This window comes from Nicotiana sylvestris, chromosome 3 (assembly GCF_000393655.2).
Source record: "Nicotiana sylvestris chromosome 3, ASM39365v2, whole genome shotgun sequence".
Lineage (NCBI taxonomy): Eukaryota > Viridiplantae > Streptophyta > Magnoliopsida > Solanales > Solanaceae > Nicotiana > Nicotiana sylvestris.
The window spans coordinates 208,340,025-208,484,203 of NC_091059.1; the positions used below are offsets into that span (position 1 = coordinate 208,340,025).

The window sequence follows — 144,179 nt, forward strand, 5'->3', positions numbered from 1 at the left end:
TCCAAATATACAATTTTATGCTTAATTATTACTTAATTGTGCGTTAATTGTTATTGGGAGTTAATTTGCACTTTTATAACTTAATTTAATTCTTAATAATAGTTTAAGTATTTTTATAATTTAGTTTTAGAGAAATAAAAGAAGAAAAAAGAGCGAAAATATAAAGAAAGTCGGAATTGGGCCTCTTCTTCGATTTCAAGCCATAGGCCCAAAAAATGGCCCAATCTTCCCTACGACCCAGTCCATTTCGAACTGGGTCGACCCAGTCCATAACCCAAAAGACCCAAACCCCTTTTGTCTTACATTTTACAAAACAAAACAAAAACTAAAAGAAGAAAACCCTAAAATCTAAACCATCCCCCCCCTCTCCTATCTTCTTCTTCTTCCTCCAAAGCTCCAACCAAGCATCCATGGCTGCCCTTTACCTTCTTCTTCGACACACCCTCATCGTCCAAACAGCTGCTGCCCAAGCACTTCATCTTCTTCGTCCACCATTGTTGCTCTAGTTCGTCGTCGTTTGGTCGAGCTTCATCTTCTCCGGCAAAACAGTCCGTCGTCGCCACCAGTTGCTTCTGCTTGTGCGTCGACCAGCCCGTTGTTTGTTCCTTCTGTTGTTCGAAGCCCCGTCGCTGCTGCTTCTGTCTCAACCAAACAACCAAACGAACACAGCCATGGACGAGCTTCGACGTCGACCATGTCGTCGTCCATGGCTGTCTCCGCTGTGCTGCTGCCTGTCGCCGCCGTTGTTGCTGCCTGTCGCCGCCGCTACTGCTGTCTCGACGTCGTACTGCTGCTGCTCGTCGCAGCAGGTGTTGGACGGACTGCTGCTGCTCGTCGTGGCAGTAGCTACGAGCTGCTTCATCTTCTCTTCGTCTTCGTCGTCATTTGTTCGAGCTTTGGTCGAGGCTCGGACAGATTTGTTTACAATCAAAGTTCTTCATTGATTCATCTCCGGTTAGTTGTTTTTGAGTTTTATTTTGTCCATATTTCGTTTTTATATTTCTAAAAGTTAAAATCGTTAAATATTTGATTCTTGTTTTGTTCGTTGTTTATCGTTGAAATCATTTTTTCTAGTTTGTTCATGTTCATGTGCTTTGTTAAAATTAATTTTCAGATTTCAAAATAGAAGTTTAATTAGTTGTTTTCATGTTTATTTCATGTTTGTATTATTGTTTAAATGAATATTTGTTAGTTTAATATTAGTTAGATACAAATTGAAGTTTAATTAATTGTTTCTTCAATTTGTTTCATGTATTTTATGTATTTTCCGGAAATTGTTAATATTGTTAAGTTCAAGCTTAAGTTCATAATTGTTTCTTCTTAGGTTTTGTTTTGTCATTTGCCTAAAAGAATTTAGTTGTAATAAGGGAAGTATGTTGGTTTTAATCATTTGAATCCATCGTTTTTATTTTTAGATTTAATTCATGTTCATATTATGTTTGTTTGATCTTGAATCCGAAATGTGTATAGTTTGATTTTTTGTTTATCATTTATGATTATCTCTTGAATTTGTCTCATAATCTTGTTTAAGTTTAAGATAGGAATTGTTTGTTGTAATGTTGTTAGAGTAGTTGATTTTAAGTTCAATATTATTGAATTTAGAAATCTAAATATACTTGTTTGTTGTTGTTGTTGAATCCGAAAATAGGATTGTTTGTTGCTAAAATATTGTTCAATCAAATTTTAGTTGTTCTTTGTTGTTCAATTTGTGTTCATGTGATTTGTTGTTGAAATGTTGTTGAAATCATGTTCATGTGCTTTGTTGTTGAAATGTTGAAGAAATCATGTTCATGAAATTTGTTGTTTGAACATTGTTAGAAATTAATCATATTGTCTATATTTTGGTTATGTTTGATTAAATGATGTGTTATAGCTGATGGGTAGTTTGGTAATTTGTAGTACGTTCAGGGGTAGTTTGGTAATTTCAGTAAGGTCGTGAGGGGTAGTTTAGGAATTGTACATTTTGTAATTGTTTATTTGAAGCATGGGGGACAAAATAAAATGGGGTGGGTTGTGATATGGTTATTTAATATAAAGGGGGGACAAGATTTAATTTAAAGGGAAATCTTGTATTATTTTAAGTGAAGCATGGGGGACAAAATGAAATGGGGTGGTGTGATATGTTTATTTAATGTAATGGGGATGAGTGGGAAGATAATGGGTTGGGTAGAGAAAAAGTATTGATTTAATTGATTAAAAGATTTATGGGATGAGATTATATATATGAAGTCTTGAACACAAGACAAGATAGACAATACAGAGAGAAAAAATAGAGAGAGATAGAGAAAAATACACAGATACGAGAGAGAGAAACAAATCTGAAAATAAGAGAGAGAAAAGGGCTGAACATTTAAGAGATAGAAAATTCCGAAAAATATTTAAGCTTTCAAATAAAAAAAAACTAAGAAAAAAACATTCTGCTTTCTTTTGTTGTTTGAAATTAGAATTAATTGTTGTTTCATCAAAGCTGGAAGCTTTTGTTTTTTTTTGGATTACTACTCCACTGGTTTGTTACTGTTGCTGGGCTATTGTTGCTGTGTTGTACTGATTTTACTGCTGCTGCTGATTCTCATATTCATTTTCTTTTGCTTCCAATATCAGGTACACAACTGAAAAGCTGGTTATTGTAATCCGAAATATGAAGCGTGAATACATATGAAGAATGAAAATTTGAAGTTTTAATTTCGTTTTTTTTTCTTTGTTCCTTTTGTTGATTGTATTTAAGCTATTTCATGAATTACTAAATAATGACTGGAATAAGAAAATAATATCATAAGTTAGTCTGTAATAAATCGGTTCGGCAAAATAGGTTAATTCACTAGTTATGAAGGCTTCAAGATTATAGGTTGATCATGAACAAGTAGCTAAATTTAGCTAAGACACGAATTTAAATTAAACATCGTAAATTAGGCATTAAGGCATGACTTGAGCTTAAGCAAGATTAGAAGAACGTTTAAGTCTAATAAACTTTCTAATAAGCTTTAGTAATTATGGTTAAATTTAGTTTCAAATGATTGTGAATAATTAATCTCAATAATATTTTTTTAAAAAAAATAACAATGCTGAGTTTTAATCTAGCTATATTTGTTTATTTTGAATATTAGTTGTTGAATTTTTATTTAATTTATAATTTTCGAAATTAAGAATAAAATTCCTTTTTCATCAATATTTGTATGAATCAAGCAATTAGCGTGTCATGTTTTCTTAAATAATAATAATAAAAAAACGTAATTAATTAGGATTTTCTTTATTCATTTTAGAGACTAATTTTAAATAGCAAAATGTAGTCGCTTTAAGATTTATCCATTTAGGAAAATAAATGAGATGAGCCTCGCTTAATAAAATGTATAGATTGCGGGACCCTCAATAAATGTACATTTAATTGCTTAGAATTAAGGAGGAGTCGTTTAGCAAATTTCATGGCCCTACCCCAAAGTAATAAATCGCTAATTGCTTTAGGCGCGATATAATAATAATACATTCTTAAACACGGGTATGCATTTATGCGATCCAAATCCAAATCCCAAAACATTGAATAAAAATACGTTTCGGATCGTGGATGCATTTTATGTGACCCAATTCAAAGACATATTTTTAAACGATGTTCACATTCTTTAAAAATATAATAATGAAAGCGGTAAAAAGATAAAACTTGCACATGAGTCCATATTTGTATAAAATCAGATAATCAAGCCAAATATAACAGTTGAGCGACCGTGCTAGAACCACGGAACTCGGGAATGCCTAACACCTTCTCCCGGGTTAACAGAATTCCTTATCCGGATTTCTGGTGCGCAGACTGTAATACAGAGTCATTCTTTTCCTCGATTCGGGATTAAAATAGGTGACTTGGGACACCCTAAATCTCCCAAGTGGCGACTCTGAAATAAAGAAATAAATCCCGTTTCGACTGTCCTTTAATTGGAAAAACTTCCTTGCACCCTCGCGGGGGCGGAAAAAGGAGGTGCGACAATCGTTTCAAGGTGGTTTACTAAAATTTCATTGGGCACATGAGCTTCATTCAGTATCTTCATTAGGGCCCGGCGATGTTCATCCAAATGGATCAATAGTGATAACAACGAGATCTGGGCCGGTGTTTTCTTCAATTGTTCGACCATGGAGTAATCCTACACTTTCATATTTTTCAAGAATTCCTCAGCCTCTTCTTCTGACACGGTTTTCTTTGCTACTGCTGGGTTGGACATTCTCAACTCCACTGGAGCAAAACACCGTCCTGATCGAGTCAGTCCCTGCGCCTCACAACTATCCTCCTCCACTTGCTTTCCCTTGTATATTACCACTGCCTTTTCGTACTTCCAAGGCACGGCCTTGCTATCAATCACTGGCAATTGGACTACCGGCTTTATGGTGACCAGTTCCATGCAGACCCCTTTCACAACAACTACGGGTGTGGATGATGTCCCTGATACTACCAATTTGGCTGGCTTTGGCTTCTTTGTTGCGGTGGACGGATTCTTCCCTAATATCACCACTGGCTTGACATCTTCCCCCTTCAACTGCACCTCTGCTTCCCCACCGGTCGATTCTTCTTTCGGAGTGGCCTGGATCATCATCACTGTCTGTGAGGGTTTCCTCGGCTCTCCTCCCTTATACACCAACTCAATCATGTGAGTTTCGTGGTGTACTGGCAGTGGGTTCTGGTTGATGTTGGGTGCCTCCGGCGCCTAGACCTCGATCTTGTTGGCATCAATAAGATCTTGTATTGCATGCCTCAACCTCCAACATTTTTTGGTATCATGCCCTAGCATTCCTGAGCAGTACTCACAGCTTATTGATCGGTCCAAATTTTGGGGTGGGAGGTTTGGCCCTCTAGGCTCGACAGGACTCACCAAACCTAGCTGCCTCAATTTGTGGAACACGGCGGTATAGGTCTCTCCCAACTCAGTAAAAGCTCTATGTCTCTGTAGCCTATCATTCCTAGCAGCTTGACTTCCTCGAAAGCCTGCCCAGGACGGTTCTTGTATGCCCTTGGTGGAGGATATGCGTTTTGGGGTGGAGGGTATGTGCTCTGTGGAGGTGGATATGCGTTTTGGGGAACCGGCGTGCGCCATTGTGGGCGAACCGGAGGCTGAGTGTATGTTTGGGCTTGGTGTACGGAGAAGTGTGGTTCTTGAGGTGGATAGTAGTGTTGTGGCGGGCTGTATGGATAATTTAGCATGTGGGGTCTGGGTTGGTTGTAGTATGGTTTGTCGGACCTGGACCAACCGCCTGTCTCAACCGTGGCGACTTCTTCTTTCTTCTTCCTTCCCAGCACACCTCCCGTACCGCTCTGAATAGCCTGGGTCGTTGCCTTGAGCGCTGAGTAATTTAGGATTTTATCGGACCTCAGTCCCTCCTCTATTATGACCCTTATCTTTACTACTTCATTGAAGGATTTTCCAACAGTCGTCACCAAGTGACCAAAGTAAGTTGGATCCAGCGTTTGCAGGAAATAGTCCACCATTTCTCCCTCTCTAATGGGAGGATCAACCCTGGCTGCCTGTTCTCTCCAGCGGAAACCAAACTCGCGAAAGCTTTCCCCAGGCTTCTTTCCGGTCCTCAGTGATGTGAGACGGTCAGGGACTATCTCGAGATTGTATTGAAAGTGACCTGCGAAAGCCTGCGCTAGATCATCCCAAGTGTACCATCTGCTAGGATCTTGCCTGGTATACCATTCCAATGCTGATCCACTCAAGCTTTGACCAAAATAAGCTATCAGTAGCTCATCTTTTCCGCCTGCTCCTCTCATTTTGCTACAAAATCCCCGCAAATGTACCATAGGATCACCGTGCCCTTCATATAAGTCAAACTTAGGCATCTTGAATCCTGCCGGGAGTTGGACATCCGGGAAAGGGCATAGATCCTTGTAGGCCACGCTGACCTGGTTTCCCAACCCATGCATGCTCCTGAAGGATTGCTCCAGGCTTTTGAACTTCCTCATTACCTCATCTTGCTCTGGGACCTTAACCGTCTTTTCAATCTCCGCCGGGACCTCCAAGTGTGGATTATAGGTATGGGGTTCTGGTGCATTGAATGTGGGTTCAGGGGGATAGTACTGCGCATCGGGAGCCTGAAACAACGGCTCACTAGTAGATCTTTGCAGTGTGGCTGGTGTGGGTCCCGTAAAAGTGGGAACATTTGGTGTTGGGAGATGTTGATGGGGTGGTGGAGCTTGGGAATCACAGGGGCTTCTCCCCTGATAATAATGGTGATTCAGGAGGCTTGTTGAAGGGCCAGAGTGAGGGTAGTCCGACATATACCCTAGTGGTTCAGGGCTCTTTTGTACTTTAGCCAAGGCTAACTGCATCGCATTTATCTCCAATCCCATCCTCTCTATCTTCTCCATTGCCTCTTTCAACAACTGGCTTACTGGCCTTTCTTCCTCGACACTATTTTCTGAAGTAGTCATGATTATCGGTACAGGTCCCTTGGATCTGTTTGATAAGGATGTGTTTCCAGAATGCTTTAACAACTAACTATCTGGTATAGGAAAACAACAAACTTGTTAGCGTTAGAGTTTAACAGATTTGGTAATAGCACGTTGGGGATGCAATGCTCCTAAACAGTTAACCATTTCTAACATGTTTTTGCCTCAACCGCATGCGTCATCCTGGCTTACTTTATTTGTGCCTTTAAAGTGTTTTAGGAACCCCCGTTTTTCTCTCTATTATTCTTTTCTTTTTCCTTCTTTCTTTTTTCCTTTTTCTTTCTTTCTTTTTTTTTTCTTTTTTTTAGTGGTGGTCGAATCTTATGTAGATTGCCTACGTATCACGTCCCCCCGTAAATCAGACCGAGCATAGTTCTGCCACAAAGTAAAGACGCAAAATTCTTTTTGGAATCATTCAATTCATCACCAAAATTTGCTATTACAAACTACTGATTTCAAACGAAGAAATAGCAACAATACCGGTTCCAAATTTCTTAACCTGACTTGAAAAAAAAAACATATGGGAAGACAATGGACCCATAAAGCCAACAAACAAGACTCGAACTAGGGATACATTAAAGATTTCAACTTAGGTGCTCGCGAGGCATCGTTCGGCCTTTCCGCGAGCTTTGGTATGAGACCTCTTTGTAAGCTTCTCAACTCATTCATGATCCGGTGAACATAGCCCATGACGGAGGCGAGTACGGTATCACGAGGCATCTGCTCACATGCCAAGCATCTCATGTAAATGTAGTGCCCAATCTCGGTAATCCTACCCCGGATGTTGTCCCTTTCCCTAAATAATTGCTCTATTTGCCGGTTTTTCAATCCCAATGCTTGAGCATTGTCGGCGAGTCCATCCTGGAACCTCTCCATTTGTTCTTCCATTCTGGCCATCACATCATAACAGTGCCTTCTGTCAGCTTGGGCATCTTGGGCTTATTTAAGGATCCGCTCCTGAAGAGTGGAGTTTGTTTCTCTTAACAGTCCGATGCTTATTTCAGAATCCCTTATGACTTGTTGCAGATGCTTCCTCCGGGCCATTGTACCTTTTGCCCATCTGACCCGCATTCTCTCTATGCAAGCTTCAGATCTCTCCAAGTCCTCTCGGCTTTTGCTGACCTGACTCCTCAGCTCTGCTATCAACCTCTCATTGGACCGATTTTTATGTTGGTCACCCGCATTCTTTCTGTCTTGGCGGATTCGGGCTCTCAGGGCCTTGTTTTCTTGAGTCAACTTGCTTTTCTCCCCTGTATCAGCATCAATTTGCAAGTTGCTTTGGTATTTAAGACCCTCATTGTGCTTGCGATGACTCTACAAAGTCTTGGACGTGATCTCTCTTAGCTGGTCTCTAGTGCTCAAGCTCTCTTCTGTACCATGTGAGGTATTTTAGCGACACTTCGCCTTTGGCCCGGTCTTGTACACAAGTATCCACTTTCAGGGTTTGACATTCGTTCCAGATTCTCCGAACGACTGCTTCAGGGAACTGCCCACCAGGCCCGATTTCGACCACCTGGCTACTGAGATCCTCTTCCTTTGGGACTATTTGACATCGCCCTAACTGCCTCAATACTCTGTATGGCGCATAGGGCTGGATACTTTGGAGACCCATCAACAACAAGTGAGATTCAACGGCTGACATGTGTATGATCTCATCTATGGGTAGCCACCCAAATGCCCACTTTATCTGGTTTGCTGAGACGGAACGCAGCAGAGTGACCCATTCAGCGACCCCTTCTGGCAGGCTGAACCCCTAGACCCTTGTGGAAAACTCTTCTATACAAGTCTTTTGTGACGACCCATATTTCAGAAACATAGGGCGATGACATAAGTGTTCTATCATCCACATTTGCAGTAGTATATTGCAACCCTCAAAGAAATCTCCTCCAGTTTTGCAAACAGTGAGAGCACGGAAGATGTCTGCTATTATCATCGGTGCCAGAGTGCTGTTGTCTTGTTTGAGCAAAGTGCTGACAACCCCAGCGATTTGTATGTTAATTTTCTCATCCCTTCTAGGGAATACCAGAAAACCCAGAAAGTCCACCATAAAAGCAATACACCTATGTCTTTCCCATTTCAGCCGGCTTTCCCCGTTGCAGATCGTACTCTCGGGATCATTGAACCCTCCCAGACGACCGTACCTGTCGTATAGGAATGCCAAACTACAAAACCCTTCTGATGACTCTGGGTTGTGTACAGTTCTGCGGATCTTCACGGTGTCTAGGAATCTGTGTACGGTCACGGTCCTTGGTGCAATAAGATATTGCTCTCTCATAGGAATTTTAGGACATCCGATGTACCCTGCCAGTTCCTCTAGTGTCGGTGTGAGCTCAAAGTCTGAGAAAAGAAATACATTGTGTGCTGAGTCCCAGAATGAAATTAAAGCCCTTATAATGTCCCCTCGCGGATCGATGTCCAGTAATCCAACCAAGTTTCCTAAGTATATCTTGACTTTATCTCGCCCTGATTCTTCTAAGTCGTTCCACCACATGCGTAAGCCCAAAGGGATTCTGTTTATAATGGCCCCAGATGAATTCTTACTCGTGCTCATTCTGCACATTTATTAAGGTGATTTTAGGAAAAAAGCAAAATCTTTATTTTGGCTCAAAAACTAATTTTTCCCATTTTCCTTAATTTTGAGAAAAGAAAGACTGATTTTCCAAATACGGCCTTTCAGCTCTTCAGGGATGAAGATTTTAAGGCTGTGGGGATTTAACCGGCCAAAAGGTAAGAAAAATGGCCAAAGGCAGCTGTTTGTGCAAAGACAGCCTTCCGGCGTCCCTTTTGGGAACATTCGGCTATTTTCGCAAAAAATGGCATCACCTGACTCTTTTATGAAAACAACAATATTTTGTCTTTTTTTTGCAAAAATAGGAAGTTGGACCCGATAAGGGTTGCCTACGTATCTCACATCCGGTGAGAATCAAACCGACGTAGTTCGGGTAAGAAAAATTAATTAAATCACGAATCCAATTTTCTTTCTTCAAAATCAAAATTTTGGCAGAGTTCTCACATTACTTGGACATTAAATGAGCAACTCTCACTTTTTCAAAATTTCCGTTTTCACCCACCGGTCAACATGCAAATTTGAAGCAAATTAAATGCGCCAACAAACAAGATGCAGCAGGATGGTCTTTTGTTCCAGGTTGCTTTTCCTAGACGAGCCCAACCCCTGTGTTGAGCCCCCTAAGTCAAATGCAACATGATGCAAATAAACGTTTCCTGCTAGGGATCCGGCATGAAGTCATGTAATACTAAGTTTCAAAACTGGGTTTTGTTCTAGACCTGGCTTACCCAAGCGGACAACTCGAGTCGAGGAGGGGGCTATGTACAGGGGACCCGCGAGATTGTCCGGTTTTGTAACTTATCTGAGCCTCTTTCTACTTGGGTATGACACTAACAGAATAGAGAGTCTCAAACCAGTGAGCAATATCCCCGAAGGTAAGAAGAGAAGGGTTCGACACAGTTTATATATACAGTCAAATAATATCAAAGCGGTAACACACATCATTTGCATATAAAGCACATATAAGTTGTGAACCCTACTTCAACGACCACTGTCAAGCAGAATCGAGCCGCTACAGTTGAACCAATTGCTCTTCGTCTATCAAAATCACGAATTAAACTTACCCTAGGCGATTGTAATGGAGTGATAATGGAGGAGAACTAAAGAATTTGGGTGGGAGGAGAGGTATGAATCGTGGGTTGAGGGAGAAAGAGTAAAGTGTATGCATAAAGAGAAAGAACGTGGTTAGTCAATTTTACTGTGATTATGTGAGAGAAAAGACTAAAAGGAGAGAGAAAAATATTATTTAGCATATATGGTGCCTTAAATGTAGGATGTAACTATAATTAGATATTTGGCTATAAAGTATAAAAGGTATCTATAGGACGTAATATTTTAAAATGGTATTTATTTAAAATAAATAAGGTACTAAGGTTTTCTATAGTGCGTAAAAATTCCTAAAAATAATTATATCTGCTTGTTAAATATAGGAAATATATATTTAAAATATATATCGACTTTTATTTTTGGAAATGGCTATACTGCGTAGTTACCCTTCAACCAACAACTTTTCGGATCTCTCCTAGTCTATTGATTTGGGTGGAATTGATGTCATTGCACAAAAGTTGTCACATTCGCTACAACAACCTATGTTTAAGAACTAGGTAAGAGAAAGTAAAATACAATCTCAAAATTAATGCTCATAGGTGATAGGACCACTGTTGTTCTCTGCTTACCTCGGATGGGTGAATGGTGTCAGGTTATTTTGATTTTATAAATAAGACATTGCTAAGATTCGATGAAAACGAGGTCAATGTCGGAATATGTAAGAAGTAATAGAACATTGTACAAGCTTTTTTGTATTTTAATTAATCACATGCTATGAGAAATGAGTTTTGTTTGACTCAAAAGATGTTAAAACTTTTTTGAACAAATCAAATAAAGATGAAGGAGTAAATCTTAGTCAAACATAATTAATTCCACGTCAAAAAGTTAACAACAATGATTGCATATGGGATGAAATAGATATGATTGATCTTACTAAGATTCGACATTGTCTTTCTCATCAATCGATGAGGAAGCATATTTACATATTTTCTTCGAGGTCATTTCCTCTTTTTCTAGAATACAAGAAGGGAGTTTTTTGTCTTCCTTTTGAAAAATCGGAGAAGCCCCCTAGTTGAGAGCTTTCCCTTGCAATATATAGTCAGGGTATCCTTGCCCTTTGCTTGACTCGACATTTTCTTGCCACTGATGTGTCTAGGTCATGATTTTAGGCGTCACTCTTACCGATTCGTCGGATGTCATAGAGGAGAAATGGAGTGGGCTCCGTTGACCTTCACTGCCCAGTTACTGAGACGGGGTATCGGTCAACTTGGTCGTGATGGTCAGATTTTGACCAACACAGTTAGTTCCTCCGTTTGTCGGGGTCGTCCTATGTCGAACTCGGCAAACGGATCATGTTCGTTACGATTTCAAGAGAAATCTGACCTACGACTTTCAGTTCCTTAGTCACATTTTGTGGGTTTTTAATGGAGTGGCGGGGTTCTTTCGATCCTCATGGACCGTTGCGGAGGTTTCGGAACCGAAACGTCGTTTGGTATTGAAGCGTTAGTTCGTGGTTATCACCATTATGACACACATTTCTGGGAGACTGAAACGTTTCGTGCCCTATCAGATTCGAATGACGACTCTTGGGTTTCGTGCTCGGGGGATTTGTGTCTCTTATAAATAGAGAAAATTTGTCACTCGATTGACACACTTCATCTTTCACTTGGGAGAATTTTGCTGATATACTTTCTTTCTGATGCCTCGAATTTCTTCGTGCACCCTTGTTTACTGAAAACTTTCATCTCTTCTTTCTGTTATTTCTTTGACGTACTTTCTGACAAGAATGGCTGGTGATTCTTCTCGTGACAATCTCCCTGTTGCTAATCCGGCACCGGAAAATGTTGCCCAGATTACTGGAGGGGCAGACGTGGTGGAGGATGAGGAGGTCCCCTCAGTGATTGAGATCTTTCCCCGCCCTGGGAGAGAGCCGACTGACTTCAATACTCCCACTGGGGTTGAACCAGAACATGTTCACTCTGTTATGAGGGAGAGGGACATTGCAGAGTTGAAGGAAAGGTGGGGGATTCCCGGTTATGTGGATATGCGGCCGACAGTGGGAAAAGACATAGTTCATTTCGACAGCCCCGGGTACTGTGTGTTCTACGCCTACCCCTCATCGTAGGGTACACACTTCCTCTTTCCCTGTTGGTAATGGATTTTTGTCGTTTCTACGAAGTGTGTCCCGCCCAACTTTCGCCATATTTGTACAAGATATTTCTTATGCTACTCAAGTACGCGGAACTCGTCGTTCGTGAGGTTACTTTGGACCATATGCTCAGCATGTTTGCTCCTCAACTTATTTGTGGTTCGATGATTCGCATGCGCCCTCGGGGGTTGAGGGGTCTAGTGGTGAAGATGGACGACAGGACCAACCGTCGTTTCTATAATAATTACTTTTATATGCGGACTGAACATATTGTGGTGGACCCAACGAGATTCTCTGAGAGATGGAACTTCGCACATAAGTTTGTATTTTTAGTTAGTGAAATGCTCGACCGTTTTTTGCGAGTACTAAACTTTATCTCGTCTTTGCAGCTGAGAGATTTCCCCCTCCGCCTGTCGAAGGTATCCGTGAATGGGTGGAGGCCATACTTCCCCATACATTGGGGATTCGCACATGGTCGACCTTTCATGAGAGGTTCGCATGCCCCTTACAGGTAAGATGACGTCTCTATCTACTATTCTTCCTCTTTTTGTTTAGCTTCTTATGCGTCGTTCGTCATTGTTAGGGAGGGTGCGGAGAGCAAGGGCCTCTCCGTTAGCTTTCTGCCAGCTGGTCGCATCCGCTCGTCCTATCGCAGTACCCACTGCCCGACTTTCATCGACGGCTGCTTCAGTTGAGTCTGCGGCCTTGGTTACTCCGGCGAGGGCCACTTCTCATGACAAAGTTCCGACCGATGTCGTTCGCCCAATGGATGAGTCACCATCTGTCGCGTCCCCTTTTTCTAGAGCAAAATTAGGTTTATGACATTTTGGAGGGACAACTCATTCCTTTTGGGAATTGGGTTTGCATTTGAAGAGTCGCCACCTAATGATTTAAGGTGCATTAGGACACCAAAAGAGTTTGATTTTGAATAACCAGAGATTAGGGTAAGGGCTTAAAATTATTCCAAGGAAAATGTGTTAGGCACCCCTCAGAATCCACTAGTGTGGTTCCCAGCCAGACAATTATTGTGAATTTGGGGGTGCAATTATCATGTAGACAAATAAGGCTCAAATAAGAGGGGATTTCATATAATAGTTTGCAAAAAAACAAAGCTTGAAAGAGCCAAGGAAGCTGATTCTCAAAGAAGGAGTTGAAATGATAAAAGAAATAAAGAAGTAAGGGAAAGGGGGTCCTAGGTTTATTAACAATATGGATCACCCCACACAATGCCCGGTAATCACTCCTCAATCAGGGGCTACACGTGACATTATCGTGTTGTCATCATATCCATATCTACCCTTCCCACCCCGTTAAGGTATTTAAAGCGCGGATTGGTCTGGTTTATTTATTGCATGCTATTACCCGCCCCAATCCTATCAGTCCCAGAGGCATTTAGGACTACTAATCCTAAAAGGGAAGGATGTTGGGCTTATTTGGGGTTTCAAAGGTAAAACTCTAGGCAACATACAAAACACGCATTGCAAATCGTGGAAAACATATAACAAGCAGAGGCTCAGATATACCTCCTTAAACAAAGAAGCACGTAATTAGCATGACTTACACATACTGTTTAGGTTTGATTTAGAAGGTATTAAAGACGAGTGAGAAGAAATTGTTGAGACAGTTTCAGCTTATCACATAACTCAGATAGAAGTCCGAATCAGGCCTGCCTGCTAGTTGTAATTATTAACAGAAGTAGATTCAGATTATATTTATTACCCTAAGGCTCGCCTAATTGTTGGACAAAGATCCTATGAGCATGGTATCTACTGGATTCAGAAAGCAATGAAACAGTAAGATTCGAAATGAACTGTTTGAATGCATACGCGCCAAGTGATGGACTCAAATTATTGAAAGAGAGAGACAAAATTTAAACGAATTGATTGCAAGTTCTGCAAACGATAGCAACCATTACTACTGGTTTTATATCTAACACTGAGTGAGGTGAATTAAATTTTTTATTAGAAATTTCTATAGGCATACTTTCTAGGCATTACTGATTTAAGACATTGTAGACGTGGTGTCTAAGTGCGGACCTTGTTTTAAACCTTATGCAGAATTGAACATTCCCATAGACATGATTTTTATATGAAATTAAATATATAGAATCTTATAGACATGATTTCTAGATGTAATTGAATATGCAGAATCCTATAGACATGGTTTCTATATGAGATTGAATATGCAGGAATACAGTAGTCCTATAGTCATGATTTCTACCCTTTGCATACATAGTTACCCACTATTTTTCACTAACAAGCCCCAAATGTTTATTACAAATTATTACAAACCATAATAAATAAAATTACATTAGGAAAAGTAAAAAAGTACAACTAGAGGAAGCCTGATTCTGACTTCCTCTCTGAGTTACAAGATAAACCCAACTCAAGGACCATTGATCCAAAGCCTTTCTCCAATTGAGTGTGTTAGAGTTCCCTAAGAGCCTCAATGGGACTCCGGGCAGTGCTCACACCCAAATTGTATTATCAGAATAGGAGCAAGTGCAGTGTGGAAGTACCAGCCCTCAAGTGTCCAAGTTCAGAGGGAACTCAAGTGGTCCCAAGGCAAGGCTCACAAGAGGGGGGGGAGGGGGCAGAACTTAAAGTTTAAGAGAGAGTGCAAGAGAAGAGCACAGTTCTAAAGGGGTGAAGGAGAGGGAAACAACTACAAACAAGTATACAAAAGGGGTTCAGGGGAATAAGGAAGTTGCAAAGAGCCTATGTGCTTAGGCAAGGGTAAGCTTTGGGAATGCACATCAATAGATAATGCTGGCATGCCTATAAGCCTACCAAAACATACAATATCAGAGAAACATAGAAGTAGGGGATCAAGCTTGAGTCATGGGTAGTAATATTCAGTATTGTCATGCTTCAAGCAAACCATAGCATCAAATACATTGGGGTGGGGGTTTGGTATTCATAATAGATTCAGAACAGGCAGAAGAAAACTATAGCATGCTAAAATAAGTATTGAACTAAACACAAGCAGTAGACAAACAAGAAGGTAAAAGTCTTAAGTAAACACATTGTTGTGATGTTGGAAATTTAATTAGAACATACCAGTTCAAATAAGCAAAATACAGCAGTAGCAGTACTTGAAAGAAAACAGGCCACAATACAAGTAACAAAAGAGAAGTGCCTTTTGAATGTGAGCGTGAGTTCAGAAAACTAAAAGTGTTCGTGTCTTCTTGTGTCAATGAAAGAGCATTGTATTTATAGTTTGAAAACATGCAGAGAATAATCAAGAAAATAACCATGTACCAATTAAAATCAACTAGCAGAAGAACTTCCTTTAATTAAGGAGTTCAAACTTAACGATAATGAGCAGAAACCAATTAAGGAAAGAGATCGAATAAGCATCTTGTGCAAAATAGACAATTAGGGGTAAATACATAGGAGTTTAATTAAGGGAAGGATCTTTGAAATACACGGTTAAACAAATAAGGAAAGAATCAATCAGTACATAGTAAATCAAAGAGTCAAAGATTCGAAATTACTGGTTCATGAATAAACCAAGTCAGAAAGGCTAAGGAAAGTTTTCAAATCAAACCAAGAAATAGGAAAATTAGTAAAACAAGGAAAGAATCAATCTGACTTACACAAGGAGGTCTGAAATTAATCAAAAATTGAAAGTCATTTTAGAGAAGAAGCTCAACATATATAAAGAGCACACAAGTATTAGGCATCCGAGGCTGAATTTGGGACAAAGAAAAGTGTCATGCAATTGCAAAATCAGTAAGTAGCGAACTATAGGAACATGGTGGTCACATAGGTCAGTTTCAGTAACTCAGCAATGGAGAAGGGGAGAGTATCAAATAGCATGCAAAGGGTCAAGTAAAAGATCTTATAGGGTTTAGCAGGAAGTCAGAATCATATAAAGAAACAAAAGTTGAAACAAAGATTTCAAAACTCAGTCGAGCAGTAGATGAAACGACTTCAAGAACTCGAATAGGTCCAAAGAAATCAGAGTTTTGAAACCAAACAAGTTCAGAGATGAGGAACAAACAAATCATATAGCAAATAGTCTCAAAACTCGAATGAACCCCCAAATTTTAGGGTTTTTACCATCAATCGAGTATAGAGATGAAAGACAAAAGAATCGGACAAAATATCAACGAAGAGAATAAATCAGAAACCATAAGAAAGGACTAAGACTTTAACATAAAGAAACACAATAGAAGAACAACATAAGAACGCAGTAGAAGAATCAACATAAGAAACACAATAGAAGAATTAACATAAAAAACATAGTAGAACATGCTAAAAATCAGAGAAGGCTTCGAAATATCTTAACAAAACCCTAAATCAGAAAAGATAAAGGTTTTGAAGGTAAAGTTTTGAAAGAGACTTTGAGAAAACGTTTAAAATCTTAGAGAGAACACAAATCTACAACGGATCTAAAAGAATCAGAAGAACCTCGAAGGTTAGGGTTTCAGAAGAAACTCAGAGGGTGAGAAAGGCTTGGAAATCATCGATCTAAGCAGGAGAGGTTGAGATCAGGCCTGAATGGCAAAAGCTGGTCGGAGCAAGGTCGAAAATGGCCGAAGACAGCCATAACACTGAAAACATCCGAGGTCTGGACCAAATTTCTTCAAGGTCTGGCCTTGAAGCCATGATAATCGAGCATGTAGGAGTCGTAGGGGGTAGATACATGCCATCAATGGCTTTGGAAGCCATAGATTTGGTCAATTTTAGGTGGTGATTGAATGTGGTCGGAGATGTTGCCGGAAGGAGATGTTGCCGGAAGGAGATATTTCAGCTGCGTTGAAGCAATTTGTCCTTCAATCGAGATGTTCCTGTATACGTTCGTCCATGCGGGTCTTATGTGCTTTCCTGGACAAAGAGTGGGAGGTGAGGATGAGATTTTCTTTGCTCCCGCCAGGTGGTCCGGTTGGGGAGAACAGGTTGGTAACACCGCTTGCCTTGTTTAGTATATCTACGGTTGATGGGGCGATGATTTCTAGGCTTGGTAATCCTACTTGGCTCTCCTTCCCTTACTGCGCTGCTCCCATGTCTCGCGTGGGTTGGATTCTCCCTTCGTGCTTCTTTTGGTGGGTGATTGTGTTTCTTGGCTTTGATCTAGAGAAACTAGGAATTTTCACTAAAAAATCCCTACAGACGGCGCCAAATTATTTGACTCAAAAGATATTAAAACTTTTTTGAACAAATCAATCAAAGATGAAGGGGTAAATTTTAGTCAAAAATAATTAATTCTAGATCGAAAAGTTAACAACAATGATTGCATATGGGATGAAATAGATATGATTGATCTTACTAAGATTCGACATTGTCTTTCTCATCAATCGATGAGGAAGTAGATTTACATATTTCCTTCGAGGTCATTTCCTCTTTTTCTAGAATACAAGAAGGGAGTTTTTTGTCTTCCTTTTGAAAAATCGGAGAAGCCCCCTAGTTGAGAGCTTTCCCTTGCAATATATAGTCAGGGTATCCTTGCCCTTTGCTTGACTCGACATTTTCTTGCCACTGGTGTGTCTAGGTCATGATTTTAGGCGTCACTCTTATCGATTCGTCGGATGTCATAGAGGAGAAATGAAGTGGGCTCTGTTGACCTTCACTGCCTAGTTACTGAGACGGGATGTCGGTCAACTTGATCGTGATGGTCAGATTTTGACCAATACAAGTTTGATATGGTTAAAATATGTAAATCACAAAATTGAAGACTAAAAATATGTATTTTATTTGCTTATTAATGGACATAGTGCACTTATCAATGGAAGGGTATGATTAAGGAAAGATAAACTAGTGTATTTTGTTTACTTCTCCTATGTAGCTGGTGAACTATTTATTATTCCATCCGTTCTAATTTATGTGAATCTGTTTAACTAGGCATGGAGTTTAAGAAAAAATAAAGAATTTTGGAATTTGTGGTCCTACACAAATCAAAAAGAGACCCAGAGTATTTGTGTGATTATAAAAGCTTCTCATTAAGGGTAGAATTGTAAGTTTAAGCTAAATTGTTACTAAATTTAGAAAAAGATCATTCTTTTTGGAACGGACCAAAAAGAAAATAGATTCACGTAAACTGGAATAGAGGTATATGTTTTCTGAAGTTTAGTAAATTTGGAAGTGAATAAAAAAATAGAACAGTTTGAAAAGATTGACGTGTAAGGTTATTTAACATACTTATTAATCATTGTATACTTACTTCGTCACTTCTTCTAATTCCTTACCAAACAAAGAAATATATTCCTTTTATAGTTCGTGGAAACGCAAAAAATATTAGGACACCAATAATGACGTTTGAAATCTAATTTAAGAAGCTAGATTAGAATAATAACTTAATATCTATCATTCTGCCAGCCAAAAACAGATTAGGACATACTCCCGCCGCTCACTTTTATTTGTCCATTTTAAATTTTTCATGCCCCTTAAGAAATAATAATTTAGTATATATTTTACCATATAATTTCTTATAACGATAGCATTTTAGAAGTTTTGCAAAACAATTTGGGGAATAAGTAATTAATAAGGATAAAATAAATAAAAATAATTTTTCTCTTAATTTAATATAATGAACAAGTAAAAATGATCGGAATCTCGTTTAATGCAAGTGGATACAAATAATGCAAAGCTTATGCTAATTTAGGTCGTCGTACAAAAATTCAAGTTAATCGATGTAGTAAAGTTTGTCAGTTTCTGTACATGTGGGCATCAAAACAAAGAAACATCAATTCTCATGGTACAAGTACAACACAACAAAACGAAGAGACTGTTATAAAATAAAGACCGTAAAATAAATAATTCAAGACAAATATAAAGAGAATTAATATATTATTTAATTTAAATTGATGTATAAATGAATTATTTTGGCTTCGTATTTATAGGATAAAGGAAATTGCTATGAGGCTTTTTTTCTGAAAGTTGTTGTAAGGTTTTCGTGAAACTGCTTGTAAGCTGCCTACATGAGCTATTTTAAAACTGTCTGCATGAGCTATTTGCAAGCTGCTTGTTTCAAGAAGTTATTTACTCGTAAAATAGTAAAATTGAAACGTGATTTATAGACGCATGGATTAAATTGATCCGATAAAATAAAGTAATAAAGAACAAAGCGATTAAAATAAGTATAATTGAAGAAGAAACAAGCCTGAGCTTAAAAATGTTCTCACCAGAATCAATAATAATTGAAAAATTTCGAGCATACTTATACAAAACTTAAAAGAATGAGAGAAACAATATTAGTCTTTTGCTCTCAGTATTTCTTGATGTTTTACAATAGAATGAAAGCCTCTATTTATAAATTATGTAACATTTCTATAACAGTCATACCTTGAATTGCTTCTTATCCGGCCACAGATTTGCATCCAATGTCACCATGGTTGAGTCACTGCTGAGTAATCATTCTTGACGCGTGTCGCTTCTAGTTTACCCATCTCTTAAGACCCATTTTTATCATATACAAAAATTGTGGCAAGATTTTTGTAAAGCTACTTGCAAGCTGCATGCATGAGTTGCTTGTAAAACTGCCTATATAAACTACTTGCGAGCTATTTATTTGATTGCAAACACAATTTAGGCTATTAACATCAATTTTGATGGTACAAAAAATTCAGATGCGGTGATTACAAAGTTAAAAAAATTCAAAGGATATTTCCTCTTATTGACCACGTAGAAATTGGGACGAATGGAAATTTTAATAGTAGCGTTGGACTTGACTCTTGAGGATTATTATGTCCGATATAAGCGCGTAATGGTCCCACTCCAGCACGCCACGTGTCTTCCAGCAAATTGCTTCGCTAACCCCACCCCCACCGGTCTAAACCCAATCATTAACCCAAAAGCGGCCCCCTCGCAAAAGTCATTCATTCTCACACAGACACACACAACAGCCATGGCCGTTTCTCTGCTCTCAATTCCTCCAAAACCCCCTTTTTCTCATTAATTCAAATCACCGGAACCCTAATTTTGAGATGGTGCTTGTAACCGGAGATAGATACTTAGATTCGCTTGTAAAATTCGTCGAAAACAATGTGGAATCATTGATCGAAGGGACTTTGGTGCTTAAATTGAATCCAATTGGTCTTCACTACGTGCACTCTAGGCTCGAAGCCTTGTCGGAGCTCGAGAGTCTTCTATCAGGAGCTCCTGTAGATTATTTGCGTGCTTACGTTTCCGATTTAGGTGACCACCGTGCGCTCGAGAAGCTTCGCCGGATTCTTCGCCTTCTTACATCGCTTAAGGTTGTCTCCGTGCTGCCGCCTCCTGCTCGGGACCCGACGCCGTTGTCTCTTTTGCCGTTTGGTAGACTTAAAATTTTGGAACTTAGAGGATGTGATCTGTCAACTTCTGCCGCTAGAGGACTCTTGGAATTAAGGCACACTTTAGAGAAATTAATATGTCATAATTCAACTGTGAGTTTATAATTTTTTGCCTGTGAATTGAATTACACGTGCTATATATTTATTTGGGTTAAGCATTTTGATTGTGTGATTGATTGGATTGTTTGCAGGATGCTCTTAGGCATATATTTGCTAGTAGAATTGCTGATATAAAGAATTCTCCACACTGGAATAAACTGTCATTTATTTCATGTGCTCGTAATGGCTTGGTACTGATGGATGAGTCATTGCAACTTCTTCCTGCTGTTGAAACTCTTGATTTGAGCAGAAATAAGTTTGCTAAAGTGGATAATTTGCGCAAATGCACCAAGTTGAAGCATCTGGATCTGGGGTTTAATCACCTGAGAAATGTTGCATCCTTTATTGAGGTAAATATGGCATAATTATTTCGATGCAATACTGTTTTATTGTCTGTTCGAAGAACAATATTTGCTATGAGTATGAAAAGAAATTGGTCCTTACTATTATAGAACTTCTTAAGTTTTGGAATCGTGCCTTTCGAGCTTCTAGAATCCAATGGAATCTTCATAAAGTCAAGCAGTATGCGTGTTACGATGACCAACCAGTTCTCGAGCACAACCCATATTCATGCAAAGAATGGTGATTGAGGATCCAATCAGAGTTAATGAAATTTGGAGCAGTCATAAATACTTGCACTATCAACTCTAAATGACGTGGTAAAATTGCATTTGTGGCAATTATCTGACCAGTTCGAGAAACTCCATGCTCCTCATTGCTGGAATGAAGAAAAAGGATAGGAGAAAAGGCTTAACTAAATCGATAGTGTTCAAAAACTTTCTACTTTAGATGCAATGAAGGATAGTACGTCAATAGAGTATAGTCTCAAATATCTTTTTTTCGGCCAAGTTGGTCTTATATCCATTTCTCGGAGGGTTCGAAGTCGTAAGAGGCGCAAAGTAATATTTAGTCATAAATTAGCCGGTCTTAAAAGCCTCTCATGAAGTACTATTTGCTATTTATCCTGTGCTAATTCTACAATGTTGATTGATGTGACATAATTTTTGTTGTTCCAGCACCCTTTCTGTAATGTTGCGTGAAGTCTATACGAGCATGAAGTACATGGGACAATGCTTACAACATGTTGTTTTATAGAGGTTTTGTAAATGCAGGTCTCATGTCACATTGTTAAGCTTGTGTTGAGGAACAATGCTCTAACAACATTGCGTGGACTTGAAAATTTAAAGTCACTTCAAGGGCTTGATATTTCGTACAATATAATCTCCAATTTCTTAGAGATGGAAATTCTTGCTGGCCTGTCATCTCTTCAAAGCTTGTGGCTAGAGGGGAATCCTCTGTGCTATGCTCGTTGGTATAGAGCTCAAGTGTTCAGTTTCTTTCCAAATCCAGAGAAGGTGAGTTATCCGTTTGAAATCTTTTATGTATCAGTATCACTTGTCGGTTTCTGTTACTAAATTTTCTTTTTGTCCATCCTCTGCTCAGAGTTTTACAGAGGAATCTGTCCCTTCATCTAACTTTTACTCTTCGGACTTGCCCATTTTTTTTCTTCCATGATTGCACACTACAGATGGAGCTAGATGAAAAGAAAATCTGTACAAGTGAGTTATGGCAGCGGCAAATTATCATTGCCAGCAGGCAAAAGCGGCCTGCTAGCTTTGGATTTTATTCACCGGCAAGAGATGGGGCAAAAATAGAAGGAAGTATCAATACAAAAAGGGTCAGTAACTCCTTAGGTTCTCATTTCTAATTTGCTTTACTATATCCATCAGCAATTCTGAGTTCACCTTGATATACCTATCGCAGAAGAAGCTCTCACGTGTTGCTAGTATCGAGACGGAAGAACAGAATACTTCTATTTGTTCTGATATAGAATCTGTGTCTCTTGATATCGACAACCAAAGCAAGGAGGAGAATGCCCTTTCTGATGAGGAAGCTGAAATAGTTGAGTTGATGAACCGTATCGAGAAAATGAAGAAGGAAAGATCTGATGTATGGCTGCAGGAGTTCAAAGATTGGATAAATGACTCTTCTGACAATTTTGTTGGTCTTGCTAGAGGCAAAGAGACTGTTTCCAGTAACCACAGAGATGATGAACTTAAGACCCAGACTAGAGAAAAACAGCTCGGAGAGACCTCAAAATATTTATCCGACTCTATGCTGGCTTCTGGAGATGACAGCAGCACAAATATACTAGAATCTGACAACTCATTTGCAGAGACGTCTGCTAATATCAATATGCTTCAGTACCCCAACCAAATTGGTGAAGCAGCTTCCAAAATCTTCCGCAATAACATAGCAGAGTCCGTTGAGATTACTAGAAGCCGGCATCAGGATAGTTTTAGACCTATAAATAATGAAGTGCCTCTACATCCAACTACGATACTCCCACAATCTGAATCCTTCTCAATTCAAAGAGGTGTTAAAATGAGCGCCAAGATCAATATTCCACCACTTACTGATACTGATAATATTTTGGATTTTCAATCATCCTTGGCTAGCACAGGATCACCTCCTCATTACAAGGAGGATATCCTGCATCGACGCCAAAACTTGGAAGAAGAATTCCTGCAGCTGTCCGCTGAGTCCTTCTCAGTTGCATCTTCTGATAGTGATACGAGCTGCAGTGATGATGAATACCCTGAACTGACCTCAATGTCCCTGGTTGATCAATCTCCTATCAACAACTTCTCAGAGAGGACTGTGGATAGCTGCTCTCCAGTTCATCTGCATATGGATGTATCCCATGAAAAATTGTATCCAATAAGAATAAATTGTAGATTCCCAGCAAGTTTAGGCGTTGAAGGAAACTCTAATTGCATGGTGGTCAGAGCATCAGATGCTTCCTCCTCGCAAGGGCATTTCTCTACCGACAGACAAGGTGTTGAAAGTGAACAAGTTATGACGCAGGACGTCAATTGGTTGGAGAAGAAAAAGCGTCGTAGGAAACCAGCTAGGAGAATAGTCTCATTGTGTGAGGAAAATGAAGATAATAAGACAGCAGAAGCCAAAAAACCAGATGTAGAAATAAATGGTTTTCGAGATGGTGTGGGGGTTGAAGCACAGTTTACTTCAGAGAGAGCTTCCTGCCAAAGTGCAATGAGAATAACCCTTGATAGTTGTGGCAGGCAAATTCATGCCAAGAGCAACCCATCATTACGGGGGGCGGAAAATCTAATTAAGAATTATTTTAGCAAAAAGGCTGCAGAATCTGGAGTTGATGAATCTTGTCAGAGATATATTATATGCAACTGTTTGCTAGAGGAAAGATCTCAGTGCATTGAAAGGTAGATGTAACATTCGTGAAATCTTTAATCTAACTTGAATAGAGCTTTGTGGACAGCAGACACTTAAATTGTCTACTACGTGCACTTCTGATGAATGGTGATGAGCTTGTCAGTTAACTGCTGGCAATTTTGGGAGGCAATTCTAATTTCCACTATATATATAAACTTTCTTTTGCTCCTTTCCCCTGTGTCTTAAAATTATTTAGTTTTCCTCTCTGAATTCTGGTGTTCAAATAATCAGCTTGCACATCTTGTTCCTTCAAAATTATGTATCAACATATTAACCTAAGCTTGAACCCCTTGTAGCTGCCACTGCTCTAAAACCGTTCTTTGTCAGTTTTCACACCCTCACCTAAGAATGCTCAGCTATCTCATTGCAATGTGAAGTGGTTCGTGGATTGGAACAGTGGTTTCAAGGGTGTGAAGGATGTTCCTCAGTTTGCAGGATGTGACAGAGGGTTATAAAAGCTGGTGAACCTATTTATGGGAGTTCAATTCTGTTGCCTTGCCCGCAAAAGGGCTAAATGGAATTCTTTAACTCCTCTTGAAGGTTAAATATACTAATTTCTGTAAAGGAAGGAAAATCTTAACTAAGTTTATGAATCAAGCACAAGTGTAGTTGGCTCTTTTAACTGGACTAAGTTGAAAGAAGCTCAGTGATAAAATTATTGCAACTTGCATTTATATAAAACAGAAAAAAGAGAAAATATTGGAACTTTTGAGACACGTTGATTCATATCTTAAATGAAATGATTATTTGATTCATCGGGAAAAAATTGGTCTCAGTGGAAAAAGTTTTCTAAAGTATGTCATGCATGGGAAGGAAGTCTCAAAAGTAAAACTAGATAGATATTGCATGAAGAAGCTACAATTATTTTGGTCCATGCAGGATGATAATATTATCTAAAGTTTGGGCGTGTTTTTGCTAATTGTCATGGGACGCCTAGATATAATCTTCCAGTGTTTTCTGCCATGTGGGAATCGACTTTAGTTTCACTGAACATATCATATGCCTCAATGAGATCATCTGGAGATTGTTTCTCTGTGGTGTAGTTTTGTTTAGGCACTGCCATGCATATACTTTGGTGAGCCTTAGTTGTTTCAGCTACTGTTTTCTTTCCAAATTATTTACTGTGTCCTACTGAACCTACAGTGAAGTTGCTGTCACCTTGAGCAGCGAGCATAAGTTACATGTGCTACTCCTTGAAAACTCATGTGATGGGTCAGGTTAGCTTTACTGTGGTATGAACTTTTTGCAAGATGTGAAGTTTTTGTTCTTTGTGTTTATACTTGTGAGACTCAAATGATTCTGCATACTTACAAGCACTATTTATCTGTTGGCTTTTAGCAGGTTCAAGCTTTAAATTAGTTGGATGTCATGGTGTTGAACAGAAGAGAGAGATTTTTGTGGGTTTGGGACTCCAGATTATAAGGTTTGTGGGTTCTGTTTCATTTCTTTTTGTTTTGCTTGCCTCGTACTTTTCCAAAGACCTTATTGTGTTCCATTTTTTCTTTCAAGTAGAGTGTGCTTCGAATGCGAAACAACCTACCTCTTCGTGACCAGAAGCATAGACATTTCCAGAGAACTTTTATCTATATTGGCGTCTGCTGATTCACGTGCGGTGGAAAATAATTTTTCTCTGCAAAGGTAATCTATCTTGGCTCTGTACGTCTAAATTGGTTATGTGACAAAACTTTCAAGTTTTGTGCTGTCTACTTTGATTTCCACTTCATCATGTGCTGGTTTTGGAAATTTGAATGACAGTTTGGAGCAGGTTCAGGCTGATCTGTTTGAAAGGCATGTTTGTGGAGGTTTAAAGATGAGCATCCTTCAGTATGCAATGGTGATGTTCTGGTGCAACAGTTCTAAAGGTATTTCTAGTTGCTCTTGCAGTTTTCTATATGGTTCATCCATATACTGATGCAGTCGAACATGGACTGAGAGTTGTCCTTATAGCTTCAGTGCTGATGTCAAGAAAAAGTGAATAGCCATATTGTTTGATGAGTAGGTTACGCTCTTGTTCTGTCAGAAGTTCATCATTGAGATGTTGCTTCTTCTGTTGTACAAGGCTAAGTGTTTTTAGTTAGTAAGGCTTTCTTGGTGTAAAGAAAGGGTGGCCTGTTTGCAAGCATTTCCATTTCGTTTCGTTATAACTTCAATCACTTTTACTTTATCCAAAGAAGTTTTAACTTGATTGGCAGCGGAAATAAGATGGCCGTAAGTAGCACCAACATGAAAGAAAAAGAACTATGTCTTATGAAACATGAAACTTAGTTAGCTAGGCAGCAGAAATCCATTATTTAGCTTAAACAGATGATCTACATGCTACAGAAAATAACATTCTTTTTACCCCTAAGCCGTGCATCTATTTTTGCTAGCAGAAATAGCATCCTTTTTGTTGTTCTCTCTTTGTGTCTCCTTTGATTGTGTAGGTAATTTGGTTTCAGTTCTTTTTTCCACTTTTCCTGTTTCCTCCTTTTTCGGTTGTGGGTTGGGGGGTTGGGGAGATTTGGATGTTGTTGGACAAGGAAACAATTGTCCATCTTGCGTTGGAGTACATATACTGGTCGACATAAATGTGATTTTCTTAGGTTGATAACACGTCTGCAGTGAATTAGGTTTGTTGGTTATAATGAAACTTCTATTTCATTGACAGAGGATCCATGGCTGGGGAGATCACTATTTGTGCTTGAAAGGCATTTACTTCTGTGCATGGAAGACGTAACCCTAATTGGGTCCCTTTCGGAGAGTGTATCTTGCTCTTCCTACTTCTCGTTGGACTCTTGTTGCCCCATTGTCGGCGTGTCTGAAGTGGTAATTATTTTGTTTATGAACATTTGTTTCTATCAATCTAGCAGCAGCATCTCCCCCCCCCCCCCCCCCCAAAAAAAAAAAAAACCAAAACCAAAACCCACCCAAGTATATCAATCTAGTAGCATCCTATACATGGTCCCTTTCAACAGTTTATCCCTTGATTGTTGAGTTATGAGTATATAATATCATTCGTGTTTATATGGAACCTTTTTCTAGGGTCATATCATAAGTCGGTTTTACTAGCATGCTCGTGTACACTGATTTTGTCTCAATGCCATCCATCCTGATGAGAAATGTAGAAAGGAAAATATTTTCGGATACCTTGATAAAAATTATATTTTGGAATACAAGAAATCAAGAGTTCTTTTGTTTGGTGTAAAGAAACAAAGCTGATGATATGGATTTCCTTTAACTTTCAGGTAATTGAAATGACAGATTGCTATTGTGTGACCCTGACTTTGGGAGGTGTCATGTCAGATTTCCCTCTTACATTGAAGGAGGGCAAGGTAGTTGAGGATACGAAGCTCGTAAAGAGAAAACCTGTCTTGGGTCCCCAGAAATGGAAGCTCAAGTGGTTTTCAGAAGAAAGTCTCTTCAACTTTGTGGCTTTATTGCAAGCATTACATGGTGAAGCAACCACAAACCCCCTTGTATATCACCATTCAACGAAGTAAAATCTGTTTTTCTTTTTTCGGGGTTCTGTTTTATATTCATTTCATTCTTTGGGTCTGGTTTACTCTTCCTGTTCCCCGTCGGTGTTATCTTTGCTTTCCTTATTTTTCTTTTTTCCAGTGGATGTGTTTCCCATAGGTCTTCCATTCTTTGATTTATTGTGTAGGCAGTGAAATTTGTGTATAAAGTGTGCGGAAAGAATTAGTGTATGAATGTCAGTTTGCAATGGTTGAGTTTTACGTGGAGTAAATAGATTTTCGGTTTGACCTAGTTTTTAATCAGTACGAACTACCACATGCACAGAAGAGCAATTACTTTCCTTCTGGATCATAATTTTATTGTCCTGAATCAGTTCGGACGGCAAGCTATTGAATGCCCAAATCAGTAATCTCTTTCCGTTGGAATACGTTTTTGGCCAAATTGAACCTCTTCGAGGAGCTATGTTTCTTTGTGAATAAAAAAATGCGAAGGGTTCACATGCATTACGTTAGATGCATTGTCATAAGCAGAAGTTCGTTCTGTAGTTCAGATAAAACTCTCCTCCAGAGACAGAGAAAATGCCTTTGGGATTTGAAAGAACAAATATCAAACAATTTTTAGCTGACATGCAAATGCTACCTAACGAAACCTCGAGAATACTACAAAAAGGGCATTTATTGGGTTGTACCATTTAAATATGGATTGTTTTCGCCTGTAGAACTTAGGAGCCAAGCGAATGAAGGTGTATGACGTGTTGAAAATATAGCAGCTTTGCGTTCCTTAGAAATGGTCGATGTGATGAAGCTAATCTGCTATAGCAGCATTGCCTCACAGACTAGTTGCTCTAACGTTGCCAAATACCCTCAAAGGAAACAACTCAAACGATTCGCTATCTCCGGCTTTTCTTTGACTTTAGCCTCTTAAAAGCCATAAAAGTTACTGCAGCTGATAGAGAATACCTTGCAAAAATTTAAAAAGAAAACATCAGGTAAACGTAAAGAGAACAAATAAAAAGAGGAAATCCAAATCGTCACTATTCTTTTTGTTTAGAGGGCTGTCCCCTAATTTATTCCAGTCTGCAACACGGATCAAGCAAACATCCCCCTTTCCCTCTATTGCCAGTAGTGTCAATAACAGCAGCACTGAAGTTCTCTAGGTATCATCCAATTGAAATCTATACTGATTATGAGCTAGAAACTTCTAAACAATGAGTTGTAGTAGTTTTGTATCACAAATATTAATGAATCTATTTCATGCATGTGGAAGTCTAGTATAAACAAGAAATGATGCCAGCTCAATATACTTTATCTTAACAAAAAATTAATTTTCTCACTCTTAAGGAATCCAATATTAGCTCATCAAAACGTGATAAGAAAAGATTTGCCAGATAGAAGTTGGTAAAAGGAATCAAAATATACTAGTGAGATGAAATTCTTTTACGTTCGAGTTTTGATAAAAGTATTAGCATTAGACATAGACAAGAGGCAGCCTCAATAAGATGAGAGGAAAGATCGATATATCAATGGCAAAAAACTCAGAAGCATGTATTAGAACATATATTGAACAGGGAATACCATGTCAATGTATAGTTAAGATGCTGTTGCGGCATTACAGAACTTTGAACCAATGTGTTTGTATCCTTTGGAAGTGGATAGGGATTGCTTGGGTCGACATTATCATTGATGTCTTCAATGTAGAGTGTGTTCTCAGGGAGTCCACAAGCACGAGCAATGGCTGAAACATCAACGTAGAACCACTGGAACGAATTGGGATCATTTGCTGGAACAAATATACTGGGCTTCTCACTTCCTCTAACAACTCCAATCACCTCTGTGGGCTTAACAGTTGGAAGTTGATCCTGTTGATTGAATGCACTGCCATCAGGTGTCATGTTCAGATATACATGATTTTAATCAGGAACTATGCAAGGAAAGAGAACAACCTCTTCTACTTTCTTCTTTTTTGATCCAAACATCCACCAGGAGCTCTTTGCACTCTCTTGAGATGGGGACGCAGTACTTGAAGGCTGGTCATCAGCCCCAGCCACTTCCAAAGACTTGTCTCTCCAATTTCGTGGGACCCATCCCCTATTGACAAGAATTGGTGACTGCACGCTGAAAAGAATTTGACACGATTAGACAGATTTAGCCACTGACTTCTTTGCCAGACATGAAAATTTGTGCTTCCATAGCTGTGTCCTTCTCTTTCCAAAATTTTCTTCAAGAATTTTCCCCCATTTGGTGGGGTGGGGGGCTAACTGTGTGATGCATAATTTATTTTATCTATGTAAAAGTTAAATCAGGGAAAACATACACCATATGCCTACTCAAAGAAATTACAACTTAATTAAAGAAAGGAGGAGCTTCTTCATTTAAAAGGAACGGAGGAACTTTGTTAGATTCTACATGTCCTAACAGGGCTATTGTTCGATTTTTGCGCAGTTACAAACTTTGAGAAACTTTTTATACAAAGATGCGTCTGCTATGACTTCCCTACAAAAGTTCATCGTAATTCTTTTCTATTATCTGCTCAAATAAAATTCCGGGGTAGCTTCAGCCTTATATGGGAACACAAAGAAAGGCCAAAAGTGGAAGGAGTATGAGGATGGAGCGGCCTTTGCTCAAAGAAATAGGGCAAGGAGAGTCAATAATTAACATTTCCAGACAACCAGAAGGTCAAAAGTTCGATAATGGAGAATTTCAGGGTGGGATCACATCTCATCGAGTTTCGCTATATCTGCACTACAGGACCAACATTAAGATAGGATATGTAAAATTCGTGAACTATATAACAACAAGAGAAGATATAAGAAGGCAAAAAATTACAGCACAATAAATTTGAAGTGATTTTCCTAAAAGGATCAATAATTCAAATGAAAAGGTGCCAAAAAAGTAAAGCAAACAGAAATATTGATCTAGGGGATATCTCAATGATCGTATGATGGATGGTCCAATGCATACAAAGGTAAGGAGAGTAAAGAAGGTAGTAGATGGTGTAAGAATTAGTTCCACAACAGTCTAGAAACCGAGACATTAATCAATCAATAAATCCACTCACCTCAATCCTAATCAAATCCCAAGAGTACTGAAGTAAATTAAAAAAAGAGTAACCAAATTTCACTGAACCATAAGATGCAATAAGAAAGCTGAACGGCCGTAATATTGTATTGCAGTTGAGCTGATACATACATAGGTGAGTAAGTGGAGTTATGGGGGGTAAACACTTGACGAAGTCCTAAAAAGATGCACCAGACTAAGAAGAAGTAAAGGAACTAAATGCTTGTTTTTCATGCACCAGACTTAGAAGAAGTAAAGGAACTAATGAAATTAATAAAATAAAAGTAAGGGAACTAAATTCTTGTAAATGAGAAGAGAAAGCTATTTTCAAGACTATATAAACGACAATATTGATTCTTTTATGTGCAGCCAAGTACATCAACCAAATCCTTTTATGCTCTCTGTAATAACCCAAGATCGTAACTCAGTGACATCTCAACTGCTAATTCAGTATTAAGTAACTTCCTTTTAGCGTATATAGCAGGTGACTAGATGTAGAATAAATCCTGTTTAATGATTAACCAAGTTTGAGCCAGAAATAGATACCCAAAACAACTAATGCACAAAACATGCCAAAATTAAACTACTTTAGGTACACGTACCTCTTAGGATCATTTGCCAAAGGCATGAGAGGAGTAATAACATAATAGCCATTTTCAGTCACTCCTGAAATGCTTCTGGAGCGGGGCCCTATAAAAATGGACTTTTTCTCATCAAACACTCCACTACAAAGTACCCTGCGGAACTCCAAGGAATCCACATTTTCACTAGAAGGGGAAACCTCATTGCAGTTTAGAGGATCCATTCGCAATCTATTTTGTCTATACTCAAGCATTTCAATCTGCAAATAGTGATTGGTGTTACAATTTCTTTCTCAAGCAATCTTGCATTCAATAAACAGGCAAATTAACTGAAACTATATGAACAAACCACACTCCAGAACTTAGACACAGTGATTGATCAAACCAAGCAACAAAATGTATCCATCTGAAAAGAATTGCATCAACAGCACTTTTTAACACGCTTCCTTTATTATTATTTTTAAATCTTTTTGGATGACCGTACGGGCAAGCTTGTGCGCACCTCGGATACCCGCTACCTCACACAAGCACACATGTATTTGGTAATTGTGCTGACCATCGGTTAGACAGATGGAGGAACTTCTAGTGTTTTTTGCCTCTCCGATTGAAACACACAATATATTGCATCATAGGGAAATGAGAAGTCTTCTAAAATACCAAAATAAATGATATTTTTTGGAAATTAAAATTTAACCTTTTCTTGCCTTCTGATGATTTGCCACGTTCCAAGGCCAAAGGTGATAACCCCAGGTACGAAAAGCAGTAACTTTGACAATCTAGAAGGTCCATTTTTCTCTGAGGAATACAAACAAAATGTAGTAATTCAGATCACCTGAATTCAGCAACGAGAAAGGGGGGGGGGGGGGAAAGCAAAAAATACAAAAGAAGATTTTCACATAAAACCCAAATCAGGAAAAATATTTACTTTGACAAGAAGAGAGAAGAAGGTGAGACCTGAAGGTTGAGTTTCAGGGGCAGAGATGGCTGCAGCTGACGTGGCGGCGGAGCAGAACCGAAGCTGCACTTCTCGTGTAATGTCACCACTTCGCCGGAGAAGATTTCTGGTTAGGGCTTTAGAGATGGAAGCTGCCATGATCCTACTGAAGCTTCCATCCAAAATGTCGTCGTTTTGATTAAAATTCGATTAACTTTATGGGCGAAAACGAAACTTACAGGAACTTCGAGGGGTTTTTGGTAATTTAGGTGAATATTGAGCGATATTTGATATAAGACGGCCCACATTCTCCTGACGGGCTACTAGCCCAATACCAAGTAAAACTAGGGCTCCTTTTGCTTCACTTCACTTCGCCGTTTATAAAATCTCGGATCCTTCTCGTCTTCTAAATAATCTGCAGCCGCGCCGCCTATCGTCTCCATTCATATAGTCGGAAAATGACCGGAGATCTTAAGTATGAAAATTATATCTATTTTATATGTTAATTTTGTTATTTTATAGTTTATAGAAAAGGCAATCAGAATTCGTCACTGGTGCGCTTTGAACAAAGAGTAGCGCAATCAGCCCTTTTAGTTGCCGATAATACGCCGTTGCGGCGCGAGTTTATATGCTTGCATGTGTCGTTCTTAATTACGGCTTGTGCACTAATAAGCTCGTACATTTCATTGTTTATTACATTTTCACATTCAGATTGTTTATATGCTTTATTCACTTTCCAACTGATTCGTTTCACTTCTGAGCTAGACGCAAAAAATTTCCAGTTTTCTTCTGGTTGATTGATGATTTATGTAGCTATTTTGTTACAACTGGCGCGGTCGAAATAGGGATCTCCTCATCCTGCTCGATCTGAGGCTCGGCAATAGGTGCTGCTGCACGGGCTCTAGGCTGATCTCTGGCTCTGGCTTTGCCTCAGCCCCGGCCTCTACCCTTGGTAGTGGCGCAACCTGGGGCTGTGTTCTAAGAGTAGTTTGATGGTAAATGATAACAAGTCCAGAATGCAGGATTCTTCTTCCTCATTGACGCCTGCGGTGAGTTTGCGAAAGATGATAGATTTTGTATGACGAACACATTAATGGATCCATAATTGAAGGTAGAAATGGGCAGGTGATTTCTGCCCTCTTATATTGGTGGACAAGAGTTATTGGTACTGTGCTGTTGAGAAGAGGTTTTGGCATACCGGTGCTTATAATCCAACTGAACTCAATCAAAACTAATATTTTTTTACCTTTGACCATGCTGATGTGGCATAAATATAACTCAGTTGGACAAATTCTTGATATACATGCGCATAGTGAGCGTGAAATGGTCTCTAAATTAGAGAATGACAAAAAATTAAAAAGAGAAAGGGAAAAAAATAGCATCTTCAACCCGCCAGCTTTTTCGATTTTTTTTTTGGCGCTAGCATCGCTGCCTCCTGTTCCACCACCACTCCAGGGCCGGCTCTATAAGTGTATGGGGTAAGGCAAGGAGTCCGAAACTTTTATAATGTTTTTTTTTTGGCAAAAAATACATTTCTACTACTAAAAAAAAAGTTATATAAATAACTAAAATGCTGTGTTTTATTTTCTTAAACGGAAAGTTAGCCGTTAAAACAAAACGCATACTATATTGCGTATTATTAAAAAATTAAATTTTTTTTTAAGAAAAACACAGTATAATATTGCGTTTTCCTTAAATGTAATATTGTACTGCATTTCCCTATTAATATTGGGCCTACTTTTGCAGAATCTGCTGGGAATATTTTTTTTAATGCAAAACACAGTACAATATTGTGTTTAAGGAAAATGCAGTATTATACTACGTTTTGCTTTAAAATTTGGGCCCACCAATAAGTGTTTTGCGGATAACTGACATACCAATAATTCAAATACAGGATTTTATACAAAAAAAATCTGCACCCCAAGCTTATTTAAAAGCGTTTGAATTATATGAAAATTCATTTAATACTTTTTCTTCAAACCCTCCACAGTGTGATGTTAAATTGCCGCTTACAATGGAGTACGATAAATTGATATTGTTGTTACGTAAAAAAATGAGTCAGAGGAAGCGTTCGGTTAACCTTAAAGTAACCGGTAGATTTCCGTATTCAGTGACTTCGCAGAGATTTGCTTATTACTCTGAGTTTAACATCGAAGATGATGAAACTCTTAGAGATTTTTTGCGAATTCCGGAAGAATACAGGGTAATTATGTATGGGTTCCAGGCTTGATATTTGAGGTCCGGTAGCATCAAGTTATCCTTAATTATTATGTGTGTCAATTTCAGCATTTTTAGAATTTTGTTAGTTTAATAAATTAAATAATTATTTTTAAAATTGGACTGAGTAATTATGTATGGGTTTCAGGCTCGATATTTGAGGCCTGGTAGCACCAAGTTATCCTTAATTATTATGCGTGTCAATTTTAGCATTTTTACAATTATGTTAATTTAATAAATTAAATAATTAATTATTAAATTGGACTGAGTAATTATTTATGAGTTCCATGCTCGATATTTGAGTTAATTTGACAACATATATTAATTTTTTACTTATGTAAGATTATTTTTATAAATTAAATAATTAATTTTGTAAAGTGTAATTGGATAGAGTTTGCAATTACTACATACTTAAACTACAGAGACTCTACGATAAAAGGCTCTACATTTTACTACGCTAAAAGGCTATATATTTTACTACGCTAAAAGGCTCTTTATTTTACTATGCTAAAAGGTCCCTATTACATATAAAAACGGCAAATATAACATACAAATATGAACAACAAACTAAATAAACAATATTTATTTATTATTTAAGCAAATAAAAACATAACATTAACAATAAAAATTATTTATCAAATTTTATTGTCCCAAAGTTAATAAATCAATCCGGGTATAAATAAGATACAAATTTAAACACAAACATAACAAAAATTAACATGGAAACATATTCAACAATACAAATATGCATGTACTATACGAGTTTCAATATAAACAAAATCGAAATACCTCGATTTAAGTTTTTTGAAATTGATTCAAATCGAATTTTTGCACCCGAATGAAGGAATCCAAAGCTTGTCTTGTGTGCGAGACCTACACTCTTTGCTTTTTGGGTGACAGGTGGAGCCCAAATTTTTTTTAATTTGACCGCGGGGGGGGGGGGGGGGAGGGAGGAGGGGGACCAGCAGTGGACAGGGGTGTTTTTTAATGGAGACTGTCGTTGTCTTGGGGAAGAAGAAGGGCTTTATTTTAATAAAGGAAAACGCAGTATTGTACTGCGTTTCCCTTTAATTAAATATAGGTGGACCCAATATTAATAGGAAAACACAGTACAATACAACGTTTAAGGAAAACGTAGTATTATACTGCGTTTTCCTTTAAAAAAAATAATTTTTTAATAATACGCAATATAGTACTGTGTTTTACTTTAACGATTAACTTTCCGTTAAAGTAAAATGCAGTATTATACTGTGTTTTAGTTATTTATGTAACTTTTTTTTTGGGATTTTTACCTATCTAAAGTGGGAGGACGCTCCGTTCCTTGGTTAACAAGAAAGAGGCATTTGGTGGCTTATTTTGTTGTCATTCCTGTTGTTCGGATTATTAGGATTGTAATTCGGATTTTGTCCTGTGTCAAACCTTCTTATCTTTCCATTTTTCGTCATAGCGGTTTGTTCAAGTTTTGTCCAGGTTGTTTAGGATTTTATTCCGGTTTGTTTTGTTTTTTCAAACCATTTCACCGGTAATCTAATACAAAAGCCGATCTTTTATTATTTCCAGTCATCTTTTTGTTTAGTCCTTCTATCATTTTTGTTCAGCGCCGATTCTAGTGACATGACATGCGCACACAGTTTGGGCCTAATCTTAAAAGTTAATCATAAAACCTCGGAAAGGCGATCAAAGCATTTAAAGGAAATAAGTACGGTTTGAGATTATTCGGAGCTCGAGTCATGTGGAACTAGGGCAAGTTAAACACAAAGAAAACCGTTAAAAGCAAAGATTCGCCAAATTGGCATGAGGGTCGTTCATAATAATGAGAATGAGAGTGTCGCTCAAAGGTGCTTTAGAAGTGACAAATGAACAAACAGATGTTGAATATAATTGTTAAGTCCAGCACCATCAGAAGAGGCTACGAATTTAAATTGTGTTGTTTGCACTTGGCATGTTTTGAAGACTGGAATGACGAAGGCATTTTGTTCTGCTACCTAAACACTTTATCCTTCGTTATCCCTTTTGAGCCTTATTTATTTTCTTTCATACCCCTCGTTCGGAATCAATAGCAACGACTAGGAAATACGAGCCTGGAAGAAAACAACAAAACGAAAAAAAAGAGAAAAAAAAAGAAAAGAAAATGATAACAAAGAAAAAAAGAAAGATGAAAAAGAGGAATTGGGAACTACGTTTGACCTGATTCATCAAAGAGGATACGTAGGCGCTTCACGGCTCGGTCATAGTTTTGAAAAAAAAATCAATCAATTAAGATATCCCCAAGCAAGAAACTGGGGCAGAGGTTGCGTTCGTTGTAAATAAATCTAGTTCCGAAGGTTGTAATTAATGACCCAAAATCGATGAATTTTTTTTTGAGCCTTTAATACCCTTTTTTGTTTTCTAGCCCTATCCAAAACCCACATTACGGTCCAAAGAAAGACCTTCTGATCAGTCTTCAAAAGATGCCAAGTCAGACAAATGAAGAGTCTTACCGGCGAACATAACATTCTGTTCCACAGCAGAAAGGACTCTAATCTCCAACAGAAAGAGTCATACCAGAAACACTCCAAAATCCCCAGCTGGAGAGAGATATAAAACGAGAGAGTCTTATTGGTGAAAACCTTCACAGGCACCATAAGGCGATGAAAGCTGAGAGAAAACCAAAATGAGAGAGACTTGATAGTGAAAACCCTTCGGGCACTACAAGTCGAATAAGATTGAGAATCAGATGGGGAATTGCCAATTGAGGATCTTGAAGAATGATTGGCGGTAGAGGATAGGCCACATGTGCATGTCATGACCATTAGAGTCGGTATCTGCATTTGATAGGTTTTTATTTATAGTTTCTTTTGTTAAAGAGTCATCTTTTTCCTTTGTCTTTTTATTCTGTCCCCTTTTATCTTTTTCCTTTCATAGAAAAATCCCCAATAGAGTCTGTTTGGTCAGAACAAGTGTGAATTGACTTCAAAATATGCCATCAGCTTTCCAAATATGCAAGATGAGATCTGACTAGTACATCCAAGTGGTATAGTCAGCAAGGAACAAGCGCGAGGCCAGTGTCAAAAAAGATATCCCCAGCAAAAGGGAATTGACAAAAAGATTGACAAGTGTCAAGAGGGATACCCTTACCAAAATCAAAGGTTATAAACCTCAAGGCCGAAGCCCGTGGGCAAATCAAGGAGAGCAATGAGCATGATTTGGGAAATTCATACTAGACTAAAAGGTCGGGGAAATGCCAGTTTCCGAGCTATGTCACAAAAGAAGAGGGATATCCCCAGCAGAAAGGGATTATCCCCAGCAAATAATATCATTTCCAACAAGTTGTGGAGCACAGAGCAAGGAAGGAGAAAGGGAACTCCATCACAACCAACCACCGTGTTTTAAACTAACAAATTTTGTTTGATCTGAAGCAGGTAGAAGAGATGGCATTGATGCCAGAAATGCATGCACAGGGATATTATCAAACTGGGGCAGAAAATTTTCCTTCCATTTAGAAAATTTTCTGGAAGCCAGGTACCCATTCGGGGAAGAATAAAAGATAACGCCAGTCTCGAGGGAAGTGGTCTTAGAACCAGTGTTGCCCCCAACATAATAAGTTTCAATGGAGGAAGTTGTTCCCCAGCAAAGGGATGAAACTTGAGCTCAGAAAAAGCAAGAGGCCAACATCATTCCCAACGGCCTTCCGAAGAGTGAAGCACTAGTTCTGAAGGAATCAAAATCCCCCGGCAGTGTTATCCTCAACAGCGTTATCCCCAGCTGATAACATGTTACCCCCAACGGGTAAGTAAATAATCCCCCAACAGTGTTATCCCTAGCAGTTTCGAGGAGTCCAACACAAGGTTGGAAAGTCGGTATCCTCAGCGGTTCCTTTCGGGGAAAGGCAAAATGACTCTCAAGGGAGGTAGTCTTCGAAGGAAGAAGCTATGCAAAAACAAAATAAAGAATAAAATAATAATAATAATAAGGGCAACCCAGAGTGGGTAAGGAAGAAAAGGAAGAGTCATCCCCATCAAAATAATCCCCAGCAGTTTTGAGGGAAGACAACACAGGTAAGTAAATAATTCAGGAAGAAGGAAATGGTTCACGCATAGGAGATGCATTTCCTAAGCGAAGATTTCATTAATAGGAGATTCCTAGTTTGAAATCATTAGAGTTTTACCCATAGGAGATGCATTTCCTCCTAAGTTTAGTTTTTACCCATAGGAGATGCATTTCCTCCTAAGTTTGTTTTAGTTTCACCCATAGGAGACGCATTTCCTCCTAAGTTTGTTTTTACCCATAGGAGATGCATTTCCTCCTAAGTTGGTTTTAGTTTCTCCCATAGGAGATGCATTTCCTCCTAAGTTTGTTTTAGTTTCACCCATAGGAGACGCATTTCCTCCTAAGTTTATTTTACCCATAGGAGATGCATTTCCTCTTAAGTTGTATGCAAAAAAAAAAAAAAAAAGTATCTCCTAAGATACCAAAAAAAAGACCTAGTCTGATGAACCTTCTCCTAGGATCAAAATCTTAGTCTGACGAATTTTTCTCCTAAGATAGAGACCTAGTCTGATGAACCTTCTCCTAGGATCAAAATCTTAGTCTGATGATTTTTTCTCCTAAGATAGAGACCTAGTCTGACGAACCTTCTCCTAGGATCAAAATCTTAGTCTGATGATTCTTTCTCCTAAGATAATAAAAAACAAGACCTAGTCCGATAAATTTTCTCCTAGGATCAAAAAAAGAGAGCCATTTTTAGCTTTTTAGATTATTAATGTTTAATTTTCCTAAAGCTAGGCGCCCACCTGTATAACGAGAGGAATACATTTTAGTCTTTTCATTTCAAGTGTTGAAGCCAGGCGTCCACCTGTATAACAAAGGAATACATTCCATGTCGTACCAATAGGAGACGCACTTCCCAGCTTGGCTTTTCAGGTTATATTTTATTTTAGGAGACTCACTTCCTAAATTGAGATTTTACTCGTAGGAGATGCACATCCTAGTCTAGTCTTTAGTTCACTCTCAGCACTGCATCAGTAGTATCAGTGAGTTACGATTTTGCTAACAACTCACAAACCTTCCCAGTGCAAACTGGGTTAGGAAATTTCAGTTGTGTTGTTTGTTTTGGTTGTCAGGAGCCTGCCTGTAGAGCGGAGGTTGTTATACGTCGAAGATTGAAGAAGTTAGGGGTCCGCCTGTAGAACAGAGGAACATCGTTCAAGGTCAAGCCGTAACCCATTGGAAGGCAGAAGGCTACAACAAAAATCCCCAGCATTCAATCCAAGTTAGAAACAACAAGAAGCTCGCCTCAAGAATGCGAGTCAACAGTCTGAGATAGTCAGCAAAAGCTAGTCACAAAAACAAAAAAAAAACAAAAAAAGAAAGAAGAAGAAAAAAAAAAGAAAAAATGAATCCAAAGTACGGAAGTGGAGAATAGATGTGGTCTGCTCAAGAACTAGCACCTACAACTAGCAAGTGTCAAGGTTCAAATCCAAAGTCTGTATGAAACACCATTCAAGACCCAAGACCAAGTTTTAGAAGACTTAAAGATAGGAATCCTTGTAACTAGTAGCTGATAGGCTTAGTTAGTCTTTTTCAGTTTTCATCTTTGATGTAATGACAGGACCGCGGACCGGAACCTCAACGGAACGGCACCTCGATCTGCTCTTCACCTCGGTACACTTTACCATCTCTCTCATTTCCGAACTACACGTGGCCTGATTCCTGTATAACCAAGGATATGTAGGCAGCTCAGATACAAGGGCTCGGTCACATTCCCTTCATTTCCTTAGTGTAGTCCGTCCAAGTAATGGTCGGGTCAAAAACATGTCTAGTCGTTCTTTGTCGGAAAACTCTTTGTGTTTCCAGTCAAAGAGGGGCAGCTGTAGACACGTGATTTTTGACCCTCCCCGAGAATTTTCATATTTTTAGCGTGAATATTTGAAATTGGGTCTAATATAGCTATTTGGACTACTTTACTTTATTTCATTGCAAAAAAGAAAAATTACAAAAAATATATATATAAATTTTTAGTTTATGTATTTCTCATAAACTTGAAAAATACAAAAAATAGTACCTTATCTTGTACTTTACATAATTTCGAAAATTACCAAAAAATATAGTTCTATTAATGTTTTGTAGTCATTTTAATTTTGAAAAAATACAAAAAATATTACTTTATATTTTATCTTTATATAAAAATGAAAATTACAAAAAAAAATAGTTTTATTAATATTTTGTAGCTATTTTAATCTTGAAAAAATATTAAAAAAAAAGATAAAGTTTTGTTTTAAATATTAGTCTTATTTTTGGTAGTTATTTTGCTTACATAGGATTAGTTAAACAACGTCGTGTTCTTATTCTCGGATCCGGGCAAAAGAATAATATTCGGGTTCAAACTACCCGGTTTTTAGGCCTAATTTTCGGACCTAGCCCATAATAATCCGAGTCCACCACACATGGGGGACACGCGTGGGGAACACGGACGGAACACCGTACACGGGGAACCCCACCGCGCATGGGGGACACAAATCTTGGACCCCTACACACTTGGAGTCCATTTTTTGGCAAAGGGTACAAAAATACACGGGAAGGCAAAGGAAAAAACGGATAGACTTTGAATTTTTTTTGGAGGAGGAGCACTATTCATCATCTCCTCCAAAAGCAAAACCTAAGAAAAACCCTAACAAACCCTACTCCAAAAACCACCAGCCCCCACTCCCCCGACGCCATAAACACCACCTCCATCGACACCGCCCAAACGACCCCTCGCTCCCCAGCAATGAATCAAACCCAGCGACCAAAACCCCACTCCCCCACGTCGTCGCTGCCCTTCGAGCGTGGCTGCTCAAGCAGTCCAGCAAACGACCACCTCCAAACGACCCTACACCAAACAGACCCTTCCACCACCAAAACCACCATAAACAACACCACCAAACGACCACCCCGTCTCCTCCCAAACTCCATCGCAACCAGTCTGTCACCTTCCCCATCACCCTCCCATTGTGAAACCACCATCACCATCGTCGACCACTGTCCAAACCACTACCAAACAGGCCCGTTAGCAGCCCTCCCCCTCGTTGTCACTGCCCAGTTCGTCAGCCCTACGCACAGCCCGAACAAAAACCAGCAGTTTTACCATTTTCAGCCCAACGAGCAGCTATTGTTGCGTGCCAAACAGTCGTTGCTGCGTTTCCGAGCAGCTGTTGATGCGTGTCTTCGCCTTCGTCGCCAACGACCCCTCGTATTCCCAGTAACCAGTAGCAGCGTCGTCACTGCCTGTCGACCCTACGTCCAAACTCCATAACCATTGTCATCACTTTCTTCGTCATTCAGCCCGTCGACTCTACTGTTGCGTTGCCAGTCGGGCAGCAGCTGTTGCTGCTTTGCCGAGCAGCTGTGGCCACATTTCTTCTCCTTCGTCGACCACTGGCCAAACGACCCTCCATAGCTGCCCCTTCCTCAAGCCAAACGACCACCTAAGCCAGCCTCTCCTCGTCTTAATACCCCCAGAAATGACCAACTAGGCAGCCATGAAACCATTCTTGAGGTTGCCGTTCGTGTTATAAGTTCCGTCGAGGTTGTTGCTGTCCATTTTTTGCGAGTTCGAGATGCTGAAACTCAACGTTGCTGTTAAACGTGAGTATTCATGTTACGGCTCGGTATGTCCTTTGCTTTCACGTCTTGTCTCGGTAAATTTGAGTAGTAGTAATATACTTGTCATATTTTAAAGTTTATATCGTCATGTTAGTTTATCACTGATTGTTAATGTTATGTTCTATTGTTAATTTTATATTTTGTTTATCACTGATTGTCATATGTTTGCCATTTATTGTTAGATTACTAGCTTATATTTCATTAAGCTAGATTAAGAAGAAAGAGAATGATAGTTTAAAAAAATAGCGTCCAATTAGTGATTTGTGGCAACGTTGGTGTTTATATGTAATTAGATTAAAGGAACCGGGAGTGCATTTTGTAAGCACGTGATTTTTGCTTCACGAGCAATCACTCCAAAAGGAAAACAAAAATAGTGACAAATGGCTTCACTGTACAATTTTTCGATCTTCCCGTGACATGTGTTGTTAGTCATTTGTGGGTCTGTCCATTTCGCATTTAGTCATTGTCAAACAAAATACAAAAAATATGTGTCGTTAAAAGAAAATTCAAAAAATATAAATATATGTGCGTCGTTCGTTCTAAGTTGTGATTTAACTTACTTAAATATTTTTGGGATAATTATGTGGAAATGTTACATTGTTGTTGATTTTAATTTCATTATTTTATTATTATCTCATTTTTGTTTAAAAGAAAAAAAAAGAGAAGCAAAAGAGTGAAGGAAAATCGGTTTGGGCCCAAAAGAAATGAAACAAAGCAGGCCCAAACAGGCACTCGACCCAGTCCAAATCCGGCCTGCCCAAACGTTGGTTCAAACGACGCCGTATCAGCGTCCTTATTAGAGCCGTAGATCTGACTCAAACAAACGGTCCTGATCAAGCCAATCATTCAACCCCAAACGACGTCGCTTAGGGTAATGGATCTGAGCCGTCCAACCACTTGATCCAACGGACCCAGGTTTTCCCCCTAAGCCCGTCCAGTTTTGACCCGATCCAGCCTTACCCGGACTCACCCACTACCAAAATCCAAACGACACCGTCTTCCCTAAGTGGATAGATCCTAGCCATAGATCTCATTTGATCCGACGGCCAGGATCTAAACCCCTAAACCATATATAAACTCAACCCTTCACCCCACACCCCCTATCCGAACCCCACCCTTCACTCGTCTCCTTCCCCAAGCTGAAACCCCCAAACCCTAGCAAGCCGCCCTAGTTTCCCTTCCACCAGAACCCGGCGGCATGAACGCCGGTGACCACCTCCTGAACACCATAAGACCCCCTCACTCTCCTGAACCTGGATCTGTCACCCCCTAGCCCCGAATCACCTTCCTTCGTCTCGAATCTTCATTTGAAGATTTGAGTCGAACCCGGACCTATGCCAAACCACCCCATCTTCATACCAGACACTCCCCTGACCTTCCTCGTGACCAAACCAAGCTTGGTTTGGTCCGAATCTACCCACAACTCCTAAAAATCCAGATCTGAAAATCCAGACCTTAGAACACATGCACCTGGGGAATCCGGCCGGTCTTGAAAGGGGTTTGAGGTTCAATGGATCTTAACCAAGGTGTTCTCATGTGAGAACACCCTGGTTAAAATTTGTTCGGCCTTAAATGGGCAGAGTTGAGTCAGATTTGGGTCTGTTTGATTTAAACATTTTTCGGTAAGTTTTTCTTTCCCTTTTCGTTTATTTAACTGCTAATTAAGTCATTAGCATGCTTTGTGGTGATTGTTTGTTATTTTTTGATAGCTTCTTAATTTCTTTCATCTCTGTAAAGACCTTTTATTTGGTCGATTGTTTTCTGTGTATGATTTAAATGTATCCTATGATAAGCATGTCCGATTAGTATAGTCGTCGCATGAATAACTTATATAGGTTCCTAGTGACTGACCAAGTTGTCCGAAGCCCTTTAGGTCCCTGTATGTGTTGTTTATTTGAACGACTGATTATTACCTGTTATAATTAGTATAGTCGACTCGATAAATGTCGTCGATCAGTTTTCTATAACTAATGAATCGAATGAGCTAATAATGTCGCATGACTAATTGAACCTTGTCACTGACTGAATGCCCAGCATTGTCTGAAATGAGTTTGTTTGCATTGCAAAAATGACTGAAAAGGTTCAGTCCAGGGCAGTCCTGAATTTGAACTTTCATGAGTTCAGAATGCCCTGATGCTGCAAGGGGCAGGGCAGTAATAAGCAGGGTTTAACAGGGGTAGTCTGGGGTTTGAAAAGAATAAAAATAATTAGTTTAAATGAGCTGACAAGTAGGGTACTAATTTAGGATTAAACTAATACCAATGGGGAACAAGACACAAGGGTATGGGGCTTAAAATGAATAATAAAATGAGCTCATAACTCTTGATTAAACAAAAACCAGGCGTGGGGAACAAAGGGCTGGCACCAAAGATGCTTAGGCATGGGCTTAAAGGGTATGGGCATTCTGCCAATTGGCAGGGGAGGCAGCTTAGCTGCACTAGGTCGATTAGCTTATAAATAAGCTGTTTCAGAACATAAAAAGAGGCTGGACTTTTAGTCTTCAGAAAGGAAAAAAAAACAAAAGGCTGGAAAACTTTTAGTCTGAAGAGAGGTCTAGTGAGTTTAAAGAAAACTGAAAAAAACATAAGGTAGTTTCCAATAAACATTGTAACCAAACACTGCCTGAAAGTTGTATAAGAGTGCATATTGGTCAAGTTGTCTTGGCCAAGTTCTGTTGCTTGCATTGACTGAGTTGTTTGTGGTTGTTGAACTGGTGGTTTTGCTGCATTGAACCCTCAGTTATTGCTGTTGTTTCATTATTCTTCCCTGGGATTGCTCGTTTGGTGCTCGATTGTTTGCTGGTTCTCTTTGTTCTGGGAAATATTGTTGTTTGTCTGTGGATTGTGGACAACACTTGGATTGTTCATTTGTTGTTCGACTCTTTGCTGAGCTTCATCATTATTGGCTGGTTGTTTGTTGCTGTTTTGTTGCTGTGAATCTGCTGTTGCTGTTGTTTGCTGTGTACTACTCAGCTGATCCTTTTTCTTCTTCTTCTGTTCCTCTACATCAGGTACACAACCAAGGCACTATCAAATGTAATTGGAACATTGAGCATGAATGCAAAAAAAAGACTTGAAGTTGATTTTCATACATATATTGTTATATTAGATATCATGTACTGTATGATAATTTTCATTCTTGTGTTGACAATAGAAGCAGCCTGTATGCCTAGTGTATATCAATATAAGTTAGCTAAATGGTAGCTTACATATGTATGCTGATAGGTGATAATATGCTCAATGAGATAGGTTGCATCTCAGATTTTAGTTTACTTTGCAGTATATGTTGTAATGTATGCCAAGTATGAAAACTGTACATCATGGATTAAGTTCTTCCTTTTCGGATTGATGGTCTCATATAACTAGTAAACCACCTGTTAAGACAAAGAACACCAAACTTGCAATCTCAACCTCATGAAGGTCGAGTTCAGGCCAAAACAGGCCAAGCAGGCCTGCTTCGAGCAAGCAGTGGCCCAGATTTGGCCCATCACGCATGGGTTGGATTTGGGCCCGTAATTATTTATTCGACTGACTGTGCACGCAGCCTCGTTCCTGATTTTTAAGCATTTCCGAATTCTGTTATAAATAACTTGCAAGCATTTAATTAATTAGGACTATCTACTGCTTTCAATTAGTAGAGACAAACACCACAAGAAACGTAGTTGCTATAGGATATCCTTTTAAAATAAGGACGAGACGAGCCTCGATGAAAATAAACAAAACGCGCAGGTGCGGGGCCCTCGTTAAATGTATATTATTGAAGCATTTAGTTTCCAGGACGGGTTGCTTAGCAAATCTCACAACCCTCCTAAAATAACAACACGTTAGTCTTTTTAGGATACGCTTTAATAAACCTTACCTTCTTAAACTCGGGTGCACATTTATGTGACCCAAATCCAAATCTCGACGGATTCGAAATGTATTTCTAATCACGGGTACATTGATTGTGACGTGGTTCGAGAGGCATATCCATGACGTCGCAAATTCCTTTTAAAAGTAGAACGAGACGAGCCTCGTCAAACAGAAAATGTACACAGCTGCGGGGCCCTCTGACTGTATATATATTAAAACACTTAGAATTCGGGACAGGCCGTTTAGCGAATTTTTCGGCCTTCCCCAAAACAACAATACGCTAGTTGCTTTAGGCGCGTCTTAATAATTTATTCTCCTTAATTCGGGTGCACATTTATGTGACCCAAATCCAAATCTCAACCGAGTCGAAATATGTCAACAACCACGGGTGCATTGATGTAACGTGGTTCGAGATATGTTTTCACGACGTTGCAAGTCTTATAAAATAACAGTAAATGATAAAAGCGTTTTAAAAGTTAAATTTTGCACATAGGTTCACACTTGTTTAAAAATCAGATAAATAAGCCGAATATAACAGTTGAGCGACCGTGCTAGAACCACGGAACTCGGGAATTCCTAACACCTTCTCCCGGGTTAACAGAATTCCTTATCCGGATTTCTGGTACGCAGACTGTAATATAGAGTCATTATTTTCCTCGATGCGGGATTAAAAATTGGTGACTTGGGACACCCTAAATCTCCCAAGTGGCGACTCTGAAATAAATAAACAAATCCCGTTTCGATTGTCCTTTAATTGGAAAAAACTCCCCTGCCCCCTCTCGGGTGCGAAAAAAGGAGGTGTGACAGCTCTGGCGACTCTGCTGGGGAACGAACCCAGAACCATTGGTTCAGGGTTTAAAGAATTCGAGCTTAAAATATCTGTTTTTATTGGCTTTACTTACTATATAATTTTCAACTGTTTATATGCTAATATGCTAAATGTTTTTTTTACCGCTTTAATATTATTTGAATTGTGAATATATACAACTGCTACGAAACCCCCTTCTTTCTGAGTCTTCTGAATTTATGGTGTACACGTGCGCGTGACCCACCTTTCTGTTAAAGTCATACCAAATAAGACGGAGTTGGGACAAGTAACTAGGCCGGGCAGACTTTCGTGCTCCCGGTACGTTGCCCCCGCTTCGGCTCAAACTGTCCGTTTGGGTAAGCCAGGTCTAGAACAAATACCCAAGGTTTTACACTTAGAATAACTCAGCCATGTACCGGATCCCTAGTAGGAACGAATATTTGCATCATATGCATTTGGCCTTGGAGACTCAACACAGGGGTTGGGTCTGTCTAGGACAGGTGAACCCAAAATAAAAAGACCATCATGATGCATCCTATTTATTCCTTGTGCATTCATTTGCCTCGAACATGCTTGTTGACCAGTTTAAATAAAATCATGGTAAGGGGAAAGAAATAAAATGAGTTGTTTTTTTTAAAAAAAAAATATATATATATAAAAAAAAAAAATCGAAAATGATTTTTCTTTTAGTATAAATTTTCAAAAAAAAATGAATTTTTGACTTTATTAAATTAAATTTCAGATACAAAATGAGTACCACACAAAACCCCTCATCCGCAAATACAGAAGAGTTTCTATTCCAGCTTCAAAGGTGGTGGTGTGAATTAGGCGAAGATGGTCAAAAGTGGGTCATCAAACATTTGGGAAATCTCCCGGATATTATGCAAGTTAAACCCCGGGATGATCTGATTGCGGCATTAATAACTTTTTGGGACCCTGTTCACAATGTCTTTCGTTTCTCTGACTTCGAGCTCACTCCTACATTAGAGGAGGTAGCTGTATATGTTGGTTTCGACGGAAGTTTAAGGAATCAAAGCTTGATATTCACGAAGGCTCCCTCGGTACATCGATTTTTCGGTCTTCTTAACATCAGCAGTCAAATCAGGAAAAGCAATGTCATCAACGAATGTTGTTCTTTCAACTTTTTGTATTCAAGGTTCGGAAAGTCAGATGAGTTCAAAATTCATGAGAAAGGCCTTACTAACAAACAAGACAAAGACGCATGGCAGGTTCACTGTTGCTTCGCCTTCATGGTGGCTTTTCTAGGAATCATGGTCTTCCCGAACAAAGAACGAACAATCGATATTCGCACCGCAAAAGTTGTGCAAATCCTCACCTCCAAGGAAAATCACACCCTTGTCCCCATCATTCTCTCAAACATTTATCGGGCTTTGACTTTATGTAAAGCAGGAGCGAAAGTCTTCGAAGGATGCAAAATTTTGTTGCAAATGTGGCTGATTGAACATCTCCAACAACAGCCCAAGATCATACAGTATGGGCCAAACAACGATAATTACATCGAGGGTTATGAGGAAAGAGTGAAAAATTATCAGGTTCCAGAAGGGACAGAAGCATGGGTATCTCAGCTAAGGGCTCTAATGGCAAATCAAATTGAGTGGACTCTGGGATGGCTATCAATGAGGGAAGTGATACATATGTCAAATTCAAATAGTTATCTGTTACTATTGGGATTGAGAAGCATCCAGCCATACGTGTCGTTGAGAGTCCTAAGACAACTAGGAAGATATCACGTAGTTCCTGATGATGAAGATTTGAGTGCGCAAGAAATCGAACTACACCCAGAGGCCACTATTCCTGAGGCATTACTTCAGCAGATGTGGAATGGATGTCGATACTTAAAAAGCGATACTCAAGTCCCAGACACTACAAAGGGTGAGATAAATTCTGGATATGCAAGGTGGTTCGAGAAACGGTCTCGCGTGGATGAGGTACCAGAACCTGAGCTGAGAAGGCCAACTAAAAGACCCCATATTCAAAACTTTAATGATAAAATCCAAGAGCGGTTGATCTGGGGAGAAAAAGAGAAGGGGTACAAAGCAACTATCCATGCCCTAAAGGAAAATCTAAGGAACCTCAGTCTGGAGAAGGATTTGCAAGCACAAGAAGCTGAAGGCGAGAAGAAGAGTCTAGCCTGTGAGAATGAAAGTCTTCATGCTCGATTTCTGAAAATGAAAAAGGCTTCTGAAACGCCAATGAGGAATTGGAAGGATCAAAAAACCATCGCCAATCTTTTTGAAAGAATGCAGGATTATGATTCCATTCTTGCTGCAAAAGAAAGGGCGTTGAGCAAAGCAAAAGAAAGGATCCAACAATTAAACGAAGAAGCCAGATCTGATAAGGAACGCCAAAATAGGCAATCCGAGAAAGACAGGGCACAATTCAAGAAGGAAAAAGACCATTGGATACGATCAGAAGACCAACTTCGTGCACAACTAGAAGAGGCAAGAAGGTATAGAGAGCATCAACAAACGGACACTGATAAAGAAAGAGCGCAGATGAGATTAGAGCAGGCCAGACTCCGAGCTCTATTAGAGTCAGCCCTAGATCGTGAAGGCCGTATCCGAGATATAGCCACCACTCGCCAGCAGCAATTGCAGAATCAAGGCCAACATCTCCAAGATTTCAGGGCACAGATCCACGACCTGGCGGTCTACACCTCTCAAAGTTATGTAAACTGCCAAGGAATGGATTATGAAAGGTTTACCGAGCATGCACCCACCTTTGCCCGTCATCTAGCAGTGGAGTTGGAAAGGATGTATCGAACATTGGGAGGACATCCGGGTCAAGCCCCGCCTTGAGCAAATGATCTAATAATTTACAACACAAGTGGAAAGTGGGGCACGTTATGAGATGTTAAGAATTGTATCTTTTTATTTCAATTTGAATGTGTGTATTTCAAGACATTGTTTTTACAAAGTTTTCAAATGTAATGTTTGTTCATCTTCTTTTTATAAATGTTAAAGACATTGTTTTTACAAAGTTTTCAAATGTAATGTTTGTTCATTTTCTTTTATAAATGTTAGCCTCATGGCAGAACTATGCCTGATCTGATTCACGCGGGGACGTGATACGTAGGCAATCCCCATAAGATTCGACCTTTTTTAATAAAGAAAAAAAAAAGAAAAAAAATACAAAATAAAATAAAACACAGGGTTTCCCAAAGTACTTTAAAAAGGGACGAATGAGCAAACCGGGATGACGCATGTTGTTTGAGGCAAAGCATGTAGAAACGATTAACTGCCTAGGTGCATTGCATCCTCTGTGTTATGATCAAATCTGTTAAAATCTAACGCTAACAAAGTTTGTTGTTGTCTGATTCAGACAAGTTAGTTGTTAAAGAACTCTGGCAACACACTCATACCAAACCAGATCCAAAGGACCGGTAGCAACAAGCATGACTACTTCAGAGAATAGTAATGAGGAAGAAAGGCCAATGGGCCAGTTGCTAAAAGAAGCGATGGAAAAGATTGAAAGGATGGGACTAGAGATGAATGCAATGCAGCTAGCCCTAGCCAAAACACAAAAGAGCCTTGAAACGCTGGGACACATGCCGGAATACCCTCACTCTGGCCCTTCCACAAGCCGTCCAAATCCCCTTTATCATCAAGAAAGAAGCCCTCATGATTCCCAAGCTCCACCACCCCATCAACCTCTCCCAACACCCAATATTCCCATCTTTGTGGGACCCACATCAGCCCCTTTGCAGAGAACGACCAGTGAGCCATTGTTTCAGGCTCACGATACACAATACTATCCCCCTGAGCCTACATTCCAGGCACCCGAGCCTCAAGCTTACAATCCATATGTGGAAGTGCCGGCAGAGTTTGAGAAGCCAGTTAAGGCTCCTGAACAGGATGAAGTGCTGAGAAAGTTCAAAAGCCTGGAGCAGTCCTTCAGGAACTTGCACGGGCTAGGCAATCAAGTCAGCGTAGCATACAAAGATCTGTGCCCTTTCCCAGACGTCCAACTCCCGGCTGGGTTCAAGATGCCTAAGTTTGATTTATATGAAGGGCACGGTGATCCCATGGCACATTTGCGGGGATTCTGTAGCAAAATGAGAGGGGCAGGCGGCAAGGATGAGCTGCTGATAGCTTATTTCGGCCAAAGTCTGAGCGGATCTGCACTAGAATGGTATACCAGGCAGGATTCCAGCAGGTGGTACACGTGGGATGATCTGGCGCAGGCTTTTGCAGGTCATTTCCAGTACAATCTCGAGATAGTCCCTGACCGTCTCACATTATTGAGAACTGGGAAGAAACCCGGGGAAAGTTTTCGCGAGTTCGGGTTCCGCTGGAGAGAACAAGCAGCTAGAGTCGATCCTCCCATGAGAGAGGGAGAGATGGTGGACTATTTCTTGCAGACACTAGATCCAACCTACTTTGGTCACTTGGTGACAACAGTTGGAAAATTGTTCAACGAGGTGGTCAAGATAGGGGTCATGATAGAAGAGGGTTTGAGGTCTGACAAGATCTTGAACTATTCGGCACTCAAGGCCACAACCCAGGCTATTCAAAATGGCACGGGAGGTGCGTTGAGAAGAAAGAAAGAAGAGGTTGCTACGATCGAGGCAGGCAGTTGGTCCAGGCCTGGCAGGCCACACTACAACCAACCCAGACCTCACAGGTCAGAATACCCATACAACCCACCACAAAATTTCTATCCACCTCGAGAACCACATTGTTCCGTACACCAGGCCCAAGCATACACTCAGCCTCCGGTTCGCCCACAATGGCGCGCGCCGGCTCCCCAGAACATATATGCACCACCACAAAACACCTATCCTCCACCGAGGGCGTATAGAAACCCTTCAGGGGCAGGCTTCCGGGGAAATCCAGATGCTAGGAATGACAGGTTGCGGAAGCAGAGAACTTTCACGGAGTTGGGAGAAACCTACACCGCTTTGTTCCACAAGCTGAGGCAATTGGGTTTGGTTAGTCCTGTCCAGACTCGAGAACCAAATCCCCCACCTCAGAACTTGGATCGATCAATCAGTTGTGAATACTGTTCAGGGATGCTCGGGCATGATACCGAGAAGTGCTGGAAATTAAGGCATGCCATACAGGATCTTATTGACACCAATAAGATCGAGGTCCAGACACCGGAGGCTCCTAACATCAACCAAAACCCACTGCCAGCGCACCACGAAACTCACATGATTGAGTTGGTGTGTGAGGGAGGAGAATTGAGAAAACCCTCACAAACAGTGATGATGATCCAAGCCGCCCCGAAAGAAGTCTCAACCAGTGGAGGAACGAGTGTACAGTCGCAGGGAGAAGGCGTCAAGCCGGTAGTGATATTGGGAAAGAGCCCGTCCGCCATAACAAGCAAACCCGAGCCAAGCAAGTTGGTAATACCAGGGATCCCGCCCACACCGGCGGTCGTGTTGAAAGGGGTATGTAGAGAACGGGTGACCATAAAGCCTGTGGTCCAGCTGCCGATGATTGACAGCAGGGCTGTGCCTTGGAAATATGAAAAGGCGGTGGTGATATACAAAGGAAAACAGGTGGAAGAAGTCAGTTGTGAAGCGCAAGGGCTGACTCGATCAGGTCGATGTTTTGCTCCGGTAGGGCTAAGAAGAACCAACCCAGCTGCAACCAAGAAACCTGTGTCCGAAGAAGAGGCTGAAGAGTTCCTAAGGAAGATGAAAGTACAGGACTATTCTGTGGTCGAACAGCTGAGAAAAACACCGGCCCAGATCTCACTGTTGTCATTACTGATCCATTCTGAGGAGCATCGTCGGACCCTGATGAAGATATTGAACGAAGCTCATGTACCCAGTGAGATTTCTGTAAACCACCTGGAAACCATTGCCAGCAAGATTTTCGAGGTGAACAGGGTAACATTCTCAGATGATGACCTGTCAGTGGAGGGTACGGAGCATAATAAGGCTCTATACCTAGCTGTCAAATGTGAAGACTCGGTGGTAACTCGAGCATTGGTGGATAATGGCTCAAGCGCCAATATTTGCCCACTATCTACTTTAAACCAGTTAAAGATCGACCACAGAAGGATCCACAAGAACAGTATATGTGTCCGAGGGTTTGACGGAAACGGAACAGCCACTGTAGGGGATGTTGTACTTGAACTGACCATTGGTCCAGTCCTGTTTACAATGGAATTCCAGGTGTTAGATGCCACAGTTTCTTATAACCTGCTGTTAGGACGACCATGGATTCATGCAGCCAAAGCGGTGCCTTCCACCCTACATCAGATAGTGAAGTTCGAGTGGGAAAGACAAGAGGTCGTGTTACACGGCGAGGACACAACGTGCACCACGGGCGGAGCAATTGTACCTTTCATAGAGACTGCTGATGACAAAGGTCCTTGGGTCTACCAGATTTTCGATACAGGGTCAGCCAACAAAATTTCTGAAGGAGAAATCATCCCGCACCCTAGGATAGCTGCCGCGACAGCCATGATGGTCTCGGAAATGCTGGGTAATGGATTTGTGCCAGGAAAAGGCCTGGGAGTCGAGCTTCAAGGGATTTTCCAACCTATCTCCCTTCCTAAAAATCTGGAAACTTTCAGATTGGGGTTCAGACCAACCGCAGCAGACAAGAAGCAAGCGCGGAAAATGAAGAAGAGGGTCTGGTTTCTGCCTAAACTAGTGCCACGCCTCTCAAGGTCTTTTGTCAAAGCAAGTACCAAGGGGTCGCCAGTCCCAAAGATTCGAGGACCTCTGATCGGTATAGATGAAGACCTGAATCAGAGTTTTGAGAGGCTATTCGCGGATGTCAGTGTAGTGGAGGCCGGAGAAGGGTCCAGCAGAGCAGAGATACAGTTTGTGGGGCCTGAGGCCAAGACCAACAATTGGACGTTTACTCCTCTTCCTGTCCGAGGGGAGTCTTGGTAGTAGGCTTTGATTTATGTTTTATATGTTTTGTTTTGTCCGGATTATTCAAGGGTGTAATCCAAATTTTACTTTCGTTTTTGTAAAAGTGTGAACCCTTTTATCTCGCAAGTTTAATGAAGTTCTTTTGTCCCATCTTAATTTTTGTTTTGTTCTTTTTCTTTCTGAATAGTTCTCTTTTTACTGGTTCTAATGACATGGCATGCACAACGAATCTTCGACCTAGTCTAATAAATCAATCTGAAACCGACTCAATGATGCAAGAGGTCGTTTGTGATGATGAATCTGAATGTGATAAAGGTGAAGCCTTCGAAGAGATAAACCGAGAATTATGCCAATTTGAAGAAAAACCCAAGCCTAACCTAAATGACACCGAGGTTGTGAATCTAGGAGACGCTGATAACGTCCAAGAGACCAAAATTAGTATCCACATTGAGCCGAATGTCAGAGAAGAATTGATCAAAACCCTCATGGAATTCAAAGATGTTTTTGCATGGTCATATGACGATATGCCTGGATTAAGCACCAATTTAGTGGTTCACAAATTGCCCACTGACCCGGCATACCCTCCGGTCAAGCAAAAACTAAGGAAATTTAAAACAGAAATGAGTGTAAAAATCAAAGAAGAAGTGATTAAGCAGTTGCAAGCGAAGGTCATTCGGGTCACTCGATATCCCGAGTGGTTGGCCAATGTGGTACCAGTCCCAAAGAAGGATGGAAAAATCAGGGTGTGCGTCGACTACCGCAACCTCAACAAAGCAAGTCCCAAGGACAATTTTCCATTGCCCAACATCCATATCTTGATCGATAATTGCGCGGGGCGCGAGATCGGATCCTTTGTAGATTTCTATGCGGGTTATCATCAGATCCTAATGGACGAGGAAGATGCGGAGAAAACAGCGTTTATTACGCCATGGGGAACCTACTGCTATCGGGTAATGCCATTCGGGTTAAAGAACGCCGGGGCGACGTACATGCGAGCAATGACTGCTGTGTTTCATGACATGATACACAAGGAAATCGAGGTGTACGTCGATGATGTGATCATCAAATCTTGGCGTCAGGAGGACCATGTAGCAGACCTAAGGAGATTTTTCCAAAGACTCCGGAGGTATGATATCAAGCTTAACCCGGCCAAATGCGCATTCGGGGTTCCATCAGGAAAGTTGCTAGGATTCATCGTCAGTCGACGGGGGATTGAGTTAGACCCATCCAAAATTGAATCCATCCGAGATTTGCCACCGCCAAGGAACAAAACAGAGGTAATGAGTTTGCTGGGTAGACTCAATTACATCAGCAGGTTCATCGCTCAACTCACAGCGACTTGTGAGCCCATATTTCGGCTGCTGAGAAAGGATGCTGCAGTAGGTTGGACGACAGAGTGTAAGGAGGCTTTCGACCAAATCAAAGGGTATCTGTCTAATCCACCCGTATTGGTCCCGCCGAAGCCTGGGAAGCCCTTAATTCTTTACCTAACGGTCTTGGAAAATTCATTTGGTTGTGTATTGGGGCAACATGATGACACAGGAAGGAAGGAGCAGGCCATCTACTATCTTAGCAAGAAATTCACAGTACATGAGGTCAAGTACACTCAACTCGAGAAAACATGTTGCGCCCTAACTTGGGTAGCTCAGAAGTTGAAGCACTACCTGTCTTCATATACTACTTATCTCATATCCCGTTTGGACCCATTGAAGTATATCTTTCAGAAACCTATGCCCACGGGAAGGTTGGCAAAATGGCAAATTCTGCTCACAGAGTTTGATATCGTCTATGTAACGAGGACGGCCATGAAAGCCCAGGCGCTGGCAGACCATTTGGCAGAGAATCCCGTTGATGAAAAATACGAGCCCTTAAGAACGTATTTTCCTGACGAAGAGGTAATGCATACAAATGAGTTGGAATTGCCTGAGGAACCGGGTTGGAAGCTTTTCTTCGATGGAGCTGCAAACGCGAAAGGGGTTGGAATAGGAGCAGTACTCATTTCTGAAACAGGACGGCATTATCCTGTTACGGCTCAACTACGCTTCTATTGCACCAACAATATGGCCGAGTATGAGGCTTGCATTCTGGGTCTGCGCTTGGCTGCTGACATGGATGTCCAAGACGTCTTGGTCTTGGGAGACTCGGACCTCTTGGTACATCAAATTCAGGGTGAATGGGAAACACGAGATCTAAAGCTCATACCATACCGACAATGCTTGCATGATCTGAGCAAGCAATTTCGATCGGTGAAGTTCAAACACATCCCGAGAGTTCACAATGAGGTTGCGGATGCCTTGGCCACCTTAGCATCAATGCTGCACCACCCTGACAAAATGTATGTTGATCCTCTACACATCCAGGTCCGTGATCAGCACGCCTACTGCAATGCCATAGAAGAAGAAGCAGATGGCGAACCCTGGTTTCATGATATCAAGGAATACCTCAGAATGGGGATATATCCAGAACATGCCTCTAGAGACCAAAAAAGAGCCCTTCGGCGTTTGTCGAATGGTTTCTTCCTCAGTGGAGGAGTATTGTACAAAAGAACCCCGGATTTGGGATTGTTGAGATGCATAGATGCCAGTCAAGCAACGACGGTTATGGCAGAAGTACATGCTGGAGTTTGTGGACCACACATGAGCGGGTATGTGTTGGCAAGAAAGATCCTTCGAACAGGGTGTTATTGGCTCACCATGGAACACGACTGTATCACTTTCGTGAGGAAATGCCATCAGTGCCAGATACATGGAGATTTGATTCATTCTCCGCCAACAGAGTTACATACGATGTCAGCACCCTGGCCGTTTGTGGCATGGGGCATGGATGTCATTGGGCCCATCGAGCCGGCAGCATCCAACAGTCATAGGTTCATCCTAGTGACCATTGATTACTTCACCAAATGGGTTGAGGCTAAAACCTTCAAATCAGTAACCAAAAAGGCAGTGGTGGACTTTGTTCACTCCCATATCATCTGTAGATTTGGGATCCCAAAAGTGATCATCACGGATAACGGCGCGAATCTTAATAGCAGCTTGATGAGAGAGGTATGCCAACAATTCAAGATTACACACCGCAATTCCACCCCATATCGTCCCAAGGCGAATGGAGCAGTCGAAGCAACCAATAAGAATATCAAGAAGATACTGCGAAAAATGGTGGAAGGGTCCAGACAATGGCACGAGAGATTACCCTTTGCTTTGTTGGGTTACCGCACTACCGTCCGAACTTCCATAGGCGCAACTCCTTATTTGTTGGTGTATGGAACTGAGGCCGTAATACCAGCGGAGGTCGAAATTTCGTCCCTCCGAATTGTCGCTGAAGCCGGGATTAATGATGATGAATGGGTCAAAGCTCGATTGGAACAGTTGAGCCTGATAGATGAGAAAAGATTGGCAGCAGTGTGTCATGGTCAGCTGTACCAGAAGAGAATGGCAAGAACATATAATAAGAAGGTGCGCCCCAGGAAGTTTGAAGTAGGGCAGCAGGTATTGAAGAAGATCCTCCCACATCAGGTCGAGGCAAAAGGCAAATTCGCCCCAAATTGGCAAGGGCCTTATATCGTGACCAGAGTATTGTCCAACGGTGCTTTGTGTTTGACAGATGTCGAAGGGAGATGTGTCGACATGGCTATCAATTCTGATGCAGTCAAAAGATATTATGCGTAATTTCTTTGATTATGGCAATTTTTGGTTTATTTGTTTGTATTTGGCATTTATTGGATAATGAGATGACGGAGGCAATACTTTCTTCTATCCAAACACTTTTAACCCTTGCTTCCCCCTTTGAGCCTTAAGTAATTCTTTCATGCCCCTCTTTTGGAATCACTAATGGAAAAGACATGAAAAAAAAGAGAAAAGAAAAGAGAAAGAAAATGAAAAGAAGGAAAAGAAAAAAAAAAGGAGAAGATAAAATCATAAAAAGTACAAAACCGTTGGGAACTACGTTTGACCTGATTCCTCAAAGAGGATACGTAGGCGCCTCACGGCTCGGTCATAGTATGCATCATAGTGGATAATAGGATGCATAAGGTACGTAGTGTGCATAATAGGCACATTGTGCGTAACGCACATAGCGCAACATAAGTGTAAAAAAATAAATTCCCCAAGCAAGAAAACTGGGGCAGAGGTTATGTTTTAAGTTCCAACAAAGGTTTGATTCCAAAAGTTGTAGCACATCACCCATCAAATTATTTTCATTTTTATAGCCTTTCTTTAACTCCACACCAAAACCAACATCAACGTCCAAAAGACCTCCCGATCAATGTTCAAGAGATGTCGAGTCAGGCAAATGAGACCGAGAATAATACACCGATCCCCAGCAAAGAAGAGGATCGTAAGACTGGGAATGAATTGATGGTCAAAGGAATCTCCAGAAGAGAGGGTCGTATCTACAACGCCCCGATTCCTCGAAAGAAATAAAATGAGAGAGTCTTATCGGTGAAAACCTTCACAGGCACCGAGAGGCGATGTAAGATGAGGGATATGAAATGAGAGAGTCTTATTGGTGAAAACCTTCACAGGCACCATAAGGCGCCGGGAGATGAGAGAAAAGAGAGAGTCTCATTAGTGAAAACCCCTCGAAGGGCACTATGAGGCGACAAGACAAATCAACAAAAGCTACCACATTCGCAACGAAATGGACAGTCATTTATCATCCCCAGCAAGTCAGGCCATCGGGCAAATCGATTGATACAAATAGACTGGGTCGGGAATCTATGGTGCACGTCATGATCACGGGGACCAGTCATGTCCTCCAGATAAGTTCTTTTGAGTTTCTTCTCCCCACCAAATATGGGTTCAGAAAGATTTTTTCCCTCTAGCTTTTATTTTCTCTTCCTAAAATTTGTCTTGAAAAGAATTTTTCAAAGCTTACTACCAGAAACCGGAGGGGAATTCACCCAATGCAGGGATCGTGCCCGGCAATTTTGGAGGAAGTGAGCTCCTAAAGGGAGTGGTTTCGGGAGTTAAAAGCAGACTCCCACAGAATATGCTTAAAGAGAAAGCGGAAAAGGGGATTAATTGAAAGCCAATCCCCAACAGGCTAGAGGCCCCCAGCAGGCAACTTTGCCCACTAATCAATTGGGACATAGAGCAAGAGAAGAGAAGAAAGGAAAATCATCCGCCAAAAAGGCACCCTCTACCACCACAATGAAAACTAATTAAATCCTTTTGTCTGCTGCAGGAAAGCAAAGGATTGATGATGGCAGCAAGACGCAACGCCAGGGAAATCACCAAAACCGGGGCAGAAATTTTCTGCCGATTGTCAAAAAAAATTTTCTCGGAAGAACGGGGAAACAATTTCAAATACTTTTAAGTTCTAGGTCGCCCATCAGTATAATGCGGGAATACATTTAAGTTCTAGGTCGCCCACCAGTATAATGCGGGAATACATTTAAGTTCTAGGTCGCCCACCAGTATAATGCGGGAATACATTTAAGTTCTAGGTCGCCCACCAGTATAATGCGGGAATACATTTAAGTTCTAGGTCGCCCACCAGTATAATGCGGGAATACATTTAAGTTCTAGGTCGCCAACCAGTATAATGCGGGAATACATTTAAGTTCTAGGTCGCCCACCAGTATAATGCGGGAATACATTTAAGTTCTAGGTCGCCCACCAGTATAATGCGGGAATACATTTAAGTTCTAGGTCGCCCACCAGTATAATGCAGGAATACATTTAAGTTCTAGGTCGCCCACCAGTATAATGCGGGAATACATTTAAGTTCTAGGTCGCCCACCAGTATAATGCGGGAATACATTTAAGTTCTAGGTCGCCCACCAGTATAATGCGGGAATACATTTAAGTTCTAGGTCGCCCACCAGTATAATGCGGGAATACATTTAAGTTCTAGGTCGCCCACCAGTATAATGCGGGAATACATTTAAGTTCTAGGTCGCCCACCAGTATAATGCGGGAATACATTTAAGTTCTAGGTCGCCCACCAGTATAATGCGGGAATACTTTTAAGTTCTAGGTCGCCCACCAGTATAATGCGGGAATACTTTTAAGTTCTAGGTCGCCCACCAGTATAATGCGGGAATACATTTAAGTTCTAGGTCGCCCACCAGTATAATGCGGGAATACTTTTAAGTTCTAGGTCGCCCACCAGTATAATGCGGGAATACATTTAAGTTCTAGGTCGCCCACCAGTATAATGCGGGAATACTTTTAAGTTCTAGGTCGCCCACTAGTATAATGCGGGAATACATTTAAGTTCTAGGTCGCCCACCAATATAATGCGGGAATACTTTTAAGTTCTAGGTCGCCCACCAGTATAATGCGGGAATACATTTAAGTTCTAGGTCGCCCACCAGTATAATGCGGGAGTACTTTTAAGTTCTAGGTCGCCCACCAGTATAATGCGGGAATACATTTAAGTTCTAGGTCGCCCACCAGTATAATGCGGGAGTACTTTTAAGTTCTAGGTCGCCCACCAGTATAATGCGGGAATACATTTAAGTTCTAGGTCGCCCACCAGTATAATGCGGGAATACATTTAAGTTCTAGGTCGCCCACCAGTATAATGCGGGAATACTTTTTAGCTCTAGATTTTGGAATCAGTCACCCCACCTGAAGACGGAAGGGTACAACAGAGATCCCCAAACAGGAAACAATAAAATCCCCAGCACCAAGAAGCAGACAACTGCAGAGGCAAGCGCGCAATTCAAAAGAAAAAAGGAACGCGTCTCAAAAGAAGCAGTTTGGGAACGTTATAGCATGCCCAACATAACAATTTTGATGAAAAGCCATACCACCAAAGAAACAATTGAAAGGCTTGAAGAAGAGGGCATGTTCCCAGCGGATCAAGCGAAGTGATGAAAACTGGCATTCAAACGTTAGCGAAGGACCAGCATCATCTCCCAAAGTCACAAGATAAAGGCATCGGAGGAAAGCGTTAGCCGACAAGAAAGCAAGGCAACAAGAACAAGTTGAAGATGGATGAGATTTCAGGATCCTCAGTTTAGCTTAGCTTCTTGTTTTCCTTTTAGAGCAATGTAATAGGGAGATCGGTTGAGCAGTAGCATCCTACAGCAGCATACAACAGCGCACAACAACAGCAAACACTACAGTCACACGGTAGTCCCAGCTACCAAAATTTCCCGAACTACATTGACCTGATTCCTGTTCAGCCCAGGATATGTAGGAAACCTCTGAAGCAAAGGTTCGGTCAAATCTTTTTCAAAAATGCTTCACACGGAGTATTCGGACGGGCAAAAATCGCTCGCTTTATCTTTGCGCGAAGACCCTTCGTGTTCTTCGTGCAAAGAGGGGCAGCTGTAAGCACGTGATTTTTGCTTCACGAGCAATCACTCCAAAAGGAAAACAAAAATAGTGACAAATGGCTTCACTGTACAATTTTTCGATCTTCCCGTGACATGTGTTGTTAGTCATTTGTGGGTCTGTCCATTTCGCATTTAGTCATTGTCAAACAAAATACAAAAAATATGTGTCGTTAAAAGAAAATTCAAAAAATATAAATATATGTGCGTCGTTCGTTCTAAGTTGTGATTTAACTTACTTAAATATTTTTGGGATAATTGTGTGGAAATGTTACATTGTTGTTGATTTTAATTTCATTATTTTATTATTATCTCATTTTTGTTTAAAAGAAAAAAAAAAGAAGCAAAAGAGTGAAGGAAAATCGGTTTGGGCCCAAAAGAAATGAAACAAAGCAGGCCCAAACAGGCACTCAACCCAGTCCAAATCCGGCCTGCCCAAACGTTGGTTCAAACGACGCCGTATCAGCGTCCTTATTAGAGCTGTAGATCTGACTCAAACAAACGGTCCTGATCAAGCCAATCATTCAACCCCAAACGACGTCGCTTAGGGTAATGGATCTGAGCCGTCCAACCACTTGATCCAACGGACCCAGGTTTTCCCCTAAGCCCGTCCAGTTTTGACCCGATCCAGCCTTACCCGGCCTCACCCACTACCAAAATCCAAACGACACCGTCTTCCCTAAGTGGATAGATCCTAGCCATAGATCTCATTTGATCCGACGGCCAGGATCTAAACCCCTAAACCATATATAAACTCAACCCTTCACCCCACGCCCCCTATCCGAACCCCACCCTTCACTCGTCTCCTTCCCCAAGCTGAAACCCCCAAACCCTAGCAAGCCGCCCTAGTTTCCCTTCCACCAGAACCCGGCGGCATGAACGCCGGTGACCACCTCCTGAACACCATAAGACCCCCTCACTCTCCTGAACCTGGATCTGTCACCCCCTAGCCCCGAATCACCTTCCTTCATCTCGAATCTTCATTTGAAGATTTGAGTCGAACCCGGACCTATGCCAAACCACCCCATCTTCATACCAGACACTCCCCTGACCTTCCTCGTGATCAAACCAAGCTTGGTTTGGTCCGAAACTACCCACAACTCCTAAAAATCCAGATCTGAAAATCCAGACCTTAGAACACATGCACCTGGGGAATCCGGCCGGTCTTGAAAGGGGTTTGAGGTTCAATGGATCTTAACCAAGGTGTTCTCATGTGAGAACACCCTGGTTAAAATTTGTTTGGCCTTAAATGGGCAGAGTTGAGTCAGATTTGGGTCTGTTTGATTTAAACATTTTTCGGTAAGTTTTTCTTTCCCTTTTCGTTTATTTAACTGCTAATTAAGTCATTAGCATGCTTTGTGGTGATTGTTTGTTATTTTCTGATAGCTTCTTAATTTCTTTCATCTCTGTAAAGACCTTTTATTTGGTCGATTGTTTTCTGTGTATGATTTAAATGTATCCTATGATAAGCATGTCCGATTAGTATAGTCGTCGCATGAATAACTTATATAGGTTCCTAGTGACTGACCAAGTTGTCCGAAGCCCTTTAGGTCCCTGTATGTGTTGTTTATTTGAACGACTGATTATTACCTGTTATAATTAGTATAGTCGACTCGATAAATGTCGTCGATCAGTTTTCTATAACTAATGAATCGAATGAGCTAATAATGTCGCATGACTAATTGAACCTTGTCACTGACTGAATGCCCAGCATTGTCTGAAATGAGTTTGTTTGCATTGCAAAAATGACTGAAAAGGTTCAGTCCAGGGCAGTCCTGAATTTGAACTTTCATGAGTTCAGAATGCCCTGATGCTGCAAGGGGCAGGGCAGTAATAAGCAGGGTTTAACAGGGGTAGTCTGGGGTTTGAAAAGAATAAAAATAATTAGTTTAAATGAGCTGACAAGTAGGGTACTAATTTAGGATTAAACTAATACCAATGGGGAACAAGACACAAGGGTATGGGGCTTAAAATGAATAATAAAATGAGCTCATAACTCTTGATTAAACAAAAACCAGGCGTGGGGAACAAAGGGCTGGCACCAAAGATGCTTAGGCATGGGCTTAAAGGGTATGGGCATTCTGCCAATTGGCAGGGGAGGCAGCTTAGCTGCACTAGGTCGATTAGCTTATAAATAAGCTGTTTCAGAACATAAAAAGAGGCTGGACTTTTAGTCTTCAGAAAGGAAAAAAAAACAAAAGGCTGGAAAACGTTTAGTCTGAAGAGAGGTCTAGTGAGTTTAAAGAAAACTGAAAAAAACATAAGGTAGTTTCCAATAAACATTGTAACCAAACACTGCCTGAAAGTTGTATAAGAGTGCATATTGGTCAAGCTGTCTTGGCCAAGTTCTGTTGCTTGCATTGACTGAGTTGTTTGTGGTTGTTGAACTGGTGGTTTTGCTGCATTGAACCCTCAGTTATTGCTGTTGTTTCATTATTCTTCCCTGGGATTGCTCGTTTGGTGCTCGATTGTTTGCTGGTTCTCTTTGTTCTGGGAAATATTGTTGTTTGTCTATGGATTGTGGACAACACTTGGATTGTTCATTTGTTGTTCGACTCTTTGCTGAGCTTCATCATTATTGGCTGGTTGTTTGTTGCTGTTTTGTTGCTGTGAATCTGCTGTTGCTGTTGTTTGCTGTGTACTACTCAGCTGATCCTTTTTCTTCTTCTTTTGTTCCTCTACATCAGGTACACAACCAAGGCACTATCAAATGTAATTGGAACATTGAGCATGAATGCAAAAAGAAAAAGACTTGAAGTTGATTTTCATACATATATTGTTATATTAGATATCATGTACTGTATGATAATTTTCATTCTTGTATTGACAATAGAAGCAGCCTGTATGCCTAGTGTATATCAATATAAGTTAGCTAAATGGTAGCTTACATATGTATGCTGATAGGTGATAATATGCTCAATGAGATAGGTTGCAACTCAGATTTTAGTTTACTTTGCAGTATATGTTGTAATGTATGCCAAGTATGAAAACTGTACATCATGGATTAAGTTCTTCCTTTTCGGATTGATGGTCTCATATAACTAGTAAACCACCTGTTAAGACAAAGAACACCAAACTTGCAATCTCAACCTCATGAAGGTCGAGTTCAGGCCAAAACAGGCCAAGCAGGCCTGCTTCGAGCAAGCAGTGGCCCAGATTTGGCCCATCAAGCATGGGTTGGATTTGGGCCCGTGATTATTTATTCGACTGACTGTGCACACAGCCTCGTTCCTGATTTTTAAGCATTTCCGAATTCTATTATAAATAACTTGCAAGCATTTAATTAATTAGGACTATCTACTGCTTTCAATTGATAGAGACAAACACGACAAGAAACATAGTTGCTATGGGATATCCTTTTAAAATAAGAACGAGATGAGCCTCGACGAAAATAAGCAAAGAGCGCAGGCTGCGGGGCCCTCGTTAAACGTATGGTATCGAAGCATTCAGTTTCCAGGATGGGTCTTTTAGCAAATCTCACGGCCCTCCCAGAATAATAACGCGATAGTCTCTTTAAGCGCGTATTTAATAAACCTTACCTTCTTAAACTCGGGTGCACATTTATGTGACCCAAATCCAAATCTCGACGGATTCGAAATGTATTTCTAATCACGGGTATATTGATTGTAACGTGGTTCGAGAGGCATATCCATGACATCGCAAATTCCTTTTAAAGGTAGAACGAGACGAGCCTCGTCAAACCGAAAATGTACACAGCTGCGGGGCCCTCTGACTGTATATATATTAAAACACTTAGAATTCGGGATAGACCGTTTAGCGAATTTTTCGGCCTTCCCCAAAACAACAATACGCTAGTTGCTTTAGGCGCGTCTTAATAATTTATTCTCCTTAATTCGGGTGCACATTTATGTGACCCAAATCCAAATCTCAACCGAGTCGAAATATGTCAACAACCACGGGTGCATTGATGTAATGTGGTTCGAGATATGTTTTCACGACGTTGCAAGTCTTATAAAATAACAGTAAATGATAAAAGCGTTTTAAAAGTTAAATTTTGCACATAGGTTCACACTTGTTTAAAAATCAGATAAATAAAGCCGAATATAACAGTTGAGCGACCGTGCTAGAACCACGGAACTCGGGAATGCCTAACACCTTCTCCCGGGTTAACAAAATTCCTTATCCGGATTTCTGGTATGCAGACTGTAATATAGAGTCATTATTTTCCTCGATGCGGGATTAAAAATTGGTGACTTGGGACACCCTAAATCTCCCAAGTGGCGACTCTGAAATAAATAAACAAATCCCGTTTCGATTGTCCTTTAATTGGAAAAAACTCCCCTGCCCCCTCTCGGGTACGGAAAAGGAGGTGTGACATATTTCATGTGACCCGGCTCCAATTTGGAACGAGGTTAAATAGAACTTGTCGTGAACCATGAGTGCATTACATATAGCATGGCTTGCAAGAGATTTTCTTTTATTTTAGAGACGAACTTAATAGAAAATATAGTCACTATAGGTTTATCCTTTAAAATAAAAATGAGACGAGCCTCGCCAAATAAATCACAAACCGCCGGGGCCCTCAATAAAATACATAACCATTGACTAGACTTTGGATTTGGCCGTTTAATGAACCTTCACGGCCTCTTCCTAAAATAACAATACGTTAGACTCTTTAGGACGCGCCTTAATAAATCTTACCTTCTTAAACTCGGGTGCACATTTATGTGACCCAAATCCAATTCTCAACGGAGTCGAAATGTGTTTCTAATCACGGGTACATTGATTGTGACGTGGTTCGAGATGCGTGTCCATGACGTTGCAAATTCATTTTAAAAAAAATAAGAATGAGATGAGCCTCGCCAAATAAAATACAAATTGCGGGGCCCTCAGTAAATATTTGCTTTAAAAATTGTTTAGACTTCGGGATGGACCGTTTAGTAAAATTCCACGGTCCTACCCAAAATAAATACGCTAGTCGCTTTAGGCGCGCCTTTAATAATTTAATTTCCTTAAACTCGGGTGCACATTGATGTGACCCAAATCCAAATCTCAACGGAGTCAAAGTGTGTCGACGACCACGGGTACATTGATTGTAACGCGGTTCGAGATACATTTTCACAACGTTGCAATTCCTTGTAAAAAATAATAATAATAATTATGAAAGCGGTCAAAAGTTAAAATTTGCACATAAGTTCATATATGTATAAAATCAGATAATCAAGCCGAATATAACAGTTGAGCGACCGTGCTAGAACCACGGAATTCGGGAATGCCTAACACCTTCTCCCGGGTTAACAGAATTCCTTATCCAGATTTCTGGTACGCAGACTGTAATATGGAGTCATTCTTTTCCTCGATTCGGGATTAAAATTGGTGACTTGGGACACCCTAAATCTCCCAAGTGGCGACTCTGAAATAAATAAACCAATCCCGTTTTCGATTGTCCTTTAATTGGAAAAACTCCCTTATACCCACGCGGGGGCGGAAAAAGGAGGTGTGACATTGTGTATTTGTCAATTTTTGTTTCTTCTCTGCATTCCCTTAGGAGTAATAGAGGAGTAGTAGGGTGCAATCTTAATGTTTCTTTAATTACTAATTTTAGATACTTCAACTCTTCTAGATCAGAATACTCAAATGTTCTCTTTCCTTTTAGGACTTCTCTAACTTTAAGTTATGTTTTAGCTGTAACACTTGGATTTATTATCATTTCAGCCAACTGTCATGACCTGCCACACCATCATGCAACGTAGGTGACACTTGGCATATATTTTTGCCATATGGAATGGTAACATAAGTTAAGGACTAGATCTTGGTGGAATATTCTAGAACTATGGAGAATTTCCTTGGAAATGTTCTAGATATTTATGCACTTGTAGTAAGGTTCTAGAGAAATATAGAGTTTCCTTAGGAAGACCCACCCTATAGAATTGTTAGAAAAGTCCTTAGAAGATTCTAGCTATGTAGAATATACTAGAGAAGGATTTAATTGTAAATACGGAAGGACCTGTAGAACAATTATTATTTACATACTAGCCCCTAGGTGATTAGTATAAATAGGGGGCATTCATTTGTAATTCATTAACCAAGCAAGACAATCAAGTTCTCTCTAATACAAAACTTCCTTTAACAATTCTCTTGTGTTCTAACATTCTCTTGGCGATCTTGAGTGTAGTAAGGCTAACTTGGCATAGCAAGAACGTGAGCAAGCTATGCAAGATCGTGAGCGAGTTTCCAAGTGCCGCACGTGCGCTTAGTTTAAGACTAAGGACATGACAATGTGGTATCAGAGCAAAGGTTATGACTAAGGAATTTAGAAAGAATACAAGAGATTGCTAGAAGGAAGTTTTGTAGGGAACCATGGCCGGAAGGGCTTGGTACTTGCAGAAGGGATCAACACGAAGGTCCCTAAGCGAAAGCAGTATGGTGGTGCACGGGCTGCACGCGAGGTGGCAGACTGGCGGAAGCTAAGGGAGCTCCGAGAGAGGCCACAATTCAGGAGTATGTACGCGAGTTCACTACCTTAATGCTGCAAATCTCATCATTGTCCGAGGAAGATTTCCTCTTCTACTTCATGGATAGGTTGCAAAATTGGGCAAAACATAAGTTAAGAAGACATCAAATAGCTAATGTGAACGGGGCAATCGGAGTAGCCTAGTCACTTATTGACTTCAAGATGGAGCCTGCCAAGTCCAAAGAAGGCAACGCCGAGAGGGATGAGGGAGATCATGATAAGGACAACGAGAAATGCATAGCCGAGGTATACAAGGGTAATGGCAAGGGGCCATCCCACAACGGACATGGGTCCAAGAGAAACGACAAGGGGTTGAAAAATGGTAGGGAGTACGTGCCTAAAGGAGGGTGCTACTTCTGTGAAGGATCACATCGGGCAAGTGAATGCTCCGAGTTGGGGAAGCTTGCAGCAATGATAGGGAACTTTGCTTAAGCACATAAGGATGACACAGGGGGAACCGCCTGTATTTGAGGTATGCGGTTGGAATCTAAGCCGAAAGTAGGGGATTCTAAAGCCTATCTTGGCACCATGCAAATGGAGCATGGTGGCAGCAAGAAAAGTTGGACGAACATAGTTGAAGAGGATGGCGAGTTATAAAGTGATGGCATGCTATCGGACTCAGACAATGCACCAAGCAGAGGGTTCAAGTTTGCCAGTAAGGTTGGACCACGGAGGGCATCCAAATAGGGAGTGGAAACATGGACTCGATTCTTGAGAAGCTGCTAGACTTGGTTGAGTCATGGGAAGATTCAGGTCAAGAGCAATGAGGGGCATCTGATAGGCGGAGGATGGAGGCCATCATGGCTAGCTGTCCAAAGTACAAACGGCGTAAGAAGAAAGGTAGCCAGTACCTTGTGAAATCGGAAGGAGAACCGCTTCATAGGGCATCATGGCTAGTGGACAAAGATCTCTAGCGACGCCAAGGCAAGGTGCGCACATATGTGTCGATGCTTTGTGCCAAGGGCGGCACAAAATTGGGTGGGAGAGAGTGTCATGACCCGCCACACCATCATGAAACATAGGTGCCACTTGGCATATATTTTTGCCATATGGAATGGTTACATAAGTTAGGGACTAGTTCTTGGTGGAATATTCTAGAACTATGGAGAATTTCCTTGGAAATGATCTAGATATTTATGCACTTGTAGGAAGATTCTAGAGAAATATAGAGGTTTCCTAGGAAGACCCTAGAACCCTATAGAATTGTCAAGAAAGTCCTTAGAAGATTCTAGCTATGTAGAATATTCTAGAGAAGGACTTATTTGTAAATACGAAAGGACTTGTAGAACAATTATTATTTATATACTAGCCCCTATGTCACGACTCCAGTTCTCCCTCTGTGAATTGTCGTGACGTCACCTAGTCTCTATGACTAGGTAAGCCTAACAAGTGCAGAAATAAAATTGAAACTTGCAGAAATATAAATAAAGGAAAACCATGAATAACCAAAAAGGGAAGTAATATATAGAAAGCCGCTCGGCGTATACGTCACGACATCTCAAACTTCTACAACACTATCCCAAAACCCGAAAACTTATGGGAACACAAGCTAGAAGAAATACAGTAAAGTGCTCTAATCTCCAGAATGTCTACATCAATAGTAAGATAGAAAGGCTAACACTACATGATAGAATAAAGATAGAGACTCCTTGGTCTAAGGACGCAACAAATGTACCTCGAAGTCTCCGAAAGATATCCCTGCCTCAAGTGTGATAAGCCTAGGTATAGGTACCTGGATCTGCACATGAAAAACATGCGCAGAAAGGGGCATGAGTACACCACAACGGTACTCAGTAAGTGCCAAGCCTAACCTCGATCGGGTAGTGACAAGGAAGGTCAAGGACCTACTGAGGTAAATAATAATAAACATGACAGGATAAGATAAACAGTATAAATGAGAATCTACAGTAAGGATCTATACAGTATGATAAGAGTACAATAACGGAAACAGAAATAAAGGCATAACACAAACCAGTGACAGAATCGGAGGCAACAGCCTCGGTACGGGCAGGAATGGCATAGTATCTAGCTTGGCCTCCCCCTCGAGGGCGACCTCTACCACCCTGACCTCCACCTCTAGCTGGTTGAGCAGGTGGGGTAGCAAATGGAGTTGTAACAATAACTTGAGAACTCTGCGGGGCACGCTGTGGCTGAGAAGTCTGTGGGGGGTGCACTCCTCCCAAGTTTAGGGCAATCCCTCAAAACAAGCTCTGGGAGGACATGGTAATTGTGACTGGCTCGGGCCAGGTCTGCTAGACTGACCTCTGAAAGCACCCCGCGCAATAGGTGTGCTAGAAATCGGAGGTGCATAATAAGGCTCCTGAGGCCTAGGAGGAGCTGGAGCACTACTGGCTGCTGGAAGAGCTGAATGAATGGGGCGACTCATATAACCCCTACCATGACGACCTGAAGCTGGGTCACGGGCACCTGAGAAATGGCCCGACTCTCGAGACTTCTTGGCCTCCCTCTCCTCCTTCTCTAACATGCATACTCTCAATCCTCCTAGCAATGCTCACCACCTGCTGATAAGAAATATCCATATCCAACTCACGAGCCATACTAGACATGATGCTGGGAATAAGCCCCTCAATAAACCGGCAAACCCTCTCGCGAACAATAGCAACCAAGGCTGGTGCATGCCTAGCCAAACTGGTGTAACGGACAACATACTCTGAAACAGTCATAGAACCCTGGCGCAAATGCTCAAACTCTATGATTCGTGTATCCTTGAGGCTCTGAGGAACATACTCTCTCAAGAACAAATCCGAAAACTGAGCCCAAGTCAGTGAAGCAGACTCATCTGGACTATCTAACTCATAGGTGCGCCACCAATCATAGGCGGCTCTTCGAAGCTAGAAAGTAGTGAAAGAAACTCCGCTCGATCCTGAAATACCCATAGTACAGAGAATGCGGTAACACTCATCAAGAAATCCCAAAACATCCTCCGATGCTAGACCATTGAACTCAGGGGGCTTGTACCTCTTGAACCTCTCAAGCCTCAACTACTCCTGCTCATAAGCCGCTGCCATGCCCTCAGGATGAACTGGCACTGCAGGCGGTACATAAATAATCTCAAAGGCCTGCTCAACATGCACTCGCTGCTCAGGAGTACGGGAGACGGGAGTCTGTGCTCATCCCCCTGCCTAGTATGTAGTTGCAGCAAGGGAAAACAACCCTGCCTGAGCCAAAGTGGTGTACATGCTCATGAACTGTGCCAGAGTCTCCTGAAGGGCTGGAGTAGTAGTAGCAGTAGGTGTATCAGGCGCCTAGACTCCAGCTGGATCTGCTGGTGGTACCTCGGCGGCAGTTCGCGTAGGTGCTCTAGCTGCACTACGGGCACGTCCTCGGCCTCTACCCCGACCCCGGCCTCTGACGGCTATAGTAGGGGGCGCGGGTGCCTGATCATCTCGAGTAGCACGCATCCTCACCATCTGTGAGAGAGTAGAAGACAAAAGTTTAGAATTGTGATGTCAAAATATCGCACGACAAAGAATCAAATGAAGTGGAAGTTTTCCTAACAGTTACATAGCCTCTCGTAGATAAGTACAGACGTCTCCATACCGATCAGCGAGACTTTAAGAAACCGGCTTGTGTTCCATGACTCCTATGAACCTAGAGCTCTGATACCAACTTGTCACGACTCCAGTTCGCCCTCTGTGAACTGTCGTGACGACACCTAGTCTCTATGACTAGGTAAGCCTAACAAGTGCAGAAATAAAATTGAAACTTGCGGAAATATAAATAAAGGAAAACCAAGAATAACCAAAAAGGGAAGCAATATATAGAAAGTCGCTCGGCGTATACATCACGACATCTCAAACTTCTACAACACTATCTCAAAACCCGAAAACTCACAGGAACACAAGCTAGAAGAAATACAATAAAGTGCTCTAATCATCAGACTGTCTACATCAACAGTAAAATAGAAAGGCTAACACTACAGGATAGAATAAAGATAGAGACTCCTTGGTCTGCGGACGCGGCAGATGTACCTCAAAGTCTCTGAAAGATCTCCCTGCCTCAAGAGTGATAAGCTTGGGTAGAGGTACCTGGATCTGCACATGAAAACATGCGCAAAAAGGGGCATGCGTACACCACATCGGTACTCAGTAAGTGCCAAGCCTAACCTCGTTCGGGTAGTGACGAGGAAGGTCAGGTCCCTACTGAGGTAAATAATAATAAACATGATAGGATAAGATAAACAGTATAAATGAGAATCTATAGTAAGAATCTATACAGTATAATAAGAGTACAATAACGAAAACAGAAATAAAGGCATAACACAAGGAAAACACCGCTCACAGCAAGGATAATAACCGAGGATCTCTTGGTATCCTCAATATGTACACTAGGGATCTCTTGGTATCCTCAATAAATACACTAAGGATCTTTTGGTATCCTCAACACCCGTGCCAGGGATCTCTTGGTATCCCGCACCTCAGTCCAGATCATAAATACATGCAGGGATCTCCCGGGATGCCGTTCCGTAGTCTCAAATTAAAACACACAGCAACAGCTCAAGAATATCAAAATAAATACTAAGTTTGTAACAAGTAAACAGTTAATTCTAGTCTAACATGCTTTACGTAATGCAATTAAGGCAGTTTAAGCAAATAGGCAATTAAGTCAACTAAGCATGCTTTTTCTAAACTAACACAGGTAAAGTTTACAAGTAGAATAAAAACAGATAAGAAAGGAACTTAGTTTAAATACTTAAAGTAAAACTGGATTTTCAATAATTAGCTCAAGTACACGCTCGTCACCTCACATACAAGGCATTTCAACTATTAAATATCATTGTGAGCACGTGATTTTTGTTTTACGCGACAATCGCTCCAAAAGAATTAAAAATGTATGTGTCATGCGTAATTTAAACCATGACCCGTTTGTTAGATGGAAAATTACAAAAATACGCATTTTTTCTTTTGTCCTGATTTGTTGCCGTGTTTAATTTTGCCTACTTTTAACATTTTATCCGCGTGAAATAAATATGTTAAGTGTTAATTAGTGGTGCTTGGTTTTATTTAATTAGTTTGTGTATTTAGGAAATTAGAAATAAAGAAAAAGAAGACAAAATTTGTTATAAAATGAATTTGGGCCGTGCCCATTTCAAAATCTGGAGCCCAATTGAACAGCCCAAACCCCCAGTCCGAACAGCCCACCCCCAGGACACAAAACGACGTAGTTTAACACCAAAACTACGTCGTTTCAAGGCCGATCCATCTCAACCATTCAAACCAAACTGATCCAACGGCCAAGATCTCACACCCCGTACCCACTAACAAACCCGACCCGTCTCACCCGGACCGAACCCAAACCCTCAAAACGACACCGTTTCCATTTAAGCCTTCAGATCCAGACCGTAGATCTAGATTGATCTAACGGTCGAGGTTCACCCACCCACTAACTATATAAGCCTAGATCCTTACCCTGCCCCCCTAGCCAACACCCCCGCCTTCGTCTTCACCAAACCCATCCCCTTCAAACCCTAGCCGCCCCTGCACACCTTCACCAGAAACCCGGCGGCCTGAACGCCGGTGACCTCCACCTGAACACCATAGAACCCCCATGCCATCCTGAACCTAAATCTACCAACCACACACTTCGAATCACCCCCCAGGTCCTCGAATCTTCATTTGAAGATTCGAGTCAAAACTCGATCTACACCAACCAACCCCAGCTTCATACCAGACACTCCCCGGACCCTCCTCGTGACCAAACCATATTTGGTTTGGTCCGAATCTAACCAGGGAAGCACGAATATTAGATCTGAGTTTTGAAACCACAAGGTCCCTCGTCACTGGTTCAAAATGGTTCAAACCAAAGAGATTAAGGTCTAATGGACCTTAATCGAAGTGTTTCTCATCTGAGAAACACTTCGATTAAAGTCCGTTCAGCCTTAAGAAAGGTCCGTCCAAATCCGGGTTCAAACTTTTAACTTTTCAAGTTTAAGGTGAATCTGCTTTCTTTTCCTTTATTTGTTTTTAGCCCGTGTGATTTGTTTTAAAAGACTGTTCATATTTGTTTTAAACTTTTGTTTGTCCACTTTGTTTGAACCTCTGTGTTTGTCTGAATCCCTCCCCTCCTATTCTGATGAGGCATGTGTATTGGTTGTATTCCAAATTTGTACTGACTAACTAATTCCTCGAAGTACAATTCTGTTTTAATCAGTATGAGTCGAGTCATGTGTCACACACTTCTGAATGTCTGATTTTTGGCTACGATTGTGTATGTTAATGCTAATATAGTCGAGTCGACATGAGTCGTCAATTAGTTTCAACTGTCTGAGCATAGTAAATCAACTAGCTTCTGTTGAACATTTGTTGAACCAATTAAAAACCAAATTTGTTTACTTATAGCTGTTGATTTGGATCAGTAATGTAAAAGGGATGTTTGGTTTAAATGCTGAATTGGAGGGCATGTGCACTCTTGCACAGCATGTGCATTGGTGCACCTCATGTGCATTGGTGCACAGCCTGTGGCCTGCATAAAGGTTTTTGTTTAATTTTAAAATGGTTTGACAGCATATGCTGTCAACATATCCTACTGCCCATACTTGCTTTAGTTAAATAAAATGGAAAAGTTAAATCTGCCAGGGAATGATGGGGTTTTTATACCTAATTAACTAAAGTGGAACTGAAAAAGTTTAAAGGCACATGGGAGGGGTATGGTAATAGTCTGAACAGGCTGTTTAAAAAGGGATAGTGTTGAGGCCTATAAGAGGGAGAGGTGAGGAGACAGAAAGGGGGGACAAAAAAAGAGGACTGACTTTTGAAGGTTTAAAAAGAAAAACACACTGTGAAGAGTTTAGGGAGGAGAGCTGGAAATACATACAAATAGATACACATAGACAGAGAGAGTTGAAGGGATAGAGGGGATACAACCAACAATCAGAAGCTTTTTCCTCCTATTATTACTGGGTTTCAGTTGTTCAACCTGTTTCAAATCAATTCTGATTCCTTTGAAATTCCAGTTGTGTCTATTAGTCGAGTGTTTTCATTGGTTTACTACTGGTCTGGTCTGTCTGGATTTCTGATTCTATTCCACTGGGTGTTGCTGCTATTTGGCTATTACTTTCTATTGGCCATATTTGCATCTCTGCACTCGAGCCTCTTTCTTGCTGTATTGTTTTGCCTGTTGCTATTCTGCCCTGTTGTTGTTGGTGCTGTTACTGCTGCTGCATTTGTTCATTGTTACTCTACTGATTGCCCTTTTTCTTCAATTGCAAATATTCCCAGGTACACAACCTTTGAACCTTGTATTGTTGAAAGTTTGAAGTTGAAGCAGAAATAAAGAAATGAACACCAGTTTATGTTATAGCATTGGTGTAAAAAGATAGTTCGAATGTTGGTTGGGCCTGTATTCTTACTGCGAACTGCAAATATTCTGTATAAACTAGCATACATTCTGTTTAAGATGAACTGTTAGATAGCATGGCTCAATAGTAATGACAGTATGACATAGACAACATGTTTTGATTTAGTATACATTCAGTTCAGTATAACACTTGTTTGATTTAGTATGACTGTATAACATAGAGTCATGGTAAGCATTGTATGTATTTTGCCTAGACCACTGAATTGACAAAACTGTGATACTGGGTCCGGGATAAATGTATCCCCAAACAAACTCCCATACAGTCACACTAAGAGTATGGCTATGAATGCCAGTTCTCTTGTCAGTTTATTCGTTCCAATACAGGTTCGATACTGGGTTTCGGTACAGATTTTTATTTCGAAATGATGTAATGATTGTTGAGAAAAACTAATAATCATTTTTGAGTTCAATTAGTAGTAATTTTTCCTAATAAAACAGCCGATTGCTTTTATCAATTTCAAATAGGTTAGAGTGTTAAGAATAGAACTTGGAGGTCGTTAAAACATAACTCAATATATGTTGTTAGTTTGTTTGCAATCTCACTTAGCGAATTAATAAGCATATTCACTTGTTGAAGACAAAGCATGCCGTAGCTCTCACCTCATGAACAATCAATCAGGTAATCAAACAAGTTTAGGTTCGGCAAACATAATAAGGATTCAGTCCGTATTTGTCTAAACCAGCAAAATTCGGCATCATCCTTCCCTTTAAAGATAAATGTAGTAAAAATGTAGTCCTTGTAGGGTACCCTTCTAAAATAATGAGACGAGCCTCGCCGAATCAAAAGGCAAATTGCGGGGCCCTCAATAATTGGTCATAATAAATACTTAGAATTTGGGACGGGCTGTTTAGTGAATTCCACTGCCCTCCCCGAAGACAATAACGCGTTAGATTCTTTAGGCGCGACTTAATCAAATTACATTCTTAAATTCGGGTGCGCATTTATGTGACCCAAATTCAAATCTCAACGGAGTCGAAATGTGTTAACAACTACGGGTGCATTGATTGTGACGTGGTTCGAGATACATTTTCACGACGTTGCAATTCTATAAAAATAAATGATAATAATAAAAGCGGTTAAAACTTAATAAGAGCACATAAGTCACAACATGTATTTAAATCAGATATTTAGCCATTATAACAATTTAAGCGACCGTGCTAGAACCACGGGATTCGAGGGTGCCTAACACCTTCCCTCGGGTCAACAGAATTCCTTACTTAGAATTTCTGGTTCGTAGACTTCATTTGGAAAAGTCGAAAATCTCCTCGATTTGGGATTCAAGATAAACCGGTGACTTGGGACACCAAAAGCCAAACCTTTCCCAAGTGGCGACTCTGAATTAAATAAATAATCCCATTTCGAATATTGTCACTTAAATTGGAAAAACTCCACCCGCGCATCTAACCCTTCGGGGCCGGGCGCGCAAAAAGGAGGTGTGACAGCTCTGGCGACTCTGCTGGGGATGCGAACCCAGAACCACTGGTTCAGGGTTCAAGAATTCGAGCTTAGAATATTTGTTATATTTGGCTTTATTATCTGATCTTTATTACATGTTTTTGCATAACGTGCTAAATGTTGTCTTTTACCGCTTTGATATTATCTGAACTGTATATAAACTGTGCCGAAACCCTTCTCTTCTTACCTCCGGGGAGAAGCTCGCTGGTCGAGACTCCCTATTCTGTTAGTGTCAATACCTGAAATAAGAAAGAGGTCGGACAAGTTACAAAGCCGGACGATCTCGCGGGTCCCCGGTACGTAGCCCCCTCCTCGACTCGAGTTGTCCGCTCGGGTACACAGTCTAGAACAAATACCCAGGTTACGAACCTAGAATAACTTGACTTCATGCCGGATCCCTAGTAGGAACGCTTATTTGCATCATGTTGCATTTGACTTAGGGGACTCAACACAGGGGTTGGGTCCGTCTAGGACAGGCAGCCTGAAACGAAAAAGACCACCCTGGTGCATCCTATTTGTGTTGTGCATTTATTTGCTTCGGTTCCGCATGTCGACCGGTTCCTAAAAAAGGGGAAAATAGTAGCGTAGGGGAGATAATTACTTATTTTTGGAAAATAAAACCAATGTCCAAGTAGTGTCAAAACCTCGTCGGAATTATTTTTTTTTAAAAAAAAAAAAAAGAATAAAACCAAAAGTTGTCTTTTAGTTTGATTTATTTAAAAAAAAACATATAAAAATTGTTTTTTTTAAGAAAAAAGGAGTATTTATTTTAAAAAAAAATATAAAAAAAAATGGAAAAAATGTGTTGTTTCTTTTGTAGTACCCTTTTTATAAATTCGGACTAATAGTTCAAATATTGCAAAAAAAAAAAAACAAAAAAAAATATTTTTTTTTAGTATTTGTCTTTCTCAAAAAAAAATAATAAAAATACTTATTCTTGATTTCTAGGTTTATTTGATTTTCTCTATTCATGATACGCCCGAACTACGCCGGTTTGATTCTCACCGGATGTGAGATACGTAGGCAACCCTCGTCGGGTTCAACCTCATTTTTCTAAATAGCCAAAAATCAGTAAATAAATAAATAAAAGATGTGTCAAATTTTTAATAGAGTCGTAAATAAGTCAGGTGACATTGTTTTATCATAAATAGCCGAATGTTCCCGAAAGGGACGCCGGAAGGCTGACTTTGCATAAACAGCCACATTTGGGTCTTGTTTAGCGTTTTTTAGACCCGCACAGCCTTAAAATCTTTGTCTCCGAAGTGTTTAAAGGCCGTGGTCAAAGCTTGATCCTCTCTAAAAAATATATTTTTTTTGAGTCAGTCAATTTTGTTAAAATCACCTTAATAAATGTGCAGGATGAGCACGATGCAAAATGAACATTTTTCAATAATGACCAAAATCCCTGTCAAGTTACGGCTATGGTGGAATGATCTAGGTGTTGAAGGACAAAATGAGGTTAAGAAATATTTGAAAGGTCTTGTGGGTCTGTTGGAAATCCAGCCTCGGGGAGATATCATAAGAGCTTTGGTTACCTATTGGGACCCGGCGCACAATGTTTTCCATTTCTCTGATTTTGAGCTCACCCCAACTTTGGAAGAAATGGCCGGATACATCGGGAATACTGAACTTCCGTTGAGGGAAAAATACTTGGTCGCCCCAAGAGTCGTCACGGTACATCGGTTCCTGGATTCATTGAAAATACCTAGAACAGTCCACAACCCGGATCTAGCAGCCGGATTCTGTACTCCATGCTTCATATATGATAGATACGGTCACGAGGGGGGATTCAATAATCCAATCAACAAACTGTGCAGCAAAGGAGTTCGTCAGAAGTGGGACGAGCACAGACGGGTGGCGTTCATGATAATGTTCCTGGGTCTTCTGGTATTTCCGACAAAAGATGGAAACATTGATTTGAAGATATTTGGGGTCGTCAGCACTTTACTCACGCAAAGTGGCAGCACTCTCGCGCCAATGGTGGTATCTGACATCTTTCGAGCTCTCACAGCTTGTAAAGCTGGGGAAATTTCTTCGAAGGTTGTAACTTGCTCCTACAGATATGGATGACCGAGCACCTCTGCCATCATTCCGGGATGTTGAGCCATGGTTCCCCGGAAAAGACCCGCATAGAAGAATCTTACACGAGAACCAGAGAGATCATTTGGCCCAAAGGAGTCCTGGCATGGACCTCGTTCTTGCAAGCTCTTACTGCCAGCCAAATACAATGGACGTTGGGATGGTTGCCTGTTGATGAGATCTTATATATGTCGGCGGCTAAAACTCATTTCTTGCTGATGGGGCTTAAGAGCATTCAACCTTATGCACCCGGCCGAGTTTTGAGACAGTTCGGAAGGTGCCAGACAGTACCTCATGAGGAAGATCTTAGCACTCAAACAGTTGAGATAAGTCCTAACGGACAGTTCCCAGAAGCGAAGATTCGCCAAATCTGGAATGAGGGTCAATATTTGAAATCAGATACTTGCGTGCGGGATCGAGCCAAGGGAGAAACGGCGCCAGGTTACCTTGCATGGTATAGAAGGGAACTCGAGCATGAAAGGCCAGCTAAGAGACCCCACATCCGGGATTTCACCGAGTCATCGCAAAGGCATTGGGATTGGTTAGCAAAGGAAAGAGGTTATTGTGCCGAAATCAGCAGATTAAAGCAACAAGTAGAAGGCATGAAATACGAGCACAGCGTGCAAATTGCTACCGATCTGGGAGAGCGAAACAGGTTAACTCAAGAAAATGAGATGATCAGAGCTCAGATCAAACAAATAAGGTTGGATGCAGATAGACAACCAAGGCGTCGATCGGACAAGCAGCTGATAAAAAGGCTAAAAGGTGAAATCGGGGAATGGCGAGATGGCTTGGAGAAATCTGAAAATATCATAGCAGAGTTCAAGGCACAGTGGGATACAAGAGCAGATAAGCATCACAGATACCTGAATCAACTGGAAGGCGACCATGAGAAGACTGTTGCTAAAATAAAGAGAGAGATGGCAGCGCTTGAGATCAAAGCAGCTAGTCAGGCCATGGATTTCCAAATTGAGAGCAGATACTGGTACGACTCAACAGCCCAGATGAAATTGGAAGTACGGCGATTGAAGCATCAACACGTACAAGATGTTCAAGTCTTCAAGATATGCAGCGATCAGATAAAGCACCTACTCATAGAGAAGAAGCAAACCAGAGATAGGATCCAGGCCATTGCCCATGCCATCACCAGACGATGTCTACGATGTGAGAACATGTCCAGCGCTACCGTCCTCTCGGCAGTAATGGGTTATGTCAAGCAAACTATGCACAAGCTGGAGCAACTTGAGAGGGATCTCACGCCTAAGACCGCGGCGAGGCCGAACGATGCCCCGCGGAAACCAATTTTTAAAACCATAATGCATTCATAGGTCAAATCTGTATCTTAGCATCTTCTGCCTGTTTTTTTTTTTTCATCAGGTTGATTTTTAGTCCATTTTTTGAGTCTAGGTTTATTTTCAAAGTTTGCTTTCTCTTTTGCGAAATGTAGTTTGTAATAGACTGCTTCAATAATAAAGAGTTTACTTCTTTCACGCTCATTTGTGTTTTCGAACTACGTAATGATCTAATTCACGTAAGCATCGTGATACGTAGGCAATCCTCATCGGATCCGATCACATTTTCTTTTACTACAAAAAATAAAAACAAATAATAATAAATAAAATAAAAGGAAAACAAAAGAGAAAAGAAAAGAAAAGAAAAGAAAAAAAGGGAAATAAGAGGAAAAATACCGGAATGACGCATGCTCTCGTAGCAGACATATGGTAATCCACTTAACTGTATAGGTGCATCATGCCCAACGTGAGATTAACTATCTATTATTTGCTGCAAATTAACCGTGCGCTTGTCATTGAGCATTTTTCCCAGGGTTTTTGAAAAGACGGTTGGTTTGGTGAAAGTCTGGCCTCGCACTCATACTTCACGAGGTCAAGAAGAGGTGTTCAACTACCTGTTGTTAGGACCAGAAGCAGTACTCACACTTACTTCACCAGGTCAAAAGGAAGTGTGGAAATGTCTTCGGAAATTCCATTGCAAACAGTCCCCGTCTCTGAGGAGAGCTCAATCTCAGCCGTCCTCACACCTGAATCCGCAACTGCGGAGGAAAATAGAATCCTACGGCTCCGCATGTTGGAAATGCTGGATGACTGGAACAATGGGAAAGAGCCGCCAAGTGTCGTCCCCGGATTCCCTGAATTATTCTCCAGGTCAAGTGGGACTTCTAATGTCCCCATAAATTACCCTGCTACCCCATTTGGGTACCCAGCCACCTCCGCCTTCTCCGCAGGATCACCTTCTGAGCCTCATCCCCGAATGTCGGCCACTGATGCAAGCATGAACATCTTTACTGCATCGCCTTGCCCAGCTACGGCACAGCCTGCCACATACAAGCCAAGCTTTGACTCATCCTCTTTTACATTCCAAGCACCATCGTTCTCAATGGAACCAACCAGGTTCCTTACCAACACTAATCCTCTACCGCCTCAGTGCGAGCTTGCACCCGGGCAGGATCAGAACTCCAAATTTGCAGAACAAAATGAGATTGCCAAAAGGATGAGAAGCCTTGAACAAAGTCTGAAGAATATGCAAGGATTGAGCGGGCAAAAGAGCGTCTCTTACGCCGACCTGTGCATGTTCCCTCACGTGCACCTGCCAACGGGTTTCAAGACCCCCAAATTCGAGAAATACGATGGGCACGGTGACCCCATTGCACATCTTAAGAAATACTGCAACCAATTGCGGGGAGCCGGCGGAAAAGAAGAACTGCTAATGGCATATTTTGGGGAAAGCTTAGTAGGGATAGCTTCGGAATGGTATATGGATCAGGAAATGTCCCGATGGCATATATGGGATGATCTCGCCAGAGATTTTGTAAAGCAATTCCAGTATAACATCGACATTGCGCCAGACCGAAACTCTTTGTCAAATTTGAAGAAGAAGCCTTCGGAAAGCTTTAGAGAGTATGCTATTAAGTGGCGTGAACAGGCGTCGAGAGTGAAGCCTCCCATGGATGAAGTAGAAATGGTCACTACCTTTCTCCAGGCTCAAGAGTCTGACTATTTCCAAAACATGATGTCGGCCATGGGTAAGCCATTCGCGGAAGCGATCAAGATAGGAGAGATGGTAGAGAATGGGCTGAAAACGGGTCGGATTCTGAGTCAAGCAGCCATAAGGGCAACCTCCCAGGCCGTCCAAAGCGGGTCTGGAGGAACGACAAGGGGGAAGAAGAAGGAAGAAACGGCTATGGCAGCCTCTGAAGCAAGGGAGTATCGTCATCCCAGGCCCCATTTTCCGGAAAGGGCCCCACAACACTACTACCCCCACTCAAATGTGGCATATGCTCATCAACCTTATATGGTCATGAATGCCCAACCTTATAACCATCCACCACAACAAGCCAACCGAGGCCCAGCTCCACCTCCCAGAAATCAGCCTCCTTACCGCAACCACTATAACCCACAACCCCCGCAGAATAACTACCGCCCCCAGGAGCCACCTCGACGGCGGACTTTCACGCCCATCGGTGAACAATACTCTACATTGTTCCCTAAGCTAGTCCAGTTGGGTTTCTTGCAACCAATTCCCCAAACGAGGCAAAACCCGACATCTCCTTCTTACAAAGCCGGAGTCAGATGCGCCTATCATTCAGGGGCCGAGGGGCATGATACAAACGACTGCTGGTCATTGAAAAGGGTGGTCGAAAATTTGATAGAGCAGGGGAAAATAGTGCTAAGGGACGAAGAGATCCCGAATGTGACTAACAATCCATTGCCCGCTCACAATAATGGGCCGCTGATCGGCATGATTTGTGAAGACAAAGAGTTCGACCCTGCTTTGAAAGCCATAATTGCCATTGTCGACACAGGGAAGAGGCCTGAGATAGACCAGAAATCAGAAAAGGGGGAGGAGGCCAAGGTTGCAGAGAGCAAGCTTGAAAAGAAGGTGGAGAAGAAAGCGGTACCAACAAAGGGTGGAATTCTTTACATACCACGAGGTCGAGCTGAGAAGACACAGAACTTCAGGATCAAAAAGACAAAACCTATGTACGTACCAAAAGGGGCCTATGTGGTCCGGGGGACGATTCAACCACCTCGGCTGAATGAGTCAGTGGTTATCAGACGCGTGCTACAAAAGCCAATGACCAACCCGTCCACAGTGCCGTGGAATTATCAAAAGACTTTGGTAATGTACAAAGGTAAGGAGGTCATGGAAGAACTTCCAGAAAATAATTTCGTTGGAGGGTACTCAAATACCCAAGAACTGAACAACGCCACGCAAAGGCGCTTCCCTCCAAAGAAGCCCGTGAGTGTTGAAGAAGCGGAAGTGTTCTTCCAACAAATGAAGATGCCGGATTACGAAGTGATAGATCAGCTGCGCAAGCACCCTGAGCAAGTATCCATGCTTGTCATTATTAATGAGGTCAACCGAGCATCAAAAGATCCTGCTGAAAACCCTGAATGAAGCATATGTACCGGTCGAAACCTCGGCGGAGCAACTAGAGCGGATGACAGAAAGATTCTTCGCCGTCAACCAAATCTCTTTCAGCAAGAATGATTTACCCCCGGAAGGAGCAGCACACAACAAGGCCTTGCACTTAACAGTTAAATGCGAGGACTACTACGTCAAGCGGGTAATGCTGGATGGGGGATCAGGTGTTGACATTTGCCCGCTCTCCACGCTACAAAGAATGGAAATTGGGGCAGGAAGAATCCGACCCAACAACGTCTGCGTGAGAGCTTTCGACGGCATCAAGAGAGATACCATGGGAGAAATAGACCTGTTGTTGGTCATAGGACCAGTCGAATTTCGAGTAACCTTCCAGGTGATCGACATGGACACATCCTACAATTTCCTCCTTGGCAGACCTTGGATCCATGCGGCAGGAGCCGTGCCTTCCACTCTTCACCAGATGGTGAAATTCGAGTACGAAGACCAAGAAATCGTGGTCCATGGGGAAGACGAACATGCCATTTACCGGGACCCATCCATCCCGTATCTTGAACCGAGAGAAGGGAGCGAACATACAGTCTATCAAGCTTTCGAGGTGGTACTGGCAGAGCAGCACGAAGAGGGAGTACCTTGCCCCCAGCCTTTCTTGTCTAACGCCTCGGTCATGGTGGCCAAAGAGATGATCCGGCACGGATTTAGGCCAGGGAATGGACTTGGACGAACCCTTCAGGGAATGACGGAACCCATTACTTTACCAATCATCAAGAAACCTTTTGGACTAGGTTTCAAACCTACTCCAACAGACGAAAAATGGGCAAAGAAAAGGAGAAATGAGGGCTGGAAGTTGCCTCAACCACTGCCAGATTTATATGCGACTTTCGTCAGGCCAAGGTACGCTGAAGAAGAAGATGATGAGGTCTTCACAGCTGAGGAAATCGAGGAAATATGTGGGGCGATGAGAGAAATGCTCTACGAGGTCCACATGGTTCAACCAGGTGAAGGCACAAGCACTGCTGAGATGCTGTACATGGGACCGAACGCCCAACTTCAAAACTGGGAGGCCACGCCATTCCGACTAGACGGAAGTCCGGGTAGATCTGCCCTGCCACCTTTCCTGTATCACAAGTCATCTCCGGGACATAACTTGAACGTTTTCTTCTTTTCAATTGTTGTTTTGAATTCCCAGTTGTAAACATTGTTGTCTTCCAACTTTCCAAAGAAAATATACAAAAAAAATCATCATTGATTTCCTATTCTTTCTTTTGCTTTGATTTTTTATTAGTTTTCCTTTTATCTTCCTTTTCAGTCCTAATAATGCGGCTTTGAATATGACATGCTTGCGGACTTCACGCCCAGACCACAATGAGCTATTTAATTGCGAATTAATGAACCCAGAACCAGAATATGATGCGGAAGAGGCTTTTAGAGAGATAAACCGAGAGTTGGAATATTTTGAGAATAAACCTAAGCCAAATCTGAACGACACTGAACCGGTAAACTTAGGAACCCCGGAAGAAGTCCGGGAGACCAAGATAAGCATTCACACGGACAAGAAAACGCGAGAGGCAATAATCCAACTTCTTCTTGAATTCAAAGACGTGTTTGCTTGGTCATATGATGACATGCCGGGACTAGGTGTTGATCTAGTGGTTCACAAATTACCGATTCATCCTGATTGTCCTCCAGTCCAACAAAAACAACGAAAGTTCAAAACTGAGGTCAGTGACAAGATTAAGGAGGAGATCACCAAGCAGCTGAAAACGGGAGTGATCCGGGTAGTCCAATATACAACATGGCTGGCGAATGTGGTTCCAGTACCGAAAAAGGACGGGAAAACTCGGGTATGTGTAGATTACCGAGATCTGAACAGAGCAAGTCCTAAAGATAATTTCCCGCTGCCTAACATCCACATCCTCGTTGATAATTGCGCCAAACACGAGATACAGTCTTTCGTAGATTGTTACGCTGGATATCATCAGGTGCTGATGGATGAAGAGGACGCCGAGAAAACTGCTTTCACCACGCCTTGGGGCACCTACTGTTATCGGGTCATGCCATTTGGTCTAAAGAATGCTGGGGCTACTTACATGAGGGCCATGACCGCCATTTTCCATGACATGATGCATCAGGAAATAGAGGTGTACGTGGACGATGTGATAGTCAAGTCCAGGACGCAGGATAACCACATCCAAGACTTGAGGAAATTCTTCGAGAGGCTAAGGAAGTATGACTTGAAGCTAAATCCAGCCAAATGCGCTTTCGGAGTTCCGTCGGGCAAACTTTTGGGTTTCATCGTAAGCAGGAGAGGTATCGAGCTAGATCCAACTAAGATAAAATCCATCAGAGATTTGCCTCCTCCAAGAACAAAGAAAGACGTGATGAGTCTTTTGGGCAGGTTGAACTACATCAGTCGGTTTATTGCCCAGCTGACAAGCACGTGTGAGCCCATATTTAAGCTGTTAAGGAAAGATGCGGCGATTAAGTGGACAACTGAATGTCAAGAAGCCTTTGATAAAGTTAAAGAGTACCTTTCGAATCCCCCAGTCTTGGTCCCTCCAGAACCAGGGAGGCCACTTTTCTTGTATCTGACAGTCTTGGAGAACTCTTTCGGTTGCGTCCTCGGACAACACGACGTAACCGGAAAGAAGGAGCAAGCAATCTACTACTTAAGCAAGAAATTCACCGGTTACGAGGCCAAATACACTCTGCTGGAAAGGACATGCTGCGCTCTCACATGGGTTGCACAAAAGCTGAGACATTATCTCCAAGCCCACACTACATTCCTCATAAGCAGGTTGGATCCCTTGAAGTATATATTTCAGAAACCAATGCCTACTGGGAGACTGGCTAAATGGCAAATCTTGCTTACGGAATTCGACATAGTTTATGTCACTCGCACGGCAATGAAAGCCCAGGCGTTAGCAGATCATTTGGCCGAAAACCCGGTCGATGAGGAATACCAGCCATTGGATACCTACTTTCCAGATGAAGAGGTAAACACCGTAGAAGTGATCTCGGAGGAAGCTCATGTTTGAAGATGTTCTTTGACGGAGCCGTGAACGCCAAGGGTGTAGGGATTGGGGCAATTTTGATCTCGCCTTCCGGTCAGCATTATCCCGCCACAGCTAGACTGCGTTTCTTTTGCACAAACAATACAGCTGAGTATGAAGCCTGCATTATGGGCATGCATATGGCAATCGATCAGGATGTCGAAGACTTACTGATTATGGGAGATTCTGACCTGATCATCCGACAAGTTCAAGGCGAATGGGAAACTCGGGATGTCAAACTTATCCCATACCGACAACATGTGGAGGACCTCAGCAAGCGCTTTACCTCAATAGAGTTCAGGTATATTCCGAGGTGTCACAATGAACTGGCAGATGCACTTGCTACTCTGGCTTCTATGCTACCCTACCCGGGCAACGCCCACGTCGATCCTTTGGAAATCCAAATCAAGGAAAGACACGGTTACTGCAGTGTAATCGAGGCGGGATCAAATACGCAGCCTTGGTACCATGACATCAAGAAATTCCTGAAGACACAAGAATACCCCGAGCACGCTACTGGAGATCAAAAGAGGACCATTAGGCGACATGCAAGTGGTTTCTTTTTGAGCGGTGATTTGTTATATAAGAGGACTCCGGACCTCAATCTCCTAAGATGTGTCGATATCGAGGAAGCGAGAAAGATCATGCACGAAGTACACGCAGGTGTGTGCGGACCTCACATGAACGGGTATGTCTTAGCAAAGAAGATCCTTAGAGCAGGTTATTACTGGATGACCATGGAAAAGGATTGCTTTAGCTTTGTTCGGAAGTGTCATCAGTGTCAGGTGCACGGTAATTTGATTCATGCACCTCCCACGGAACTGCATCCCATGTCCGCACCTTGGCCATTTGTCGCTTGGGGCATGGACGTCATTGGACCAATTGAACCAAAGGCTTCGAATGGACACAGGTTTATACTGGTTGCCATCGATTACTTCACAAAATGGGTAGAAGCTGTCACTCTCAAGTCGGTCACCAAGAAAGCTGTGGTGGATTTTGTACACTCAAATCTTATCTGTCGCTTCGGTATTCCTGCGACTATCATTACAGATAACGCAGCGAACTTGAACAGTCACTTGATGGGAGATGTATGCGAGCAATTCAAGATAACGCACAGAAATTCCACTCCTTATCGGCCGAAAGCCAATGGTGCTGTGGAAGCTGCAAATAAAAACATCAAGAAGATTTTGAGGAAAACAATACAAAGTTCCCGACAGTGGCATGAGCAGTTACCTTTTGCATTATTGGGGTACCGCACTACGGTACGCACATCGGTGGGAGCGACTCCTTATCTTTTGGTTTATGGGACCGAGGCTGTAATACCGGCAGAGGTAGAAATTCCTTCGCTTCGAATCATTGTCGAGGCAGAAATCGAGGACAGCGAGTGGGTTAAGACTCGTTTAGAGCAATTGACGTTGATTGATGAAAAGCGGATGGCTGCAGTTTGTCATGGACAGTTATACCAACGAAGGATGGCCCGTGCTTACAACAAGAAAGTCCGACCCCGGAATTTCGAAGTAGGTCAGTTGGTACTAAGGCGTATTCTGCCACATCATGAAGAAGCAAAAGGAAAGTTTGCTCCAAATTGGAAAGGCCCATACATCGTAAGGAAGACATTGCCGAGAGGAGCACTGTATTTAGGCGATATCGAAGGAAATGACCCCGACACAGCAGTAAATGCAGATGCAGTTAAGAGGTATTACGTCTAAATCATACTCCAGTGGTCCTGACACGTTGAAAATGGCGAAGGCGTTTGTTCCCCACTACTTCCCAAACACTACCCAATCCTCTCCACCAACTTATGAGCCACTTACAAAACAAAAAAAAATAAAACACCAAAAAAAAAAAAAAAATTCGATTGAGGCCTGAACTACGTTTGACTTGATTCCGAAAGGATACGTAGGCAGCCTCTCCCTGAGGTTTAGTCATACCAACAATAAAATCCCATTCACCCTGAAATTGAAACTGGGGCACGTCGAGCAGTTTAGGAGTTAGTATCATCTACCTCTCTTTACCAAGCACAAGCCTTCAAATCAATTACCAAATATGATGGGGAATCAATAAGCGTCACAAACAAAGACCATCACACTCTGAATTGAGAGAGATAAAATGAGAGAGTCTCGGCGGTGAAAACCTTCAGGCACCACGAGGCGACGGGAGTAGAGAAACCAAAATGAGAGAGCTTGTTTAGTAAAAAACTCGCAAAGAGTGCTATCAAGCGATGACAGGAAGAGAAATGAGAGAGGTCAGCCAGCGAAAACCCGCAAAGGGCGCTGTTGGCCGAAAGGGAAGGACGCCACCCCAAGAAGGTCTCGGCAAAGTTCCACCGGTTTTGGAATCACAGATCTGTTCTGGTTCAGGAAAACGCAAGCTTTTAGAAGGTCAAACGTCCAGTCCAAAGAGCATGTCATGTCATTTAAAGCCAGCGTTATCTTCCTCAGATAAGTCTTTCTCATCCCGAAAAGGGTATTCCTTTTCTGATTTGTTTTTCCCTTTCTTTGTTTTCTTTTCGAATCCCTTTCGCATTTTAACCCCGAGTTCAGGACACACCGGAAAGGACAGGTGGCAGGTTTGTTTGCACGGAATCCCGTCTTATGAAGGAAAGCACCTCATCTCGTTGATATGATTACCCAAGCATGATGAATCATGACGTTTGATGGTGTTCCGGAGTAAAGAAAAAGAATGAAATCTTGGAATCTTCCCCAGCAAGTCCACCTTCGGACAAATCCCCACAGAGTCTCCCCCTGTACAAAACCCCACAGAGTTTCTCTTGTGTACAATCTCCCACAAAGTCTCCCCAGTATAAAAGAAAAATAATAATAAAAAAAAATCCCCGTTGAAATTTCATCAACACATCCCCAGCGAGTCCTTTTGTAAATATTCCCCAACAAGCTTACCCCAACAAACCCTGGGAAACCCGTTTTGAAACAAAAACCCAGCACACCCCATTGTACAGAATCCGCACAAAAGGATCCATTTTGTAAATATTTCCCCCACAGAGCGTCCTTTTGTATAAATTCCCACAGAACACCTCCAATGAAACCCCCGTTGAGAACCCTCAATCAAAACGGGACACAAAAAAGGGGCCTCACGAGGCAAATCATCACAGAATCCGGAAATACAAGCCTGAGCAGTCTAAAGGTTTTGCCATTTGAATCGAATCAATGGCGGGACTTCGCAACAGAAGTAAAGACGCAACAGAGCAATTGGGAACGATCAAGGTCGCCGAACCAACCGTCATTTCCGAACTAACAATTGTTCTTTGTCTGAGAAGTTGAAACAGGTGTTAATCCAAGACAACCGTGCTAGAAGCAGGTGTCGCCCAAAGAAGAAGGTACACGGGTACAAGAAACATTTTGGCAATAAGGAATTCACTCAAAAGGTAAGTTCCCGCAAAACTCCCTTTTTCCTTCTATTAAAACGAGAAAACTCAAAAATAGGTCGTGAAGTATTCTCAAGCTTTATCCCCAGCCAATCAGCATTAGGGTTTTAAAACCCTAAACTGAATGTTCCTTTCAATCAGCATTAGGGTTTTAAACCCTAAACTGAATGTTCCTTTTAATCAGCATTAGGGTTTTAAACCCTAAACTGAATTTTCCTTTTAATCAGCATTAGGGTTTTAAACCCTAAACTGAATTTTCCTTTTAATCAGCATTAGGGTTTTAAACCCTAAACTGAATTTTCCTTTCAGCCAGCATTAGAGTTTTAAACTCTAAACTGAGCTTTTCCATGCAATCAGCATTAGGGTTTTAAACCCTAAACTGAATTTTCCTTTCAGCCAGCATTAGAGTTTTAAACTCTAAACTGAGCTTTTCCATGCAATCAGCATTAGGGTTTTAAACCCTAAACTGAATTTTCCTTTCAGCCAGCATTAGAGTTTTAAACTCTAAACTGAGTTTTTCCATGCAATCAGCATTAGGGTTTTAAACCCTAAACTGAATTTTCCTTTCAGCCAGCATTAGAGTTTTAAACTCTAAACTGAGCTTTTCCATGCAATCAGCATTAGGGTTTTAAACCCTAAACTGAATTTTTCTTTCAGCCAGCATTAGAGTTTTAAACTCTAAACTGAGCTTTTCCATGCAATCAGCATTAGGGTTTTAAACCCTAAACTGAATTTTCCTTTCAGCCAGCATTAGAGTTTTAAACTCTAAACTGAGTTTTTCCATGCAATCAGCATTAGGGTTTTAAACCCTAAACTGAATTTTCCTTTCAGCCAGCATTAGAGTTTTAAACTCTAAACTGAGCTTTTCCATGCAATCAACATTAGGGTTTTAAACCCTAAACTGAATTTTCCTTTCAGCCAGCATTAGAGTTTTAAACTCTAAACTGAGCTTTTCCATGCAATCAGCATTAGGGTTTTAAACCCTAAACTGAATTTTTCTTTCAGCCAGCATTAGAGTTTTAAACTCTAAACTGAGCTTTTCCATGCAATCAGCATTAGGGTTTTAAACCCTAAACTGAATTTTCCTTTCAGCCAGCATTAGAGTTTTAAACTCTAAACTGAGTTTTTCCATGCAATCAGCATTAGGGTTTTAAACCCTAAACTGAATTTTCCTTTCAGCCAGCATTAGAGTTTTAAACTCTAAACTGAGTTTTTCCATGCAATCAGCATTAGGGTTTTAAACCCTAAACTGAATTTTCCTTTCAGCCAGCATTAGAGTTTTAAACTCTAAACTGAGCTTTTCCATGCAATCAGCATTAGGGTTTTAAACCCTAAACTGAATTTTCCTTTCAGCCAGCATTAGAGTTTTAAACTCTAAACTGAGTTTTTCCATGCAATCAGCATTAGGGTTTTAAACCCTAAACTGAATTTTCCTTTCAGCCAGCATTAGAGTTTTAAACTCTAAACTGAGCTTTTCCATGCAATCAGCATTAGGGTTTTAAACCCTAAACTGAATTTTTCTTTCAGCCAGCATTAGAGTTTTAAACTCTAAACTGAGTTTTTCCATGCAATCAGCATTAGGGTTTTAAACCCTAAACTGAATTTTCCTTTCAGCCACCATTAGAGTTTTAAACTCTAAACTGAGTTTTTCCATGCAATCAGCATTAGGGTTTTAAACCCTAAACTGAATTTTCCTTTCAGCCAGCATTAGAGTTTTAAACTCTAAACTGAGCCTTTCCATGCAATCAGCATTAGGGTTTTAAACTCTAAACTGAACTTTTTCCTTTCAGCCAGCATTAGAGTTTTAAACTCTAAACTGAGCTTTTTCATGCAATCAGCATTAGGGTTTTAAACCCTAAACTGAATTTTCCTTTTAGTCAGCATTAGGGTTTTAAACCCTAAACTGAACTTTTTCCTTTCAGCCAGCATTAGAGTTTTAAACTCTAAACTGAGCTTTTCCATGCAATCAGCATTAGGGTTTTAAACCCTAAACTGAATTTTCCTTTTAGTCAGCATTAGGGTTTTAAACCCTAAACTGAACTTTTTCCTTTCAGCCAGCATTAGAGTTTTAAACTCTAAACTGAGCTTTTTCATGCAATCAGCATTAGGGTTTTAAACCCTAAACTGAATTTTCCTTTTAGTCAGCATTAGGGTTTTAAACCCTAAACTGAACTTTTTCCTTTCAGCCAGCATTAGAGTTTTAAACTCTAAACTGAGCTTTTCCATGCAATCAGCATTAGGGTTTTAAACCCTAAACTGAATTTTCCTTTTAGTCAGCATTAGGGTTTTAAACCCTAAACTGAACTTTTTCCTTTCAGCCAGCATTAGAGTTTTAAACTCTAAACTGAGCTTTTTCATGCAATCAGCATTAGGGTTTTAAACCCTAAACTGAATTTTCCTTTTAGTCAGCATTAGGGTTTTAAACCCTAAACTGAACTTTTTCCTTTCAGCCAGCATTAGAGTTTTAAACTCTAAACTGAGCTTTTCCATGCAATCAGCATTAGGGTTTTGTTTGTTTTTCCCGCAGGTCTAACCTCGAGCCACACGGATCGAAATGACCTACGAGATGAGTCTCAACTCAGAATCAAAGAAGAAAAAGACAAAAGAAGACATTCCGAGATATCAGAGTGAATGGAGAGCGGATCGACTCCAACGTTTAATTAAGGGCCTGAACCTTGCCAATCGCGTCTCACTCAGTATCCCAGAGGTTACACAAGTCGCCGCAACTCGCAAGCATCAAGATTCAGATCAGAGTCTACAAGCAGAATCAGCTAAAACCCAAGATCAAGTCGTAAAAGAATCATAGATAGGAATCTTGTAACTAGCAGTCGACATGCATATAAGTAGTTAGTTCAGTTTCCAATTTTCGTTTGGTTGTAATAAGGCGGTCAGTGACGTAGCAGTGACAACAGCAACAGCAGTAGCAGCAAGCATTGCAATCCCATGGTAGTCCCAGCTACCAAAACTTCCCGAACTACATTGACCTGATTCCTGTTTAGCCCAGGATATGTAGGAAATCTTTGAAGCAAGATTCGGTCAGATCTTTCAAAAACATGCTTCATACGGAGTAGTCCATAGGCAAAAATCGCTCATACACGCTCACTTTATCTTTGCACGAAAACTCTTCGTGTTTCCGAACAAAGAGGGGCAGCTGTGAGCACGTGATTTTTGTTTTACGCGACAATCGCTCCAAAAGAATTAAAAATGTATGTGTCATGCGTAATTTAAACCATGACCCGTTTGTTAGATGGAAAATTACAAAAATACGCATTTTTTCTTTTGTCCTGATTTGTTGCCGTGTTTAATTTTGCCTACTTTTAACATTTTATCCGCGTGAAATAAATATGTTAAGTGTTAATTAGTGGTGCTTGGTTTTATTTAATTAGTTTGTGTATTTAGGAAATTAGAAATAAAGAGAAGACAAAATTTGTTGTAAAATGAATTTGGGCCGTGCCCATTTCAAAATCTGGAGCCCAATTGAACAGCCCAAACCCCCAGTCCGAACAGCCCACCCCCAGGACACAAAACGACGTAGTTTAACACCAAAACTACGTCGTTTCAAGGCCGATCCATCTCAACCATTCAAACCAAACTGATCCAACGGCCAAGATCTCACACCCCGTACCCACTAACAAACCCGACCCGTCTCACCTGGACCGAACCCAAACCCTCAAAACGACACCGTTTCCATTTAAGCCTTCAGATCCAGACCGTAGATCTAGATTGATCTAACGGCCGAGGTTCACCCACCCACTAACTATATAAGCCTAGATCCTTACCCTGCCCCCCTAGCCGACACCCCCGCCTTCGTCTTCACCAAACTCATCCCCTTCAAACCCTAGCCGCCCCTGCACACCTTCACCAGAAACCCGGCGGCCTGAACGCCGGTGACCTCCACCTGAACACCATAGAACCCCCATGCCATCCTGAACCTAAATCTACCAACCACACACTTCGAATCACCCCCAGGTCCTCGAATCTTCATTTGAAGATTCGAGTCAAAACTCGATCTACACCAACCAACCCCAGCTTCATACCAGACACTCCCCGGACCCTCCTCGTGACCAAACCATATTTGGTTTGGTCCGAATCTAACCAGGGAAGCACGAATATTAGATCTGAGTTTTGAAACCACAAGGTCCCTCGTCACTGGTTCAAAATGGTTCAAACCAAAGAGATTAAGGTCTAATGGACCTTAATCGAAGTGTTTCTCATCTGAGAAACACTTCGATTAAAGTCCGTTCAGCCTTAAGAAAGGTCCGTCCAAATCCGGGTTCAAACTTTTAACTTTTCAAGTTTAAGGTGAATCTGCTTTCTTTTCCTTTATTTGTTTTTAGCCCGTGTGATTTGTTTTAAAAGACTGTTCATATTTGTTTTAAACTTTTGTTTGTCCACTTTGTTTGAACCTCTGTGTTTGTCTGAATCCCTCCCCTCCTATTCTGATGAGGCATGTGTATTGGTTGTATTCCAAATTTGTACTGACTAACTAATTCCTCGAAGTACAATTCTGTTTTAATCAGTATGAGTCGAGTCATGTGTCACACACTTCTGAATGTCTGATTTTTGGCTACGATTGTGTATGTTAATGCTAATATAGTCGAGTCGACATGAGTCATCAATTAGTTTCAACTGTCTGAGCATAGTAAATCAACTAGCTTCTGTTGAACATTTGTTGAACCAATTAAAAACCAAATTTGTTTACTTATAGCTGTTGATTTGGATCAGTAATGTAAAAGGGATGTTTGGTTTAAATGCTGAATTGGAGGGCATGTGCACTCTTGCACAGCATGTGCATTGGTGCACCTCATGTGCATTGGTGCACAGCCTGTGGCCTGCATAAAGGTTTTTGTTTAATTTTAAAATGGTTTGACAGCATATGCTGTCAACATATCCTACTGCCCATACTTGCTTTAGTTAAATAAAATGGAAAAGTTAAATCTGCCAGGGAATGATGGGGTTTTTATACCTAATTAACTAAAGTGGAACTGAAAAAGTTTAAAGGCACATGGGAGGGGTATGGTAATAGTCTGAACAGGCTGTTTAAAAAGGGATAGTGTTGAGGCCTATAAGAGGGAGAGGTGAGGAGACAGAAAGGGGGGACAAAAAAAGAGGACCGACTTTTGAAGGTTTAAAAAGAAAAACACACTGTGAAGAGTTTAGGGAGGAGAGCTGGAAATACATACAAATAGATACACATAGACAGAGAGAGTTGAAGGGATAGAGGGGATACAACCAACAATCAGAAGCTTTTTCCTCCTATTATTACTGGGTTTCAGTTGTTCAACCTGTTTCAAATCAATTCTGATTCCTTTGAAATTCCAGTTGTGTCTATTAGTCGAGTGTTTTCATTGGTTTACTACTGGTCTGGTCTGTCTGGATTTCTGATTCTATTCCACTGGGTGTTGCTGCTATTTGGCTATTACTTTCTATTGGCCATATTTGCATCTCTGCACTCGAGCCTCTTTCTTGCTGTATTGTTTTGCCTGCTGCTATTCTGCCCTGTTGCTGTTGGTGCTGCTGCATTTGTTCATTGTTACTCTACTGATTGCCCTTTTTCTTCAATTGCAAATATTCCTAGGTACACAACCTTTGAACCTTGTATTGTTGAAAGTTTGAAGTTGAAGCAGAAATAAAGAAATGAACACCAGTTTATGTTATAGCATTGGTGTAAAAAGATAGTTCGAATGTTGGTTGGGCCTGTATTCTTACTGCGAACTGCAAATATTCTGTATAAACTAGCATACATTCTGTTTAAGATGAACTGTTAGATAGCATGACTCAATAGTAATGACAGTATGACATAGACAGCATGTTTTGATTTAGTATACATTCAGTTCAGTATAACACTTGTTTGATTTAGTATGACTGTATAACATAGAGTCATGGTAAGCATTGTATGTATTTTGCCTAGACCACTGAATTGACAAAACTGTGATACTGGGTCCGGGATAAATGTATCCCCAAACAAACTCCCATACAGTCACACTAAGAGTATGGCTATGAATGCCAGTTCTCTTGTCAGTTTATTCGTTCCAATACAGGTTCGATACTGGGTTTCGGTACAGATTTTTATTTCGAAATGATGTAATGATTGTTGAGAAAAACTAATAATCATTTTTGAGTTCAATTAGTAGTAATTTTTCCTAATAAAACAGCCGATTTCTTTTATCAATTTCAAATAGGTTAGAGTGTTAAGAATAGAACTTGGAGGTCGTTAAACATAACTCAATATATGTTGTTAGTTTGTTTGCAATCTCACTTAGCGAATTAATAAGCATATTCACTTGTTGAAGACAAAGCATGCCGTAGCTCTCACCTCATGAACAATCAATCAGGTAATCAAACAAGTTTAGGTTCGGCAAACATAATAAGGATTCAGTCCGTATTTGTCTAAACCAGCAAAATTCGGCATCATCCTTCCCTTTAAAGATAAATGTAGTAAAAATGTAGTCCTTGTAGGGTACCCTTCTAAAATAATGAGACGAGCCTCGCCGAATCAAAAGGCAAATTGCGGGGCCCTCAATAATTGGTCATAATAAATACTTAGAATTTGGGACGGGCTGTTTAGTGAATTCCACTGCCCTCCCCGAAGACAATAACGCGTTAGATTCTTTAGGCGCGACTTAATCAAATTACATTCTTAAATTCGGGTGCGCATTTATGTGACCCAAATTCAAATCTCAACGGAGTCGAAATGTGTTAACAACTACGGGTGCATTGATTGTGACGTGGTTCGAGATACATTTTCACGACGTTGCAATTCTATAAAAATAAATGATAATAATAAAAGCGGTTAAAACTTAATAAGAGCACATAAGTCACAACATGTATTTAAATCAGATATTTAGCCATTATAACAATTTAAGCGACCGTGCTAGAACCACGGGATTCGAGGGTGCCTAACACCTTCCCTCGGGTCAACAGAATTCCTTACTTAGAATTTCTGGTTCGTAGACTTCATTTGGAAAAGTCGAAAATCTCCTCGATTTGGGATTCAAGATAAACCGGTGACTTGGGACACCAAAAGCCAAACCTTTCCCAAGTGGCGACTCTGAATTAAATAAATAATCCCATTTCGAATATTGTCACTTAAATTGGAAAAACTCCACCCGCGCATCTAACCCTTCGGGGCCGGGCGCGCAAAAAGGAGGTGTGACAATCATATCCTAAGGGGAAGGTCCTCCACACAAGGTTAGACAAGCCACTTACCTCGAACCGGCTCAAAATAAACTCGAAACCACACTTTTGCCACGAGTATCCGGCTCTAAATGGCCCAAATCTATTCAACTCAATTGCATATTGTAAATAACACCTCAAGTAACTGATTCTACAATTAAAGTCTAAGCTAATACACGAAATTATGTAAAATAACCAAAACGCCCCTCAGGCCCATGTCTCGGAATCGGGTGAAATTTGCATTTCCAGAAACAACGTACTCTCACGAGTCTATACATAACAAGAACACTGAAATCAGAGTCCAAATGACCCTTCAAATCCTCTTTTAAAGGCCTCTTAAACTCAAGCCCTAATTACCCATTTTTCTCAAATTTTTCACCACTAATTAGGTCTTTAATCACATAAAAACGAGTTATGAAGTCAAGGATGTTACCTCCAAGCGATTCCCCTTTGTTTTACTCAAAAATCACTATCAAAAGCTTCAAAAATGATTAGAAATGGTGGAAATAAACTCCCAAGTCGCGGAACCCCTTTTTAAAATAATGCCAGCAGTTTCCACATCTGCGGTCCCGCTTCTGTGGAATAAATGTCGCATATGCGACTTCCCACTTAAGGCCAGATTCCGCATCTGCGGCCCTTTACCCGCAGGTGCGGTACCGCTTCTACGAAAAATATACAGCATCTGTGATTCCTGGAGAGATGGCCAATTTTCGCTTCTGCGGCCCCGCATCTGCGGTCCCCAAACCGCAGATGCAAAAATTCCAGAAGGCCAGCTGCTGCACAACTTCAACTCCAAAATTTTCTCCGTTAACCATCCGAATTCATCCCGAGGCCCTCGGGACCTCAACCAAGGGCATCAACATATCCTAAAACCTTATTCAAACTTGTTCAGATCTTCAAAACACTTCAAACAACATCAAAACAGCCAAAACACATCGGATTCAAGTCTAAGTTTCAAAAAATCTTCCGAATTACGTTTTCGATAAAAAACCCAACCAAAACACGTCCGAATGACCTGAAAGTTTGTACATACATCCCAAATGACATAACGAAACTACTGCAACTCTCGGAATTCCATTCCGACCCTCGGATCAAAATTTCACTATCGAACCGGAAACTTCAAAAATTCGACCTTCGGCATTTCAAACCTAAATTAGCTACTGACCTCCAAAACACAATTCGAACATGCTCCTAACCCCGAAATCACCCAACGAAGCTAACGAAACCATCAGATTTTCATTCCGATGTCGTCTTCACACTGTTCTGACTACGGTCAGCTTTCCAACACTTAAACTCTCATTTAGGGACTAAGTGTCCCGAAACTCACCGAAATTCAAAACCGAACATCCCGACAATTCACATTAGCAGAAATAAACTTGGAAAAACAGTTAATAGGGGATCAAGGCATTAATTCTTAAGACGACCGGCTGGGTCGTCACACCCTAGGTGGTTAGTATAAATAGGGGGCATTCATTTGTAATTCATCAACCAAGCAAGACAATCAAGTTCTCTCTAATACAAAGCTTTCTTTAACAATTCTCTTGTGTTCTAACATTCTCTTAGCGATCTTGAGTGTAGTAAGGCTGACTTGACATAGCAATAACATGAGTAAGTTGTGCAAGATCGTGAGCGAGTTGCCAAATGCCGCACGTGCGCTTAGTTTAAGACTAAGGACGTGACACATGCCCAAATAATTGTTGTAGATGAGGATTCACCTCCTGCTAAGAACATGTCCTGCATGTAAAGAAAACTATTAAGATATATACAATTTCTAACGTTTCAATATTATACTCTAGCATAAAATTTAACTTCAGTGTTTAAATACTACTATAAATAATAAAATGAAAAGAAAGAAAGAAAGAAATATCTCATATGACATTAGACTTACAAAAATAACACCTTTGATATTCTAATTTGTGATTGGAGTTCCCAATTCCCCGCTCTCTATGACTCATAGTAGAACATCGATCAAATCTTCACCTCCAGACACACCATTGCCCTTCTTCCCAATTATTTGAGTTTTTCAATGCTCATTAATGAAATTCTCCAAAATTATATCTATCTTTGTATGAACCTTCAACATTTTGGACTTAAATCCACTGATCTCATGAAGCCATTTTCGGAAAGGGAACATATCAGCCAAGTGAAATCCACAAACTAATAATGCTACATCTTTCTCCAACATTATCAACTTATCTTGATCATGAATCACTTTCCCGACCTACAAGTTACCGAACTTGTAAACCAAAATATTTTGTCTGATAAGTTGATCAATGAGTCATCAGGAGTCGAATTAATCGAGTAAATGAGACTTGACATCTCTTCTTGTCGAATTGAATTAAATGACTTGACCGTATTTGCACTAAGAAGTTCCAGGACGCACACTTTGCGCATATTTCTCCAGTATTCACCATATGGACAGGTTCCAATGTCTGTGTATTTGTAGAAATAATATCTCCAGACATAAATTCAGGCCTAGTAGCAAAGTTAAGGTCTTGACTCTTGAGTTTTCATAATTTCTTTTGCCATCTCAAGTGAAGATACAACAATGATCGATATTTCTCCAAGACGTAAGTGAAAGATCGGTCCATATCTTCCCGATAGACTTCTAAGAGTATGATGTATTGGAAGGCGACCATTCATTAATTGGTGCAAGTTCTCGATTAAAGGTAGACTCCATGGCCTAGGAGGCAGGGCCGACTTTGATGCACAAGCCACTAAGGCAAGTCCTTTGGGCCCCCAATTTTTGAGGACCCCATATTTCAGTAATAGTTATTACTTGCAGGAATTTGATGTATAGGATTTGTTACACAAATAGTCGACAAGATTCAATGTTTATTTTTCCTAGCCGATATACGAGGCATTTGCATCTATACCCGCTTTCTGGATCACGTTTTAACTTATACACGCTTTACAAAAAAAATTACAAACGTACTCACTTTTCGCGTAACTTCAGGCATACGAGCCTGAAGTAGCAAAGGCAATCACGCAAACTTCAACATTCTAGTAGACGAGCCTGAAGTAGCAAAAATTGATGAACCAAGTGTTGACTGAAGTTTTTATTTGTAATTGCTGAACTTAATCATTCTAGTAGCTGAAGTTTTGTTCTCATATTTGCTGAACTTCAGCATGTTTTAGCTGAAGTTTTTGTTTGTAATTACTGAACTTAATCATTCTAGTAGCTGAAGTTTTGTTCTCTATTTGTTGAGCTTCAGCATGTTTTAGCTGAAGTTTTGTTCTGTATTTGCTGAACTTCAGCATATTTTAGTTGAAGCTTTGTTATGTTTGTGATTAACTTCAGGGCTGAAGTTTGTTTTGTATTTGCTGAACTTCAGCATTCTAGGAGTTGAAGTTTTTGCTTATATTTGCTGAACTTCAGCACTCTTAGAGCTGAAATTCTAAAATAGCAATGATAGGTTGTCATTAAGATCCAGATGCTATAATGGAATTATCAGGAAATTCAGCATTAAGAAGAACCATCTTTAATTCTATTTAGGGGGAATGAAATTTCATATGTACTTAACATAAAATTCCTACCTTAGTGCTAAATCACTGTGTATTTCATATTCAATCAATAATACTTACACAGAGTCTCATGTGTTTGAAAGAGAAAAGAAGAAGAGGAAAAGAAAGGAGGAAGAAAGGAAACACAAGTAGCAGGAAGAAAGAGGCGCCTGAAGTTGTAAAAATTGGGGTATAGATTAAATAATTTTAAAAATATAGGTATAGGTTAAATGGGGGCGACCAAATAGACCGCCCCGTGCAATTTTTACCCGATATACATAGATTAGTACTGAATACTAGTATTTTATTCAAATATGTTACTTGTGTAATAAAATTTGCTATTATTGGGAAAATAATTCAAATATGGTAACAGTTGTTATAAAATAAAGACTGTAAAGTAAAGACAAGTATAGAGAGAAACTGATATATTATTCGAATTCAAACTGATGTACATAATGAATTGAAATCTCTTCTATTTATAGAAGAAAGGAAGCTGTTGTGTAAGCTGCTACGCAAGCTGTTGTGTAAGCTGCTACGCAAGCTGCTGTGTAAGCTGCTACTACAAGTTGTTGTGTAAGCTGCTACTCCAAGCTGCTGTGTAAGCTGCTACGCAAGCTGTTGTGTAAGCTGCTACTGCAAGCTGCTGTGTAAGCTGCTACTATACCAGATATGGATAATATTCTACTGAGAGCAATGTTTATCCATAACGGAGTACTGAATGGATAAGCTTATTATACCCGGTATGGATAATCTTCTACTTAGGGTAATATTTATCCATAACCGGGTACCAAAGTGATAAGCTTCTTCATGAAGCTTATTTCCAATAGAGTACTAATAGATAAACATATTTACGGTGGATTCCCATATGGATAAGCTTCTCCAGGAAGATAATTTACAACGGAATACTAAATGAACATCCATAATATAATATATTTATAACACTCCCCTTGGATGTTCATTAAAAGATAATGTGTCTCATTAAAACCTTACTAGGAAAAACCACGTGGGAAAAAATCCTAGTGAAGGAAAAACAGTACACATTAGTAATACGCATTGCTAGGTGTCTCATTAAAAACCTTATAAGGAAAACCCCATGGTAAAAAACCTTAGTAAGGGAAAAAGAGTGCATCGCGTATTTTACTCCCCCTGATGAAAACCTTGTTTCAAATATTTGAGTCTTTGCATTCCAATCTTGTATACCATCTTCTCAAAAGTTGAAGTTGGCAAAGATTTAGTAAATAAATCTGCTGGATTATCACTTGAACGGATTTGTTGCACATCAATGTCACCACTTTTCTGAAGATCGTGTGTGTAGAATAATTCTGGTGAAATGTTCTTCGTTCTATCTCCTTTTATAAATCCTCCCTTTAATAGTGCTATGCATGAAACATTGTCTCCGTATAATATTGTGGGTCTTCTATCACATTCCAACCCACATGTTTCTCGAATGAATCATTGATCTCAATCATATGCACTCCCTGCGTGCCGGTTTGAAATCGAGCTTTATGGGTATCAGATAAATAACCTGCATCTGCATTACCAATACGATCTGCACCACTTTTGTTAGCATTAGCAAGATAAATAAGTGCACCATCTACACCGAGATAGAGTATTTCAGGACCAAGGAGCTCCTCATCCTCTTCTAGAGGTTGGAACGGATCCTTATTCACTTCAAGTGATTGAATATTCATTGGTGTACTTAATGGGTACACTTTGTCCATGTAAAAGTATTTTTAAGACCCTCTTGGAGCTCTTCCGGAGTTCCAATAAGATTTATGTCACCAACATAAACAGCAAGTGTAACAAATTTTGATGACATTTTCTTTATAAAAATATATGGACAAATAACATAATTTATGTAACTTTCTTTCAGCAAATATTTACTGAGGCGATTATACCACACGCGCACAAATTGCTTTAAACCGTACAAAGATCTTTATAATTTGATCGAGTACATTTCTCAAGACTTTGAATTATATGCTTCGGGCATTTTCAATCCTTCAAGGATCTTCATATAGATTTAGTCAAATAAGTCATATAGGTTAAGACTTGTATCTAAATAGTATGACATCTTCAAGTGTCTGGACTGCTAGTCTGATCCTCACAATCTTTTACAATATTGTGCACTATATTGTATTAAATATATCGTCGACGATCATTTTGTGGTAGTTCCGAAGCGACATAACTTGTGGAGATCTCATCACTTTCTTTATTTCAGGTACCTGAACTTTTTCGGGAGTTTCATGAAATGTTATGTCGTGGGCTCTTCTAGAGCTTATTTCCTCCTCATTTTAATCATTAGCTCCTACTATTTTTCAAGGATTGTTACCTTTGGAACCGATTGGTCTACCACGCTTCATGCGTACAATAGACTTTATCCTTCAGGGACTTTAATTTTAATAGGAGCATTTGCAGCTGAAATATGATATTTAATTTTGGATCAGCAAATGCTTCTGGCATTCGACTTGAATTATCTTCTAAGTGAGGATCATGATAATTCGATTCATATAGCATATTTTTCAACTGTTTATTCCATCCCCCAAATGTTAGAAAAACTAACATATATCCCCAATCATCTTTGGGAAACATATCTTTGTGTATTATGGTAGAGAAATTAATCATATACCACACAACAAAAGATAGTAAAAATATTTGGTTTCTGATCCTAAACCAATTGTGAAGGGAGGACTTATCATATATTGTTGATCTGATGCATACAAGTGCTGCTATATGCAATTTAGAAAATCTTAGACCAACACATGAAGCTTTGTTCTCATAAGCAATGGTTTAGCCATTAATAGGAGGTATTCAATGCTAAACCAGCTTGGATATAAACCAGCATTATCAAGATGAACTGTCTTGATTTCATAATCTGAAAATTATGCTCTTAATCGAGAAAAGCAATTCCAAATGCCAAACTGCAGGTTGACAATAATTACACATGTAACCATCTCATATATGCACCTATAAGTGGTTCACATGATAGGTGAACGGGCCCATATTCACCTTTTATATATTTCAGAATCAGGGGTCTTAGTCCCAACTTTAGCTGGTATAATCAATTCATTATGAGAACAAGCAACACATGAGAATTCCTGAAGAATCTTCTAGTTCTTTAGTATATGCTTATCTGAATTCTCAAATAGCTCATTTAAAAATGGCAAATGAAAACTTCAAGTTTATCATGTCATGTGTTATCTCTTAGTAAACTTCTGGTTTACTATGGCATAAACTTTTGCTTTAGTAAACTTCTGGTTTACTATGACTGCTTTTGCATTAGTAAACTTCTGGTTTACTCTGATACATGATATAGTACAAAATTGAAGAATAAGGCGGGTAACTTCGCACATACATATTATTTTACCCCCTATGATTGTGGAAACATGAAGATTTTTAATCTTCCAATCATTTGTAGTCTCAATATGATAGTCATTTGTATTAGTAAACTTCAGGTTTACTACAACATATGTTTTGACCATAATCATATAATATGAATGACATATTTGTATATAAACTCTTCGAGAGCCTTCATTTATTATCCACAATTTAATATTTATCAGACACTACTGGTGTCATATGTCTTCTAGACAAACAGTTAGCTCTTCAGGAGTTGTTGATATATTTTGTACTATCAAATATTGCTCAGACACTTCTGGTATCATGAGAGAAATTCTTAATAAAATGAACATTATAAAAACATTATAAATTTATAAATGTAAGAAATTAAAAATTTCAGTATTTTTACCACCAACTTTGTGACAAATATCTCCTTCAGGGAGAAATGCCATTAACATCTGAATATTTTATATCAAAGCGGCAACCACATAATCATTACATCCTTCAGGGAAAGATACATGAGTTGTTATTTCCTTCGGGGAACTCGATAACTAACCATAAAATATTAATGTGGTTGTAGTACAAAGCATTCTACAAGAATGCGTTTTGCCTTAGAATGATATTTAATAAAATTATTCAAGATATTTTACGTACAACGGGTACGTGCGGTAATGATTTTTATGCCACAAAAACAAAATTTATATCCTTTGTTATTCTACCTCTTCAGGAGGTGAGTTGTGGTATTTCTTCATTCACTCCAGGGAATGAAAATGTGCTTCAAAAATAACATTGAATAACTTATTATTTTGTTTAAGCACAGAAAAATACAGTTTCATAATATTTTCCTGCTTCAGGAGAAAATTTCAATTGTGTTACTTCTTCAGGAGCAAATTTAAAATACAAAATATTGAGTATATATTCCTTCAATCATATTACCTCTTCTGGAGGTGAATTGTAATATATTCACATCAAAAACGTGTTCCTATTTACGCCCTTTATTAATATTGTCACATTTACTTCAGGAATGGGTTAATATTCATCAAAAGTTCTCATCCTTCAGGGAATGGAACATAATTATTTGAACGTGCATTAATCACACCAAATCGTGTGATGTCTTAGAAGCTCTTTTACGATAATGCTACTTCAGGAGCAAATCGAGGCATGCATGTACTATAGAGAATATTTCTCTAGTTTATCTTCAATTGTAACCACAGAAAGCCTAAATTATCACTTCTAGTGGCCATAGGCATATACCACTTCTGCTGGTTAACAAAAATTTAGTTACAACGAGATATGCGAAACATAACCACTTCTGGTGGTTGTATATTTCTTGCAAACTCTGCTGGAGTATAAGTGGATCTAACAATGTCATCCACTTTATAGTTTCCTATGCAATATTACTCTTTTGGAGTAAAATTAAAATCTTAATTCGAAAACGAGTAAGTGAAAAACGAAACATAAAGATATACAAATTATAGTGTTTTAAAATTCATAAAATGCTCCAGAATCTCGTCCAATGATTATGACTCACTTACTAGGTTCCTAAGTACCTTTTTTATTTTGTTTTAATGGCAGTAGCACACATAGCAAGTAAAACGCATAACTTATCTTTGATGGTGTCTGCTAGACCCATCATATCAAGATGAATTTCAGCATCAAACACCCAAGACACGTAGCTTTTTCCCGATATATCCAGGGCTACAAATTCAAGTTTAGAAAGATTTGACATTATTTAGGAAAAGAAAGTTCTTACCTCAGATACTTTCAAAATATTTGCTCGAGATGGCAGAGTCTCGTGCTGATAACGTGTTATAAAATAAAGACTATAAAGTAAAGACAAGTATAGAGAGAAACTGATATATTATTCGAATTCAAACTGATGTACATAATGAACTGAAATCTCTTCTATTTATAGAAGAAAGGAAGCTGTTGTGTAAGCTGCTACGCAAGCTGCTGTGTAAGCTGCTATGCAAGCTGCTGTGTAAGCTGCTACTACAAGTTGCTGTGTAAGCTGCTACTCCAAGCTGCTGTGTAAGCTGCTACGCAAGCTGCTGTGTAAGCTGTTACGCAAGCTGCTGTGTAAGCTGCTATTGCAAGCTGCTGTGTAAGCTGCTACTATACCAGATATGGATAATCTTCTACTGAGAGCAATGTTTATCCATAACGGAGTACTGAATGAATAAGCTTATTATACCCGGTATGGATAATCTTCTACTTAGGGTAATATTTATCCATAACCGGGTACCAAAGTGATAAGCTTCTTCAGGAAGTTTATTTCCAATAGAGTACTAAATAGATAAACATATTTACGGTGGAGTCCCATATGAATAAGCTACAGGAAGATAATTTACAACGGAGTACTAAATGAACATCCATAATATAATATATTTATAACAACAGTAATATAAATACTATTTTATAAGAGCCCTATCGTGTAAAAATCTCTAATTTGTTTATCAGAATTGGGGTCAAATAAAAACAAAACAAACGCATCATCATATACACGACATTAAAAATTGGAATTCTTTTAGGTGATATAAACTAGAACAGTGAAATGATTGAGGCACATCCTTAGGCATTGTCTTTCCCTAATCCCTACAATCTATTTGTGGAGATTTAATTGCGGGGTTAACCTTCCATAATTGTTGGCTGAATACATTCAAGATACCTAAAAGTTATCGCGATTTTTTATTTAGACATTTCAAGTATATATCTTATTTCAACTGAACATCTATAGTAAATCTAAAGTGTATTAATCACACATTTTATTGATATGGCTGATAGCTTAAATTGTAGTACCATGTTTGAACGCGTGAAAATACAAATTAAGAGGTTGATGTGGCTTAATCGAACAGCTTCTCATTTTCTCGTTTCTTTGTTTAATTGGATTTTTTTTGAAATATGGATAATGAAATGAGATGGCATGATTTAATTAGCTAATTCCACGTAAGGGCCGCTCACAAGCACGCGTTCGAGTTATTTTTAAGCCAGTGAAATAATATACTTTGGGCTTGATGTGTCTAAATGAAAAAATAGTACTTGTTATGAATAGTTTGTACATTGGATACTACTTTAGATACTACATTGGATGCCATGTTGTGAATAACTTAAAGATTAAATTTCCTATTTTATGTCCGTCATCTTTATTTTTTATGCCTATAAAAGGTCATGTAATTGTAATGGAAAAATACACCAAAGTGAAAGAAGAAAACACTTCTCCCTTCTTTCTATCTCTTCTTATTTACATTTTACTTCATTACTTTTATTTTATTACACGTTATCAGCACGAAGCTCTAATTTTATTCTTAACTCTCGCTAAATTGAGCCATATTTTATTAAGGTATGTATCATTATAATCATCTTATTTATGGCAGTACATATCATATGCTCACTGTTTGCAGATTACTTGTGCGCTTGGGCATCTTAAATAGTTTAAGTACATTGCAGTGATTAAATAACTATTTCCTTCCGTGCTCAACTCTTAGAGGACCTCAAAGTCATCAAACTAGCTATGCACTAATGTCATGGACTCCCTGGATCAAAACATATCTTTAAGGCATTTTGAAGAACTGTGAGAAATGAATTGACAAGCAATAATTTTTTAATTACTTTATATTTATTGGAACATATAAATAATGTTAGTCACGTTCAATTCTATTAACACATATATATCAATAATATAAAGTGAAATGAAACAAGTATGTAATTTCTACTTTATGGCAAGAATAAAATGAAATAGTAGATTGTTAACATGATATAGCTCTATTTTCATTTCTTTTACCTTAATCGTTTTGTTTTCATTAATTGTTTATTATTATAATTATTTCTCTAACTTATTCATCTTTTATGATAGTTTTCACTATGTCAAATTTATCAAAACTTGAATTTGTGGCACTTGACATCACCGGAAGGAACTATTTATCATGGGTTCTTGATGCTGAAATTCACCTTGACGCTAAAGGTCTTGGAAATACTATTATACAAGGAAATGAAGCATCAAATCAGGATAAAGCGAAGGCCATGATTTTCCTTCGTCATCATCTACATGAAGGGTTAAAAACTGAATATTTAACCGTAAAAGATCCACTTGAATTATGGATTAATTTGAAGGATCGATATGACCACCTAAAACTTACGGTATTACCGAAAGCTCGGTATGAGTGGATACATTTAAGGTTGCAAGACTTTAAAACCGTAAGTGAGTATAATTCTGCTATCTTTAAAGTAAGTTCTCTATTAAAATTATGTGGAGACACTATCACAGATGAGGACTTATTGGAAAAAATATTTTCTACTTTTCACGCTTCAAATGTGGTGCTACAACAACAATACCATGAAAAAGGTTTTAAGAAATATTCTGAGTTAATCACATGCCTACTTGTGGCTGAGCAGAATAATACTCTATTAATGAAAAATCATGAAGCTCATCCCACCGGGTCAGCTCCATTTCCGGAAGTAAATGCTGTAGCAACATATGATAAGTTTGAAAGAAAACAAAATAATTACCGTGGTCGTGGACATGGTCGTAAACGTGGACGTGGCAGGGGTGAAACAATTATCGTCATTATGGTGGAAATAAATTGGAGAACAATAAGGGTTCTCAAATTAATCATTCAAAAGGTAAAGCTAGTATGTGTCACCGATGTGGTATGAGAGGTCATTGGGCACGCATTTGTCGTACGCCAGAACATTTTGTCAAACTTTATCAAGCCTCCCTCAAGAAAAAAGAAAATAATGTGGAGGCACACTTGACCTTTCAAAATAATGATGATGAAGCAGGTCCCTCAAATAAATATGATTCTAAGGCACATCTTGCATATAAAGATGATGATTTTGAAGGCCTAACAAATATTACTCATTTAGAAGTTGGAGACTTCTTTGAGGATATTGACTGAAGAACTAATCATCTTACTGGGGAATGAAGCTATAAAAGTTGTTATTTTTATGTTTGCAACTAGTTTATTTTTCTTGAGTGTATTTTCCCATTGCATCATGTGTTGCTAGTTTCTACATTCCTAATGTATTTCTTAATGTTTTTTTTCGCTTGTCTTTCATATTTCTTATGATGTATTATTTGTTTTTTTTATGAAGAATATGAAAATTCCCCAATCTTCAGTTGGACTCAAGATTAATAAAGATGATATATGTCTTCTGGATAGTGCTACAACACACACTATTTTAAAAGATAAGAGATATTTCTCTTATTTGGTAATGAAAGAAGCGAATGTTAATACAATATCCGGTAGTACAAGATTAATTGAAGGTTCTGGAAGAGCCAATTTATTACTACCAGGAGGAACAAATTTGGCTATTGATGAAGCACTATATTGTAGTAAATCTCAAAGAAACTTATTAAGTTTCAAAGATATTCGCCAAAATGGCTATCATATTGAGACTACAAATGATGAAAAGATTGAATATCTTTATATTACTACAATAATGTCCGGTAAGAAATATGTGCTTGAAATGTTACCTGCTCTTTCCTCCGGCTTATACTACACAAGTATTAGCAGGATTGAAACACATGCCATAGTAAACGAGAAGTTTACTAATCAAGATAATTTTATTATTTGGCATGACCGGTTGGGCCATCCTGGTTCTAATATGATGCGTAAAATAATTGAGAATTCACATGGACATGCAATGAAGAATCAGAAGATTCTTCAATTTAAGGAATTCTCTTGTGTTGCATGTTCTCAAGGAAAATTAATTATTAGACCATCAACAATTAAAGTTATGATGGAATTCCCTGCATTTCCGGAACATATACAGGGTGATATATGTGGGCTCATTCACCCTCCATGTGGACCATTCAAATATTATATGGTTTTGGTAGATGCATCTACAAGATGGTCACATGTGTGCTTACTATCAACTCGCAATATGGAATTTGCGAGATTGTTGGCTCAAATAATAAAGCTAAGAGCACAATTTTCAGATTATGCAATTAAGACAATTCGTCTTGATAATGCTGGTGAGTTTATATCTCAAGCCTTTAATGATATTTGTATTTCAACTGGGATAACAATTGAGCATCCGGTTGCTCATGTTCATACACAAAATGGCCTAGCAGAATCATTGATCAAACGCCTCCAATTAATTGCTAGACCAATGCTTATGAGAACAAAACTTCCCATTTTCAGTATGAGGTCATGCTATTTTGTACGCAGCAATACTTGTGCGGATAAGGCCCACAAGTTATCATAAAGTCTCCCCATTGCAATTGGCTTTTGGTCAGGAGCCAAATATTTCCCATCTTAGAATTTTTGGTTGTGCGATATATGTTCCAATTGCTCCACCACAATGCACAAAGATGGGTCCTCAAAGAAGGTTGGGGATATATGTTGGATATGAATCTCCTTCTATTATAAAATATCTAGAGCCGATGACTGGAGATTTATTTACGACAGGATTTTCTGATTGCCATTTTGATGAATCAGTATATCCAACATTAGGGGGAGAAAATAAGCAATTGAAAAAGAAGATAGATTGGAATGCATTATCACTGTTTCATTTAGATCCTCGAACAAATCAATGTGACCAAGAGGTTCAAAAGATTATTCATTTACAAAATATTGCAAATCAATTGTCAGATGCATTCACTGACCTACCAAGGGTGACTAAGTCACATATTCTAGCTGCTAATGCTCCAATTCGAGTTGATATCTCGGCAGGACAATTAATTAAAGCAAATGAGTCTAAGCCATGCTTGAAACATGGTAGACCAATCGGTTCTAAAGATAAAAATCCTCAAAAAAAAAAGGAGCAAGTGATCAAAATGAACATAACACAGAGGTAGTGGCTCAAGAAGAGCCCCAAGACGTAACAAATGATAAGACCTTAGGAGAGGTCCAGGTACCTGAAAATAATAAAATAAAGAGATATCAATAAGTTATGTCTCAATCGGGAAAATATGAAACCGAAATAATATTGTTATCGATAACATTTTTGCTTATAATGTTGCTGTTGAAATAATGCAACAAGATGAGGATCTTGAACCAAAATCTGTCAATGAATGTAGACAGAGAAATGATTGGCCAAAATGGAAAGACGCTATCCAGGCAGAGTTAACTTCACTTGGAAAACGTGAAGTCTTCGGACCCATAGTTCGAACACCTGAAGGCATAAAGCCAGTAGGGTATAAATGGGTTTTTGTGCGAAAACGAAATGATAAAAATGAAGTCGTTAGATATAAAGCACGACTTGTGGCACAAGGGTTTTCCCAAAGGCCTGGAATTGATTATATGGAGACATATTCTCCTGTAGTGGATGCTATCACCTTCAGGTATCTCATAAATATGGCAGTGCAAGAAAAACTTGATATGCATCTAATGGATGTTGTTACAGCCTATTTGTATGGATCATTAGACAACGAAATTTTTATGAAAGTACCTGAGGGATTTAAAGTGCCAGAAGCATATAAAAGTTTTCGAGAAACTTGTTCAATAAAGCTTCAGAAATCTTTATACGGATTGAAACAATCAGGTCGTATGTGGTACAATCGCCTGAGTGAATACCTGTTGAAAGAAGGGTACAAGAATGATCCAATTTGTCCTTGTGTCTTTATAAAAAGGTCTGGATCTGAATTTGTTATAATCGTCGTGTATGTTGATGATTTAAATATCATTGGAACTCCTGGGGAGCTTCCAAAAATAGTAGACTGTTTGAAGAAAGAATTTGAAATGAAAGATCTTGGAAAGACAAAATTTTATCTTGGTCTACAAATTGAGTATATGAAAGATGGAATATTTGTCCATCAATCAACATACACCGAAAAGATTTTAAAGCGATTCTATATGGATAAAGCACATCCATTGAGTACCCCGATGGTTGTGAGATCACTTGATATAAAGAAAGATCCATTCCGACCTCATGAAAATGATGAAGAGCTTCTTGGTGCCGAAGTACCATATCTTAGTGCAATTGGGGCATTAATGTATCTTGCCAATAATTCCCGACCAGATATAGCTTTCTCAGTAAGCTTATTGGCAAGATTTAGTACTTCGCCAATACAAAGACACTGGAATGGTATTAAACATATCTTCAGATACTTCCAATGGACCATTGATATGGGTTTATTTTATTCAAATGAATCCAAGCCATCATTGATTGGTTATGCAAATGCAGGATATTTGTCTGATCCACACAAAGGTCGATCTCAAACAGGCTATTTATTTACAAGTGGAGGTACAGCCATATCACGGCGTTCGACAAAACAAACTATGGTTGCTACTTCTTCAAATCATGCAGAGATAATAGCCATTCACGAAGCAAGTCGAGAATGCATTTGGTTAAGATCTATAACTCAACACATTCAGCAAACATGTGGTCTTTCTTCGAAAGAGAATATTCCAACAATATTGTATGAAGACAATGCTGCATGCATAACTCAATTGAAAGGAGGATATATCAAAGGAGATAGAACAAAACACATTTCACCGAAATTCTTTTTCACTCATGATCTTTAGAAGAATGGTGAAATAGATGTACAACAAGTTCGTTCAAGTGATAATTTGGCTGATTTGTTCACTAAGGCGTTACCAACCTCAATATTTGAAAAGCTGATATATAAGATTGAAATGCGTCGTCTTCGAGACATTAAGTGATTTTTCATCGGGGGAGTAACTACACGCTGCACTCTTTTCCTTAACCAAGGTTTTGTCCCACTAAGTTTTCCTGGTAAGGTTTTTAATGAGGCAGCAAGCAATGCATATTATAAATAACTATGTACATCCCAATATTTTTTTGTAAGTTTTTAATGAGGCACACTATCTTACATGGACATCCAAGGGGGAGTGTTATGAATAGTTTGTACATTAGATACTACTTTGGATACTACATTGGATGTTCATGTTGTGAATAACTTAAAGATTAAATTTCTTACTTTATGTCCATCATCTTTACTTTTTATGCCTATAAAAAGGTCATATAATTACAATAAAAAAATACACCAAAGTAAAAAAAGAAAACACTTCTCCATTCTTTCTATCTCTTTCTTATTTACATTTTACTTCTTTACTTTTATTTTATGACACAATGCTAATCACGTAATCGCCTTTCCCTCTCTATTTTTCTCTCTTGTTACAAAACTCTTCTTTCTCGCGCTCTTTCCTCCATTTTGGCGATTTAGGGTTGAGAAGAAAACTTTCTCTCTCCTGATGAAATGGCAAGATCTCTTACTCCTTCTAATCTACCATTGTCTTTTGTATTACTACGAACATATATGAGTACTTCACTAGAATTTTCGTTGTTTTAAAGTAATTTATCGGTGCGATTTTGCGAGATTCACCTTGGTAAAGTACTTTGTAGCTCTTCGTCCTCTCCTTGCTAATCTGTTGAAAGATCAAATTGGGTTTTTGATTATGTTTTCCTAATCTCTGAATTTCAGTAGTTTTTGCATGTGCTTTTGATTTAGGTTTTCTCTGCTCAACTTTGGTTATAGAAGAAGAAGGTTTTTTGCCCACTTCAAAACAGTAATTATAATAGTACTGGGTGGTTATATTCTTGTTTCTGGTAGGATGAACTTTTCTTGATTATTTTTAATATAGAATTCATAGTTTAATTAAGATGAATGGGAACTCAAAAAGTGAATAGTTTGGTGGGTCCATGAGTAGATTTAATTCATGTGCAGAGGCGAACCCAAAATTTTGAGTTTACGGGTTCCTATAACAATTTCAAGTTAATATACAATAATAACTGGGTTCATGATCAAATATATATACTGATATTTGGTGAATTTCTTAATATATATACTGGGTCTAGAAAAAGCTACTTGGTTCACGTGAAGCTCTAAGTTCCCCTTATATCCGCCCCTATTCATGTGTACATGTATTGTTCTATTAGCAGTTTCGGTTGCTCAGGAAAATGATACGATTCTTTCGTTTCTTTGGGCCACTGGCCATCCACATTTGATTTTTCAATAGAAAGGTAATAACCCTAGACCCTTGCCCCGAGAAATAAATTAAACCAATTAGAAAGATGATCTAATGTAGTTGAAAGAACCTACAGGAATGGCTGATTTGTGGATAATAATTATAGCAAAACAATTTGAAAAAAGAAGTAGATAAAGAATGAGAAGAATCTGAAATCTACTAAAATGCCTAACATTCTGGGACCACAAATAATAAATATGTCAACGTAGTTTTGTGATTTATAGATCTCATAGATGCAATGAGAAAAGAAAAACCTGAAAGAAGTATTATTGCGAAAAGTTTAAATTTTGACATATTGGCCATTTTTTGCCGCTCACATGTAACATAATATGGATATACCACTAAAAGATGGATAAACAAGTTACTTTAAAATAAAAACCATTATCTTCTTATTCATCACTGGATGATAACAGGTCGTAATAGGTGAAATTTGCAATTTTTTCTAACAGAGTTCTTATGTCTATATCTGTTGTTAAGAGAGACCAAAAGGAGTAGCAATTAAACAAAGATCATCCTTTCTTCCGCCAGCTACCCCAATTGTTTCGGTCATATTTAAATTGTCTGGAGCAATTCCATGAGGAGTCTTCCAGTCGAAGTGATAAAGCAGTTGAGCTAAAGGATGTCCGACATTAACTAAACCAAATAACAGTCCTGGACACATTCTTCTTCCTGCACCAAACGGAATAAATTCAAAGTGGTTTCCTCTGAAATCAATAGAATTATTCTCAAATCTCTCAGGTATAAAACTTTCCGGATTATGCCAATTTGTAGATTCTCTTCCAATTGCCCATACATTCACCAGAACTCTAGTTTTGATGGGTATTATATATTTGTCAATTTTTGTTTCTTCTCTGCATTCCCTTGGGATTAATAGAGGAACAGGAGGGTGCAACCTTAATGTTTCTTTAATCACTAGGTTTAGATACTTCAACTCTTCTAGATCAATATCCTCAAATGTTCTCTTTCCTTTTAGGACTTCTCTAACTTCAAGTTGTGCTTTAGCCATAACACTTGGATTTCTTATCATTTCAGCCATAGCCCAAATAATTGTTGTAGCTGAGGTTTCAGCTCCTGCTAAGAACATGTCCTGCATGTAAAGGCTAACGTTTCAATATTGTACTCTAGCATAAATATTAACTTCAATGTTTAAATACTATAAATAATAAAATGAAAAAAGAAAACAAAATGAAATATCTCATATGGTATTAGACTTACAAAAATAACACTTTTGATATTCTCATTTGTGATTGGAGTTCCCAATTCGCCACTCTCCATGACTCGAAGTAGAACATCGATCAAATCTTCACCTCCAGTCTCACCATTGCTCTTCTTTCCGTTAGCTCGACTTTCCTGATGCTCATTAAGGATATTCTCCAAAATTGCATCTACCTTTTTGTGAACCTTCAACATTTTGGACTTCAATCCAGTAATCTTGTGAAGCCATTTTCGGGAAGGGAACATATCAGCCAAGTCAAATCCTGCAGCTAATGATGATATGTCCTTCACCAACATTATCAACTTATCTTGATCATGAATCACTTTCCCGAAAGCTGACCTACAAGTTACTGAACTTGTAAACCAAAACATTTTGTCTGATAAGTTAATCAATGAGTCATCAGGCATGGAGTTAACGGATGAAATGAGACTTGACATCTCTGCTTGTCGAATTGAATTAAATGACTTGACCATCTTTGCGCTAAGAAGTTCCACGATGCACACTTTGCGCATATTTCTCCAGTGATCACCATATGGACAAGTTATAATGTCTGTGTAGTTGTAGAAAATAATATCTCCGGCCATAAATTCAGGCCTAGTAGCAAAGCGAAGGTCTTGAGTTTTCATAATTTCTTTTGCCATCTCAGGTGAAGATACAACAATGATCGATATTTCTCCAAGACGTAAGTGAAAGATTGGCCCGTATCTTCGCGATAGACTTCTGAGAGTATGATGTACTGGAAGGCGGCCATTCATAAATAGGTGCAAGTTCCCAATCAAAGGTGGACTCCATGGCCCTGGAGGCAATATTTTGTTAAAGGTTTTTGATGCCTTCCATATCTGAACTAAACGAAAGATGAAGGATACGAATATCAAGACTGAAATGAAGATGGAAGATAAATGTTTTGCCTCCATTTCAGATAGGAAAGGATCGTATATTATATTATGGAGATACATGCTTCATGTTTATATAAGGGAATGCTTGATGAGGAAAGCTAGTATACTTTTTCTCATTTTTTTTTTTGGAAGCCTCCAATATTATGTGGAACTGATAAGAAAATAGTCACTCATTAATTTCCAAAATTAGTGACAAAATTGATGTAAGCGAGCCACGTGAAAGGTGGCAAGAGAGGGACTGAGTGTTATGATTTATAGATACTTTCAACTGTCAAGATTGGTTTGCCATGAATTTTCTGCCATCATAGTCATCAACTTTGTTACTAAGTAGTAGTAAGTATTGTTTTTAATTGGTCTTGTTCTATTTTTAGCAGGTTGGAGGGGCTGTAGATTGATATTCAATAGTACTATGTTTTGATTTTAGTTGGTCTTGTTCTATTTTTAGCAAGTTAGAAGGTCTGTAGATTGACTGACGAATATAGTAGGTTCAAGAATGGTGTGCAGTGAATTTAACACCGCAATTTTGACTTTTATTTGGTGTTATTTGAAGGGGAATCTTGGTAACTGGTAAAGTTGTTGCGATGTGACCAGGAGGTTACGGGTTCGAGCCGTGGAAACAGCCACTTGCAAAAATGCAGGGTAATGCTGCATACAATAAACCCTTGTGGTTCGGCCCTTCTACGGACCCCGCCATAGCGGAAGCTTAGTGCAACAGGCTGCCCTTTTTTGGTGTTATTTGAGAATCACATTATCCCACTTTCACAACAAATTTGCAAGTAGATAACGTTAGCTCAAAGGGAATGTTATGCCTAAACTTAAATATAATAGATTTGAATGAATGTATTGTTATCAATCATAAAAAAACCAAATCAAAACACGACTACTAAACATCACACAAATCAGTCATTATAAATTGGAAAATTTTTAGGTTATGTAAATGATTCTGAGGCACTGGCTTTCCCAATAAGCAAATCAGCATTTCAATTCCAGAACAGTGTGTTGTGCTCCATCCTTAAAATGCTGACATTACTAAACTCATAAACGATGCAACGGCAACAAACCCTCCAAATTTGGAAGTCACAGTAGCTGCATTTGCTGTTGGTGGACTTGCAGTCTTGTTACTTGAAGACGAATCTGAAAATATATATATTTTAACATATTAGAGGCCGTGTAATTTAACTTATTGAAAGTAGCTGATAAGAATCAAGTGCATGCTGAAGTAATAAACAGTCGGTGTATTTGGTAAAGGAAAGCGTTGAGAGTACTTACTGTTAGAGGCTGAAGGAATAGATGGGGCTGAACCAGGTGAAGCAGTGGCTATAATGGAGATAAAACTCAGGTTAATTAGTTGCCAGAAAAATTAATAGTGCAAAACAATGTTAGTCATGATCAATGAAGTTAGTGTCTCCTATGCAATGAATAATTGTTTTAAAGATCAAATATCTAAAAGAAAAGAATTACTTAAATCAAAAATGAGATTCAATAATGACTATATAAAATAAATTTAGCAAATTAGCGGAAAAAGTACTTATACTCTCATTATATTACTGGACATTGATTTAACAAGATCAGGCATCAATATCTATTTGATTAACAATAGATCATTCATCCATAGTGTTTTACTACATTATTAAAAACCACTCTCTCCATTATGTTCAAATTATATGTATTCTACAAAAGCATTCATCCGGTGCACAAAGCATCCCGTATTCACGCAGTGTCTAGGAAAGGGTCACATCCAAATAGATGTGATGTAGACAGTCTACCATAATACAAACATTAGTGACTGTTTCTACGGCTTGAAACCGTGGCCTATAGGTCACATGGAGACAATTTTATCGTCCCTCCAAGATTCCGTCAACTATGTTAGCATTCACTAAGGTAAAAAGAAAAGAAAAAAACATGCATCCATACAAAACTCGATTCAGAAATAAAGTTGCGTACCATTTTTGCAAAGGGAAAGATCAGGTTTAGCACCACAAGCTTTTGCAAAACTCAAAGCTTCATCTTTGGTAACATTAAAACTCTTCATTAAATCAGCATTATCAAATACAGTACAAAGACATTGCGCATCACTCGTAATAATTTCCTTCAATGGCACACAACAAGTTGCTGGTGGATTTTTGGAATGTGATGTCAAAGCAACTTGACATGGCATCAATTTTTGAACACATGGCATATCTAAAATACCACCATTATCAGCAAATAATGCTCCTAATAAATTTTTATCAAGTTCAATACCATGGGATAAACCCACAAAAACCCATGAAAAAATTACAATAAAAGAGGAAGGAATAATTGATTTGGAATAAGCCATGGGTTCTTTGATCTCTCAAATTCAGAAGGAAAATGCCTAATAATTATTTTCTTTTATGAATTTGTGATGATGAAGAAGGCATTAAGTGCATATATATAGGGGAATGAATGTAACTGCTATTTTATTTAGGAACCGTATTTTCAGGCAGTTACAAAATCTTAATAATTCAATTCAAAAGTACTTATTTGTTTAACTACTTGCTATTTTTGAATCTATTCTTCGTTTAACCAAGTGTCTAGAATATTCCCTAATTTTCGTTATTAGTAGTGACCAAGTCATTATATTACTAAAGTTATGTACCTAAAATTTAGCTAATTCTCGATTTGGAATTGCTATTTTTTGACTTCAATTTATTGGCTACGAAGGGTTTAGAACTTCCATTGCCGCCGCATAATAAGGCGCGACCAGACTTTTTTTCTTGTTAACTCAAATGAACCAGATTTATTGCAATAATTATATCTCATTTCCAAACTAGTTAGAGTTGGCTATATGAATACTCGTTGCTTCATTAAAGCTCAATTCATGTCAGAACGAACCACATTTATTGATGAAAGAATTATAAGAAAATACACATGACTTCACCCCATAACAAAAAATGACCCATGTTTTTAAGTTTTACCCGACCTAGCCCATATTGGATATATTTTGAAAGCGCTAGCAAATTCAATTTTTTTGTTCTTACAATCATTGCTTCTAAAAGCTGTGGAGTTAAATTTGTGTTCTCACAACCATTACCTTCACTCTCTCTTTTTCTCACATCTTCTACATATGCTTCAAAGGGCCGTATATTTTTTGTTTCTCCTCTTGTATCACCTGGTTGCAATGTAAGAAAATTGAAGAGTAAAAGTCCACCATTGAAGACCATTCAAAGCTTTGCTTTTGAAAATGGGTTTTTTAGTTTGTTAGTTGTTTGGATTGGATGTTGTTCCAATTGATTGAAAATATCAAAAGGAGTTCAAAATTTAAATTTGAAGTGATTCGGAGTAGATTTGAGCAAGATTTGAGTTACATTTCAGAAAAGACGCAAGGAAGAAGACGAAGTCAGTTTTTTGTGTAATTATGTATAATCTTGTATAATAGTGTATATGAGTGTATAAACATCACTTATGCACTATTATACACTTTATACACCTTTATACAAGCGTTTGTAGACGAACTTCTTCCACGATTTTCAGTTGTAATTCTTGTTCAAAACCAGTCCAAATCTCCATTAAATGAATTCAAATTTTACATACAATCTCCTTATACTATTTCTAACAGGTTTAAATAACACTCACTCCAAATTTATCATAAAATCAAATTTGGAATTTAGACACATATATTTAAGCTTGTTAAAAATTTAATTTTCACCACCCAAATGGATTTGGTTTGTTAAACTAATATTTGAGTCACAATTACTGATTCGAAAGTTAATTTAAAAGCTTGAGGAATCTTTTTTAAAAATTAAATAGTAATTTTGAGAACTTATCGGAGATGAATATTGAATATTAGCCTATTATTTTTGGGCTAGTTAATTTGTAAATTGAAATATGGACTATAAAATTGAAAAGTAAGGAGCCAAATTGTTCTTATGTGAAATTTTCCCTTTATTGATTATCAAATGTGGCAAAAGAATACTTTTGGAGGAGGGGAGACCCTGCTTTTTCATGCTATAATCGAGTCTGGCATATCAAAAACCATAAATTTGAACTAGTATGACTTCCTATATTTAATGTGAAATTCAAAGTATAAGAGACAAGTAAATAGAAGTTGTCGTTATGGTTCATAGAAGAAGGTGTTAGGCTTCTCATTGTTGATTCTAAAGGCGGTAGTTGCCATCTATTCATGTTCATTGGTCATTTGACTTTTCTTGACAATGTGTCCCGTGAGGTGTGGCCGCGACTAATTTAGATTTGCGTCGCGTAATGCTCATTAAGGGAAAAATTCTCTTCCAAAAAAAATATCATTCTCAAGCTTAAACACGAAACCTCTGATTAAAAACGAAGGGATCCTATCCATCTCACCACACCCTGGGTGGTATGTTCCCATCACTTGCTACAAAAGATGCAAGGAGCATCGAATCCGTTTCATCGATGATTAGCCTGTGACCATTCCTTTATAGAATTTGTTTCCCCTTTCAGTAGTGTCTCGCCCCCTTTTTAACTAACACAAATGCAATATCATGTATTTATTGATTTTGGTCTGTAAACCAACACAAATGCAATGGACAGAAAGTTACTTTACTTGAAACACTCACTCAAAGGATGACTTTCCCTACTACCTTGCGGCATTTGCAAATTTTTACATGCCTCCTTCCTCTCAATGGCAGTAGAAATACATTTAATAATTAAAGTTACAACAACAACAACAACCACCCAGTAAAATCCCACTAGTGGGGTCTGAGGAGGGTAGTGAGTACGCAGACTTTACCCCTACCCCGAAGAAGTAGAGAGGTTGTTTCCGAAAGACCCTCGGCTCAAGAAAACAGAAAAATAAAAGGGAGAGAATATTAGTATCACCACATAAATCATAGGAAAAATAGGAACAACATTAATATGTCATGCATTGAAAAGTGTAATAGTAAGACACAATATTGCCAATAGTTATCTTAGACAAAAATCCCACCAGACTAGTCTCATAGAGGTACGAAGTAAGGCAAGACTCAACTACCTCCTAACTTACGACCCTAATGCTAAACCTCCACATTTTCCTATCAAGTGTCATGTCCTCGGAAATCTGAAGCCTCGTCATATCCTGTCTGATCACCTCTCCCCAATACTTCTTAGATCGCCCTCTACCTCTTCTCGTGCCCTCCACAACCAGCCGCTCACACCTCCTTACCGGGGCATCTGGGTTTCTCCTCTGAACATGCCCGAACCATCTGAGCCTCGCTTCCCGCATCTTGTCATCAATAGGAGCCACGTACACCTTCTCCCGAATATCATCATTCTTAATCTTATTCATCCTAGTGTGCCCGCACATCCACCTCAACATCCTCATTTCTGCTACTTTCATCTTCGGGATATGTGAGTTCTTAACAGGCCAACACTCAACCCCATATATCATGCCTGGTCTAATCACCGCTTTATAGAACTTACTTTTGAGTATCAGTGGCACTCTCTTGTCACATAGGACTCCAGATGCTAACATCCACTTCATCCATCCTACCCCAATACGGTGTGTGACATCCGCGTCGATCTCCCTTCCCCCATGGATAACCAACCCAAGGTACTTAAAGCTGCCTCTACTTGAGATGGCATGTGATTCAAGCCTCACATCCACGCCCACTTCCCCCGGCTCAGCGCTGAACTTACACTCCAGGTATTCCGTCTTCGTCCTGCTCAGCTTGAAACCCTTAGACTCAAGAGCCTGTCTCCAAACCTCCAGCCTCCCGTTAACACCGGCTCGCGACTCATCAATCATAACTATGTCATCGACGAATAGCATGCACCACGACACATCCCCTTGAATATGGTGCGTTAACGCGTCTATCACCAGGGCGAATAAGAACGGACTGAGCGCAGAACCTTGGTGTAACCCCATTACAACCGAAAAATGGTCAGAGTCACCTCCAACTGTCCTAACCCGAATCTTAGCCCCATCATACATATCCTTAATAGCCATAATGTAGGGAACCGACACCCCTTTTGCCTCCAAGCATCTCCAGAAAATTTCTCTAGGAACCTTGTCATACGCTTTCTCTAGGTCAATAAACACCATGTGCAGATCGTTCTTCCTCTCTCAGTACAGGTCCACCAACCTCCTAATAAGATGTATAGCTTATGTAGTAGAACGACCAGGCATGAACCCAAACTGGTTGTCGGATATAGACACTGTCATCCTCACCCTCGCTTTAACCACTCTCTGCCACGCTTTCATGGTATGACTCAGTAATTTGATACCCCTATAATTGTTACAACTCTGGATATCACCTTTGTTCTTATACAATGGGACCACCGTATTCCACCTCCACTCACCCGGCATCATCTTCGCCTTAAAAATAACATTAAACAACCTAGTCAACCACTCCAAACTTGCTCTCCCCACACACTTCCAAAATTTCACCGGAATCTCGTCTGACCCAGTCGCTCTGCCCCTACTCATCTTACGCATAGCTCCCACGACCTCCTTAACCTTGATATGCCTGAAGTACCCAGAGTCACGATGACTCTCGGAATGCTCCAATTCGCCTAGCACAATATCTCGATCCCTTTCTTCATTCAGAAGTTTATGAAAGTAAGTCTGACATCTCCTCTTAATCTGGGCATCTTCCATCAATACTCTACCGTCGTCATCCTTGATGCATCTCACTTGGTCCAAATCTCGAGCCTTTCTCTCTCTCAATTTGGCCAGCCTGAATAACTTCTTCTCCCCACTTTTTCCCCAGTTCCTCGTATATACGACCATAAGCCAATGTCTTAGCCTCCGCAACCGCCATCTTAGCTTCCTTCCTAGCTGCCTTATACCTCTCCATGCACGCTCGCCTCTCCTCCTCACCTATGCTCCCCACTAACTTCAGGTACGCCTCCTTCTTCGCTTCCACTTTACCTTGGACCGCTTCACTCCACCACCAGTCTCCTTTGTGCCCACCAGAGACCCCCGTCGAGACCCCTAACACCTCTCTCGCAGCCTCCCTTATACAATTTGCTGTCACTGACCACATAGTGCTCGCGTTACCACTGCTCCTCCAAGCCCCCATAGCCTATAACTGTCCTTCCAACTCTTGGGCTTTATCCTTAGTTAAAGCTTCCAATCTGATTTTCGGTCTTCCTCGAGCAGGCCTTCTCATCCTCTCTAACATAATACCAACGTCCATCACCAAGAGCCTATGTTGCCTCGCGAGTATTTTACCCGAAATCACCTTACAATCCTTGCACAACCCTCTGTCACACCTCCTGAGGAGGAGATAGTCAATCTGAGTTTTCGCCAGCATTTTGAAAAGTAATCTGATGCTCCTCTCTCTTCGGAAAGCTAGAGGTCGCAATCACCAACCCAAAAGTCTTGTTCGAAAATAGCACAAAATATATCAAATTAGAATAGAAAGTAAAGCCTCAAAAAAATCACTACAAGCCAACAATAATCTAACTATGCATGCGCAAAATTCAAGAATAAGCTAAACGCGTCAATAGCAAGTTATGGCTTCAAGTTGATAATGATATTGAAACATGTTTCACGCGTCTATAGTGAATGACTTAGCTTGGGCAAAAGGAGGATTAGTATGAGGTTCAAATTACACTCTCATGTTGAAGATTCTTATCCCATTGTTGAAACAGAAAATATGGTTATTGAGGAAAATATCAGATAACCTTTCTTTTAACGCAATGCATGATTTATCAGGATCTGGAAAAGAACTATAATCATGAGAAATGCTTTACTACAAGCATATTAACAGAGGTTACCAAACAGAAAATAAACATGCAGTCATTGTATTATATTGCCAAAAGCAAAGCCATAGAGGTGCAGGTTCTTTCATCTAACATTATTCAATTTTGCACGTAAAAGACTCCCATCACCAAAAGAGTACACTTCAAGAGCGCCCATTTCATCTAATGACATATATCTGTACAAGTCAGTACAACTACTACATGGTTGCTATTCCCCAAAAGATTAGATCAGCCATTGTTTTGCACAAGGACCAGGAAAATAGATTAATCTACTCAGCTTACAGCATATAAATCAGAGCTCAGCCATTGTGATGAAAATCTGCAGCATTAATAACACAAACCACTTTTTCAAGAGAAATTGTTTTTGATAATCTCATATCAGAGAACTGCGTGGAAAAGGCAGTTATAAGCTAGAACGGAGCAAAACCAGATATTATCTGCCAAGGATAACTCGGTTTACAATATCAACAGGCAACGCATAAGCAGGATCTATAGGTTTTATTCCTGGATATTCAAGAAGTGAAAGCCCTGCATTACAGAAAAACCAAAGATTAAGTAAGCACAATTGGGTCAGCAAACGTCAATCTAGTCTCATGGAACATCCCTAACTTTGCTTCTAGTTTTCATTACTTGACATAGTTTTATCACTTCAATAAACAGCATATTAGAAAGGCCAAGAGTTGAGCAAGGCCACTGGTGTAGGAATGTCTCTACAGTATGAAAAAGTTGTTCAAGGATAAAACTGGGAATGCAGCAACTTACACCGGAGGACACTACACAGTTAAGATGATAGATCTTCCAACAGTCCTATGTGCGACTACTATTTTTGTTTTTTACATAAATCTGGACCTTCTAGAATCACCTTGATGCAAAAGGCGCATTGCAATCTCTTTCACAGAAAACACAACTTAAAACTAGATATCAGATACCAAACCTCTACCAGCAGGTTATGATTTATGAACATCCTCATTAGCTTGGATCTCATCTAGGTTTAGCATGCAGATGTAATCAGTAAAAAAGATCTATGACTCTATGTTATTGTGGATCAGCTTCAGGTCTTCTAAACAAAGACTTCTGAGATTACATCCCAAAACATGATGTGAACTTACTATACTTTGAATGATGAACCATGGTATCATCAGAGAAAAATACACATTAGCCATTTCACAATACGGCCCCTTACCAGCAACTCCAAAGTAAGTATGGAAGACATCAACTGCATCATCTGGCCTATCTGAAATTCCACCATTCTCCTTATCCTACATCCGTGAAAGGAATAAAACTCATGCTTAAAAAAAATGTAGGACAACTAAAACAAAAAATATAGTCCCAAGCTTCAAGTGAAAGGGAGTTGTTATATTGAGATGTAACCTGACAGTCCAGAATAAACTTTACAAGCTTCCCCTTGTCAATCCAATGGACCCTGTCAATCATAATTAAGCTGGAAAGAACCCACCAAGAATAGCAGACCTGAGAGGAAATGACATGAATAATAATAAAATTCAAAAGTGACTTGTCAATAGAAATTTCAATGAGCAAGAGTGACAAACATCAGGAAGCTTCTCTGGGCGCCCATTTAGACCCCCAGATTTAACTTGTCTTTCACATAACCACCAACCAAGGAGGTCCTTATCAACATGATGTAGAGACCCTGTAATTGCGAGAGCTGCCACACAACAGAAAACTGCAATGGTAACATAGTCAAAATTGTGTTACGGTAATGCAGCAATAGGCAACTCAAAATGTTAAGAAGACTGCTGGAAATATGGAACTAAGTGGAATATAGAGGTTGAAAACCAATGAAGAGATGCTGCTTTTCACTAACAGATATGCCATTACTGTCATAGCAAAGGAACACATTCATTCTGCAAAACCTGTTCCTTTCATGTGAGACAAAGAAGAAATCAAAGGAAGGATGGATTTTTCTCCAAAGCATTCTCAGATTATGTCCATTAGCTGTTCATCAAACTAGGCCCCACAAACTGATCCATCCCCTCGTGAATATGTCAAAGCTGCTGACAACTTGGAGTACTACTCAACATCAGTATGGCATTATCTTTTAACTTATCATTTATCCTTTTGGTTCTTGCCAAGTAATCCCGGTTTATGAGGGTGCTTCTTGTCTTGGTTGATGATAAAATGATGTCCAGATCATGAACTCAGGTTAAACTGATAGTCGGGCACTGATATTTTTTTCTGACAACAGAGAAATCTTCGAGGACCAGTGGATAATAAGCAGTCCGGCTTTGATATCTTAGGAATTAATTAGAACAATCAGGGAATGGATCCCTTTAGTAGCAGTAAATGCAAATAAAAGGTCTGTGTGGATGTTTTCCAACTCCAAAATCAATAGAGTTAGACTTTACAGTAGAATAGACGATCTCACTTGCTTTTCAGTTCAGAAGCCACTGTAAGTATGATAAATTGCATGATTTCTATATGTGACATACTTTGCCCAGCATGAGATTCTGCTCCTGGTGTGCATCCAAATCCACCATCCACATTCTTGCAACTTAAAATATATTTCACTGCTTTTCCAACATCAACCTTATCTAACTGATGCATCAATGCGAGTGAAAGGATCGCAATGTAAGAGAACCTACGCAAAGTATATTCAGGTCATTATATTTTCATTTCTCAAAAGAAGATATGGCTTAAACCTTGGCCTTATAAGTAACTTTAAAAACTAGAAATCAAATAACGGATCCTAAATTTAAAACAGCAAACAAAGTGAAGCTGCTACCGTGTATCGACTTCACCCCATATGTCACCAGAAAAGGATCCATCTTCGTTTTGCAGGGCTGCAATATCTGGCTGAAAAGTTAAGCTCACCACAGCGACACCCAAATTTCTTAATAGTACTTCACACTGCCAATGTCGAGAATGCCACCTTTTGTGATGAGTACTCTTTATGTTAGTTTGACCACGTTTTTTGTTTTGTGATGTTAAAATGGGAAAATGAGTAAATGCTAGCATTGCAGCAGAGTTCATGAGTTCATAGATGTTATACATAGATCGAAAAGATATGTACATGGAACCTCCAAAACAGTCGTAAATGTCAGAAGACATGAAGTAGGATACAACTCGACACCTTATCAATGTCAAGAACATGTATTTTATCAAATAACGCCAAGACTTGAATAGCACTAAGTGTATACAGCACGTGCGGATCATGTCCAATATTACCACCAAATCCATCTGCATATTATACAAATATAGAAGTGAACCTATACATACAGATCAAGTAGATCAGAACATGAAGTGACTCCCTCTCAAGGGAAAAGAAAAGACAAAAACAACATCCATTAAAAAAAGCAGTGGGCACAGTATAGCTGCAACATTGAAACACTGACAAAAATTCAATGCCAGAAAGAAAGAAAAAAGTGCAAGCTACAAACCAGATTCGTGTTGGCACTGCATGACCCATGAAATAACTTCATCTTGCTCCACAGCAGCAAGCTTGCCCATGATATCCAGAGTTGTCAATCCCCAGTATGCCCCATTTAATCTTAGATGCTCCATCACCACAGATTCAAAATCATCTTTCCTCTGAAGGTATATAGGCACGTATTAGAGAAAGCAAATGATAGAGTGACAAGAAAAGTGCTTTGGTGGGTTGGAAAAGAAAGGAACTCATATCAGGTACTTAAATTCCATAAAGGATATGTACGAAGGAATCATCTGACATGCGTGAGAATAGTGGGAGGAGATATAAGGAGCACTTGCACAAAGTGAGATTCTTCCGTCTGATCAAAGATGAAACCAAAACAGTAGAAGTGCAATTCCAAATAATCTCATTCAAATAATTATAAATCATTGCAACATCCCACATTTTCAGGTATCCAGGATGTCACTAACAGTAAGGGATAAATCTCAAGGATCAATCCCGCAGTCAATCATATCTGAAAGACTGCAAAACCATCCCATCTACCAGAGAAAAAGGGAAATTCCAGAGCCATTCCTTATGTTCAAACAACACCATGTACCACTTCTTTAAGGTTGGCTATAATACCCTTCCAAATATGAAAACCATAATTTTGGAAGTTCAAATAATACTTGTCTGAAGTACTCTAAACTGAATGATATTAGGATGCTCAAGAAGAATATATCGTACTTTAGCAAGTAGAGTAGAATTGGTATCATGAGAAGTACTAATGCCAATGCCCCATTCTGTTTCTCCTTCACAACTCTGTTCCAACCGTCCAGTGTACTTTCCTGGCTTCAAGAGTATCTCTTAACTTGTTGGAAGTATTAAACACATTGTAGGAGCCTAGTTATTTGCTTTGAGCACACAGGTATCTGAGTGACAGATTGGATCAGGGTGGCGCAACAGCCTAAGCTCAGATTTCTAGATATCAAACCAGAGAGTCTATTGGACGAAAAGTAATACTGGGCGAAAGGCAGAGGAAAATCAGTAGATATGAAACAAGATGAGTACCTTCTCAACTGCTAAAATGAACTTCACATGTTTTTCTACCATCAGCTCCCCCATCCTGCAGTTATCATGGCTCAGAACTCAGATAATCAAAATAGGCCAAAGTGGAAGATAAAAAATATGATTCTATTAATCAAAAATATGATTCTATTAATACAAGGTCCTGCTTTTGTTTTATATCCTATTTTCAAACTTGTAACACAGCCCGGCTAAAACCAATCTTTTACAGTATCTTTAAACCGAGTTAATAACATGGAAAATCACCACGGAACTGCAGGAGAGCCATAGCCAGGATCAATTAAAACTAGCCTGGTCAGCGAGAAATAGTGTGAATCAACATGTTTAAGCTGTTTAATGAAACAATATCTCATCTTTAAGCAATAGAACATTCTTTTTTGTGACGACAGTGTCCATCGTTCCATCGGGTACCTACTTTCTCAATTATCACATATTTAAGCTGAAAAGAGTTCCCTGCCATTTCTCCATTTTTGTGTTCTGTCTGTCTTTTTCACCAATAAATTATTGGAGCTTGTGAATTAATGAAAGGAAGTTATTATTTTTTGAGTCACTTACGTACAGGTCAGTTGCACATTTTAGTTTCAGAAATTTCCATATACAGTTCAACGAATTCATGGCTGAGGGGAATCCATGCAAACAAATATATTCCTAGCACATCCCACAACCAGAAAAAAGAAAAATGCACGCTTCTACAAAACAATAACCACAGAAGAACAGGGGAAAACAGAGTCGAAACTAAACACACACACACACAAAAAAATAAAAAATGCATCAATAATGTTGACAAGGGTAGGAGAGAATAAATAATATACAATCCCTTGCTATATAAACTGCTAATAACTCAAAAAAAAAAAATCAACATATTGGCTACCTAAAATCAGATAAGTTGGGAATACGATTCCAATTTTAAGGCTTTTCCCTCTGGCAAAATGCGCACGAATCCTGTGAAGGAATTTGATGATGAAATTCAGTGGGAATTAGATCGTTACTGACCGACGAAAGGGCCCTTCTGTTACGCCGTCGTACTATTGGTCATAATATATATTGCTATCTTATGCGACGTCGTTTTCATAAAATTTCAGTTTTCCCATTCGGTCCATAATCTCTTGAGTTATTTAAATTGGCACCACATTTGTGGAACTTACACTTTTATCTATATCTATTTAAAATGAAAATGAGAACACGTAATCTTATAAATCTCTTCGTCTACTGAAATAATTGTTTGCACGTTTTTTAATTCAGAACTCTAACATTGGTAATCTACGGCTACGCTATTGGCTCACAAATCAATTTTTTTCTTTCCCCTTTTACGAATTGCTGGCTTTTTAGAAATAGAAATATTCTCAGTTGCCAAATTAAATACCTTTATATATTAATATTAATAAGCCACACTTTGAGGAGGTTCAGGTACTTGCTTGCCCACTGAAGGGCAATTTCGAAATTGTACAGCGCCACTACGAGGATTTAGGACACCTTCTCTATTTTTATTAATATCTTCTCTTACAGCGCCACTATGAGGATATATTAATATCTTCTTTATTTTTATTTTCTCACCTTCCCTTACTTTCAAATTCTTTATTTTATCCTACGTTCTAATGGATTATAACTGTATAATTTGAGTAAAATATTCCTATTATTAATAATATTCATATGCTTCACCGTTGCCAGATTTAAATTTTGTGATATGAGTTTAAAAGTTTTTGAGTACAACTTTTCTCTTTATATTTCATGGCTCAAGTGATATCAAGTAAAAACTTCTATGTTCATCTGTCGTCACCTAAGTTAGACCTTAGACATGCTTTTTTTTTTGTGAGCACCAAATTACTCATCAGTTATTGCTCGACGTGAATGTTATTTCAAAAGTTATCTTCTTGCAATACAGAACCAACTTGCTCAGGAGAAAAATAGGTACAATATTCATCTAGCTTTTATAGCTGCACAAGGGAATTCCTTGATTGTGTCTGACTATGGGCAGGTATCGAGCCGCTTACCAGTTATAATAGTTTGCATTTACTGAATTGGTAAGAAAATGTTAACGTTTTTCTTATAATTAGTTGGAAATTACGATTCTTATACTTCTTGCCAACTGTAAGAACATGTTAAATGCTTCCAAAACTGATGAAGATTTCGATTTAAGGACTGTTATAAACATGTATCCTTACATCCATGAAGTTGTTGAAAAAGGTCAGGTACTTCTTGAATGGCATCCTCAACCAGCTAAATAAAAGCCACCAGTTCCTTTGCTAAAGCTAACTGCAAAATACTTATTGTGGATAGTAAAACTTTTCAGATTAATACCTAGAAGATAGGATAGCTGTTTGATTTAATTACCCTTGTATTTTACACCTTTCTCAGCTACTTCCAAGAGGAAAAATTCCGCTTCTTCAAAAGCACAAGAATTTTAGTGCAGGAAGTTAGATTTATTGGGATTTTGATACAGTATAATACAAATTCCTTTTTAGGATGCTTTAGCTCCTGAAAGAAAGAAGGCAAAAATGCTCAATTTTTTAGCTGCGTACGACAGAACTATCAGAACTACTGTTAGACTTGACGCCAAATAGAAGGTACTTTAGCATTTTGGGACAAAATATCTATTTAATTCCCTTAATTTCTATAGAATTTGGTGGGTTTGTATGACCTAAATGAATACTATTTCATACTCACGTTAACCTACAGGAAGCTAACGAAACACTTCTATAGTATCAAATTTAAAATACGCGAGTTCGGACTTGTTCACACACTTCTAGGACGGGCACGCTGGATCCCATCAATAAAATATGCAGCTGGATTCGTGAAAGGTTACATAGTATGAGCCTCTATAAATACTCCAGCGCAGGTCCATCATAATACATTTTTGCTCTATTCTTTCTGTGTGTTGCCATCGTCGCTCCTTCTGAGAAAAAAATTAGGTTGTCACGCATGCCATGCTAACTTCTGAAGTTTCTGACAGAGAAGTGTTGCCGCTGTCACTATGTGCGCCATTTTCGAGATATCAAACAATGCAAAACCAGAGGAGCTTTGATGGAAATTGCTTTTACAAGTATATCTTCTGTTACCCTTTACTAGACTCATCTCATTGTAAGAAAAGGAAAAACTGAGAAAAAAATAATTAAAAAAAAAGAAGAAGAAAAAATAGTATTCTGCTATCGTATTTGCTGTGCGGGTACATCTCTCAATATCTAGACTTCTATCTCTCTTTACCTGAAACTTTGGAGTTCACCTCTTAAGTTTGATCTCATGCTAAATTTAGTACCAATCAATTATCTGTAAACTCGGGTGATAGATTTTGCCATTTATTCTGTTTCTTTCAAGTCATAACTTGATAAAAAGTTTGAAAGTTATATGTTCAAGATGAGTTATCCAAAAGTGAAATATTTGTAACTTGTAATAATTAAAACTCAATGTAGTTCTCATAAAATAACTTTTTACTATAACTTAGATCCTGAGACCGATAAGTACAAACTCCAAGATTTATATGCATTTTTTTGTACTAATGAAGATGCTCCTCTGCCTATGTAATATACAACTATATAATATTTTTTAACAAATGCACCCATCGTAATCACTGACATTCATTCATAAGGTTTTCTTAACGATTGATTTTTCATTTCACTAGCTATACTTCTATTTAGTCTTTCCCTCTTTAGAACAAAGCCTTTTGGCATCAACGTACACGTTAATAACTTATTCTTTAATCAAAGTTAACAAAACAGATAATTTTTTCCAATTTTTCCTGGGATTGGATACTTCCTAATTACTGATTGTATAGACTCTGCTCACTGATAACAAAGAAAAGCTTGATAGTTCTTCAAATGACTAAATATAGCCTTCTTGAGGCTGGTGTCATCTTTTTGGTTGAAATTCATATCATGGCAATGTTGATAATTTATGTATTCCTACATGGAGAGTATTGTCATTTAGGGATGAAGGTGCTTTGTAACAGAAAAAGATCATGTCTGCTTCTACGAGTCAACAATACACTAATATCTTATTCTACTTATTTTATGCTGATACCCTCTAACACCAACAAGCTTAGAGTGCAATCGAACCTTTGACAGGGCTAACCGCCTAACAATATTACCTACATCAAACAACAAAACATAAAGAAAGTATAAGGTCAAATTCTTCTTGAATTACTGCTCTTATTAAATTTTGCTTGTTTCACTGTTAAACTGCCGCCTTAAAATTTTTCTCTTTGCTTATTGTTTCTTCTGTGTACATTTAAGATCTAAAGCTTTTTGTAGTAATAATATCAATCCAACACTGTGGAAGACATCAGGTTCCCTTGTAGTTTCAACATTGCAACAAATAATCAGTGGTATACTTCAAAAGATGGAGTCTCACACTTGACTGTCTATGCACCATTCTTCTGCTTCTCAAATCTTGCTTTGTCATTGCCTTGATTCTAAACTTGATATACCCACCCTTATTTCAGTGTTGCTAAAGCTTATTTGACATAATACTTTATCATCTTTGTTAATAATAATGCTAATTGCTGCCATCTTACACAGGCTTGTGAAGGTGCTACTGGAAAGCTATAAGTTTTTGTGTAACATATGAATTAGAAATAGAGGGATTAGAAAAAACATCATTTATGTAGTAGCTATCTATGGTCTCCTATTACTCTGTAACATTTTAGCAACAGATCTGTATCTTCTCTTTCTCTTCTAAACACAAACTCACCTTCTTGCTAACGACAGTACAACTTTGTTCAGGTTGGGCCCGGGCAAAGCTCGGGCTACCCCACTAGTGCGTTATAAGCCATTTGACAGCTACTAAGTTTACGGTATTCTAAAACTCCTTCTCGATAAACGGAATAAAGAATCTGAAAATACAAACAACAACATACCCAGTATTATCCCACCCTGGGGCAGACCTTACTCCTACCACATTAATGAAAGCACCACATTAATGAAAATATAGACAAGAAGGGACAGTACCAAATATATTAAATATCTTATAGACATGAAAAATATAGAGCTTTAGAAAATTTCAAACACCAAGAAACTACGGAAGTCCTCCTCTGAAAGAAACTTGAGAAACTGTGCTTTTATTTCAACAAACAAAGATATTTATATCACCAAATCAGCCAAATCACAAACTATTATTACAGGATTCTGAAACAGAGAAAGTAATGCACAAATTCAATCAATATGAAGTTAGCCTGCATATTGAACAATCTTTTTCTCCAGCAAATTCTTGTCAGCACCTACTACTCTGTCAACCTCCTTGCCGTTTTTTATGAAAAAGAAAGCTGGAACACTACTGACGTTCCATCTTGAAGCCGCATCTCTTGCCTCATCTATGTCAGCCTTTAGAAATGCAGCTTTTGGATATTTCTCAGCCAAGCTTGTGAAAACTGGAGAAATGAAACGACAAGGCCCACACCATGTTGCAGTAAAGTAAAGGATAGCTAGACGCGACGCTCTTGAAGCAACATTTAACTTTGTCTCCAGTTCGCTCACAGAATGGATACCAATAATTTTTCCTGTATATAACAAACAAGTAAACGATTGCATAAATATGTAAGCTATTCTAAACCTCAAAAATGAAAATGGCACTACTATGCAGCATGAAACACACTTTTATTCATCACCTAACAAGTGATTGTTAATGGAAACCCAAATGAAAAATGAGAGAAACAAATTCTCTAGAAGAGATTAGGCATTACAATGTTCGGGAAATCAAATTTTGAAAGGCAGAGAGATACTAAAAGACACAAACTTCGTCAGCCAACATGCAATTTAAGTTACAAATAGTACATGCTCTTTAGCTTCAACATATAACCAACTGCTCAACAGCTTCTCCAAAACATCATCTAGCTGCTACCAGCAGCCTTCTTTATAATTTTCCTTCTCCCTTGAACAAACTATTCATAACCAAAAATCCAACCCCCTCCCCCGGCTTCCCAGCAGTCAACAGAGCTTCACCACCACCACCACCACCCCCCCCCCCAACTCCCCAAATGATGATGAGAATTGCCAACCTCTTGGCTGGACATGGAATGCTCTTAACACTTGAGCAATCTCCTTGAGATGATCTAATATCAGCGCAATTGCCGAAAGGTACCTAAGAAAGCCTAGAGAACCAGGGACACATCTCACCATGCAATTGTGTGCATATAGAACAAATATCTACATGATATCTGCACATCATCCATAGTTCCATATTCGCGTTTATCAATTTCCAATATACCTAAAGGTGCTCATTTACCAGTTTACATAGTAAAATGTGATAGTTCTTACAACTTACAGCTGATTATATATGGAAGTTGACTAACTCAACCAAGAAGGCTGAAATATGGTGATAGGTATTTTTCATTGGTTGGTATCGTGAATACCAGTCTTGATGTTCTTATCACTACATTCTAAACTGTGTTTTAATACATAGCAAGTAGATAAAGAAAAAACTGGATAATCACAGGAAGAGGTTGATAGGGATACTAATTATGAGTAATCATCCATTAGCAAAGGAATGATGCGATATTTCCAAAGTCATGACACTAGTTTAATATACGGATTGCTAAGAATGAAAGCTCGGTCACAACAGACAAAAAAGAAATACTTTGGATAAACTTAAATGCAACCATCAACTATCAAATGAGTAGTCAACTTGAATGACGAAATCTTACCACCATTTAAAACAGAAGCAGAGTCAGGATCCTGCAAAATTTTATTTTTTGGAAGAAAGAGTAACTCATTAGAAGAAGAAATTGAATCTATAATCAAAGCAAATAGAGGGGCTGCAGAAGGGAAACAGTAAAAAATCAGAAAATACCAGGCCTACTCAATAATCCAGATCTAGGTCCTAGTCATTTTTTGCCACTTGACTTACACCATGGATATAAATGCGGTTAAAATCAACCACATCTCTTGAATAAACAGCAAAAGAAATATAGAATCTCATTTTAACGGTGTGTAACAAGGTAAACTAATGTCGTATTTTTATCAGCAATTTCAGTCCCCCTTTCACCAATGCCCTACCCCCAGGAAAAGAGACATACAGTAAAGGGTCAATTAGGAGTATGGATCCAACTGGATGCTAGCTGAGATTAGCTATGAGGAGCTAACAAAACTGCCCAAGACAATGAGAAAGCTAAACGTTGATAATCATAGAAAGATGGTAGCAGTGCTTTTTAATTGTCACAGCTACCCTTTAGAGTGGGGGCTAAGCAGGACAGATGGAGCTCAAAAATGAGTTACTGTCACCAACCAATCAAAGGATGTATATATAACAAGGATATCAGCTTCAGGTGCAAACTAGATTGAGGAGTATTAACAGATGCGACAGGCTGAGGCCCACGGAAGAGCACAAACAGTGAATATATTCTTACTTCGAAAGTCACCTTATCAAAAGAAAAAATCTACTTCAAAAATCACATTGTGTGACAGGGGAAACACAAAAATAGACCGAAGAAAACTTACAGAAGCTTTATGTTGAGATTGTTGTTCTTTCTTTTCATCCTTTTCATAAGCTGCCTGCAACTCAATACAATGTCAAGATTAAATAAAAAGCAGCTTGCTAATCACTCAATACATTCAACACACTTAAACACCTTTGCTTCTGCTTGACGGCGCTGCCTCTCACGCTCAATTTTCCTCTGTTTCTTCTCTTGTCGCAGACGCTCATATTTTCGGCAGTGCTCTTCAATTTTACGAGCATTAGGTTCAACCTGCCATATTTACAGCCAGAGAAGCTGTTAGATTTAAAGTTTAAGGGTACGTCGGGGAGAAGTAATGTGCACAAAAAGAAGTTTGAAGATATGACCTTTATAAGTATCTCGGCAATCTCCTCATCAAAATCTATCGTCGATGCCACATGAAGGTCGCTAGCTGCCTCTTTCCATAAGCCCAACATTGCCCTAGCCATACCCCTTACTTTGTATGCTTTTGCTGAGTCGGAGTTGATCTTTAAATGAAATGATTTTAAGTGTCAGTAGGAGTCAAGATGCAATCGCGGGCATATAAATGAACCTAAAATTTCATTTCTAGTTAATGAAACCATGTTCGGAAATATCCTCCGAGAAACCTTTAATGCAGCATCAGCATCACGGATCGCGGCGTTGGGTTTTTTCAGCTTATTGAAGACACTACCTGTGTAGACATTAGTGTTTGTCAAAAGACCACTTGAATGACATAATACAGAATCCAAAACTTTAAGATGTTAGGAAATAACCTCTTGTGGCGTATAATATTGCAGAGTTTGGATTCAACAAAATTGCTTCTGTTAAATGATTTATGGCTTCATTAAGCTTGCCTGCCAGGAATATACAGTTCCAGTAAGGTGTAATTTCCCAAATTAAGATTGTAAAAGAAGGATCTATATTACTCATTTAGGTAAAGATTAACGTGCCTTCAGATATTGCATCAAGAGCTTTAGCTTTTGATGCTTGAGCAGCATCTCGATTTTCTTCAGTAACTTCACCTGAATAATCTCCCATCTGCAGTTAGACCACAAAAAAGAACTCATTAAATACTTACGAGTTAAGACCATGCTGAAGTTGAATCCACCTTAACGCTTCATCACAGACCTTTTGTGGAGGATCATTGTCAGGTTCCACAGTATCGGTGTTATCCAACTCAACATCAGACTCTATAATGTCCTCATCCAATTCATCAGAATGTTCACCTCCGCCTTTTTCCTGTGAAGTCATTGCTCGGCATTAATACATGAAAATAAACTACATTTCCCCATTTCACGTCGAATGTCATGGTTTTTAAATCTTTAAGTTGGACCATGCAAAAAGGATGACCACTTTTTCAAAATATCTTACCTATACCAAATATCATAAGAGTGTAACAAATCCTACAAATCTACTTTTTCAAAATAAAAACTAAATTGCACTCCACCTTGTTCAACCAATCATAACAAGTTTTGCACACATTAAACTAAATCTTTGGTCCAAAATAGAGAGCTGCAAACAATCAGATGTATTAAACTAGGTTATGTTAGTGGGCAAACCCAAGCTAGAGGATCGCAATGAGTAATAATAGTCTCCCTTATCAAACATATTAAAGTAATGGGCAAGGATGCTGTTCAAAAACTGTACCGTTTTTCACTCATCCCACAAATAACTGTACTCATCCAGCCATCCAAGGACAAGCATATATTTATATGTACTGATGCACATCAACCAATGTATCTTTTCATGATTACAGAGGTATTTTTCTCTCTTTTTGATATGGTAAGTCCTACCCCAAAATCCTCTCGGGGACCAAAAATGACCCTTCCCCACTTTGCTCCCATGGTGACTCGAGCTGCCGACCTTGTTAAGAGGAGAGTCCTTTACCACTACAGCAACCTCACTTGTCCCTAGAGGCCATTAATCTAAACTGAAAGATATTGGTAGCTGAACTTGCAATTTATGAATGAAACATGGCATTCTTGCATCATTTAATTGTGACGTCTACACCAAACCTCAGCTGGGACTGCCTTATTAGTACATGAAAGAGGAACCACGCTGTTTAACTAGATCTCCCATAGTGTGGCTATTTTACGGGAAACTGATAATCAATAAATGGGGGTACTTTCAAGTGACACAAATTTGAAAGACAAGTAGCTTCAGCGAAGTAGGACCAGGATAATCCATCAAGCAAGCTTCCTGCTTGACGAAAAAATCTACGAAAGAATTCTGTATCTCCAGCTATAACAAAATAAGGAGATTCAACATTTGAGTAAGCAAGTCTTAAATCCTAGTAAAGTGGGGATTATAATTCAGAATGGTTACCGTTATGTTAGTCAATTGAAATTTATTATATGGATGAAATATCAAATAAGTTGACACGAGCTAATTTTGTTGAGAAAAGATTAATAAAAGTATCTTCTTTAGACTGATAAAGTAGTATGTATTTTACACAAAAACAAGGGCGTGAAAATAAAGAATTGCTGAAGGGCGAATTGCTTACAGATTTAACGGATGGAGGAACTCGAGCACCCAAGCTGAAATCAATTCATTCAACAAAAAAGAAAAACACAATTTATCAACAGTTGGTTCGTTCAAGCAAAGCCCAAGAATATTAAAACAAGATTAGTGTAGACTGGTGGTACCTTTCGAGAAAATTCTTGAAAAAAGAAAGCGAAGGATTTTGTAAAATTGAAGGGTTTGTTTTGCATAGCTCCACGAATTGCTTTAGGTCTTGAATTTTCTCATTATCCATGATCGTCTTCGTCCCCCGAGTTCACTCTCTTTCTCTGTCTTATTAGTAGTCCAACATTTGTCAACTTCCAGAACTTTGTCCGCAGGATAGCCGAGGGTTTTTCCTCTAACGCACCAAAATAGTCCCTTAAGCTTATGGTTAGATTTATATTGGTGGTTAATGTATAACGTGGTACATATATGGTCCTTTAACTTTGCAAAAAGTGAGCACTTTTCGTCCAAGAGCGGGTTAGTGAAAGGCTCATTTAATTCCCTTCTCCTTTTTTTGGTTATAAACTTCTTACTGTGTCTAATCAAGAGTCCATTAAGATATCAGGTTACAACAACAATAACTATAAACTCAGTATAATCTCATGACCGAGGTGTGAGAGAGTAAATGTACGTGCGTCTTACCTTCAGGAAGGCAGAGAGGTTGCTTCCAGAAGATCCTCGGCTTAGAAAAAATAAAAGAAGGATAGCAGCAAGCACACCGATTAGAAAAGCTATGCCAAAATACAAAGAAACAAAACTAAAATTGATAATTGTAACCAGAAGACCAGAACGAAAGCAACACAAGCACACACAGAAGTCAAAGAATAGGAAAATTTATAAATAATGCTAACTCATGTACTAAAACTACTGTCACATACAAGGACAATGCTAGGCTACTTATCCTAACCTTTCACCTTAATCTTCAACCTCTACACTTTCTTATTCATGGATATGTCCTCAGTGAGCTTGAACAACACCATTTCTTATCTAATTATCTCTCCTCAATGCTTCTTCGGCCTACCTCTACCTCTCCTTGTACCCTCCGGGGCCAACCTCTCACATCTCCTCACTCGTGCATCTGTGTGTCTCCTCTTCACATGTCCGAACCATCTAAGTCTTGTCTCCCACCTCTTTTCTTCCACAAGGGTCACGCCCACCTTGTCCCGAATAACTTCATTTCTAAATTTATCTAGTATGGTATACCCCGCACATCCATCTCAACATCCGCATCTCAGCCACCTTCATATTTTGGATATGGGAGTTCTTGACTGGCCAACACTCTGCCTCGTATAACATAGTTGGTCTAACCACCGCTCTATAAAACTTGCCTTTAATTTTAGGTGGCATATTCTTATCACACAAAACACCTGAGGCAAGCCTCCACTTCATCCATCCCGCCCTAATACGATATATAACATCCTCATCGATCTCTCAATTCCCTTATATAATTGACCCGATATATTTAAAATTCTCTCTCTTATGGATGACTTGAGAGTCAAGCTTTCACTTCTTCGTCCACCACCTGAGTCGTCCCATTAAATTTGCATTCCAATTATTTTGTTTTGGTACTGTTCAACTTGAAACCTTTAGATTTCAGGGCCTGCCTCCAATTCTCTGAACTCTCGTTAATACCGCCTAGCGTCTGGTCGTTTTCCAAAGCAAATTGAAATGGACTGAAGGTAGGATATGAGTTTACTAACTCACCTTGAGCCACTTACAACTTGCTTGGATGGTTTTTATATATCGATTCATAATTTTTTTTATCGATTTATAATGTATTGTATAGTATTTGTATTATGTTGTACTGTATCGTTTTAATATATGCATGTGTTGAATAGATTGTATTGTTTGACGTCGTTTTATGATATCATGCACCAAGAATACGAAAAATAAACTTATAATATTTTTTTTTTAAAGTAAGGTATGATATAATATTATTATATAAAAAGGTAGGGTAAGAAATAAATAAGATTATTTAATAATTAAAAAGGGCAAGATGAGAGAAAAAAAGAATAAGTTAAAGATGCAAATCCACAAAATTGGTAGTTCCATAAAGTGGTACTTTTCGCTATACAGTAAAATTTAAGTAACAATCAAAACAAACATTGTATTTAAAATAACAATACAATACAATACAACAAGTAACAATCATCCAAACAAAGCTATTAAGGTGATTTGCAACAGTAAATCAAATTCTGGTTTCCATGTGTTTCAACTTCCACAAAAAAGGAGTAATTTTATTTTTGTCGATCTTAAGAAAAATACATAATGTTTGGCTTAAAAAAAATTCTGACCTGGATATCACTAGTCCTAAATATACAAGTTTACCGTGTCCATTTTATGCAAAAAATTATCTAAATTTTTGTTGTGCTTGTTGTACAAAATGGAGTGAGATTTACATTAACCGAGCTTTGCCAGCTTCCACACTTATGCTAAGCACTATACCAACTCATTTCCCAGCAACAGCAAACAATTTTGTTCAATTCCAACTTGGTGCTAATCCAAACACAAAACAATCTTAAAAAATCAAGAACACGTAATACCAAAACCCTAAACCTGAAAACTGCGATAAGAAAACGCCAGGCAAAAAGAAGAATGAAACATAACATTGAAAAGAATGCTTCTTTATATTGGCAAAAATGGAAACCTGCAGAAGGCTCACAGTGTTTTCAGATGAAAAGGCTCTGATCACAATTACAAGGAAAACAACCTAAAATAATATATCGCATCTAAGAGAGAACTGAAGTATTGAAGTCAAAACGACCACCAATTTAGCTTTAATAATCTAATCTGGTACAGTCTTCACCTTGTGTCTACATTATTTTGCCACTGTTGGCATTTCACGTCTCCTTGACCAAATTGATTACATGGGGGAGGAAAAGAGCCTAAAGAATCTTTTGCGAAACTTCTGCTTCCATATCCAAGAGTGCTGCATTCTGGGGATTGCTTGCAGCTGTCGTAAGGTGATGCACTTATTACCCTGAATTCAAGAACACAACAAGCTTTTAACACAAAAGTGGAGTTTTTCACACTTAAAAGGAAGTACCAAAAATTCTTTAGGACTTCACACTTATAAGCAATCCTTTGAGATAAACAGATAAAGGACTTCCCTTTCTCTTACACTTTATGAAACAGCAAAAATGAACTCAAATTAGGATGAAAACAAACCCCAAATTACCTTTCTTTGCGCTTCTCCAAGAACCGAGCCAATGATGCCTTGCGTGCCTGTGGTACAGCTGCATATGATAAATGCCCAATCATTTTGCTGACATAACGTACCAATAAACAAATTCAGCAAAGAATCTTGGTGTTTTCAGTTTGAAAAGCATAAGAATATACCTGATTGAACAAAGGTGGCAGGAACAGATCCTATGGAACTGGAAAATTTAGAAAGTTCTGCTTTATTAGAAGGAGATGGTAGGACCCCAATTGATTTGATAATAGTTACTCCATTTGTATTACTAGACACTCCAGCAGATTGAGATCCACAATGGGATGTTATAGAAATGGGGCTGGGGAGAGTAGGTGTTGTGTTATGGGACTGATTTACAACAAAAGAGTCAACAGAAGAGGACTTAGGTATGGGCGCCTGAACTGGAGATAGAGCAGATGTTGCACTTGGCGTAACAGGTGGTGCATTTCCAGCAAGCAACATAATAGCTTGAGCCTAATCCAAAAGAAGATATAATTGGTGAAATTGTCAACATAAGATACATTTATGAGACCAACATCAGGGAGAACCTAAAGGTCTAGAGCATTTACCTTCTCTGGTGAAACATTATCATAAACGCAGACGGAACCAGCATAAAAGATGGTCAACTGAGCAGGACCTGGGGGAGTTTTCGGAGCACCCCTGCCAATAGAGATCCATAATAAACTCAGCATCTCCCCTCAATAAAAGTTTTCTCAATTAAGACACCTTATATCAATGCCAGCTAACATACCTTAAATCAGTTGTGCCCACGACAGCGCTGTTAGTTGGAACAGCTGAAATGGGGCTAGCAACTGGATTCTGTCCAAGAGGAGAAACAAAGGACTTATGACCAGGCATAGTCATTGATACAGAAATCTGATTTGCTGGGTTGGAAACTGGGAGCACTCTGACACCATGAGATCGATGCATGGCGTGTGCATCATAGTGATGAGGAGAGAAAGTTGTCGACATGTAGTGTGTTCCACCTTGCTTTTCAAGCATCATATTTTTCTGACATTTAGAGGAACAACTAATGAAAAAACAGCGAATGCGAAAGTATTTATACAAATCTCTGGTACCATTTGACAATCCCATGTAGGCATTTTAGGTGGTATAATTAAAATACAGCTTATGAAGATCCATAACAAACCTGCCCGACACCAGAGTATGATCGATGACTCGAGTCGACAGCTTCAGTTGTGGTTATAGTCACCAATCCAGTTGATGCAAGAGAATCAAAACCAGTTTTTGGCCTATCCTCTTGAGCACCCTTGAAAGAGAGGTATTGAGGATGAGTCGAGATGTTGTTCGAGAATGACCACTGCATTGCTGAACTTCTCAGAGGTGCTGCAACATAAACAAGAAGAGAAGAAGATACCATCTTAATTAGTTGCATCCAACATTATATTTTCTAAGTGTATAAACAGGCTTCTGATGTACAAGAAATTAAATACCTACTTCACCTTTTAACTCTACCAATACAGAAAAGACAACTCCTTGGTAAATAGTTTGAAGTATATATTCAGAAAAGACAGACAAGAGGCCGACCCCCCAAACTATAAATTGTCATAACCTCTATGCTTTTTCCCAGACATTTTTTCCCTTATAATAAGAAAATCTGATGAAATAAATAATTCAAGTGCTTCATAGGTGCAGCTGAAAAAGGGGCTGAACATGTTCTCTTTCTTGAAATTAAAATACAGGCTGCTAAGTGCTAAGCATCTCATGTGCAATATAATAATATACAATATTTTATCTTCCAATGCATAAGATGAAGTAAAGAACATGGAAAACCATCTGGTCAAAGTAGTTTAAAAGTTTATACATAGAGCCATACTTTTGGCTTTCTTTAATACATTATTCTAATGGGGGAGCAAAAGTACCTTATTCATTACTTTAATTTTGTTCTTGGTAATGTACCACCATAATTTAATTATTCATTAAAAAAGGTGATTTGTGGGGCACCACAACTCATCTAAATTTTAAATTTTATTCTTCACAAATAAACTAATATAAGAGCTTATCAGGTGCACGTTAGTAATGTATATCCAACGCACAATATGCATTCAAAAAAGGTGCATGGACTACACTAAAGTCTAAACAAAGCCTCCTTCAAAATCCAAACTTAATAAAATAAAAAAAAACTAAATCCTATGGTTGCACAACACACTCCGCAACAAATATTAGCCATTATTTAATTTTACCTTTGAAGTATTCCCACTCAACGTGGACCACAGTACGTTACTTAATATAAAATTATACAGCTGTTAAACTTACATTAAACCAATAAAAAATTGTTTTGACAAATAGGAAACTATCTCGTCTTTGTTTTGGGAAAAAAAAAGCAGAGGAAATTTTCAAAAAATGAAACGAAAATCTTGAGATAGATCAAGATATCCGAGCTTTACTGCTTCATATGATTCCATAGCTGGTTTACAAGAAAAAAAAAATCTTCAACTATTTTAACATAAAGAGATATTTTCATAGAAATATTAATAATATGTAACTGGCCTAAAGATTCAAGCTTGAAATAAGAGGAAGAGAAAACATGAAACATAAACGAAAAGACGATATGATACCTGGATCTATAGGTTCTTCAGTGACTTCTTGCTTCACATGATGAGTCAAACCCATAAAATCTCTCTCCATTATTTTCACTTAAAACTAGCTCCAACTTCAGGATTTCGGAAATAGCTGACGAGATCGTTAACAGTTTGTTGAAAATAGCAAGAGAAAATAGAGCTGAGAGCTCTGGTTTTTCGGCTTTGAGGCGGAAGTTTGTTTATTGTGAAAGGAAAATGTGAGGGAAATAGTGCACAAGAGGTTTTAAATGAAGTCATAGCTTTGCTTTTTATCAGATAACATCACTGCCGTTCATTTTTCGAGGTAACCTTACCTACTTTTGGCTCCAACTTTACCGGTTATTACCGGTAATCGTCCCGTGCAATCTTTTATTTATTTTTTTAAAAAGAAAATGTTATATCTATTAATACATAATTTACAGTATATATTACTTTATTATTTGTTTTAGATTATAAATTAATTTTTATTAAATAAAATTATATTCAATTATATTTTAAGTGAAGTAATTGTATAAATACTTTATACCGATAAGACATAGAACTTGAACTCTATTTTTTATTATTATATTTAATTAAATATTTTACCCTTGTATGAAAGACGAGCTCCTAAGAGCCCGTTTGGCCCTAAAAAAAATTTTACTTTTTTCCGAAATTAGTGTTTGGCCATAAAATTTCTAATTTTTATTTGAAGATGAATTTTGAAATTTTTTGAAATTTGAAAAAACTCCAAAAGGCTATTTTTCAAAATTTTTACTCAGACCACTACAAAAATTCAAAAACAACTTAAAAATTATATTCATATCCAAAAACTCTAATTTTCAAATACCATTTTTACTTAAATTTTTTTCCCACTTTTTTCGGAGTTTTACAATTCTTAACACCCAACTCAATCTTGCTATTGAGATAACCAAAAGGGTCCAAATTGAAAGGAGGGACCATTATCACTACGTTACAATTAAAGTTTGGCCATTCGTTATTGGATGTTAATTTAATATTTTACAATATATTAGATGGACCACATTTATATTTAACAATTTAGGTGATAGTACAACTTTTAGCTATGTATAATTTGAATATTTCAATATTAAAATAAATCTTCGCAAATATTGCATATGACTATCAACTAACACGCCCATGATTTTTTATTGCAAGTCAAAACAGCATTTTGTTTAGAATAAGTTCTGTAACTTGTTTGGATGGTTGTTACCAATTGTATTGTATTGTTACTTTAAATATAATATTTGTTTTGATTGTTGCTTAAATTTTATTGTATCGTATCGTTAAATTCGTCGTTACGTAACGATAAAATGTGTCACTTTATGTAACGACAGATGTGGTCGTGTCGTTTCCTTGAATTTTCTATCAATCTCACCCTTTATTATTATTAAATAACTTTTTATATATCGTATTATAATTTTTCTTTATAATATTATAATTTTATTCATTATATTATTGGTGTATGATACCATAAAACGACGGTAAAACGATACAACACATTCAAATATTGTATTCATCAAATAATACAGTATAGTACAATACAATACGATATAATACATTATGAAACGATATGTAACAACCATTCAAACAAGCTGTAAATAA

The 144,179-nt window shown here is 39.3% G+C and overlaps 8 protein-coding genes, 2 long non-coding RNA genes and 1 pseudogene across 13 annotated transcripts; 3 read left to right on the forward strand and 8 right to left on the reverse strand.

Moving 5' to 3' along the window:
• The first annotated feature begins 19,978 nt into the window (after positions 1-19,978).
• LOC104223492 (uncharacterized) lies at positions 19,979-27,565 on the forward strand. Of its 2 annotated transcripts, XM_009774943.2 has the most exons (11): positions 19,979-20,557; positions 20,656-20,913; positions 21,676-21,918; positions 22,092-22,241; positions 22,328-23,808; positions 24,962-25,035; positions 25,160-25,241; positions 25,331-25,456; positions 25,574-25,680; positions 26,466-26,623; positions 27,043-27,565. In XM_009774943.2, exons 1-11 carry the CDS (start codon positions 20,117-20,119, stop codon positions 27,295-27,297), a joined length of 3,375 nt encoding a protein of 1,124 aa, XP_009773245.1. In that variant the 5' UTR covers positions 19,979-20,116; the 3' UTR covers positions 27,298-27,565. The 2 variants fall into 2 exon arrangements, 1 of the variants encoding a protein (XP_009773245.1); XR_011406335.1 differs by lacking the exon at positions 27,043-27,565 and having other exon boundaries at positions 19,989-20,557; positions 25,584-25,680; positions 26,466-26,602.
• A 232-nt stretch (positions 27,566-27,797) lies between these two features.
• LOC104223491 (surfeit locus protein 1) lies at positions 27,798-32,061 on the reverse strand. The gene is made up of 6 exons (XM_009774941.2): positions 31,866-32,061; positions 31,606-31,706; positions 30,933-31,171; positions 29,217-29,388; positions 28,849-29,132; positions 27,798-28,233 (listed from the first exon to the last, which is right to left on the reverse strand). The coding sequence occupies exons 1-6, from the start codon at positions 32,002-32,004 to the stop codon at positions 28,164-28,166; spliced, it is 1,005 nt and encodes a 334-aa protein (XP_009773243.1). The 5' UTR covers positions 32,005-32,061; the 3' UTR covers positions 27,798-28,163.
• An 18,096-nt stretch (positions 32,062-50,157) lies between these two features.
• LOC138888615 (premnaspirodiene oxygenase-like) lies at positions 50,158-99,142 on the reverse strand (annotated as a pseudogene).
• A 12,595-nt stretch (positions 99,143-111,737) lies between these two features.
• Positions 111,738-115,092, forward strand: LOC138888781 (uncharacterized). Its single transcript, XR_011406336.1, has 2 exons — positions 111,738-111,887; positions 114,516-115,092. It is a non-coding gene; the product is annotated as an uncharacterized lncRNA (long non-coding RNA).
• Positions 112,651-114,825, reverse strand: LOC104221050 (premnaspirodiene oxygenase-like). Its single transcript, XM_009772030.2, has 2 exons — positions 113,869-114,825; positions 112,651-113,740 (listed from the first exon to the last, which is right to left on the reverse strand). The coding sequence occupies exons 1-2, from the start codon at positions 114,823-114,825 to the stop codon at positions 113,126-113,128; spliced, it is 1,572 nt and encodes a 523-aa protein (XP_009770332.1). The 3' UTR covers positions 112,651-113,125.
• A 629-nt stretch (positions 115,093-115,721) lies between the features above and the next one.
• On the reverse strand, positions 115,722-117,157 carry LOC104221045 (non-specific lipid transfer protein GPI-anchored 3). Its single transcript, XM_009772022.2, has 3 exons — positions 116,710-117,157; positions 116,035-116,082; positions 115,722-115,899 (listed from the first exon to the last, which is right to left on the reverse strand). Exons 1-3 carry the CDS (start codon positions 117,080-117,082, stop codon positions 115,778-115,780), a joined length of 543 nt encoding a protein of 180 aa, XP_009770324.1. The 5' UTR covers positions 117,083-117,157; the 3' UTR covers positions 115,722-115,777.
• Positions 117,158-121,352: 4,195 nt separating this feature from the next.
• On the reverse strand, positions 121,353-121,760 carry LOC138888616 (uncharacterized). Its single transcript, XM_070170510.1, has one exon. It carries the CDS (start codon positions 121,758-121,760, stop codon positions 121,353-121,355), a length of 408 nt encoding a protein of 135 aa, XP_070026611.1.
• A 706-nt stretch (positions 121,761-122,466) lies between these two features.
• LOC104221046 (geranylgeranyl transferase type-2 subunit beta 1-like) lies at positions 122,467-127,912 on the reverse strand. Of its 3 annotated transcripts, none has more exons than XM_009772024.2 (10): positions 127,770-127,912; positions 126,884-126,938; positions 125,844-125,994; positions 125,527-125,643; positions 125,189-125,255; positions 124,896-125,044; positions 123,996-124,129; positions 123,817-123,915; positions 123,629-123,704; positions 122,467-122,973 (listed from the first exon to the last, which is right to left on the reverse strand). In XM_009772024.2, exons 2-10 carry the CDS (start codon positions 126,935-126,937, stop codon positions 122,879-122,881), a joined length of 942 nt encoding a protein of 313 aa, XP_009770326.1. In that variant the 5' UTR covers position 126,938; positions 127,770-127,912; the 3' UTR covers positions 122,467-122,878. The 3 variants fall into 3 exon arrangements, with proteins under 3 accessions (XP_009770326.1, XP_009770329.1, XP_009770325.1); XM_009772027.2 differs by having other exon boundaries at positions 125,189-125,259; XM_009772023.2 differs by having other exon boundaries at positions 125,189-125,259; positions 125,527-125,672.
• A 640-nt stretch (positions 127,913-128,552) lies between these two features.
• LOC104221047 (uncharacterized) lies at positions 128,553-131,549 on the forward strand. Its single transcript, XR_709637.1, has 4 exons — positions 128,553-129,462; positions 129,575-129,734; positions 129,849-129,938; positions 131,410-131,549. It is a non-coding gene; the product is annotated as an uncharacterized lncRNA (long non-coding RNA).
• A 373-nt stretch (positions 131,550-131,922) lies between these two features.
• Positions 131,923-137,175, reverse strand: LOC104221048 (TPR repeat-containing thioredoxin TDX). The gene is made up of 11 exons (XM_009772028.2): positions 136,946-137,175; positions 136,804-136,837; positions 135,429-135,539; positions 135,251-135,338; positions 135,074-135,154; positions 134,927-134,991; positions 134,666-134,806; positions 134,454-134,570; positions 134,323-134,376; positions 133,530-133,560; positions 131,923-132,386 (listed from the first exon to the last, which is right to left on the reverse strand). Exons 1-11 carry the CDS (start codon positions 137,053-137,055, stop codon positions 132,058-132,060), a joined length of 1,161 nt encoding a protein of 386 aa, XP_009770330.1. The 5' UTR covers positions 137,056-137,175; the 3' UTR covers positions 131,923-132,057.
• A 2,238-nt stretch (positions 137,176-139,413) lies between these two features.
• Positions 139,414-142,821, reverse strand: LOC104221049 (protein TIFY 6B). Its single transcript, XM_009772029.2, has 7 exons — positions 142,578-142,821; positions 141,149-141,345; positions 140,750-141,009; positions 140,568-140,658; positions 140,145-140,472; positions 139,984-140,041; positions 139,414-139,785 (listed from the first exon to the last, which is right to left on the reverse strand). The coding sequence occupies exons 1-7, from the start codon at positions 142,645-142,647 to the stop codon at positions 139,608-139,610; spliced, it is 1,182 nt and encodes a 393-aa protein (XP_009770331.2). The 5' UTR covers positions 142,648-142,821; the 3' UTR covers positions 139,414-139,607.
• Positions 142,822-144,179: the final 1,358 nt, after the last annotated feature.

Coding starts and splice junctions, on each gene's coding strand:
- LOC104223492 (XM_009774943.2), top strand. CDS start 20,117: ATGGTGCTTGTAACCGGAGATAGATACTTAGATTCGCTTGTAAAATTC. Junction 20,914..21,675: donor ATGTTGCATCCTTTATTGAG/GTAAATATGGCA, acceptor TTGTAAATGCAG/GTCTCATGTCACATTGTTAA. Junction 21,919..22,091: donor TCTTTCCAAATCCAGAGAAG/GTGAGTTATCCG, acceptor TGCACACTACAG/ATGGAGCTAGATGAAAAGAA.
- LOC104223491 (XM_009774941.2), bottom strand. CDS start 32,004: ATGGCAGCTTCCATCTCTAAAGCCCTAACCAGAAATCTTCTCCGGCGA. Junction 31,707..31,865: donor CCCTGAAACTCAACCTTCAG/GTCTCACCTTCT, acceptor TGTATTCCTCAG/AGAAAAATGGACCTTCTAGA. Junction 29,389..30,932: donor TTGGCAAATGATCCTAAGAG/GTACGTGTACCT, acceptor AATTCTTTTCAG/CGTGCAGTCACCAATTCTTG.
- LOC104221050 (XM_009772030.2), bottom strand. CDS start 114,825: ATGTATCTCCATAATATAATATACGATCCTTTCCTATCTGAAATGGAG. Junction 113,741..113,868: donor ATATCAAAAGTGTTATTTTT/GTAAGTCTAATA, acceptor CTTTACATGCAG/GACATGTTCTTAGCAGGAGC.
- LOC104221045 (XM_009772022.2), bottom strand. CDS start 117,082: ATGGCTTATTCCAAATCAATTATTCCTTCCTCTTTTATTGTAATTTTT. Junction 116,083..116,709: donor TCTTTCCCTTTGCAAAAATG/GTACGCAACTTT, acceptor TCTCCATTATAG/CCACTGCTTCACCTGGTTCA. Junction 115,900..116,034: donor TATTCCTTCAGCCTCTAACA/GTAAGTACTCTC, acceptor ATATATTTTCAG/ATTCGTCTTCAAGTAACAAG.
- LOC138888616 (XM_070170510.1), bottom strand. CDS start 121,760: ATGGGGGCTTGGAGGAGCAGTGGTAACGCGAGCACTATGTGGTCAGTG.
- LOC104221046 (XM_009772023.2), bottom strand. CDS start 126,937: ATGGGGGAGCTGATGGTAGAAAAACATGTGAAGTTCATTTTAGCAGTT. Junction 125,995..126,883: donor TCATTTTAGCAGTTGAGAAG/GTACTCATCTTG, acceptor ATATACCTTCAG/AGGAAAGATGATTTTGAATC. Junction 125,673..125,843: donor GCAGTGCCAACACGAATCTG/GTTTGTAGCTTG, acceptor CTGTATGTATAG/GTTCACTTCTATATTTGTAT.
- LOC104221048 (XM_009772028.2), bottom strand. CDS start 137,055: ATGGATAATGAGAAAATTCAAGACCTAAAGCAATTCGTGGAGCTATGC. Junction 135,540..136,803: donor TTCCTCCATCCGTTAAATCT/GTAAGCAATTCG, acceptor ATGACTTCACAG/GAAAAAGGCGGAGGTGAACA. Junction 134,377..134,453: donor GCCGTCAAGCAGAAGCAAAG/GTGTTTAAGTGT, acceptor ATTGAGTTGCAG/GCAGCTTATGAAAAGGATGA.
- LOC104221049 (XM_009772029.2), bottom strand. CDS start 142,647: ATGGAGAGAGATTTTATGGGTTTGACTCATCATGTGAAGCAAGAAGTC. Junction 141,010..141,148: donor CATACTCTGGTGTCGGGCAG/GTTTGTTATGGA, acceptor TCTAAATGTCAG/AAAAATATGATGCTTGAAAA. Junction 140,659..140,749: donor GTGGGCACAACTGATTTAAG/GTATGTTAGCTG, acceptor CTCTATTGGCAG/GGGTGCTCCGAAAACTCCCC.